Raw genomic sequence first — 121,896 nt, 5'->3', positions numbered from 1 at the left:
ATAGGGTGAAGAACAAAAGTGAAACAGTTTCAGCTCTCCAAAAGACGATATTCTTTTAGGGTGTTTAGGCCTTTATAATGTAGTATGATAAATGTCAAAAGGAAAAATGCATTTTTATATTCTTTTTTAAAGTATATTTTACTGATTATGCTGTTACAGTTGTCCCATTTTTTTCTCCCCTTTATTCCCCTCTGCCCTGTACTGCCCCTCGCACCAGTGTTCCTCCCCCGCTTAGTTCATGTTCATGGGTTGAATATATAAGTTCTTTGGCTTCTCCATTTCCAATACTATTCTTAACCTCCCCCTGTCTATTTTGTACCTACTATTTATGCTGCTTATTCCCTGTACCTTTTTTCTCATTCTTCCCTCTCGCCCTCTCCTCTGATCTCCATTTCTGTGATTCTGTTCCTGTTCTAGTTGTTTGCTTAGTTTGTTTTTGCTTTTTTTTTTTGTTTTGTTTTTAGGTTCAGTTGTTGATAGTCCTGAGTTTGTTGTCATTTTACTGTTCATAGTTTTTGATCTTTTTCTTAGATAAGTCTCTTTAACATTTCATATAATAAGGGCTTGGTGATGATGAACTCCTTTAACTTGACCTTATCTGGGAAGCACTTTATCTGCCCTTCCGTTCTAAATGATAGCTTTGCTGGATAGAGGAATCTTGGATGTAAGTCCTTGTCTTTCCTGACTTTGAATACTTCTTTCCAGCCCATTTTGCTGGCAAGGTTTCTTTTGAGAAATCAGCTGATAGTCTTAGGGGAACTCCTTTGTAGGTAACTGTCTCCTTTTCTCTCGCTGCTCTTAAGATTCTCTCCTTATCTCTAACCTTGGGAAATGTAATTATGATGTGCCTTGGTGTGTGCTTCCTTGGGTCCAACCTCTTTGGGACTCTCTGAGCTTCCTGGACTACCTGGAAGTCTATTTCCTTTGCCAGATTGGGGAAGTTCTCCTTCATTATTTTTTCAAATAAGTTTTCAATTTCTTGCTCTTCCTCTTCTCCTTCTGGCACCCCTATGATTCAGATGTTGGGTCATTTAAAGTTGTTCCAGGGGTTCCTAAGCCTTCCTCACTTTTTTGAATTCTTGTTTCTTCCTTCTGTTCTAGTGAATGTTTATTTCTTCCTTCTGCTCCAAATTGTTGATTTGAGTCGTGCTTTCCTTCCCTTTACTATTGGTTCCCTGTATATTTTTCTTCATTTCACTTTGTGTAGCTTTCACTCTTTCCTCTATTTTGCGACCATGCTCAACCATTTCTGTGAGCATCCTGATTACCAGTGTTTTGAACTGTGCGCCTGACAGGTTGTCTATCTGTTCGTTGTTTAGTTCTATTTTTGGAGTTTTGATCTGTGCTTTCATTTGGGCCATATTTCTTGGTCTTGGCACACTTGTTATGTTGGAAAGGGCAGAGCTTCAGGTATTCACCAAGTTGGGGCAACCCAGGTTGCTGCGTTGTAATGTTGTATATTGGGGAGGGGGCCAAGAGGGAGCAATGCCACTTTGTGGGCCCTCGTCTTATTTCAGTCACTTCCTCCGCTACCCACAAGCAAATTGAGCCCTTCTGGTGCTAATTCCCCGGGTGGGTGGGTTTGTGTACATTTTAGGACCCTGTGGGTCTCTGCAGCGGACTCCTATGTGAGACTTGGAGTTTCTCCCGCTGCCACCACAACCCCCACAGGTTTTTACAGCCAGAGGTTTTGAGGCTTTCTTTTCCCATGCTGGAAACCTGGGTTGTCTGGTCTCACTCCCCAGCTCTTCCCCTTGGTTTCTCCGCATGCAAATGTGGGACCACCTAGTCTTTCAGCTGTAGCCTTGCCCTGAGTCCTCTCTGCCCTGGCTGGCTGTCTCTGTCCCTCCTGGAGGAATGCTTCTTCTTTAACTCCTTGGTTGTTGGACTTCCGTACAGTTTGATTCTCTGGCAGTTCTAGTTATTTTTTTTTTTAAATTTGCTGTTGTCCTTCTTTTGGTTGTGCCAGGAGAAAAGTGTATCATTGATAACTTTAATACTGGAAAAGGAAAGACACAGCAAGTTCTCAATACAGGTAAAGTTTTCCTGATGCTACATTCCAAAATACACTAATAGGAATTTATTTGTCATTTATTTGTTTGTGTACTTTGTCTCCTGCCTCCCACTACTCTTGCTGGAATTAAATTCCTTGAGAGCAGTCCCTTTGTCTATCTTGTTCCCTCTTGTCTTCCCAGCATTTATATATAAATTACATATAAATATATTTACATGTATTTGCATATAATACATACCATTTATATATTTACACATAATATATATTACATATGCTCACAATCATTAGTGACTAACCAACAATTGCTATATGAATGAATGAACATTGCAGACACATAACAAAGATATTTCTAAATACTACTACAGTGAATGTAGTTGAGGAGATTGCCTATTACACTGCTTACTGTCTTACATGTAAAGCTGCACCTATATGAGAAATTTATTTTAGAATGTAGCATCAGGAAGACTTTACCTCTTTTGAGAACTTGCTATATCTTTCCTTTTCCAGTATTCAAATTATGACTGATTGTTTCCATTTTTGTTTTACTCTTGGGTATTTGGAAGCTAAAAGCCAAATTTTAAATTCAAGACAGCGATAATAGTTGTTCTAAGAGTAAACAAAAAGTCTCCCTTCCTCAGGTTCATTTCATACTTTTCTTATCAGAATTATGGTAGTGAAATTTGTTATGTTACCTCAATTTCTTTTATGGAGAGAAGGGTGATTTAAACAAAAGCATTTACAGTGTTCAAATTCTGGCACAAGTTAGGTAGTGTTGACTGGAACAATGTGATATTGGATGGGGGCTTTCCAGCTGTGTTTATGTGGTAGTATGAACAACCTTTATTGTTGTAGGTGATTTGCTGTGATTCATATTAGGGATTCCCTGAAGTTACTTTGATCAGCATTTATTTGCCTAATAAGAGCCCAGCCTTCTGGGTGTTAGAGTTTTCAAGCTTATTTTGTTGACTTGATGAGTGTCACTTTGGAGTCATGAACTGAAAAGTTGATAGCTCATGAGAGTTTACGATTCTCTCAGAGCTCCATGTGTCAGCTGCAGAAGAAACATGCCTTTTACTTTAGTCTTAAAATGCTATGCCTTGATCTTAGGTAGATTCATGGACTATACCCTCTTAAGATTCAAAGGAACTGTTCTTAATTGATGTTTAGATTTACGAACATTTTTGCAGTTTATGGAGCATAATGCATAATGCTTCTCCCTAGCATGGCAAAATAAAAATGTAACTCTTTTGAAGTCCAGAATATGTCGGTATTTTAATTTATTAATTTTTAAATGTATTTTGCTTGTGGCAACAGCATTCATAAAATAGCAAGAGGAAAAGCACACACTGACCCTTTATTATTGAATATCTTTTGATACTTGTACAAGATTGATATATGTGGTTAATCCATAAGGGCATAAGAGTGAACAAATATCTTTGATTTGTATGTTTTAAAAACAGCCTTGAAGACTTACATGCAATGTGGAATGATGCCACTGTATGCAAGAATTATACCTTAATTAAAATTTTTCTCTCAAAAAAGCATTATAATTAAGGATTACTTAGCAACTTGATACAAGATTATATTTTAACTTTTAATGATAATTTAAACATTGGTACAAGTAGTTTTGATGAATGGGCTTGTAGAAATTTTTTCATAAGCTCTTCCAGGAAGCAAAAGTTTGAGTCTTATGGTAATCAAATCCAATCATACATACATCATACACAGATCCTGTATGATACCATGCAGGAAAATAATTTTTAAGGTTAACCTTTAAAAAAAGTATATTTTTTCCCACCCACATAAATGTGGAGAACCCATACGAGGGTTCGATTTTTTGGTATAAAAATCAGACATTATATGAAAAAATTCCAAATACTACATATAATATATAATCTTATATGATATATAATATAATAATATACATAATAAACTGTTTTTACATATAACTCTATTAGAAAACTTACATATCTAATATTTGGCCTTTGACCTCCCTTTCAGCATAACTAAGCCACATGTCAATAGTAATTTTAACTTAAATGACTGTAAGGTTATTGGTAAATGTGCATCACAATAAAGCTTCAGTCATTTACCTAGTGCCTTTGAACCTTAGATTTACTTGACTTATTCTGTCTGCAATGTTTTTTCATTAGGATAAATAGCAAAGATTGGCATGGATAATGGGTAGTATAATAGTCCCATAATTTACTAGTAATTTAATTATTATATCAAGAGTATTTATTAATACCTTGCCAGAATTTTAAAAGGCCCCTGGAGATCTGGAGGGAAAAAATGATAAGGAGGAGAAGTAAAACTATCATTTAAAAATACGGAGATAGTCTTTATTTGCCATATTTCAATTCAAAAGCTAGAAACTTTTCCATTCAAATTATCTGACAGTGCTAAAGTCTTGAAAGTCTTTTTGCTCTTCGTTGGTGCATATCCTGGTATCCTGCCTAAGATAAGAAAACTCCAAAGTCCAGGTAAGTTTGTTACAGAGTCAGGCAGTTACTGAACCCTGAACCAAATTCCTTGCATTTATCTAGCTCCTGAATGAGTAGCCTGTTTTAAAAGAAGCAATCATGAGTTTCTGTTTTTGAACCATACTGACTCATGACCACCAACCTCCTCACTAAAGAAAAGCCAGTGGTATTTCTGGAGCTTTGTGAAAGCAAGACTTGATAACAAAGGGGTATTCCCCCCTGCCCCCCACCAAATGAAATGGGTTTCATTTTCTTGACATTAAACCTGAATTCAAAGCAACAATTGTGGGTATATCTTAGTAATTACATGTAATTACACGTAATAACTTAGTAATTACGTGTAAGCTCAATTTTGCCAGCAGTCGTGTTGTTTCTGACCAAGCTCCCGGCTTTTTTTGCTCCCTCTTTCAGTGTTGAAACTAATGGCACACTTGATGTGAACGGTGGTCTGTAAATGGGCAAAGAGGGTGGGGGGGACAGATGGAAAGGAGACCTCTTTGGGACATAACTGGTAGGTTCAAGATGGAAATAGCAGAGCATAAAACAACCCTCAGTTGGGGAGAGAAAAGAAGTTTCCGTAGGAGGGAATTGGCATCTCTAGAAGTTTTATTGCTAAGTAACCAAGAAAACTCGCACAAGTGTCTGTGGTCATATGGAGCAGAAGCTATCTCCTCTTCCCACTTTTCTTCTTCCTACTCTAGTTTTCCAGGATGGAGTCATCAGAGAGCTTACTAGAAATGCTGATGGCTTCACAATTAGTGTCAAAAATGACCTATTTATTTTTTTAAAGCTCTCTTATGCAATGTGTTTTAGTTTTGATTGCGGAAAAAGAAGAGGGTGTGAGAACTGCCTCAGGTCTTTTATTCCTAGGGCTGCCAGGAGTTGTGGGTGAGGGTGCCCTTGCTCATGACCTCGTGGCCACACGTGGCTATGCCAGCTATCTTCCTTGGCATCTGAGTTGGGAGAGAATGACTGATGTTCTGCGCTCCTCCATGGAATTACTGACTGGCTTTGATGGTCAGGTTAACTGGACCTACCCTGAGCAGCAGGAAGCTCTGAAAATGAAGAAGGAAGTCTTTGGATATGGAATTCACACCTGAAATTGGTCTGGAAGATGCTCCTGTTTGAAAGGGATCATTTCATGTGTAAATTTTCAATTTTGTGTGTTAATTCTTTGTTCTCCTCCTAAGGAATGCATTTGTTGCCTTGTTGCCATAATCAATGAACATCTCCCCAAGGGTGCTTTCTTATCTGCTCTGGCTGGTCCCCAGGACACCCTCTGCCTCCCTGGTGCTCCTTCTCACTGATGTGCACCCACTGAAGCTCCATTCAACCTTGAGTACCCTCCCTTCATGCACACTTATTTCTTAATCTTTTTCTTTCTTGAATACTAGCCACATTTACTATCTTTTTAGTAAGTTCAGTAAGTAGTTGTTTTCCAGTTGAGCTATATGTTAGCTTTGTTCCCCACTCTAGAGCACAAGTTCTTTGACAGCAGAGGCCAAGGGATAGAGCTGGTAAGAAGACTAACTCTTACCCCTTTGTATTATTTGATGTTTGTTTACATTGTACCTGTATATCTTATTATAACAATTAAAAATCTATTTCCCTTCCTGGTTTTATATTATAAAATATTAGACTTAAACAAAAAAAATTCATACAGATTCAGAATGGTAACATATAAAAACCTATCTAGGTTTGATAAGTGCCTTTTGTTCTGAAGGGAAGACAAAAATAAATAATACTGACAATAGTCAACAAAACAAAACCTGTCTGGCTGAATGCTAATAATAGTGACTTTACTTCATGCAGGGGGCTTCCAGATCAACATGAAAAAGAGCCTCACTGTACATTCAAACCAGTGCTATTTACTTAGCTGCTCTCAAATGGGAATAAGCAGACATTAGCTATCAAGTTTCTAGCCTGGAAAAATCCATCAAGGCCTCTGGACACAGACACCATGGGGACATCATGCAGACAGTTCATAAAAATAACTTGTCTAACATTTTTGGAAACTGATGCAAGCTGTATTTGCAGCTCTGTCTGTTGCTTTTGCTTTATCCAGTAACAACTGAAAAGGGCCAGTTACCAGGGCTGTAAGAACTTGGATGCTACAGGAGACACCCAGTTTTCACAACAGGAGGAGTATCAATTGTTACATGTGAATAAACAACAAGAATTCATTCCAATAACCAAAAAAACAAAACAAAAACCCCTCAAAACAAAAACCCCTCATCAATCTATTTAGAAGTATTTATTCAGTACCTAACACATATTAAGAATTCTAGAGAATTCAAACATTATCAGTTTTTCCTGGTTTTAAGGAGTCAAAAGTCTAGCAGTAAAATAATCGTATGAGAGGTGCAATTTAACTATTTGGGGACTCGAGAGATCACTTTCAGTTGAGTGATCAGAGAAGGCTCTATTAGAGAGGAGGACACTTGAACATAAGATTAGGAAAAAAACATTTTTATTAAAGTATTATACACACATAAAAGTGTATGTATCATAAAGACTACGAGCTAACTGAATTTTCACAAACTGAACACACTATTTATGTAATCACATAGAATAGTACAATACTTCAGAAGCCCCCGTATGCCTCTTCCTGACATTGTGCGGGGGGAGTAGAATTTTGTTGGATGTCTACAGACAGAAAGAAAATTACTGGAGGAGGGATCAACTTACATAAAGAAGTGGAAATTTAAAGGTGAGATGCGTGGTTGAGGAATGGGCTGAAGAGTAATTTGTTTGGAGTGTCAGCTGGTGGATGGGGTTGGGTCCATATTGTAGCCTTAAATGCTAGGTAGAAAAAGTTATATTTTGTTCATTAGCCTCTGAAGGCCTTTGAGCAAAAGAGAAATAAAATTTATTGTTAATGTTAGACGTGAGACTGGAGGTCCGGTGACTGTTTGGGAAGCTTCTACAATATCCAGGTATAAGATAATGTTGGCTCTGCAATGGCAGGTAAGGACATGGAGTAACCATCCACAGACACTATAATGAGCCAACAAAAACTGAATGGCTGCGAATCTCGAGGAAGGAGTAGAAGTCCAAGAAAATTTCCTTCTATAGAACTAATCAAGAGAAAACTTGTTGTTATACAAAATAGTTATTTACTATTTTGTCACGAGATAACAGTCTTCAAATGCTGTCTCTCCAAGAGAATTCTAAAAACTTGCTTACAGTATTTGAATACAACCTTGAGTTACTCTAAGGAGACTTGAAAGCAAGCAACTGACCTTTTCCACAAAGAGTTCTTTGTTAGAAATGTGGATTGTTTGTCTTTTCATATGGGTGCATGCTAGAATAAACATTTTGGTGGGTAAAGTTGACTCCAAGGAAGACTTTTGAAGATGTCAAGGTAACAAAAAAAAAAATTATTGAGTGTTGCTTACCTGTTTGTTAATTCTTTCCTTAAGTTATTCTCATCCAGGTTTCTGGATAGGATGAATTACTTTCATCGTGTACTTTCACCTGTAATGTGTTTTTACAGGAAGCAAACATTTGTTGGATGAAAAGGCCATAGCTTTTTTTTTGACAGCTTCTTGTATCACTTTGGCTATGTGGGTCATTTTTTATTAAAGGCAACCCCAGCCCATGCATTCCATCTCTTTCCCTCCAAAGCATTGGGTTCTTTAATTATTAAGCACGTAATCTGTACTTTGATTTACTATAAGGTCTTTCAAAGTTTTTTCTTAACTGTCCTTCTATACAACTGGCACCTTATTCCTAGAGGCTTTTTGTGGATTTTTGATATGTGTGGTTGTTTCCAGGTACAGGGATGTGTGTAGTAAAACATCAGCAGAGGTAAGGGAAGTTGCCCTTGATAGCCGGTGTGTGTGCAGCTAACCTGCAGTCCTTTTGGGGGGTACCAGATGGCAGGAAGGGAACTTGACGAACTTTACTTGCGAAGGAGTATGCGGGTGTGAAAAGGGGCGTCCTGTAAGAAAAGAGCTGGCGTAAGCTGGACCGCGTGCTCTCTGCAGACCTCAGGCTCCACCACGCAGGTAGGCAGGTGTCGGAGGTCTGGAGCCTGGCTCTGGCGACTCTCCACGTCACTAGGCGCCCACCTCTACCGCTCCCCTAGCTGAAGTTCCAAACTTTTCCTTCTGCAGGGAGAGGAAGGGTGTTATTAAGTTAGGAAGGGAAGTCCCGCCCCCTTCCCGGATTCCGATTGGCCGAGGCCAACCCTACCCCCACCAGGCCGCGGGCGGATTGGCCGCGGGAATACGGGACGCTGCCGCAGGCCTGGAGCCCTCGGCTGCCGGGGGCCCCCAAGTGGCAGGTGGGGTCGGGACGTCGGCTCCTCCGTGAGCGCTAACTTCCCGCAGAGTTTAAAGTTCGCTTGTGCAGCAGGCGGGCTGCGCTCGCCGGGAGTGGGACTGCCTTGACTTGGCCATGAAGAGCCTCAAGTCCCGCCTGAGGAGGCAGGACGCACCTGGCCCCCAGTCGTCCGGCGCCGCCACCAGCGCGGTGAGTCCCGTAGCCCGCGCGCGTCCCGGGCTCCCGGGCTCCCTTTCCGCGGAGTCCTCCCCTGCTCCAAAGCGCGCGCCTCTCTCTGGCTTTCCCTCAAAGCGCCCAGCTCCGTCGGCCCCGGCGACTCCACCCCCTTCAGGTCGGGGCTCCGCGTTGGCTTGGAGACCCTCCCCACCCACCGCCCTCGGGCCTCGTGGGGCCCCTCCCCCGCCCCTCTACAGCAAGTCTGTGAACAACTGGCGCTTCGGGAACAAATCGCTTCGTCCTCCTGAATCCGGTGTCTCTGGGTAGTCCTCCACCCCGGCCCTAACCCACGCGACCCGGGGGCTTGCCCCGCTCCCTACGCACACTCTGTCCCCGCCCTGCTCCGCGGGGTCCTTGCGGGTGCCTCTCGGTCCCCAGAGCTGCCAGGCGAGGGATTTGCGTCCCGCAGCCAGGTGATCGGGTAGCAGACCCGCCGCCCTCCCTGCCCGGACTCCGGACCTTCTGTGAGTCAGAGACTCGGAGCATTGAGGGCTGCAAGGCTGGGTGGATGCTTTGTTCAGGCCGCTTGTCGCCTGTCACTGGGAAAGTGTGATTTCTGAGCGAGGCAAATAGAATCGGGCGTAGTTGGAAACATAGAGCCCCAAATGGGTGGTAACTCTGGACGTGGGGATGAAATTGGGAAAGTGGTTATCCTGCTGGGCCGTGTAAATCCCACCAGTGGGACAGACCCGTATCACAGGATCAAGTCTCACCGGTGAAACAGACCTCGATTCGGTGTTGACGTGGAGCCTGTCCTCAGTGTGCACGCTCGGAAGTACCACGGCCTCTTTTTAGTTGGCAGGAGAACAGAAATCTTAAGAAACAGCCTGACTGCAGATGTTGGGATTTAGATAATTTGGTAAATTAGAAGAATGGCTATGTCATCAAAATTTTATATTAGTGAAATAAACATTATTTTAAAGTCTTGAAGAGTCGGAAACTCCTTTATGGAGATGTGCTCCAACTGCCCTCTTGCCCATTTGGAGTAATTAAAACGGACCTTTACACTTTACATAAATTTTGCCAAATGATTGTATGCTTTTTATGAGACTACTAATTAACCTACTTTTGAGTTAAATCGGAATCGTGCCTTTCTCTCCACCTATTTCTAGGACGGTTTTCCTCGGACGTAAAGGAAATTTTCATGAAACTAGATTCTGTCATTCCTAGTTTTTTTTTTTTTAAAGGATAGCTTCAGGTTGTAACTTTGATAATTTGATAGTTTATTAAAGCATGATTTTGTTTTATAATATAAGCCCATAGAAGGAGAGATTACTTTGTTTCACATTTTAAAAAAGATTTTATTAATTTTCAGAGAGAGGGGAGGGGAAGGAGAAAGAGAATCATCAATGAGGGAGAGAAATATTGGTTTCTTCTCACATAATCCCAACTGGGACTTGGCCCACAACCCAGGCACATGCCATGAAGGGAAATCAAACCAATAACCTCTCAGTTTGCATGCCGGTGCTCAATCCACTGAGCCACACCAGCCAGGGCTATTTCACATTATTTTTTAAAATAATTGGGAGAAATGTCATTTAGTGATGCCACAGGTCACTATATTTGAGTTAAAGATTCAATTTATTTGTAGTACAGATTGTGTTTTCAGCTTTGGAGATATACTTTTCCCAGGGGAGGAGGAAAAATGGTAATGGAAAAAACAAAGTAAAGAAAAAAGATATACTTTTCTAGGTTTATTCACTGTATTTTTCCACTTGGTTTGCACTAAGGATTCCTGTCCCACTTGAAGGTTCATATACCTTAATTTTATCTTTTTTTTTTTCCTTCTAGAAATGCAGAGTAGCTACTGGTATTACTAATGTGCCAGTTTGCATTTTGTACATTTGGAACATGAAGGGCATCTCTTTGAGCTTAAATATTTAGCAGTTGCTAAACTAGGCATTTTATTATTTTTTCTTGAAATAACAACATCAAAATAAAGAGATACATGGTATAAAAAGTAGAACCTATCTGATTAGAAAAAATGAACACCTCTCAGTTTAAGTTAAACATTAGAATAAGTTTTGTAAAGTATTAAATGAAAATAAATGAATGTGATGATTAATAAAACCATCCCAAGCATTGAGAATGAAAATTTGCTGACTGTTAGCTAATTCTGGCAGGAAAGGGACAAGAAGAATGAACTTGTTAACTCACTAACAGAATAATTTCTGAAGATGAAAGTTTACAGCCCCAGTCAGCAATCTCCCTAAACAATGGTTTAAACTTGTAACCGAATTCAAAATTGTAATTCAAATTTAAAAACAAAAAAGAAAGAATGGAAGACCTACCTTTGACCGTATCTCCCAGCTGCTACCATCTCTCCTTACCTTCACTTCTCCACACCTCATGTGTGCCATCGCCTGCTGTAACACCAAATTTAGTTTCCAGACCTGCTGCTGCCTCCCTGGACTACATAATTTCACAGCTCCATACCATTGCACTTGCTGTGCTTTTGCTTGGAAAGCCCTGCAAACTGTCTTTTGGTCCAGGCTCAAGCCTTACCTTTCTAGAAACCTTTTTCGCCGATGCCACCCTACCCATCCATGCTCCCACAGCAATTTACACACATCACTATTATGCCTCCGAATATATTATATTGTTGTTATTTTATGTCTAGCTCTCTTAAAGTGTTTTTTTCCCAATTAAAAACTGATTTACTGAGTGAGGTAAAGGATGTTAAGTAATTTTAAAGTTCTTGAAGGGTGTAACTTGATCTTTTTTATTACAGAAATTTTAGAACATATACAAAATACAGTAGTATCACAAAAGTAAGTACAAGAATCACAACAATTATTAACTCAGGACTAATCCTATTTCACCTGTACATACCGTAATTTTCCTCCCCACAGATTATTCTAAAGTAAATCCCAGACATCACATCATTTCATCTGTAGATGGTATACTTCTAAATGTTTCTCTGATAGACAAAACATTTTATAAACATACTCACATCAATACCATTGTCACATTTAAATATTTTAAAATAATAATTCTATAGTATCACCACATATCCAGTTAGTGTTTATATTTCCTCAATTGTCTTATAAACTTTTATTTTTAACAATTATTTAATCAGGGTCTAAATGAAGCCTACTGTTATAATTGGTTAATGTCTCCTAAATTTCTTTTAATCTGCAGATTTCTCCTCCTTTTTCCCCCTCCTTCTTATAGTTTATTTTTGAAGAAACCAAGCTATTTGTTCTTTAGAGTTTCCCAAGATCAGAATTTTTTCATTGCATCTCGCATTTCTCTATCTCCTGTATTTTCTGTAAAATGGTTGTTGTATATAGAGGCCTATAATTGTACCATTCCATCTTCATCTATTAGCTAGGATACAATAGCTTTTATAAAAGAGAAACTCCACCTTATTGAATATTTGGTTACCCTGAGAAAAGGTATGATGTTTCATTCTTTCTCTTGATTTTCTGCATACGAAAAGAATACATTGGTTTCCCCAACATTTTCTAAAAGTGACCTACCTTCCCTCCTTCCCTCCCTCCATTCCTTCCCCCCTCCCTCCCTCCCTCCCTCCCTCCCTTCCTTCCTTCCTTCCTGCCTGCCTTCCTGCCTTCCTTCCTTCCTGTAATCATTACAAACTCATGGACTTAAAGATTTCAGTCTATGCTGTGTTTATTATCTTTACTGGTGATCAGATTGCCCCACCATTGGTCAAGTGGCAGCCTTTTTGCTTTTGTGTATATGTGTATGTTCATCCAGTATATTATCCTATTATGTTTGGTTTTAAATATTTAGGAGAACATTTAGGTGAAGTAGTCCTGAGAATCCAAACTAAAAATTATCGGTTTACTATCTGGGGGTGGGGTGGGGGTGTGTATGTGCGTGTGTTTAAAGAGGGGGGTGTGTGTGTGTGTGTGTGTGTGTGTGTGTGTGTGTGTGTGTGTGTTTAAAGGGTATGCATACTTTTTTGGGGGGGGGCATGATATGTTTTACAATTGACCTTGATGTTTTCAAAGTTTGACATTACCTCTGTAGTAAGGTTTTCCTTTCTAGGTATACAAATATATATGTTTTTAATCTTAGAGACTTTTGGTTAATCTTTTCTTACAGATTGTGACATGAAAGAGAGAGGAAGGCGTGGGGTGGGAGGAGGACATAGACATCATCGTCCTTACTAAACTAAAAATGCGGGTGTGTGATATTTCTTACAGCTTGTTGTTGTTACTCCATGTGTTTCTCACCTACAGGGTATTTACCCTGTGCAGGGTTGGGGTGCTGGGAAAATGAGTCTCCAGTGGGGAAACCATGTGGGTGTGGTTCTAGTGCGGTCAGCACAGTCTGACCTTTTCAACTATGTATGTGAAGAATAGGTCACAAACACTTGCCGATTTAGTGTTTTATTGGGAGATCTTTTTAATGAGAGGTGTTTTCTTAAATGGGAGATCTTGTTTATGATTCATGTCTTTTTAAAAAATTATTTCGTATTTTAAAAAAGTACATTATGATATATGAACAGCATTCATGGCAATGGAAAAATAGACAAATATGGAAAAAAGAGTGTTTTCTCAGCCTTACAAAAAGCGAATTGTATGCCAAAGAATATCCATTCACAGCTTTTAATCAGTATGAAGGGACAGGGTGACGTCTTAGTGTTATAGGATCAAGCTCTGCAGTCAAGATGACTTGGGTTTGAATCTTGCAGCTCTCAGGAACCAGCTTTGTGACCGTAGGCAAATTACTTAAATATATCTGTTTCTGCATTTGGAAAATGGGAAAGTAGTTTAGAACTCAATACATGTTCTTACTTTTACTAACTGAAAAAACTCATCAGAAGTCATTTCATTTTTGTCCTTTATAACCAGATGAACTGCAGCCTCTCCTGATCTTTTCCTTTCCAATTGATATATGTCCTTGACTTTTATATAACCTAGATTTTTCACAACATCGTCTGTTCTAATCTCCTGCTCCAAGGGAGGTAAGTGGTATTTCTATTTTTCATTTATTTCCAAAAAAAAAACCCACCAAAAACATTCCTTGAGGGCCGAACCTAAGCACTGGGGGATGAGAAGATAAGAGTTTAAAAGTATTATGGGACACTATAAACATCATCTAAAGTAAGAACTGTGACAGAGCAGTGTGCAAGGTGCCGATTCAGTCTGCTGCTGAGGAGGAGTCAGTGCAGGTGTTTTGCAGGATGAGCTGCTGCTGCCGCTGCTTTTGAAAAATTGGAGTGAGATTCATAGAACATAAAATTTATCATTTTAAAGTGAGTAATTCAGCAGCATATAGTATATTCACAAAGTGGTAAAACCACCATCTCTACCTAGTTCCGAAACATTTTTACCCCAAAGGAAATTCTGTGTCTATTTAGCAGTTGCTTCCCAGCCCCTCTTCCTCTAGCCCCTGGCAACCACCAGCCTGCAGGGTGCCTTCCCTAATCTGCGGCTAAAAAGAAATGGGTTGGAGTGATCCAGGAAAGGATGAAGTTCCTTTTAGAGGGAACAGCGAGAGCAAAGGCTTGCAGCTGAGAAATGTCATGTAGCTTGGGAAGGGGAGCCGTTGGATGATCAGTTTAGCTCTGGTGGATTCTAGAATTGGCAAGGGGATTGGATGGAAGATAGGCAGGAGAGAAGAGGGTGGGGCTAAATTTTGGGATGGCTTATAATTTTCCTTGTTTTAAGAGTGTTGGACTTTGTCCTGTACAGAAGTGGGGAATTGCATGGTTAGGTGTGTTTTTTCAGATGGGCTGTTGTGGTAGCTCTGTTCAGGATGGGATGCTGCTGCAATAGTCGAGGCAAAAATTACTGAGAGCCTGAATCAGTACAGTGTTGGAAGGATGGAGAGGAGGGCACATGTTAGAGAAACAGGAATCACTTGAGACCCAGGGATGCGGTGACTTGCCAGACTCACAGAGTCAACAGGCAAGTTGTCAGAGCCCTTGCCTACCAGCCCTGAGTGATTCCCACTAAGCCCCTGGGCTTGGTGTAGTGTGCGGAAGTCCCAGTCCCTGATTTGAGGTAATTATGTGTTAAGTGAGAGAACACTCTCTCCGTCTTCCTGTATGCTAGCAACTTAGTGTTGTAAAATGTACCTATAATCAGTTTGGAGGAACAGCTCATTGTCCTGATGAAAATACTTTTGAAAGTTTAACTTACTATGCTAATGATCATTATAATGTATTTTCTCCAACTTTTTATTGTGAAAAATTGAAACAAACAAAATGAGAAAGAATAGTGCAATAAACTGGGATCCACCTGCTCATTCTTTAGATCCCAGAGTTAACATTCTGCTGTAGCTGCTCTCCATACATGTGTACACATTTTCAATGAACCTTTTGAAAGTGACAGACATTGCATTTTACCTTTAAATTCTATAGCATCCTTCACTTAAGACATTTTTTTACTTTTCTATAATATAATAGTGATATTTTAAACTGTAACTTGTATTTATAGGTGAGGAAACCTAGGAATTATATAACATGAGGATGAAACAGTTGGAAGAAATAATATTTTCCCATTCCTTAGACTGCTGTACCTTATATTGTACATGATAATACTATCTTTCAAACTTCAGTAATATTAATGTGTTATCTTGATGATTTTTGTCTCATTCGTGGAACACAGTGCTGATTGTTAATATTCTCTTAAAATAACTTACTTAAGCCCTGACCGGTGTGGCTCCGTGGTTGGGGTGTTGTCTCGCAAAGTGAAAGGCCACAGGTCCCATTCCCCATTAAGGCACATGCCCGGGTTGCAGGTTTCGTCCTGCAGAGATGCGTAGGAGAGGCAGCCGATCAGTGTTTCTCTCTCTCCTCCTCCCTCTCTTCCTTTCTTTCTAAAAATACGTAAATAAGATCTTTATTTTCTTAAAGGAAGATTCCCAAGAGTTAAAAAAAAGACTCAAAAACATGTAAATAACAAATATTTATTTAGAAACAAAACTATATGAAGAAGAGGAAGAAAAGGGGGCCCTAGTCGTTGCCTGAGGTGCAAATATGATCTCTTTGAGATGAGCATCTCTAGGGAAGGGGCAGTGGTAAAGGGGCACGGGCAGGGGCAGGCAGGAGGAGGAGGCTGGGTGCAGACGTGTGGCTGCAGGCTGTACGTGAGTACTTACATTCTGCTGGTCCTATCACTAGGCTGTTGGGGGGCGGGGCAGAGCTTCGGTGATGGCTCCTGTTGGGCATTTTTCTTTTATTTCTCACATCACGTTCCAGCCCTCACTGCTGCACATATCCCTGCTGCAGGCTGATATTAAATCGTCTGGAACCTTAGAAGGGCTGCTAGTAGTCTGTGTCACCCACGTTTGTCGTTGTGCCAGTGAGGCCTATACATCTGCATAGTGATGTATAGCACACTCTGAGAAATGCTCAATTTCAACATTCTGCTACTGACTGTGTAAATACTTTTGGTGCATGGATTGATTTTTTAAAACTTTGCTTTATAGCTAATTTATTGAAGTTCTTCATTAAATAATTATTCAGTCATTTAAATTGGAGAATGTACATTCTTAAAAGTCAGTACATATTCTTAAGGTCCTGGGTACTGTGTTGCCTAGTAATGTAAACAAACTAGTCAGTGTATATTGAAAATAATTTGAAGTTCATTTTTCTTCAATTCCTTTTCCCTAAGTTTAAAAATCACCTGGAATTATATTAAAGAAAACAATACCATTTTTGAATAACATAAATTGTTAAATATTCAGAATAGCCTATATTATTGTGGAAATTATTGTGTCCAGTATTTTAATTTGTCTATTAAATGAACATTCTAGTTTGGAATATTAGATGCATGGCCATTTTTGTTTTATTAGTTTATTTCATTAGGATTTTTATAAAATCAGTGATTTTTTTTTTTTTTAGAGATTTTATTTATTTTCAGACAGAGAGGAAGGGAGGGAGAAAGAGAGGGAGAGAAACATCAATGTGTGGTTGCCTCTCTCGTGCCCCCTACTGGGGACCTGGCCCTCAACCCAGGCATGTGCCCTGACTGGGAATCAAACCAGCGACCCTTTGTTTTGCAGGCTGGCACTCAGTCCTCTGAGCCACACCAGCCAGGGCTGATTTTCTTTAACATAAACTATTATTTTACTTTTCTCTGTATAAATAAAAGGAAAAATGTGTTGCAATTTTAAAAGTATCTCCTTTCATCTTTGTGTCAGTACCATTGAAATAGGCAAAATAGTCAAAAAGATCAGGAATGGCAAGATGTCAGAAAATCTGGTTTGAGTTCAGGCACTTTCTCCTGAAAAACACTGTCACCTTGCTCAGATCACTTTATCTCAGTGAGTTTCAATTCATCCTCTCAGAAGATGGGGATAATACCACGTGCCTTTCCACCCTACCAGAGATTTTAGGTACTAAAATGAATGAAAACATTTTAGAAGCTGTAGAACAATATAAATAGTAATCGAAGCAGTGATGGTTATCATTGCTTAAGCCATTAAATTAGTTTTTTAGGTGTGCCTAAAATGGTACTGATCCAGTTCTGAAAACATAGAAAATGCATCCATTTTTATGAGGTGAAGAATAAAGTTTATTGTTAATATGTAGAATGAAAACATATTCTGAATTGTAACTTGAATTGCTTTTTATATTGATTGCATGAATGGGGAATAAGAAGAGTACAACTTTTGTTTTTTACAAAGGAGTTTTGAGTTGGTTAGCTAAATATAGCACAGTTGGGATGGAAAAATCTTTCAGAAGGTGACAAAATACATATTTTCCCCCAATGAATTTTTGTCAGAGAAGAAAGCAATGAATGAGGAACAGTGTTTTGCAAGCTGTGGAAAACATTATGCTTGTGCATTTGATGAAGAGTTGAAGCTGTGGTTAGTGTTTTATAGTTATGGCTTTTATGAGCTTCTCATTCCATGGCATCATTCATTGCTCAATGTGCTCTTTCAACTTACTTGTTAATACCAATAGGCAGAATCCTTGCTTACTTATCTTTCGAATTCTGTACCTACTTCTGTATCTGTCATTGTGTAAGTTGTAATTACTTTGAGGCTAAAAATTTCAGCAAAATTCAGATCCACTTATATATAGCATTTTTTTTTTCTTCTGTCTTAATGCTTCTGTTTCTTACCTTTATTTTTTTCTGTGACGCCTAGGAACTGTTAATCAGTCCCCTCGCAGACTGCCTCACCTTGGATCCAGTGTCAGCATGTTGCGTATCGGCAGGTTGTTGGTAGTTTTTAGCCCATTAGTAGCTGGCATTTAGAAAGAGCTATCTTCTTGTTCAGGGGGTAAACTTCCAAGACTAACAAACACTTATGCTCTATTACATTTTACATTTTTAACGAATATTTATTTGGCACCTACTAGAAAAAAGGTAACAATTTTGCAAAAACATCTTTTTTTAAACTAGGAGAAAGTTCAGTTCCTTTAAAAAAAAGATTTTATTTATTTATTTTTAGAGAGAGGGAAAAGGAGGAAGAAAGACATGGAGAGAACCTGATCATTTGCATCTGGTGTGCCCCCAACCATGGATGACCGGCAACCCAGGCATGTGCCTGTGTGCCCTGACTGGGAATCGAACTGGCGAACTTTAGGTTTGCTGGATGATGCCCAACCCACTGAGCCACACTAGTCAGGGCAGTTCCCTTTTGGATTTAATTAACTTTTAAATTCAAATAGTTTTATATTCTTCCCAAGTTTTAAAATAATTGTATATTTTATTTCTTTAATGGGGTTATTTGATTTTTAGCATTTTAGGATTGGAAAGGACCTTAAATTTTTTTAGTCCAGTGGCTAGATGACCTTTAAACTTTGTAACTACCACCAAAAGTTGGAAATACACATTTTCTACTGTGATGCAGAGATGTGATAGACAGAATTCTAAAAGTGTAACCTGCCCCTGTCCCATGTGATTCCCCACTCTGATCCCTAGGACTTTGAATATGATGAGAAAATATACCCATGATTATGTTCTGTCACATGGTAAATTAGATTTTGTTTATGTAATTAAGGTTGCAAATCACTTGAGTTAGCCAAAAAAGGGAGATTGTCCAGGTGGACCTATTCTAATCGTACAAACCCTTTATAAACAGTTTTCTCAGCTTTCAGTGAAATGGGAAAAGCCAGAAAGATTTGAAGGAAGAAAAGGGATGTTGTTGCTTTTTTGAGGATGGATGGGGCCACGTGGGAAGGAATGTGAGTGGCCTTAAGGCGCTGAGAGAGAGACTCTGTACTGATAGCCACCGAGGGAACAGGGACAGGATCTTAGTCCTACAGCTGCAGGGAACTGAATTCTACCAACCACCTGCATGAGCTGGAAGTGAATTCTTCCCGAATAAGAGTCCAGCCTGGCTGGCATCTTGATTTTGGCCTTGACAGACCCTAAATAAAGAACCCATACCACTCCCCCTGGACTAATGACCTGCAGAACTGTGAACTAAGCGTTGTTTTAAGCCTTTATAGAGCAATAGAATATTAATGTGCAAGACTGTGTTGCATCCATATGAAGAAATTCTGTAGAAAAAATGCTGTAGAACTCTTACAAGTGAAAAAATCAGAATGGAAAATAACCTATGTTTATATAGTCATGTAAATATTCACATGGGAAATAGTCACATGGGAAGAGACCGACAGGGACTATACCAAGATGATCATAGTTATGAATTATGAAATTTTTATTTTTATTGTTGTGCTGTTACTTTTTATAATTAAAATAGATTTATATTAATATTATTTATAATAATAGAACTTAATTTAAACTAAAATAGAAATTAATTTAAACTTAATTTTATTTGGGAATTTATTACTGGAAGCGTGCATATTCATAGTCCTTAAAGACTCCTGCTGGCAAGTGTTACACATGAAAAACAAATGTTTTCCCTAAAATTGCTTAATTACTGAGTATATCATTAAGATAATTGGTGTCAAGAATCTGTACATAATAAGTGAGAAACTCTATATTCCTTAACACCCACCAGTTCATTAAGTTGCTGAGGAAAGAGCTTTTGCTATCCTGTGTTGAGGAGAATGCTCAGGCCTGCATGTTTTTTTGAAAAGAGATTCTGTGTAGAGGTCTAGGAGTGGCTCTTTGAAAGATAGATTTAAAGTTGCTTATATATGACCTTTAAAATAAAGATGTGAAAGGATCTGTGCCTATTATTACTTGTCTTCAAGACACTTTAAGTAATTTAGCCTTCTTAAAGAGCTTATTGCAAGGGGTCCTGTTAGTTAAGTTTTATTAATCACATTGAGGAAATAGAACAGCAGGTTTCCTAATTGCTTAGATCTAATTACATTCCTGCTGTTGAACTCTTTTGATAGCTTGGGAAATAGTGAGTCACAAAGGAGGAAGGAACTACATTTAGGACCCATTCTAAACACTGTTGGGCGTGGTGGTGTGTGAGGGTATACTCTGAAGACAAATAAAGTGTCTCATGCAATGCAGTGAGGTCATCATGTAGGGTTTTTCCTTGGTATTAACCTATAGGGTAAACTTTTCCTGTGTCTGCTCCTGACTGCTTGGCACTCAAGATACAACGTAAAGAGGACCATAAGTAGGGAAGGAATAGCATTGTACTGTGAAGAGGAAACCCCATCCTGTAATCATTTTTTTATGAAACTGAATTATTAAAACTAACATTCCTAACCACATATTATACTATTGCTATTCAGTGTTCTTGGGTGATAACATTGATTCAGTTAAATAACAATAATTGGAAAGATTGACTAAAATAACATTTCCTTTGAAAGTATATATGTACATACTTAAAAATTATAAACCATTTTTAAACACAAGGCCAACTTTATAAAGGGCAGAGTTGTGGAGTTCCTAGAATGCCTATCTTTTCCATTGTCACAATTTAAAAACTTTCAAGTAGTCCAGTTATGTATGTGTAGTGACCCTCCCTTTCTGCTGGACTCGTCATTCCCTTTTTGGTGCTATCACTCTAGCAGTCTAGGCAGGCCCTGTGGTTCTTTGAGAGGACACAGAGATGATGATGAGTAAGGTATAAGTGCCCAAACTTAGTATAGGACAGACTTTGGGGATGTGGAAATCTGGGTGCTGTTTTCTGCTGTGAAGTGCATTTCCTGCTGGACCGGAGGTAGAATGAAAGCAGCTGGCTCTTGCCCCATATCCTGGTTCAGTGCCTGGCCCTACGAGTGAGTCTTTCCCTAAATTTGGTGACCTAAGAACTTCACTCCCCTTACCCTGGTCCTAGCTCTGCTCACTGGTACCCTGGTACATCACTGGGTTAGCAAATTGCCATATTTAGCCATGTATAATGCACACTTTTTTGAACAAATGAGGGAAAAATAAGGATGCACATTATACATGGGTATAATGATTACATACCTTGGGTATAATAATCGCATGTATAATACACACAAAAATGTGGGTACACATTATGCACAGCAAAATATAATACCCCATTTTCTTTTCTCTGAAAGAGAAACTATTATTTTTCACCCAGGGAATACATATGAGGGTCTTTGGCTGATATTATCACTGATTTGTACATTATTGTAATGTAGACAATATTTAGTTTACAAAGATTCTCAAGGTTTCCTCTGCATGTGAAGTGGTTTCTTTTATATATAGCATTTCAAGAACATAAGTATTGTGGAAACAGGTTAGATCAATCAATATTTTATGACTATGACTGCTAGGTTTTTCAATATGTTTTCTAGTTTTCTTAATTGTCCAGAGAATATTCTAATTTGTTATTTTCCTCCTTTTTAAAAAATGCTTTCTACTTCTGTAATTTATTACAGAGGCCTTCTGAGGTGTGTTTCACATTTATTGTATTTATTAATCCCTATCCGAGGGTATGTTTAATGATTTGAGAGAGAGAAAGACACGCGTGCACGCACGCACACGCGTGCGCCAACCCCCAGTCCCCGCCCCCGCCCCGCCTCAATGTGAGAGTGGAAGAAACATTGACCGGTTTCCTTCTGTACACACTCTGACCAGGAATTGAACCCACAACATGTTGGTGTACTGGATGATGCTTCAACTAACTGAGCCTCTTGGCCGGGGCCAGTAATGATTTTAAAGCACCATAATTGTTCTGGATTTCACATGTGTTCATTATTAAACATTTTCCTCACCCTTAAAATTCAGAAAAATAAATGATGGATAAGAGATACCCCATACCTGTCATGATACTTAAGAATACCACTAGTCAACATTTGAGAACCAGTGAGTTGAAATTTGTTACACACAAAGCCTGGGGCTTCCATTAGCAAAAGCATAAGCTCTGTCACTGTCAGCCAAGTAGTTACGTGTATAAGCATTTATTAACTGTGTTTGCAATAATCACCTCAATACACTTCTTTGTTAAGGTGATAGTAAAGATTTTGAACTTTAACTCAGCTCCATAATTTCTCAAGTACAGGAAGTATAGTTTGAAAGCATGATGAATATGTCAGCATTCTATCGAAATCAATATAAAATATTTTAATTCCATTTGTATAGTAAACTATAATTTTTAATTATAGTTTGCTATATATAGGAATTTGACTATAAAAATACAATACTTAAAGAATACTAATTAATATGGAAACTATTTATTTCTCCATGCTAAATTCAGTTTATTTTTTCATATACAGCTACTTGACTGATGCAAAATGTAATGTGAAACATTCAAAATTGTTTTTAAAAAGTATTAAATATTTCTGAAACATCAAAGTTAATTTAATTAACCAATTTAGAAATCTGGCAGTTAATTTTCAAACTTCAAACAAAAGGTGTCTCTCATAAAGGTATCTATGAGTATAATATTCATAGTATCCCTGACATTAAATTCTAAATTCAGTTCAAAGTACTGGAAGTTACAAAAATAGCAAAACTAAAATATTTGTTATTCATCCCTTAAATTTATTTTCTCTGATTATAGAAAATTGTAAATATTTAGAAATTACCATTTAGAATGTGAAAAGTTTCCATATTACATATGTGACATGCCTAGATGTCCAAGAAATATTTGTAATGTGAAAAAGCAAGTTGGAGGACAGTTTATTAGTCCAGTTTGTTAGTGGAGATTTTTTTAATTGCAAAAATTTACACCAAATTCTTCACCAAACTCTTAAAAATAGTTTCCTATGTTGAAGGGGTACAGAAGTATGGGGTTTCTTAAGCATTCATGGACCATACTTTCAGAGATGGATTTAGTAGCTTGAGAGTGGTGTCAATCTACATTTTTAATGAACACAGGCACCAGGTCATTTTGATGTGGATAGTTTCCTGCTACAGTTTCCTTCAAACAGAACAACTCCTCTTTGTTAATTTCAAAGAAGAGTAGTAACTTCTTTGAAGAAAGATTTTGAAATTAAGAAGCTTTGTAAAACACCATCTGTGATAATTGTTAATAGCAAGTAGAAGTTCTGGGACACTTTGAGGGTGTTCAGTAATTAAAATTTTAAACATCAATACCTCATGTATACTTAGTTTTAGTTTTTGAGAACACTTTCTCAATTTTATTTTAGCCAATTTTCATCTGTCCTGTGAACAGGACAGATGAAAAGTATATAATAGGAATTAAACATTTCTACCATGATAGAATATTACAAATAAATTATAAATAGGCTACCAATCTAAATTTATCTGCTCTGTGGATGGTAAAGTTCAGAAAAATGTCTACTCAAAATTAGAACCAACCTTCTGGTCAAGATGGAGGCATAGGTAAACATGTTTCACCTCCTCACACAACTACAGCAAAAATTACAACTAGACTACACAACAAATATCACCCAGACTCATCAGAAAGTGGAGCTGTATGGAAGTCCAACACCCAAGGATTTGAAGAAGCCACATTCATCCAGATGGCTAGGAGGGGCAGAGATGCAGCGGGGCACAGAGAGTCATGGAGATGCTGAATGGGTGTTTCCACATTCACATGTGGTGAGTAAAAATTGGGAGGGATACCTTGGAAGTGAGGGATTCCAGCCCCAGACTAGACCGCCCAGCCCAGGGTTCTGGCACCAGGAAAATAAGTCCCCATAACTTCTGGCTATAAAAATCAGTGGGGGTTGGGGCAGTGGAAAAAAATTGCAGGATTCCCAGGAGACTCCTCCTGCAGGGCCTGTAATAGTCTTAGGACTTACGCAGACTCACCCCTGCAGAGTTTCAGCATCAGGGCAACAGCAGGAAGGGCACTAGTGAAATACGGGGAGAAAGTGAAGTGACTGGCAACAGGGTGAGTGCTGGGAGAGAGCTCCCTCCTGGGCAAATCTCCAAAGGCCAGGCAGCGGCATTGTTCGCACCCCGAGCCGTTCCCTGCACAGAGCAGTGACATGGGTTGCCCCACACTGGCGATTGCCTAAGGCTCTGCCCCATCCAATTTACAGGTGCTCTTTTTCACAAGAGATCATGCTCCTAAGACAGGGAGTCAAAGTAGCTCTACCTAATACACTGAAACAATCAGAGGGAAGCTGCCAAATTGAGGAGACAAAGAAATATGGCCCAAATGAAAGAACAGAACAAAACCCCAAAAAAAGAACTAAACAGAATGGAGATAAGCAACTTATCAGATACAGAGTTCAAAACACTGCTTATCAGGGCGCTCAAAGAAATCATTGGGTACTGCAACAGTATAAAAAAGACCCAGGCAGAAATTAAGGTTACATTAAGTGAAATCAAGAAAAATCTACTGGGAACCAATAGTAGAGGGGGTAAGGCTGACAATCAAATCCATGATTTGGAGCATAAGGAAGAAGAAAGCATTCAATCAGAACAGCAAGAAAAAAGAATTAAAAAAAAACAGGGACAGACTAAAGAGCCTCTGGGACATCTCCAAACATACCAACATCCAAATCATAGAGATGCCAGAAGAAGAAGAGGAAGAGCAAGAAATCGAAAGCTTATTTGAAAAAATAGTGAAAGAAAATTTCTGTAATTTGGTGAAGGAAATAGACATAAAAGTCAAGGAGCACAGAGAATCCCAAAGAGGATGGACCCAAAGAGGACCATACAAGACACATCATAATTAAAATACCAAAGGTTAAAGATAAAGAGAGAATCTTAAAAGCAGCAAGAGAAAGCAGATATTTACCTACAAAGCAGTTCCCATAAGACTGTCAGCTGATTTCTCAAAGAAACGTTGCAGGCTAAAAGGGACTGGCAAGAAGTACTCAAAATGATGAAAAGCAAGGACCTACACATAACCTAGGTTACTCTATCTAGCAAAGCTATCAGTTAGAATCAAAGGCTAGATAAAATGCTTCCTAGACAAGGTAAAACTAAAGGCGTTCATCATCACCAAGCCATTATTACATGAAATGTTAAAGGGAATTCTATAAGAAAAAGATGATCAAAACTGTAGACATTAAAATGACAATAAATTCACAACTATCAACACCTGAATCTAAAAAGCAAACTAAGCAAACAAGCAGAACATGAACAGAATCACAGATATGGAGATCATTTGGAGGGTTATCAGCTGGGAGGGAGAAGGGGAAGAAGGGGGGAAAAGATGCAGGGATTAGAAGTACAAATTGATTTGTACTTAAAATGGAAGAAATTTGGAGTTTAAGATGGAAGCAAAAAACAAGAACATTCACAGCTGATTGTGAGAGTGGAAGGGTGTAGATGGACTAGAGGTGAGCAGTGTATTAGGCAGAGCACTGGTGGGCGGCTCCCCTTCTACTCTCTTCATGGCGTTCCTACAACAGAATCGACTCCAATGCCACCCTCTAGCTCCAGACTCTGTATGGCACAGCTCAGTTGTGGTCACATTACTTGATTTCTGTGAGATTTCTGTAGTAGCCCATTGTATAGCTTTATGATAATTTTTTTTAAGACAACACAAAGATGTTTGTTTCTTGCAAGTAAAGAAACCTGACCAGAACAGTATTCATTGTAGAAAATTTAGAAAATAAAAAAAAGAAAGAATTCAAATCTTCTCTAATCCCACATTCCATAAGTTGTTAACTCTTTATTTTCTCCCATTATTTCTCTGAGTGTTTATTTCTTAAAATTGTCATGATTAATATTTGCATGCCTTTTCATTGTACAGAGCTCTGTGATTTTATTTCTAGTTCAGGTAAAAATTAAAACTAAATGAAAGGAGATTAATTGGAGAAATGATTTAGTGGATATGTACTTTTAAAACCTAAATTTTGGAGAGATTTAGTATCATGAAAAGAACAGCAAAGAATATGCTTTTAAGCTAATGAGAAAATCAGTGGTGTTTACAGTTTGTGTTTACAGTTTTCTCTGTGTAGCTCATATATTGACATATCTTGTAAAAGTTAGAGTTAAAAGTTTTGTTAGGGAAGATCCAATTCTCTTGCCAGGGAAAGGCCTTTTGTCACCTTGATAAATTCACTTTAGGCTTGTTTAAGATAAAACTCAGTCTCGATTGGATTAAAAGATGCTGCGTTACATTAAAGTTCATTGAGGTATTAAATGTCATTAATGTATAATGAGGACTAAATAGCTGACTAGTGGGCTGGATACTTCATCCAGCCTCTCTATATAGGGAAGCAAGTTTGTGGAGCATGTTTGAAGTAGCATCAGAACAACGGGAATGAATGATAGGACTCAAATGTTTAAAGCCATGGTGGTTTGATGAGATGGTGTCCTCATCATCTTCCTTGGATTGTTCTTGCATGGTCAGTGTCAGAGTTCCTGATGCACCTCAGCTCTCGTTCAGGAGCACTGACAGGTATTCCACATTCTTGGTTCCTACTTCTTGGTTAAGTGATAAAGTAGGAAATACATTGTTTAGTCAGATCACAGCCCATCAAACTCCGTGGACTGTGGTTGAATTTAAGAGATCTATCACCAGAGATCGTTTTTAAGGTTGGAAGGACATTGTGAAGATTGACACAATGTTTTCAAACAGGGAAAAGGATGTTTACCTGTGGTGGCTACCTCTTTGCACAATCATTAACAGCAAATGTTCCCTGTGGCAATTAAAATGACACTGCTTTTCTTACAATACTGCCTTGTCCTCAGGAATTAGGAGGCCTGTGGACATTCTTCTTGGTCAAAAGGAGAGTGCTAAGATTGATTTATCCATATTCACTATGGGAGTGAACCCATACAATGATCCCCAAAGGGTTTGTGTCCGTTCTATAGGAGATATAGTTTAAAACTTAATTTCCTTTAAAATAACAAATGAAGAAATTAATTTTTAGATTTTTTGATACAGCATCATGCAGCTTTGGGGGAAAATGACAGTTGCTTTTTAGAAATCATAGCATTTGCTACAAGTCTGTCAAATAAAGATAAAAATCTATTAAAAAATCTATTAAATATCCTATCAAATAAAGATTTGACTCTAAGGGATGTGTTGTAAACCTTGTTGCTTCTTTTTTGTTTGGTGTAAATGCATAGAGAAAAAGCCAATGAGCCCAAAATTTACTGTATACTTGGGAATGCTCACTATGTAAAAATGAGTTTATGTTCATCAAGTTCACACTCTTTAAGGCAATCATAGGTATGATTTAGTTTAAAGAAATGCAGTTTGCATACTTCTCCAAGAAACAATGTTGCATACCTTTTAGCTGGTTATCATTATCTCTGCCAATTTATTTACCAGAGATTCCGTGGAAGAATAAAACTCTGTACTAAAGTATAAAACACTCAGTTTCAGACAAATTTTCATTTGAATATTTGTTACAAAACCAAACCACACATACCTTAAAATTCTTTAAAATTTAAATCAGAAGTGTTAAGATAACTATCATATATTTGGGTTTCTGTCCTCTTAAAGATGCTTTTTTAAGAGCACAACTTTTTCAGTGAGTTTACATTAAAGACATTTCTGTGTATGATTTTCTGTCAGACTTTGTAAACACCAGCTATCCTGACAAACAGTACAAAGCAAAATATCTGTAATGTTATTTTATACTTATATAGCCTTCTTGAACTGAAGTAGTCATGTTTAGAAAGAATTCTTTCATATTTGTTAATTTCAGTTTGTTCAGTCACTGAACAGAAACTTAAGTGCCTACTCCATGTATATAAATGGCTAGATTATGCGGATACAGTGTATTCAATACTCCCCTGCTCTTGAGCAATTTGTGGACAGCCAAATGGGGGAGACAGTATTACGATGCTAACACATTTAAAGATAAAGCTACAGTGCTATGTAATAAACTGTGTGAAGGAGAGGTATACCATATATCATAGAAAAGGCCCGACTTGTTCTGGGAAGTCTGAGAATATTTCCCTGAAAAAATTGAGCTAAAATCTAAAAAAAAGTTATTGTTAAGTAGCATAGGGGAAGGGAATGCTGTTCCCAGGCACTCTGTGAGGGAACTTGGTACTTTTGAAGAACTTCATTATGAAAAATGATAAGAGGGCTGGAAGGAGGGTAACCAACTTAAAGACAACACTTCAGAGGTCTATAGGGGCTGGACTGTTAAGAATTTTAGAAGTCATACTAAAGATTTTGATCTTGAGAGCAATAGGTAGTTATTAAAAGAGTGTAAGTACAGTAAGTTTATATTTTAGAAGTTAATCTGTTTGAATTTAGTAGCTCTATAGTAATTCTTTAGTAGTTATGCTAACCACAACTCAGCATCTTGGTAGGGGTGTGGTTCATTTTGCACTTCCTCTGTATCAATGCTTTGCAGCATACCCAAGTAAAAATATATTAAGTAATTCTTATAACTTGTGAGGTAGTTGAGATTAGCTTTATTTTACAGATGAGGAAAATGAAGCTCGGAAGGATTAAGTCAATTGACCAAGGTCCTTAGCAAATACACGATCAAGCTGGGAACTCAGTCCAGGTTTTTCTGATGCCAAATTCTTGCTGGCTAATAGGAATTCATTGCAGAATTGTCCGCTGTACACTTTCTGGCCAAAATGTACATTTAGACTCAAGATGTTTTTAGTGATAAATTAGTGCCTCTGAGTTTGATTTTTCAAGCCAAATTAAATTTTTAAAAAAGCTTCTCTTAGTTACCAGCAGAGGGAGCCAGAAAGATTATTTTAATAAGCTTTGGAATTCAATAGTCATTCATAAGTAATTCTGTTGAACTCATGTTAAGTGTAATCATTAAATGCAACATGTATGTGCCCTGTAGTATGTTGTTTATATATAAAGTAAATGTATTTAGTTATTGAAAAGAACTCTGGAAAGACATGTAGCAAAAGATGAAGTTATTGTTACCACTTAATGGTGGTTTTGCTAGGTTGTCTTTTCCTCCTTTTTCTATTTGTTAGTCTTGTCTAATTTTTCTATTAATATTTATTATGTAATAAAAAATCTTATTTGTAGTTTATGTGAGCTGTGTAAGGGCTATTAAATGGTTTATAAAATGTTTAAAATATTTGTTCTTGTAGTCTAAAATGCATTATCCACCATATAATGCATTATTAATTTTCTCAGGAGTCTTTTTCGTATTGACAAGGTAAATTTAGGTCATCTCTTATCTGAATCATTAAAATTCTCAATAACTATAGTTGAAATTTAAGAAAATTTAGAAATAAAATTGTTATTTTAGGGTCTTTGTTACATTAATAAGAACATTTTAGAGTATGAGAAAAATTCATTGTGAATAATATATTTAATAGGATTCAGACTTAGAGCTGAGTTCATGGTATCAGCTTTTTCTTGCATCTATCTTGTAGAATTGGTAAATAGCATAAAATTAAGTTATCACTTTTCTAGGCTGTTACTAAATAATCTGTACTTTGGTTGACAGCATGATGTAGAAAAAAATTTAAGTTAAGAATTAGATAATCTTCAACTTAACTAGTTATTAGGGGAGTGCAAATCAAAACTATAATGAGGCATCACCTCACACCTGTTAGAATAGCTGTTATCAACAAGACAGGTAATAACAAGTGTTGGAGAGGTTTTGGAGAAAAAGAAATCCTTATTCACTGCTGGTGGGAATGTAAACTGATACAGTCACTGTGAAAAACAGTATGGAACCGCCTCAAAAATTAAGAATAGGGTTATAATATAATCCAGCAATCCCTCCTCTGCTTATCTACCTGAAAAATTTGAAAACATTTATTCATAGAGATAGATGCAACCCTATGTTCACTGCGGCATTATTCACGGTGGCCAAGAGGTGGAGGCAGTCAAAGTGTTTCGGGAGAGGATCAGATGAAGATATGGTATATATTACATACGAGGTCTGTCCAGAAAAAGTCTAGGCATTGTTAATATAACGAGAATGGTTTGTGCAAAATCAGTGTAGCCTGGCAGCCAAGGAGAGTGGAGTGGAAAAATGCGCATGCGTGAACAAGGAAACTAGTCAGTGGGGGCGGTAGACACCACCGCTGAGGGAGCATGTGTACTGTGTGGCCATCGCATTCAGAATGACTGAGTGAGTAGAGCAACAAATCTGCGTCAAATTTTGCAGTAAGCTTGAACATTCTTCTGCGGAAACCAGATGATTCGGAAGGCCGCAGCCGTGGGCAACTGGTGATTGGCAGCTTTAGAATGACAACATGCTGGCTCATGCCTCGCATCTTTTTCAGGGTTTTTTGGTGAAACATCAAATCACCCAGGTGATTCAGCCCCCCTACAGCCCAGATTTGGTGCCCTATGACTTCTGGCTTTTCCCAAAACTAACATCACCTTTGAAGGGAAAGAGGAGATTTCAGACTCTTGATGAGATTCAGAAAAATTTAATGGGACAGCTGATGGAGATAGGGACGCCTGTGTGAGATCCCCAGGTGCCTACTTTGAAGGGGACTGAGGCTTAATTTTTCTATGTACCATGTTTCTTGTATCTTGTATCTTCTTTAATAAACGTCTGTTTTTCATAGCACATGGCTGGATACTTTCTGGACAGACCTCCTGTGGACTACTACTCAGCCATAAGAAAAGATGAAATACTGCCATTTGTGACATGGATGGACCTTGAGAATATTATGCTAAGCAAAATAAGTCAGTCAGAAAACGCTAAGAACCATATGATTTCACTCTTATGTGAGATACAAAGCTGGAACTCAAAGATACAGGCAGACAAGAGTACGGTAGTTATGGGAGGGAAGGGGGCAGAGGGGAGGTAGGAGGGAAGGGGAGAGAAATACTATGGTGATGAAAGAAGACGATTTGACTTTGGGTGGTGGGCACACAATGCAATATACAGCTCATGTATCATAGAATTGTGCACTTGAAACCTATATGACTCTATTAACCAATGTCACCCCAATAAATTTAATAAAAAATGAATGAGATAGTTTTGAGTTTGAATTTTAACTGTTACCTGGTAGCTATATTTAATGTTGGCAAGTTACTGAACTTCCCTATGTTTCTTTCTTTTTATGTGGAAAATGCAGATGGTAATGAAAGTCTTTTTGATTGTGGTTGAGGACTATGTGAAATGAATGTGAACTGTTTATTATTAACAATAAGTGTTAAAATATCAGGTTAAAACCTTAGATTTAGCTTCACCAGAGCATTGCCTCCAACAACTAATCTGATTAATCCTTTATAGAGTCTTATTGACCCATGCCCAAAGCTGCTGTGGAAATGTAGATCCTTCACCAACTGTGCTTATGTACAACCATAGTCATCTCACACTATATTCAGTAACCAAAATAATAGCTATGCATCACATAATTCCTCCCCCTTTTACCCTTTGTTTCATTTGATTCTGTATCAATCGGCTTTGCTGCAGAAACAAATAACCTCAGATCCTGGTGGCGTATAGCAGCATTATGTTATATAATATATAACATAGATTATATATATAAAGTAGACTTTGGGCTGCCCTTGCAGAGTAGCTCTATTCTACCTTTTTTTAAAAAATTACTTATTTATTTTTAAAGAGAGGGGAATGGAGGGAAAAGTAGAGGGAGAGAAACGGCCAAGTGAGTGAGAAACATTGATTGTTTGCCTCTTGTGCACCTTGATCAGGGACCGAACCTGCAACCTTGGGATGAGCCCTGACTGGGAATTGAACTGGTGACCTTTCACTTGGGTGGGATGATGCCCAACCAAGTGAGCCACACAGGTCAGGGCTCCGCATGTCTTTATTCTAAGACCCAGGATTAAGGAGCAGCCTTTATCTGGACCTGCCATTTTCATGGTATTGAAGACTCAGAGGGCTGGCTGAAATTTGTGATACCTCTTGAAGTCCCTGCTCAAGTGTGGAGTGCTTCATGACTTCTAAAGCATGTCACATGACTAGGCTCAAAGTCAGTAAGGCACAGGGAGAAGTACTCTTCACATTGGAGGTATAGCCAAATCAGTGGGCGGGGATGTATAAACCTCTTCCAAGGATGGGGATGATAAATAGTGAACAATAATATAAGCTACTACAATCTGTCCTCTTGATTAAAACTATTGACTTTTTTTCCCATCTGCATACAAAATGTATTTATCCTTTTCTCAAGGAAAATACCTCAAGAATTTCAGTCACAGGCTTGAAGTCTAGAACCTCATTAGAATTTCTATATTTATACATGTAGATTTTCTTGATCCAAAGACCAGTTATCTTATATCTTCCATCTTTACGACATATAGTAATGGAGCAGAGATAGAATGTCCACAGTAAATGCGCCTTAAGAAAGCAGAAGAATGGAGGCACATCGCAATCACTGGTCCCTGGCACTTGTAAACATCCTGCTATGAAAATGTAATGAGAGCTCCTTTTCTTGGCATTAGGGGCATGTTCCTTGACAAGGCCCTGGTTTTGCTCCTGTGCGTAGATCCCCAGTCCATTGTTTTCCATGGCTCTTGGCTGTACCCTCCAAGAGGTGCTTCCTGTAATATATCACCCTTTTCCATATTTGAAAAGAATATTGGAGGATATTCCCTTGTCTGGGGAATGAGGTAAGGGTTGAACAGCTTTCCTCTCCAGCCTCTTGCCTGTAGAAACCTGGGGCCACGGATGATCCAGAAGAGTAGCAGACCCTTAACTCAAGCTAGAGGTAGTTTTGGAAGTTGTCTTTTATCTATTTGATGTGAGTCAGACCCACTTGCTAATAATTATATTCTCAACTCTTTGGGTGCGCATTTTTCTCTAGACTTCTATACAGTTATCTTGAGCTTACTGGGCTTCTGTGGGACCACATCCTTAGTCTTTTCCTGTGGGGAATCCCCCTCCAAGTCATTTTGTTTCACAGGAAAAGGTTTAGTGGGTGAAAGGAAAACACTTGTTTCCTTTGCTCGCTATTCACTGAGTACTTTCCTACTACAAGTGTGTGGATTTTTTCCACGCCAAACAATTGCACAGTTGGCACAGACTGAGTGTCTTACAATTTAACGGAGTCCTGATGCTGCCTAGGGTTAGCTCAGACACCACAGGTGTAGGGTTCAGTCCTACAAGGCTGCCCCCTCTCACTTTAGATGTCAATTACAAGTCCAGTCTTTTTACCAAGCTACATAATTTTTTACACATAAAAGTTTTATTTACCACTGCTCTATGTGGTTTACCATTTTCCCAGTCTCCAATAACAGCTTTGTTTGCTGTCTGCCAGCTTGCTCCAAAGCTCAAATCACAAAACTTTTTTATTTTTGGAGGTGGTGGTTGTTAAGATAGCACCCCGCTTACGTACCAGTTTCTGCAGTGTTCAGATTTGTTGTAGTAATTGCTTCTGAATTTCAGTGGCTTCTCAAAATAACAAAGTTATATTTCCTAGTAACTTTATGCTGTAGACTGTGGGTCAGCCCTGTGGAAACAGCCTATGGCTCCCCTCCAGAACCAAGGGTGAAGAAACAGCCCTTCTATGAAGTATGCCAATCTCTTGATAAAGTACTGAAGCAAGAAAGGCTGGCCCAAATTCAGATAATTGCTTCAAGGGTTTGCTTAGATGTGATGAACAGTATATCATACCTGTTCACATTCTGTTGGCCAAAACATATCACAAGGATGATCCCAAAATTGATAACCTAGGGATGTCCATTCTTTTTCTGTAAGATACACACAAGCCACATGTTTACCTACGGATATATGAGGTCAGTCCAGAAGAAGCCCAACCATTGTTAATATAACAGGAACAGATTTCATGACATTGATGTAACCTGGTAGCCAAGGAAAGTGGACTGGAATGCGCATGCGTGAACAACGACGACTCAGTGGGGGTGGTAGACATTGCTAAGGGAGCATGTGTACTGTGGCGCCCTTGCATTCAAAATGACTGAGCTAGAACAACAATGAGTCTGCATCAAATTTTGCATTAAGCTTAAACATTCCTCCACAGAAACTATTCAGATGATTCAGAAGGCCGCAGCTATGGGCAATTGGTGATTGGCAGCTTCATCACGACAAAACACTTGCTCATGCATCACATCTTGTTCAGAGTTTTTTGGTGAAACATCAGATCACCTAGGTGACTCAGCCCCCATACAGCCCTGATTTGGTTCCCTGCAACTTCTGGCTTTTCCCAAAATTAAAATCACCTTTGAAAGGGAAGAGATTTTGGACTGTCAGTGAGATTCAAGAAAATGCAAAGGGGCTGCTGATGGCAATTGGGAGGACAGTGTGAGGTCCCCAAGTGTGTACTTTGACGGGGACTGAGGTGTCATTGTCCTTTGTACAATATTTCTTACATCTTGTATCTTCTCAGTAAGTGTCTTTATTTTTCATAGTACATGGTTGAATACTTTCTGGACAGACTGTGTGCACGTGCGTGCACACACTCTTTCATTATCTTGCAATGAAGCAGGGGAATGAATGATGTTAAATAATAATACAGTCTGCCACAACTTCCTCACATAGTTTTGGGTAATGCATAAAAAAAATCAGAGTATCTCCTCTTTTAAGTTTAAGGGCATATTACATTAAAGAACATATTAATAGATCTATGTATCTACACCTGTGGGAGAGAGATACACTTTAAGGAATTGTGTGTGTATTTTGGGGGCTCACAACCCTGAAATTTGTTAGGAAAATTGTTACAGCAATGAGATAGAATTGTTTCTTCTTTGGGAAACATCAGTTTTGCTCTTTAAGTCTTCAAGTGATTGGATGAGTCCCACTTACTTTATCAAGGGCAATCTCCTTTATTTAAAGTCATCTGATTTTAGATGTTAATCATGTCTACCAAATAACTTCATAGCAACATCTAACTCATGTTTAACCAAACAACTGGGCTCCATAGCTGAGCTAAGTTGACACATAAAATTTACCATCCTCTATACATAGCATTATTTTGCAGATAATACACTATGAATACAGAGAGTACTTTCTAATAGATCTTATGATATAGTAAGGCAGCAAATTAGCTTTATCACAGCTAATAAACTGGGTGTATTTTGGCCAAAGATAGTAAAGCACCTAAAACAAGGGTTGGCGAACTATGACCCACTGCCTGTTATTATAAATAAAGTTTATTAGAGCATAGCCTTGCTTATTCTTTATGTTTTGCTTATGGCTGTTTTCATTCTACAATGGCAGAGTAGTTACAATAGAGTTGAGTAGTTAAAACAGAGATCACATGACCTGCAAATCCTAAAATATTTACTTATCTAACTCTTTGCAGAAAAGGTTTGCCAACCCTTAAAGAATACATAGAAAAGTCACTTGCGGTTCTTACTCTGTCATGGTCCTGGTTTAGTGTTTTCATTTAAATATGAATGTATACTGATTAACCATTACAGTGGCAATGTTTTATTGTTTAAAACCATAAATTTTATTAGATTCATAAAAATTAATAATTTCTCAATTTTTTTATTGCATAGCCATTGAGATTTTCTTTTCTTTTTTGTTTTTTAAAAAGATTTTATTTATTTTTAGAGAGAGGGGAAGGGAGGGAGAAAGAGAGGGAGAGAAACATCAGTGTGTGGTTGCCTCTTGCGCACCCCTACTGGGGACCTGGCCTGCAACCCAGGCATGTGCCCTGACTGGGAATAGAACCCACGACCCTTTGGTTCTCAGGCCAGCACTCAATCCACTGAGTCACACCAGCCAGGGCCAGATTTTCTTTTAGACACATGGTGAGTTCAGTTTTTGTGGGTAAAATATATATGAATATTATTAATTTTTAAATGAATACTTGTGTATCTTTGGGAATGAAGAGACTGTATTTTTTCTGTAAAATTTTGTTAGCTTCCAGTTATTACAGTTACAGATTTCAATGTATGTGTCTATTTTCCTTCTTATAAGGCAGTAAAAAGTATATTTTTTTGGTAGTAAATAAAAAATGTAAATTTATTTCTCAATTTGATTGCTCTTGTATGTGTATAAAATTGAATTAGACTATAAAATGTATTTGTTTTCAAACCAAGGAGAAAATTTCAGCTTTAGTTAGTGGAGAGAGTCTAGACTGTGGATTAAGACAGTCCTAGGTTTGAATTTAGTGGCTTAAAACAACAGCCGTTTTATTTGCTGCTAACTTCATGGGTCAGCTCTTTGGTCTGGGCTCTGCTGTTGGTTGTTCCTCTGGTCTTGTTTGAGGTTACTATGTCTCTGCTATCTGGTAGCTCCTCTGGGGCTGGATGGTTTAAGATGGCCACACTTGTATCTGGCACTTCATGCTCGCTGGCACAGCCTGGTGGCTGGGCTCTATCTCTTTCAAGATCTCTAATGCTCTAAGTTAGCTAGTTTGTCCACACTGTGCAAGCACCATCCCAAGAGGATGCCAAGACCCATCCTAAGGAGTCCTACAGGGTCTCTTCTGCTGCATTCTTTTTGTCAAAACAGGTTGCAGAACCAGCCTAGATTTAACAGATGAAGAAATAAATGCCATCTCTTGGTAGCAGGCATGACAGATCCACATTGCCAAGTGATGGACTTACAGGAGTGAAAGGAATTAATAGAAACTGTGCATTCCACTGCCACAAATTGCTTAGTTACTTTATGCCCCATTTGGAAAGTTGAAATAATAATATGACTTGAAGAGTTTTTCTTATAGTTTAACAATTATGTATATAAAGTACTTCGAAGCATTTCTTAATTCTGAAATTGAATTCTAATTTTAATTTCTGTTTTTTATCTACCTAAATATCATAACAGTGTGAATTTTTTTGTTATTAATTTGGCCAAGTAGTTTTAATATGGGAGACACATTAAAATACTTACTGCGAGGAAATCTGTAAAACAACTGTCTGGGAAGAGTCATGCATTTTTGTATACGTATTGTTCACTTAATAAATATAAAGAAGAGCAGCATTTAACTTTTAATGTCTTTACAGAAACATACATTTCCTATAACCCTCTTTTTATATAAATATCTTTACATTTTCCATTTAAAATGTAAAAATAATTGGCTTGTATTGTAAGGTTTGTTATCAGTTTAATTCTTGAAGAGTCTTTTTGAGTTTTAGCAAACATTTTTGTTTAGCTAATTTTTTTTGCAAAGCTGAGAAAAAATAGAAAGTCCAACAAACAAAAATATCTCTTACTTTTTTAATGTGGTCAAACCTCATCAGAGGCTCTTTTATAAGCATATCTGTTTTTGCTTTGTCAGGAACATGGAAGACTTCCTAAAACAGAGAGAGAGAGAGAGAGAGAGAGAGAGAGAGAGAGAGAGAGTGTGTGTGTGTGTGTGTGTGTGTGTGTGTGTGTGTGTATATATATAGTCTCAGACATTGGCAAAAATGTTTGTTAAAACTCACCAGAGGTGTTCTATTCATAGGTGTATGTAGGGTGGGGTAGGAACATAAGAGACCCTACTTCGTTTTTACCTTTGCATTTTAAAAATTTCACTCCTGACATTTAGGCATTTTAAGAACTCTAATTTGAATACCTTTTCTCTATAAAATATTCTAAAGAAAAAACTTATATTTATTTTTCCCAAATAACTGATTGCTTAACATTTTAAAGGGGCTATTAAACAAAATCTTACTTATCCAGCCTGAGAGCTCTATTCTTGTATGATATGCATTATAATTTGTTGCGTTTAAGACCCATGTATATATTCACTTTGGAATTTAATGCAGCTTCTAGCGAGGAAGGTGAAATTAGTAATATTACAGAAAAATGACATTAAAATTGCAGAGACAGTTTCTTTTCTGAATTTTTAATAAGCTCTTTTGGGTGTCTAGACAGATCTAATAGAGAACAAATACCTGCACTAGGGTGGGGTAGACAGTCTGGTATTTATATAACCGACTAGAATAGAATCAAACTGGATGGTTAGGAAGTCTTATTAAAACAATGCTTTCTGAGTCTTTCTGACTCTAGTTCTTTAAAGTTTTCTTTTTTTCCAGATTTCATAGCCACCTTCTGTCCTGAAGATGTTAGATTTATTATTTAAATCATCATCATCATCATTATTATCTTTTTGTCTGTCACATTTTTATAGAGAGAAATATGATAAAGCAGGATGCAGCCTGTTATTGTTTTGGTCAGAAAAAATGATTGATGCAATATAATTTTCCATTTCCTCTATTTGTCCCAATGAGTCCTATCTACATACTTTCTGATCATAAAGTGGAAGGCTTGAGAAAATAAGAGGAGTGGATGGGGCAAAATTAAAAAGGATAAGGAAAAAATCAGGGGTTGGTGAGAAAGAAGCTGATTACACAGCTTTTTGTTTTCCTGGCTTATTTTAACATTTCTCTTTTTCTATTATGTAAGCTCAAATTTGCTGTTATAAAAGAGGGAGGAATAAATAACCTTTGGACTAAATGGAATGGGGCAACTATTTCTAATCATCAATCCAGTGAACTGTTGAACAGTTCTTAATTGTGGAGCCTAATCTTCAAGGACTGTGTATGGTTGGTGAGCTTTGCTTTCTGTTCTTTGCTCAGTTTTCAATTGTGGTAGAGCTTGTCTCTTGTTTAAAAATGGGGAATGTTAATAATTGTAGGGTGCTATAGAAGCCTTTTATAATACTCTGTTTCAATTAGGTGTTTAGGGGATTTGCCCAAAGGTACATGTTTAGTTTTTATTTAGGATTTTTTTGGAAAAGATTTTATTTCGTTCTTTTTCTTGCAGAGGCTTATCTTGAGGATGTGATTGTGAAATTCTGTTTTGTGGGGTGCTATTTTTCTTTTAAGGTGGATTTTTAAGTGTAGTTCATTGCAAAGTTTGCTTGAGTTTATAGGTCTGAGGAGAGTAATGGAGATTATGATATCTATTATGGTAAAATAATTCGTTTTATAAATATTTCAAAGCAAGTTAAAATTTAGCACTATTCAATGTAAATTTTTAGAAGCAAAAAAAGAATAGTATTTTGAGATTAATAATTTTTTTAGACTTGATTCTTAAGTGGCCAAAAGAAACTTACGAAAAACTGCCTTTGTTCCTGAAGAAGTCCCTTTTGAAAAGTTTTTATGAGAAAACTGGGAAATTCCATATTTTAGTGCCAGTCTCTCCACACTCTCATCGCATTTTGTGACCCTTCATGCTTATTATGTGTCAGCTGTACTGACCTTCTTTCAAACATGCCGACCTCCTTTCACTAGCTGTTCCCTCTGAAATGTGGCTCTTCGTTTTTATTCAAATACAATTATTAATACCACCCTCTTAGAACTTTCCAGGTTACCCAACCTAACAGTTTACCCCCAGTATTCCTGTCACATCTTCCCTAGTCTCATCTGCTAGCTTTTCTTAGTTGTTTACCCTACCATTTTCCCATCAGAACATCAAATACAGTTAGAAGAGAGACCTTGATATGTTTATGGCCTCAATAGTGATGATGGTTTCACTCACATGTACTTATCCCCAAACTCATTATATCAATATACATACAGCTTTCTACATGTCAAACGTATCTCAATAAAGTTGTCAAACCTATCTCAATTAAAAAAAGAGACTTTGGCTGTCTTATTCATTGCTACATCCCCAGTGACATACATGACATATAGAAGGTGCTTCATAAAAGTTTGCATATGCAAATATGGAAACTTTCATCCTTCCTTTTTTTTTTTTTGCTGTAAAGGACATCTCAGTTTATGGTGTTTAAATTTTTTAAAGAAATACATGCAGTTTTACAGCAAAGATTTTTTTTTCAGATGATTAGAAAAATGGAAATAGCTTAATTAGTGGGAATAGCTTAATTAGTGGAAAGCCCTGGACAAGAAATCATAACAATAGGATTCTCTAATCATTCTGCCACTAACTCTAATTGCCTTATAGTGGACAAAATTCTGTAATCTCCTAGTGTCTCCGTTTCTGCCTGTATAGCATGAGGAACGGTGTTAATGCTTCATGTGATGAGGCTGAGGTAGTAGTAGGGCAACACTGTTCAGGGACTGTGGACCCTATTAAGGAATTTAGCCTTTGTCCTACCAGAAAAGAAAACTACCGAAGGATTTTAAGTGAGGTGGGACAGGTTATTTGTAAGTGAGTGGTCGTGGTGGTGATGTGATTGGGTTTCCATTTTGGAAAAATCACTCCAGCTGCCGTGTGGAGAACACAGGGCAAGGGGCTGGAAGGAATATGGATAGAACCTTTAGTAGGTGAATGTAGTCATCCTGGTGAGGGATGGTGCTAACTTCAAACAGAGTAATGTTGGTGGGCCTGCAGCTGAGCAGGTGGATTTGAATAATAATGGAGAGGTGGAATCACCAGGACTTCGTGATAGAAGACCTAGAAGAGGAAAGACTGATTTCCAGGTTTCTGTCTTGTACTAGATGGATCATGGTGTCGCTTGCTGTATTGGTGAAAGTTGGAAAAGGATCAGATTTCAGGGGGAAGAATGTGTTTTTGGTTTGGGTCATGGAGATACTTTTAGGACACTGAAGGAGAATTGTCAGTAAGGTAATTGAATACATGGGCATGGAGTTTAGAGCATGAAACATTTAATAATGTTGGGTTGCAGATGTACATGAGTCATTTGTATATAGATTTTTAACTGACGTGCATGAATGTGAAGTGCTTTGTAAATCATAAAGGGCTACAGCTTGTGTTTGTAGTTTCATAATTTTTCACACTATTTCAAACTTCGTGATTTTCTACTTTGTTAGTAGGTGCTATAGGCATTTTTTTTCTATAAAACTTTTCTGATTTTTCTCTCTTTTGAACTACTTCTGTACCTTACACATAATTATCATGGTATTATGATAATGTGCATGTTTATATATGTCTGTCTTTTTAAACTGTGAGATCAGTTGGAAGAGAGTGACTTAGTTTTATTCCTGTGAACTGCCTTAGGCCAGGTCTCACATCTGCTTTGTTTCCCATGGTATATCCAGCGTTCAACATGTGGTGTGGCACATACCAAAATGATGGTACATATGTAAATGCTGAGTGAAGTATTTATATCCCTTTACACACAGATGCTCAGTAAGTTTTTATATTTATTGAACAACTTAGTTAGCCAATTGTCTGGCAGTTGTTTATTACTTATTTGATTAACATTATATAAAAGACAAAAGTCACTTGTTGCTTCTCTTTAGCTATATTGGGGTCTTTTATCTTGGGTTTCATTCATGGACTTTATATTTGTAGAGCGATCAATGAATACCCTGAAAATAAATATAAATTTGTCAGAATATGTGTACTCATATATAGTTTTTGAAAGAAGGTCCATTGCTTTCAAAGATTCTTGATGGGGCCCATGGCACCAAAATTATTAAGATCTGTGAATCAGATACTTTTGTTCAGCCTGGCTTCTCTTGCTTTTAAGTAGTTTTCTATGAAAGTTTTGCTGTAATTGTGTATGTATGTGTGTGTGTGTACATATACATATTTTGGATACTGTATCAAAAGTTGCCTTTGGGCTAAAACTGGTCATCAAATCATTTTAGCTGTGATCTGTTGAGTACATCTCTTAAATATAAGTATTTTATATGTTTTCACATGTATTTTTAAAGTCCACATGTTTATTTGAATCAATAAATTTTTTCTCAGGAGACCTATTCTAAATATTGAATAAATGAAGAAACTGTTGGACTCATTTAGGTTTAAAAAAATCTTGATTAGCCCTTTTAACAGAAAAGAGATTGGAGGTTAATATACAGAATTTTAATAATGGTCTTTTCTGCATGGTAGAATTATAGGTCATCTCTTTTCATATATAAATTTAAATGAATTGCAGATTTTCTACACTAAACATGAATTACTTTAACATTTTTAAAAATTTATTTCTGGAAAAGTTATGAATTTACAATTGATATTAATATGAGTTATCACTGTTAAATTTTTAAAGTGAGCCTTTATATTGATTTAGAGTTTAAAGTTAACATCCAGTTAGGTCTCTACTTAGTGAAGTAACTGCTTTATGTAGATAGAATGTGATATTTATTCTCTAGAAACAGCTGTATTTTGACTCTTTTATAAAAAAAGATTTATTTACTAGAGTGATGGGAAGGGAGGGGAAAGAGAGGATGAGAAACACCAATGTATGAGGGAAAGATCAATTGGTTGCCTCTTGCAAGCTCCCAGCTGGGCGCCCAGCCAGTTGGGGCATAGCCCACAACCCAGGTGTGTGCCCTGCTTGGGAACTGAACCAACAACCTTTCAGTTTACAGGCTGGTACTCAACCCGTTGAGCCACACCAGCCAGGGCTGTATTTTGACTGTTACCAAAGATGCTTTGGCTTGCTGCATTTTGAGTTTGAAGAATATCTCCTTTTCAAACCAATGCAATGCCCTAGTACAGAAGTGTATTCATTATAATATATAGTGTACATTAATGCTCCTTAAAAATCTTACTGCTTCTTTTTAGAATGCTTTCATTAGTTTTCACAGGGCTCATCTTATAAGTATATGATTGTGGACTCACCAAGATATGTTGACATGTGAATAGCTTCATTCTAATCCAGAGAGAATTGAGCACATTCTGCATTCCATTTCTTGCCATATTAATGAGTCAGTGAAGGGCCTTTGTGATAAGTATATAATGTAGTTTAACATCAAACACCAAAGAGGGATTGCTGGGTCATATGGTAATTCTATTTTTAATTTTTTGAGGAACTAGTATCCTGTTTTTAATGGTTGCACCATTTTTTATTCCCATCAACAGTGCACAAGGGTTCCAATTTTCTCTGCATCCTTGTCAACACTTATTTTCTGTTTTTTATTTTTTAAATTGTAGCCATCCTAATGGGTGTAGAGTGATACTTCATTATGATTTTGATTTGCATTTTTCTAATAATTAATAATATTAATGTTTTTATAATAATGTTTTCTAATAATAATGAATATGTTAATCATGTTTTTATATGCTTATTGGCTATTTGGATGTCATATTTGAAGATTTCTTCTCTATTCAAGGCGTTTGCCCATTTTTTAATTGGGTTATTTGTTTCCTTGTTTTTGAGTTGTTAGAGTCCTTTATATATTCTGCATACTAGCCCTTTATCAGAAATATTTTCTCCCATTACATAGGTTGCCTTTTCATTGCGTTAATTATGTATTTTGATGTACATAAAGTTTTTAACTTGATGTTGTTGCATGTGTCCATTTTTGCTTTTGTTCCCTGCGATTTTGATATTATATCTAAGAAATCACTGTCAAATCCAGTGTGATGAAGCTTTTCCCTGTATTTTTTTTAGGAGTTTTATAATTGGATCGTAAATTTAGGTCTTTATTCATTTTGAATTATTTTGTATATGGTATAAAACAGCTTCCCTCTTTTGCATGTGAATATTCAGTTTCCCTAGCACCATATGTTGAGGAGATTGTCTTTCCCCCATTGAATGGTCTTAGCACTTTTGTTGAAGATCATTTAACTATATATATGAGGGTTTATCTTTGGGCTCTTTATTCTATTTCATAGGTGTATGTAGCTTCTTGATGCTAGTTCCACACTGTTTTAATTACTTAGCCTTTATAAGATGTTTTGAAATCAGGAAATGCGAGTCATCCAAAAAAAAAAGAAATTTGCTTTTCTTTTTCTAGATTACCTGACTATTTGGGTCTCCTTGAGATTCAATATGAATTTTCGGATGGATTTTTCTATTTCTGCAAAAAAAAAAGAAAATTGGAATTTTGATAGGGATTGTGTTAAATCTGTGGAACACTTTGGAGAATATTGACATATTAACAATATTAAGTCTTTCAACCCATGAACACCGATGTGTTTCCATTTATTTGTGTCTTCTATAATTTCTTTCAACAATGTTTGTAGTTTTGCTGTACAAGCCTTTCACCTTCTTGGTTAGTTACATTCCTAATATACTTTTTTTGATGCTACTGTAATTAAATTGTTTTCTTAAGTTTGTTTTGGATTATTCATTTTAAGCCTATGAAAACACAGTTGATTTTTGTATCCTGCAACTTTGCTGAATTGATTTATTTGTTCTAACAGTTTTTTTTTTGTGTGTGGAATTTTTAGAGTTTTCTACGTACTCACAAGATCAGATTATCCACAAACAGATAGTTTTACTTTGGATGCCTCTATCTCCGTTTCTTGCCTAACTGCTCAGGTCAGGACTTCCAATACTATGTTGAATAAAAGAAGCAGAGGGAGCTTCCTTGCCTTGTTTTTGTTTGACCTTAGACAAAAAAATTTTCATTCTTTCACTATTGAATTTGATTTTAGCTGTGTGCTTTTCATATATGGCATTCATTATGTTGAGATAATTTTCTTCTATTTCTTGTTTGTTGAGTGTTTTTTTTTTAAATCATGAAATCTGTTGAATCTTGTGTAATGCTTTTTCTAAGTTAATTGAGATTTTTTTTTGTCCTTAATTCTGTTAGTGTGGTATATTGCATTGTGATTTGTTTAAAAAAATCTCATTTCATCATGGTGTATAATGCTTTTAATGTGCTGCGGAATTCATTATTTTGAAGCAAATATCAGACATGGGCAGTACGCTAATAAACAGGTAAATGTATGATATAATGCAGATACCGAAAAGTATTATGAAGAAAAGTGAAACAGGGCAGGAAGATAAAGAGTGGCAGGGGTCGAGTGCAGCTGGGGCTGTTTATATACAGCGGTTTGAGAAGCCTCCTAAGGAGGTGATATTTGGAAAGAACCTGAATGAAGGTGAGAGAGGAATCTTACAGGCTTAGGGGACAGCAAAGATGGGAACTTACCTGGAGTTTTTTGGAAGTATCCAAAAAGCATTATTAATGCTGTAAGGAGGGTGTGAGGGTAGGAGTAGGAGATTAAGTCACAGAGGCTGGGGAGGCTCAGGGCGTCTGCAGTATAGGAGGGCACTTAAATAGTCGCCTTAGCATGGACAGCTCCTTTTATGGTTTTGAATACTTACAGGTTTCCCCTTTTCTTTTTATTTCCTTTGCGGTTGCTGTCCTATTTGTAGAAAGAATGTGCTTGCTTTGTTAACCAAAGGGCAGAGCCTGAGTTCTATTCCAGATTTCCTTTGAAGAAGGGTGAAATACAGTGGGTGGAGTCTCTGGGTCCAGCCAAGAATTCATTGTGATGTCAAACGTGATTTGAGAAAAAAAAAACCATTGTTTCAGAAATAATACATTATGGCATATGACCTTATATATATTTTATAATTAGAATATGTACCTAAAATTTAAATTTAAATAGTAGGAAATGGATTTCTTGATGAAGTCATAACAATTTTAACTGGCAGCATGATCTGTAGTATAGCACTTAGTTCCTTCCTATACCGTTGTGTTGGAATGTTTTGTATTCCTGTGAGACACTTTGCCCAAATCAGTCTTTTTGGAGGAAGTATAAGTTGCAGTAATTAGAAGGTAAAAAACACCCTAGAGCTTGCAGATGTTTGTCTGGCCCTTGATAATACAAGGAATGTTGGTTCAAATATGCTAAACATCATCGAGAATGTGGAGGAGTTATCTGCTTTGTCTCCAAATGGAGTTTTATTTACAGTCTAGCTCAGTGTTTAATATATATTTGCCTCTTTTTATATTTAATCAGTTTGTTTTTTAATCCTTGAATCCTGATAATTTGATTTTTCCACTGATAAAATATTTACTTGTCATATCAGGCAGGGTGCTAAACTTGGAAATTAAGAGTACCGAGTTAAATTTAAAATTTGTTGAAACGTATTCATCATAATGCAGTCTATTTAATGTCTTGGCAGTACCTCCGGCTCTTCTCGTTTGACATGTTAGGAGACAGACTGGCAGCAGTTGTAAACTGAAACCTGGTTGTGTGCAGGAGACTGATAGGGGTAGAAAGGAAAATGGAGAAAATTTGAAAGTGTTGCTGTGTGTGTGTGTTTCCTTAAATTAAAGTGTGACACATTTGCTTAAAATAGAATTTTATATTCTTTGTATCAAGGCTATTATAAGTTCACTATGGATGGTCCGAAGACCGAAGCTGGTTTTAAATACTTTGTGGAATAACCAAATTTGACTCTTAAAAATATTGTCGTAATGTCACACAAGTTGTTTTGGTATAATAAGAATATTTTACAATATGTTAGAGTCATTGGTCTGTCAGTAGACCTGAAATGTATTACTCAGAGGAGAAGCATGCATTTACAGTATATTCTTAGCTGCTGCTTTCTGTCACTCAGCTGTCAAGTCCTATGGAATCTGAAATAGAACCTGACCAATGGGAGACAGCCTCCACACTGTTTACGGGTGTTTCGGATGTGGACTGTTTTATCTGCACTACAGTGTCTGTGTTGCAGTGTTGAGGCAGCAGGATGCAGAGTGCACTTCAAATTTTCCACCAGAGTCCCTGAAAGGGAACAGCTTTGAAAGACAGCCTCTAAAGAATAAGAAATAGGAGGAGTTACAGTACCTGATTTGGGGCTGCTCTCATTCAACTGCTGCACAGCAAAGAAGATAATTTTCAAGCGTTATGAAGACGGAGAAGGATCCCGAAGATGAAGAAAATACCGTTAGAGATCCAAGCTAAGTGTAGCACAGCATGATTGTAGAACTGGAGGAGTTGTAAAGAGGGACACGAATCACTGGTTAGGAGTTTGTCTGCAGGCTAGCTTTGTGAGCCACGGAGATTTGTAACTTCATGTGAAGTAGTTTACTGTTAGCAAAAGAAACTAAATCCTGTCTATGATGAACTGTTGGTTTTCTTGTGCTCCTAAGAACAGAGTAGGTATCCCTGTCATCTAGTCTGACAAGATTCTCTTTTAGGCTTTCTGAACTGTATTTGTTTAAAATGTACTACTGTTTTATTAACTTTGGTTTTTTTTTCTTATTATATTCTTTCTGATTTATCTGATTAACAGATTGGTGTTAGTATTGGAAAACAAAATTTCTTATTTTTCTAGATTTAGAAAGCATATAATGGAATCTTGATAATTCAGCAGTATTTATGTTGACTGACAGTGTGGCAAAGTGGAAAATCTGCTCGGTAGAGTAGAAGTGAAAATCACGTGGTAATAAGAGACTCCAATTGCCTTTAATTATCCTTTAAAAAGCCTTACTTTTGGATTTTACCTTTTTTAGTGTTTTAAGTAGCTCCTTTCTTCCCCAGCAGATTTACCTGGAAATAAGGTTAAGATTGTTTTAACTGCAAAGATAAGTTAGTCAATTTAGATCTAGTATTTGTGTGACTTAATCCCTTAAACATTTGAAAACACAGTCTCCTAAGCCTGTATCTGCTACCACTCTCCAAGTTTGTAGACTGTTTTGTTTTAAAGCTAAAGAGGGGGTATCTAAAGTGTAGGTTAGACTTTGAGCCAATAAGTAGGACTATCTCTACTCAGAGTTGTCAGTTTGAATTTTTGAAGTTAGAAGGAAGGGGGTTCATCTCCCAATTTGATGGCTTTAGATACAATGATTCTGAAGTCTATGTAGGTACTTGAGCCAGATTCCACTTAAATATTACATTTCAGGAATGGGTCAAAGTTTTAATGAATTTATCTTTTTTCATATTTAATTTTCACTTCTAGTATTTAATAAATACATTGCTTATTTAGCTAGAAAATTGGTGATTTTTTCCTTTTGGTTTGGAGGGGATAGTATCTAAAATAACCATACTGATCAAACATTTAGAGGATATGCTTCATCTAAGTGATTTTATTTCCTGCCCCCGCCCCAGAGATTTGTTGTGGTATTTGTGGACATGGGAATTGCTTTGTCAGTTAATTCAAAATTGTGTACATCTTTTTTTGCTCTCGAAATAATACTGGACTTAAAATAGAATTTAGCAATAAGTTTACTGTATAGTATTTTAAAAGGCTAAAATAATGTGTATTTTAGTTCGGGGTTCTACATTTCTGCTTACTAAGAGAAGATCCAAGTGATTGGCTTCAGAATATTGTAGCTGTATTTTCTCCAATCAAAGCTAAAGATAGCCTTGATACAATTAAAACATAATTTAAAAATTGCCTTTGCTCTTTTAAATAAAAGTGCACTGAGCTTTTGTTAAAATTAAAAATCTTTTTTTAAGCAAAAACAGTATATGTTGAATGTAAAAAAGAGGGAAGAAAATAAGTCATTTGTAATCCTGTTATCTTAGGGTTTTCAAGTAGTTAATACTTCAGAGTCCTTTAAAATTTTTCTTCTCTGTAGAAGTTTCTTTTTATCCTAATATAAGTATAATGAATTGCTTTCTCTGTTGAGTTGTATGTTTATGTATGTGTGTCATTTGCCTCTAAAAGTATTATTTGCAACTGCAGGAGGGAGGAGTTTTTAAAAAATGTGTGCAAAATTCCACTGCATCTAAAGGTTTTTAGAGATACGTAACCAGACCCAAACGTGAAAGCATGGGTTAGAGGTCCGGAAAAGCACACTGATTTTGGAAATCACGAGAAGTTCATGGTTGGGCTTGGCCACTTAAGTCACTTAATGTTTCTGGAGCCTTGACTTTCCTCATCTGTTAATCGGGGAGGATAATTTTACTATATGAGGTTTGTTTGAGTGATTCGTGCCTGGCAAAGGGTAGGTGCTCAACAGTTATTACTTCACTTTGTTACAAAGAAAAAGAAAACAGAGCAGAGAACATGAGAAGCATGCTTTTTCTCAAAAGTATGATTTGAAATATTTCTTGTATATCCTGTGTTTTTGAAAGGTTCTCTTTGTGAAATTAGCACAACAGGGAGAAGGAAATTTGGGATGCAGTTGGAAGCAGAATGATGTAGTATGCAATAATGATTTTCCTGTCTTCCTTAGAAAGTCTTACTAGTATAGTATGTATAATATACTATGTTTATTTTTTTTCATCTTTGTAGCACACAGCAGATTGGAACAAATATGATGACCGATTGATGAAAGCAGCAGAAAGGGGAGATGTAGAAAAAGTGTCCTCGATCCTTGCCAAAAAAGGTGTCAATCCAGGCAAGCTAGATGTGGAAGGTAGATCTGCGTAAGTATGACTGATGATACCCTAAAGGGAATTTGGGAAGACCCTTGGGATACAAATGAAGTTGTGAAGTGTGGTTATCAACTTTTAAAATTAAAAATCTTTGTCAAAACTCACATTTAAATTTTTCAAACATCACTTTTAAACATTCTGGACTAATAATTGTTCTCAATTTGAAAGATTTCTGAGCTAAAGAGTGAATTTTAAAGGACTGGCAGTGGTCTAGTTCTTTAGGCCCTATGGCAAACCACAGCCTGCATTATTTGGTGCGTTTTCTCTTGAAGCCTCTTTCTTTATCATATTTAATCCTCGCAGTAGCCCTCTAAAAGAAGTTAAGAAAAGTTTACAGAGGTTAAATAACTTGGTCTAATCTCACAGAAAGTTACAGAGCTAGGATATAAACCAAATTTTATGTTTTGAGTTCTGTAAATTGCACTGTCTTTTCCTTTCTACCCCCAATTTATTTGTATATTTGGGTAAATGAGAAGTAACTTTAGTTTAAATGAGAGTGTTTTTAGCAGAAAGGGAGGCAGAGTAACTTGTGTTGCTTAAGGAAATGTAGGCAGTGATCCTTCGCCTTTGTTTCTGTGTTACTGAGGACTACTGGCTTGTTTACATGTGTATCTTTTCGCCCACCTTACCCAGTCATCACTTCCCTTCCTTTTCAGGACAGGGAGCAGTTGAGTTAAAGGGTAAGATCTAGGTTCTGTTACTATAATCTATAATTATAGCAGTTAAAACCACATCTGGGAAACCTTCCAAAGTTAGAGGTGAAAAGTCTCATTTCCTGAAATTCCTCTCAGTCTTCTACTTGCATGAATTTATTTAGACTATCATAACTGGAAACCAGACACTAAATATAGAGATGAATATTAAGAAGTGAATAGTAAATGGTTGATGTGGGTCACTACCGTAGAATGCTTAGATGTTTAAGAATAGTAAAAATAAGGAAGCATGGCTTACAAATTAAACAGTTTTTAGGAGAAGCAAAATTTGAAAAGTTCCAGTTTTTCTATACTGTTTTAATTTTGTCAGTAGGCAATTTGATAGCAACAGAAACATTGGTTATTTTGACTCCTGTGCCTATTTTGGGTAAATTTTAAGCTATTTATAGGATTCACAGTATAAATAGTGAAAGTTTAATATCTAAAAGTGACTTTGCTTCTCATGTTTCTTTTCTTCCAAACACCAAGATGTTAAAAAGATACAAGGAAATCTTCTTTGGGATTGAAAATCTTCACTGAAACCTTCTTTCTTCACTTCTGCCCATCCATGCTTTGAATGTTTTGAATGAATGGTTGCTGAGTTTTTGTTCAGATTTTTTTGAGATAGGGTTCAATTTTAAGTGAAATTATTTATTTGTGTTAATGGTCAGAGTAATATACTGTAATTTGATGAGCTATGAACTTTATTTTGTGAAATATTTGAGTATAATTAGTCTTTGAGGTTTTTACTATAGGAAGTAGAATTCTTTTTGAGATTTATAGGATAAAATACTTTCATTTTGTTACACACAAACTGTATTCTTCCTTACTTAAATCATTTTATAATTAGTCAAAAATACAACCTGTTACAAATATATTTTCTGTATTATCTATAGTTATAAAAATTATTTTTGATGATGGGGGGGTGGTTAATTTGGAAATTTAAGACATAAGTAACAAGTGCTCCTTGAGCTCAATCCAATTTCAAAAATGAAATATTTGGAGCCTGGCCATAGTCACTGCAAGGATCTGTTTTCCTGTTCTCCTCTCTCCTAGATTGCAGTCTTTTGTCAAAGCCAGATTCACCAAGAAACCCCCTACCACTTGAAGAGTTGTGGATTCCAGTTCCCATCTCCCCAGCCCCTCAAACTGTCAGAGATGCTGTTCTACTTCCCAGCTATTTTCTCTGAAATCAACAGTTGCTCCTATCCAAAAAGGCCTCCAACGCCAAGCTCACCCTCTGGGCCTCTGTCCTTTCCTGCATCTTGCCCTTGTAATTTTTCAGATGCCTTCAAACATATGCCTTATATATTTTTAAAATTATTTTATTTATTGATTAGAGAGAGAGAGAAATCAATCTGTTGTTCCATTTATGTATGCATTCTCTGGTTGATTCTTGTATGTGCCTTGACCAGAGATCGAACCCTCAACCTCGGCACATTGGGATGATACTCTGACCAAGTGAGCTACTCAGCCAGGGCCAAACATATGTCTTATATTTTATTCAGCTTTTCTAGTTGTTCTTACATGTAGGGATTGTCCAAATTATCTGCATTTCTGTTATGGAAGTAGCAGTACATGTCTTGTTTAAAAAAGAAAATGTATTGATTTTTTTAATTGCAAAAGAGTATTTCAGTAACACAGTTTTTCAAATTTCCCTTACAACTCTTTGCATAAACTTAATGATTGCTATTTCTTCTTTCTGAAGCACATGTATTTATAGAACACCAGCATTAATAATGCATTGAGGATTGTTGTGATTTCTGCCCTTTAGTACATCATTAGTGTATAATGTTGATTTATTTTGAAGAAAGAAGTCTTCCAAATTTTGTGAGCTAAGAAATGAAAACAAGCAAACAAAAAATATAAGATTGTTGGGAGAATAAAACCTGTGCTTGAAGGAAATTACCATTCCTCAAAAGATTCTAATGGTGACTTGCATGTTGTAATTCCCCACTTTTGTGTTGCAGAGAGCTTGATACCCCCAACCTTACAGCATTTTTAATTCTGATATAAGGAGAATTTATTTACCTTTTAAGAATACTGTATTACTTTTATCAGAAATATCTCCTTCTCTCTAATTCAAATTGTACCAAATCTGTTTGACTTTAATTAGTAGTACTTGTCTCTAGTTTACATTTATACTCATCATAGAGATGCATGACTGAATTTAGTAATATCTGGAAATGAATTTGTAAGCTATCTCCAGATTTTGGCCTTAAGCATTCAGTTATTCGAATATCTGAGGGCCTGTTATCTGACTAGCACTTAGTTAGATTGGTTCTGGGAATATAATAGGAAACAAAATGGACAAAAATCCTTGCTTTTATGGAATTTATAGTTGAGTGGGAAGGGACTGATAGGCTATGAAGAAAATAAATCATGAACTTACATATTTTATTAGGAAATGCACAATTCTATATAGAATAATAAAGGCAGGGATGGGGAACTGGAGTATTGAAGTTTCAGGGATTGGGCAGATGTCAAATATTTAAATGATGGGGTCAGGAAGGACCCCTGCTGAGAGTGTGATACAAAGTGCATCTGTGTCCAGGCACCCTGCTGAGCATTTGCACACCCTTTATCTCCTGCTATCTTCACAGTGGTTATTGTACTTGTTTAGGGCTTCAGTTCTATTTCTGAGTTCTACATCCTTTGCCTAAGTTCTATGTCCTTGCCGACAAGTCCTTCGGTACTTACTTACCCGTTTGGACTTGGTGGAGTATAGTCAGTGTCTGTTCTTATTGCATGCAAAAAGTTTCTGTAAATATTTGTTGATTTGTAAAGTGTTAGATGATCAAAGAAACAATGGGCTATTTTACCTGTGTCTGGAATATTAGATGGCTTAAAGCTACTTTTTAAGCAGGCTTTACTTGCCTTATTAGGAAGATTATTCAATTATGTCTGTTTGTGTGAAACTTCAACCAGTCATACCAGTCCCTGAGTGAAAGGAAGAGTTAGGTGGTAGTCACTGGTACTTTTGGAGAAGATAATGCCAGTTCTTTTAATGGCTTTCAAATGAGTGAGCACGTTGCCATGATGAAGATGTCAATCGCCAGTAGCCCATAGCTGTGGCCTTATGAATTATCCGAATCGTTCCCGCGGAGGAATGTTCAAGCTTAATGCAAAGTTTGATGCAGATTCCTTGCTTTACTTGCTCGGTCATTTGGAATGCAACTGCCACACAGTGCACATGCTCACTCAATGGCATCTACCGCCCCCACTGACTAGTTCAGTGAAGTCATCATCGTTCACACATGCTCATTCCAGTCCAGTCTCCTTGGCTGCCAGGTTACATCAGTGAAACCATTCTCATGAAACAATGGCTGGGCTTTTTCTGAAAAGACCTCTTATAGTATGAAATTTCTATTATTGACTATTGAATATTGGAATATTCCATTGGTTCTAAGGAGGTATTTCTAGAAAATATTGACCCCTTATGTATATTTGGGTTAAAATGAGTTTTTCAATAACATGGGATAGATTTATTTTTTCTTCTATTAAATATATAGATGTGCCAGCCTTCAAAATGTGTGTGTCTCTCGAATAAAGGGTGACGTTACCGTAACATTTCAGTTGACCTTTGGTAGTTTCCATGGCATGATGTATATTTTCTTTTTGTTCAGCTTCCATGTGGTGGCCTCAAAGGGGAATCTTGAATGTCTGAATGCCATCCTGATACATGGAGTTGATATTACAACCAGTGACACTGCAGGTATGTTTGCTTTCACGGTCAGTTACAAAGCCGGAAGGAGATATGAGCATTATCCACTGCTAATGTTTTTACTCAGGCCTAAATGTGATTTAAAAAGAGAAGTTCTTAATTTTCTGTTTTTAAGTAGTTGAGAAAAGGTTTACTTCTGAGATATCATTGGCGAGAGGTCAGGTACAGAAAGTCGAGTAGAAAAGATTACTGAACTGATGATCAGTTGAGGAAGACCTGAAATCTAGTGCTGGTCTTGGTAGTGTTACAGCATTCTAAAATCTCAGATTTTGAAGAACCATTAGGGGCCATTTAGTTTATACTCATATTCTTTTCAGTATATGAATCCTTTATGTTGTAAGGTCATTTAACATTTGGTTGGACATATCTTGTGATAGGGAACTAACTGCCTCGTAATAACAGCATCATTACCAATAATGATTATAATAAGAATATTTGACATATAACATTTAAGTGCTTTACATGTTGTAACTCCTTTTATCCCTACATCATCCCTACAAGGCTGTGAGACACGGGGTCCTAAAGTGGATGTGTTGCCATTAGAGTCTGTGTTAATTATTATGCCTCATGAAGAAACCTGTTCTGTGTTTGGTTAGCTAAATTTATAAAAAATTATTTCTTGTAGATAGTTCAAGCCTATCCCTTACCACATTTTCTGCTTAAACTTAGTTGTACCTAACTTTATGTCTGTCTTTTAAAAATCTTTCAGCATAAGTCTGAGTGCATGTCACAAGGTCAACATTTAAGTATTTGAACACAGTTATTGCTTTTCTTCAATGAGTGTTTAGTTTTCTATTCATCAAGATAGCCAATCTCAGTTCTCTGGGACTCTGGGCAGTGTATTTCTCTGCAGTTCTACTTTGTTATTCAATTAAATAGGAGGTGACCTAGAACAGAGAATTTCTTAACTTCAATATTTTATTCTACGAGGCCATGTCTGAACAATTAATGCATTACTGTTAACCAGCACTGTGTTTAGAAGTGGAAGGAAGGGAGAGGAGGAGAGATCACAATTGAGTTAATGAGGAAAATCTTTACCTAAATGTATATCAGATTCTAAATTGACCAAACTATCTGCCACCTTTGAAAGAACAAAAGAGCGGGTCTATTATTTATATATGCATTCCATTGATGTAGAAGAATATTTATTTTTAGAAATTTGAACTAACTATACCTCTTTAGAACTCTTAAGACCTTTTAAAACTTATTGTACTGATTCAAGTATCCTTCTTGGTTTTGTCCATGTTCTTTCTGCTCTGGACATTTTTGCCTAGTGGCCAGTCTAGTAAGATTTGCCCTCCTTCCTCCTGTGCGAGTCAAGCTCAACTGTTTCCCCAAGCTCAGTGGAAGCCATTTCATATATTCTGTTTTGACATACCTGCTTAACTTTGTCTTTTGTTTTTGTTGTTGTTTAGTCATACTTTTATTTGCTGTGTTTTATTATGTTTATCCTTAAAGTTGTCCTTTTCTGAGGACAAAGACCTTGTCTCACTTGTTATATTATTTGTTATAACCTAAATATGGGCATTTGATAAAAATTTGATTAAGAAACTTTATGTATTTTATCTTAATTTCTTTATTTGCAAGCAATATGAAAGTATGTTGAAAAGAACCAGATTTCAAGTTAGTGTGGTTTTGAGATTTTTCTGACCCAGGTCTTACGAGGTATGAACCTTTAGTATAATTTACAGTGGTAAGCTTTAGATGTGATATTTTCTTAATTTTTCTGCCTTGTCTCAAGTGGCTGGCTCTGAATTTGACTAAGAAAATACCTGACCTGACATTTTTATGTGGCCAACTGTCTGTGACATTTTATTGAACACCAGGGACAATTCCCACCATTCCACTTTGTACCCTCCCTTCCTCTCATAGATGAGCATGACTGATTTTAAGAGACAGTTTCTTAATGAACTTTGAATTTTAGTTGAAACATGGAAATTAGTTACAGAGTACCCTTTCTTTGACATACTTCTTAATTTACTTCATTTTAGTATCCATGCTGCCTATTTGGAAATGTTATGAGAAATCTAGGTATCTTTCCTTTCCTTTTTCCCCCATTCTCTTTTTCCCCCATTCTCTTTTTCCCTCTCTCTTTTCCCTCTTTTCCCTCTCCTTTCCCTGCCTTCTTTGCTATACCAGTATGTAGTTATTTACTCTGTCTGAGGCACCGCTGTAGGTATTGGAGGCCCAGGGCAAATAAGACAAAGTGCTTGCTCTTTATGCATTTGTGTGTGTCATTTTTCTTCCTATCTTTGTTGTTTTGGTTTGTGCAATTATATCTTATTAAAATATCAACCCAGCTGAAACATCTTAGAAACTGAATGTGTGCTTACAAATGAAGTAGCCTGTCAATTTGTTTTGAAAAAATTAATCACATTTCTATGGCCAATACACATATATTTTAAATCTTTTATAGGAAGAAATGCTCTTCACCTGGCTGCGAAGTATGGACATGCATTGTGCCTACAAAAACTTCTACAGGTAGTAAAAGTGGTTAATATTTTGGCTTTATTATTTTGACTGCAAGTAATAGATGTGTTTTTAATATGTTTTTGGAATTTGAGATAAAAGGAAATAGTAGGCTAACTCTAGTAGTTTAAAAAATATTTTTCCCATAGTTTGTGAAAGAATGTGAACAATAAAGAGCAAAAACTCTGAAGGAAGTGAATTGCATAACTCGGTGTATTAAAAATAAATAACAAAGACGTGACCTTCCTGTTGACATTAGCTGGAGATTGGAATTTTCTGTCATCTGGTATATGACATATGATAAAGTGAGGCAGCATAGAATCTATTGCTAATAAACATCAGTAACCTACACTAAATAATATTAACCATTTCTTAAACATGTAAGCAGGCAGCCACAAAGTTTTATGACTTAGTGGGATGAATTTTCAGTTAAAGGGTCCAGTCATGCATTTCCATAAATATTTTCACCACTAAGTTTAACAGCAGAACTCATTTGTTTTTCTGATTCAGTTGTTCAAGTTTTAACCCATGCTGGGGAAAAAAAAATACAACCAAAACAATAACATAGTTTCTATATCCCAGGCATTTGTAACGTACTGTATGTTTTCCTGTTTGGTAAAATATTGTTAAATTCACAGCATTAAGTTATATTCATTTCATGTCAAAATATTTAGTGGCTTATCTGGTAGTCTTTGTTTTTTGATAAATGGAATATTTGAAGATTAAATAACAGCTGTTCATTGGAATTTAGATGTTTAGTTTTGAAATGAAACTCTTTTAGGTGACTAAGTGTCTGTGTTTTAACAGTACAATTGTCCCACTGAACATGCAGACCTGCAGGGAAGAACCGCACTTCACGATGCTGGTAAGCGAAGGTTGCCCTTGGACAGAAACAAGTATCTGTTAACCGGCTAGGCACCTTTACTAATTTTAAAGTTTTAACATGCATGTATTTGTATAATTCGTGCAGAAATACAGTATTACAAATTTCTTTACTCAAATTTGAATTTTTTTAAGATTGTACAGCTTAAACATATTCATTCAGCCAATATTTATTGTCCAGTTTGCTAGATGCTAAAAATCCAAAAATGAATAAACCATAACCTACTCTCAAGGACCTCCAGGGAAGGAGGGAGGGAGAGATGGAGAAAGGGGGAGAGAGCGAGCATTAGTGAGCCAGTTTGGGAATTGGCAGGAGGAATGGGGGGAAGACTTCTCTTTCTTGAAAACTACATTTACCTATTTAACATGTCTGAACTTCGTTTTTCTCATCTTCAAAATGAGGTTAATACTACTGCAATAAGTGTTTATAATTAAATCATAAATAGTGCCTGGCATGTAGTAATTTCTTAATTAAGGATGGCGGTGGCTGTTCTGCTGCTAGAGGTGTCAGTGCTGAATTTCATATTACTGTAATGTGCTATATTTTTAGAAAGATTTATACTAATAATTTCACAGATTTTACTATTCATTTTTGCATATCTAAACATATCTGTATTATTCTTTAGGTGTCTTAAAATACTTAGAAAAAGTTGGATGTTAAGATTTTTGGAATGTAGTGTCTGGCCTGTGGCCTGACTCTTCTAAGCCTGACAGTCGTCCAGTTTTTTAGGAGGCCAAAGGGAAGATAAAAAACCTTACCCTCTTTTCTCACATATATGGACTATCTGCAATAGATTAAAGCAGTTTGTGTTAAACATACATTGTACTTCAAATTTCCTTCATGCTTTTTATACCTTAATTTTCTTTTTTACATTTTATGTGTTTTTATGATAGTTTAATTTTTTACACAATGCATTTTTTTATGTTCCTATAGAATAGTATTATTTTCCTACTATTTCCTACTAAAGGGGAAAGTCAAGGAACATATAGCAAGGACTCATGGACCAAACCAAAGGGGAAGAGCTGAGGGAGAGCAGGAGGGAGGGGGCAAGGGAAAGTGGTGGGGAGGAGGCAGAGACAAATGTATTTAAAAAGTAAATAAATTTAAAAAAAAATAAATAAAAAATAAGAAAATAAAAATAAAGGAAAAAAAATAGTATTATTTTCAAAGCATTTTTATATACATTATCACTTGAGTCTCACAGTACCCCTGTGAAATTTACTATAAATTTTATTTATGATGATAATTTCATATTGCTACTTAAATAAAATGTAGGCCTAGATTCATAAATGATATACTTATCAAACTTGTACAATTATGGAATCATCAAGACATATTTGCAAATTAAATTTGAAACCATTAAAAATACAATTTATATTTAGAATGCTAGTTTGCCGTGCTTGATTGAATTTTGAAAATGATTTTGCTGCTTGTTGAAGTATGAATATGTGATACATGATTTTTCTGTTCTCCTACTACCTTTTCCTAGTTTTAAAAATTAACCCAGCATTATCATAAATCACTTTTATTTATTTATTTCCCAAGTTTATACCGTTATTTTATTTCATTTTATTTTTTAACTTTGTTTTTTTAAAATTTATAAATCATGTTTATTCTATTACAGTTGTCTCAATTTTCCCCCCTTTACTCCCTCCACCCATCACTCCCTCAGCCCCCGCTCCCACAGTCAGTTCCCACTCTGTTGTCCATGCTCATGGGTCATTCATCCATGTTCTTTGTCTAGTCCTTTCCCCTTCCTTCCACCATTGTCCTCTTTCCCCATCCCCTTGGGTCATGTTCAGTCTGCTCCATGTTTCCATGCTTGTGATTTATTTTGTTCGTTAGTTTATTTTGTTGAATAGAGTCCACTTATAGGTGAGATCATATTATGGTGTTTGTCTTTCATCAGCTGGCTTATTTCACTTAGCTTAATAGTCTCTACTTCCATCCATGTTGTCAAAAAAAGTAGGAGTTCCATCTCTCTCTCTCTTCTTTCTTTCTTTCCTTTCTTTCATGAAGATTAATTTTATTTGCTTAAATGTCAAAGTTAACTATAAAATATTAAAAATCTTACAACCATTATAAAGTCTCAGCAATTAAACCAGCATGACACCAGCACAGATATAATCAAGTAGATCAATGAAATATAATGACATTCTAGACACAAAAGTATATATTTGTCTAACAATGTAATATATGATTAAGTTGATATTTCAAATCAATGGGTAAAATAAGGCTTATTCAACAAATAAGGTGCGTGGACCACTATTACTTGAAATAAAACAAATACAGAGCCCTCTTTCACACATTATACAAGAAATATTCAGGTGAGTTAAAAATCAATATGTAGAATCTAAGAAGTTTTAGGAGAAAATACAAACTAATATTTTTCTTACCCTGAAGTAAAATATTCAAACCCAGAAGCTTTAAAGTAAAATATTGACAATATGACTATATTAAACATTTAAGACTGTACAGTAATATACGTATATAAAAAGTTAAAGGACAAGCAATAGAATAGGAAAGTATTAACACATCTAAAAAAGGGTTAATAGTCTTGTTTTGTTTTGTTTTTTAGGGAAAAAATTCTATAAACATTTAATCAAAAAATGGATAAAGAGTACCAAAAAGTCATGTAAAGCTTTTTAAAAATAATAAAAATAGGCAAGAAATATACAAAAACTGGTTTAGTTTCAACAAATAATAAAGGAACAATTAAAATAACACATCGTCACAATCAGATTAATATGTATTAAGAAATACTGGTAATATCAAGTACTGGTGACAGTGAAAGGAACTGGGTATTCATAGACTCTTTTTCTTCATCTTAAAGCAGTCCCTTTAGCATATTTTGCGGTGCTGGTTTGGTGGAGGTGTATTCTTTTAACCTTCTTTTGTCTGGGAAACTCCTTATTTCGCCATCCATTTTAATTAGAAGCCTTGCTGGGTAGAGCAGTCTTGGTTGCAGGCCTTTGCTTTTCATGACTTGGAATATTTCTTGCCACTCCCTTCTGGCTTGCAGTGTTTCTGTTCAGAAGTCAGCTGCTAGCTGTATCGGGGCTCCCTTGCATGTTACTACCTCTTTCTCCCTTGCTTCCTTTAGGATTCTCTGTCTTTGATATTTGCCGTTTTCATGGTGATGTGTCTCAGAGTGGGCCTCATTGGGCTCCTCTTGAATGGGACCCTCTGTGCTTCCTGGACTTGTATGACTTTTTCCTCTCCTTAAATTAGGGAAGTTTTCCATCATTACTTTTTCAAACAGGTTCTCTATCTCTTCCTCATCCTCTTCTCCCTCTGGTATCCCTATTATATGGATATTATTGCGTTTCAGGTTGTCCTGCATTTCCCTCAATGCATCTTCATTCTTTTTGAGTCTTTTTTGATTTTCTTGGTCTTTCTGGGAGCTTTTTTCTACCTTGTCCTCCAGCTAGCTGATTCGATCCTCGGCTTCATCTATCCTGCTTTGGATTCCTTCTCCTGTGTTCTTCAATTCAGAAATTGTATTCTTCATTTCCTCTTGTCTCTTATTGATAGTTTCTATGTCTTTTTTCATGCTGATATAGTTTGCTCTAAGTTCCTCATAGTTTCCCTGTAGTTTTTTGTAATTCTCTCTGAGCTCACTGAGCTCTTTGAGCTCATTGAGTTTCCTTAGAACTGTTGTTTGGAACTTAGTATCTAGTAGTTTACTTGCCTCTATTTCATTTAGTTCTCTTTCTGGGTATTCCTCCTTTCTTTCGAGTGGGGGGTATTTCTTTGTCTTCCCATTATTTGTGAGACTTCTTTTTGCTTCTCCTTCTTAAGTTGATCTGTCTTGATTTCTTGACTTTTTGGTGTGAACTTCTATGGTAGGAGACTGCTGTTTTTACTTTTGCATCTGCCTCTGTTGATGTCAGATGTTGTCCCTGTCTGACCTTAGGCAGTCTTTTTGAGACTTCCAGGAATCTACTGTCTGTGTCTCTCTCCTTCAGCTGTTAATCTAGTCACTCTGCACTCAGCAGGCTGCCTTAGACAGCTCAGGGCCAGGCTGAATCCCTCCTGGGGGCGGGTTTACTGGGTCCTCTCCTGGTGCTGCCGCATGGGGGAGGAGTCAGCACTGGTATCCCTACTGGCTACTCTGTCTGTTCTCTCCCCAAGCTTTCGTCTCCAGTCTCTTCTCAAGTGTCTCCAGGCCTCTTTGCGCCCTCTTGAGCCAGGGATCTACTACCTGTGGCTGCCACTCTGCACTCAGCAGGTGGCTTAGACAGCACAGGGCGGGGTGGAATCCCACCTAGGGGCAGGGCTATTGGGTCCTCTGACGCTACTGCAGCTCAGAAGGAGTGGTCTCTGCCTGAATGAGATGGCTACTGGGGCATAGGAGATGAGTCTCACTGAGATCCTGCTGGCTACTCTCAGTTCTCTCTCCAAAGCCTCCTTCCCCAGTCTCTCCTCAGCCGTCTCTAGCCCACTCTGCCCCCGCCTTTGCTGGAGACCAGGGTAAGTGGCTGCAAATAAAAATGTATGTGTTGGCCCTTTAAACGGTTCTTTGTGTCTCCAGCTGCCAATCTCTGGTTGAGAGCAACCCTGTCACTTTTCACAGCTGGCTGTTCTCTGTGTGCTTTTTGGGCTCTGGTGCTGTGGGCTGGAGATCCCTGCTTTTGGTTTAGACCCCGCTCTTCTCAGGGGGATCCAACTGGCCCTTTCAATATCCTTCTGGTGCTGCCGCCCGCGGGCGCCCCGCCTGCCTTCTCCAGTCCTTACCAGTTAGATTGTGCTAAAGCCGATTCTTCTGTCTCCGAGGTTACAAGGCTCCTCTCTTGCTATTGTTCAGTTGTTTGTTCCAGGTGATTTCTCCACAATTTAGTTGTAATTCCACATTGGTCCTGGGAGGTCCAGTGTGACTTCTACTCTCTCCTCCGCCGTCTTGATTCTCTTTAAAAAAATCACTTAAAAAAAATTGTTTTTAATTACATATTATGGGCAATTTCAAACATACATAAAGTTAGAGAGAATACTATATTAAAATACCTATACTCCTCACTCAGCTTAGATAGTTGTTAACATATGGCCAATTTTGGTTCATCTACACCACTGCATATTATTCTCCCACTCCACTGGCATATTTTATCTTAAATTCAATACACCTTATAATTTTATCCATAAATAATTTAGTTTGTATCTCTAAAAGATAATGATTCTATTTTATAAGCTAGGTAATTTGTAAGCTAGGTAATTTGTAATACCATTATTATACTTAATGCATTTGAAAATGTTTTCAGTGTTGTCTAATCAGTGTTCAATTTTCCCTAGTTTTTATTTTTATTTAATGCTTTTTGAGGTGTAATTAATTATGTTAGGTGTAACATAATTAACACATAATTAATGTAGTCTTTAAAATATAATAAGAAGTTAGTTCTCATGTTGTGTTCTTACCATATACAGAATAAAAACAACCAAAAACAAAATACACACACACACAAGATGAAATTTTTGGATGTGAAGAGTATATTTATTTAGTACCTGAGTGTGGTGATGGTATCACCATGTAGGAATATGTCCAAACTCACCAAAATGTGTATGTTAAAAATGTGCAATTTTTGATAAGCAATAGATTTTATTGCCCCCGTATTTAAAACTGGTACAACTTAACCAATTGAAATATTAACATTTTTTCAGTAGTTGTATGGATGAAGCTAAAATGAAGTTGATGTGATAAAAGAAGTCCAATATCAGCTGCTTATTAAAAAAATTGTTAAGTGGTAGAGGTTGGCATATGACTCAAGGTCATTCATGAACCGAATTCTTTCCATCTTGTTGCTCCACTTCCTCTGAGTGTCTTCCTCAGCTACATGGTTGAAGCAGGGTTGCAGTCATATTTGTGTTCCAGTGAGCAGGAAGAGGTAAGGAAGCATGAAGAAGCACATGCCCAAAATCTATGGCCCAGATTTGAAAGTGGTAGATAGCTCTCTACTCATATTCCAGCAATAAAAGCAAAGCGAATAAGCTGTATTTATCTTTAAGGAAGGCTCAGAAATGTCTCTAGGTCACCAGTCATGGCTGAGCTGCTACACTGTAGAAGGGAAGAACAGATTTTGGTAGCAAACTGTATTTTCTGCCACAGTCCAACCCTCTGGCCTTCTACATGTTGCTGCAGCCCCTACTTTCCACACAGAGAACCCTTTACCCCCTCCCTAAGGGAGAGGATACATAAACCAGCACAGTTACTGCTGCTTGCTCAAATTCGAGGATTCCTGGGCAATGGGCCGTTTCTTGTTTTTTGGGTTTTTTTTTTCATTCTGATGTGGCTCTTCATGGTCCAGCAATCTGTAAACTCAAAGAGAAGAGATCTGCTCCTCACAATATATGGTGATGGGGCCAGAACAGGATAAATGAAAGACAGAGTCCCTTTCAGAAGAATGAGAACCCAGAAACACACCACAGTTACTAGTCAATAGCAGGTATCAAATGCTGCTGAGCAAAAAACTTGCAAACTTCCTATTGAGGTCTTGGAGTAAATTTCTTGGTTAGCTCCTCTGGATGCCCCCCTTGGTTCTGTTTTCTAGGGGAAATCCCTTGTCCGTTGTCCTCTGTTAGCCTTAGCTCTGCTTCCTAGGAGGTTCTTATTTGTCCATTGTCCTCAAAGATCGCAGATAAATTGATGTTGAAGCTGTAGAGGCAGCTTAAGGGCTGGAACAATCATGAGTTTTAGCCAACTGGGCATTGGAGGTCTCAGGTAGTATAATTCTCTCCAGACTTAAGTACATTTCTGGTCTCTTTGTTGCCAGCTGCTTCATTATGTCAGGAACCATCTCCAAAGTTATTTCTGGACATAAAGTTCCTAACCCTCCTTTATTTCTTATCTTTATTTCTAGAATCATGAGTCTCTACTTTTAATGGCTGCTTACCTCAAAGCTATCTGAAATAGTAGTCTTTAATGGAAATATAATATCCTTAATCTGATGTTTATTCCAGAACTGGAATTTTTTTTCTTTTTTTCTTTATTGAGAGCTCTTTGAGGAAATTTGTGACTTATAATAGTTTTATAAACTGGTGTTTGATACAGAGAAACAATTGTCTCTCCACACCTGTGAGGTTCCAAATATCTAGACATTCTCTGTTTCCTTCCATTTGTGTTCATAAATCGGCTAGTTCTTGCTTGACCTCATCTATTTCTTATAATACCTTATTAAAAGGAGTAAGCAGATGCCCATATGCACTAACATTTTGGCCCTTCCTATTGCTTTACCTAGAAAGCCTTCATAGTCACATGGGGTACCTTCTAAATTATCAGAGGTGGTAGCTCTATCAAATGTTTTCCCACAGCATAAGAAAAATCACAAGGTTTCTAGCCTTGTTTACTTTTTACCTCGTACCCAACCACTGAAGCAGTGTCATATAATTTAGGTATTTGTTATAGCAGCATTTGTTTCTGGATAGCAGTATTTGTCTCAATCAGCGATTAAGGCCAGGCTATTGTGACAGAGACACTATGAAGTAACATTGGTTTTAAAAAAACCTCACAGAATTAATGTATTTCTTTTGTTTTTATTTTTGTTTTGGCTTGTGAAGCATTTTTTGTTTGTTTAATACATCTGAAAAGAATGCATATACAAAGAATTGAGGCATGAGAAAACATTGGTTCTACACTAATGAATGTACAAGAATTAAGATTTGGGAAAGGTGGATATTATCTAAGCATTTTTAAAAATTGTAAACTGCAACCAAAATAAGCTGACAAAATCCCTATTAACGCTTATAAAGAGTCTCCATAAGATTTTGTGATTTTTTTTTTATTAAACAAGAGAGCCTCAATTGGCTACTGTAGGATTCTTCATGCAAAACGTAAATAAGGGAGTCCCCTGGCTGGTCCCCATATTGTTAAATGTTCTCCCTACTCCACCCCACCTCTAGCTTCTTAATGAAGCGTGTCTCCATCCTCATAGCATGAGAGAGGATGTGAGTCATCCCACAGCCACCCGTCCTCCAGCCCCGCCCCTCATATATACCAGGTTTTCAGCTGTGTTCCAGGAGCACCATATTGTACATTTGGAGCAGCACATCTGTGCTAAGCATATAAGATAATGACTGATGAGGGAAAATTTTACTTTATAAAAAAATTATGTACACAATACACTTGGTGTATTTCAAAAGACACAATACTCTTCTTCATTTGTCAGTGAAAGAAGTTAGAAGTTAACATAAAAAAAAATCAGTAAGTGGCTGAAAATTTTCTTGACAGTCACAGTCACATATATAGTGCATCTGGAAAAGAGGAGGGACAAGACAGGTTCCACCTTCCTGAGTTTCACCAAATACCAGACCCACTCAAGGGTGGAGAGAAAAGGCAACTATCAAAAAGGAGTACGTTATTAAATGAGGCATTTACTATACACCTTCTTCAGAGCCCCAGGTGGGGAACATGTTTTCTAAAGTAAATCTAGGAAGTGATTGTGGAATCACTATCCTTCTTAAGTGCTGTCCCATGGTTAATGAATTTTTTAAAAAAATTATCAATAAAGCCTCTCCCATACCACCACCCGCCCCCCGAAAAAGAAAAAAAAAAGCTAGATGTCCCAGCTCACTCTCCAAAGTGGAACCTGGGAACAGCTTTAACAACCTGAGTTAGACTGTTACAAGTCATCATGAGTATGCCTTGCTTTTAAACAAAAATAAAATAAAATACAATTTTTTGAGACAACCAAACCAAAACTAGTACTGATCACTTTTCTGACAACGTACAATTACTACAAGTTAACTAATATTGAGAAGAGGGAAGGAGCCATACCTATGGGCTTTGTCTCACACAAGTGCATGTGGGTAAGTGCAGGGCATTTGTTGTTATTGCAAAAATGAATTTTAATTTTTAATGTTTAGTTTGATTTAAATATGCTGCTGGTCCCAGCTATGCGGAAGGGTGCTGGAAAGATATTCATAGGAGCATACACTTGTGGCTCTTTGTTTATAAAGGCTTAAGGGCAGCCAATATTGCTTTGTCAAATACATTCTATGAGCCTTTCTGTGGGAGCGCAGAACACTCCACTTCCTTGACAGCCTTCAGGTCATGGGCCAGCTTTTCAGCAGTCCTGGGAGGAGTAGTGTTCTGTTTGTTCTTGAGTAGTTTGTCAATAGGAGAGGGGTCATCTGTAAGATCAGTTTGGGTCCCAACAAGCAAGAAATGAGCCTTTAGACAGTGGTGAGTTATCTCAGGTACCTACTTTTCTTTCTTATTTTCAAATGAGAGTGAAGAGACCTATGAGAAACAGACTAGAGATACATCTGTCTGTGCATAACTCTGTGGTGGTAGTCATAATCCTCTTGCCCTGAAGTTTCAAAAAAGGTCAAGAATATATGGTTCTCCACCAGTCATAACTGTGATAGCTTAATTTCCATACTCAGATGGAAATTTGTTTGTTATGCAGGATATCAGGAGACCTGTATTACCAATGGTACCATAGCCCAAAACTCACTTAATTGTTTGCATTGCTGAAACAGTTTCCTATCCACTTTAAGCATTTCCAATCCCATGATGACCTTAGCTTCTTCAGCAGGATGTGGACAGTACTCCAGAATTAATTTCTTTCATGTTACAGTCCTGACATTCAGATTGGCTTGTGCTCTGCTCATATGGTCATCCAGGGATCCGGATTCCTTCCATTTTGCAGTTCTACCATTGTGTAGCGCCTTGTCTTCATCTTTAAGACTGAAGCTGGCAGCAGGCACCTCTATTTTCCTGCTAACAGGAAGGAGAAGGATTGTGCAGGAATGTAAAGCTACTGTTTTGAGCCCTAGACCAGAAAGTGGCACACACCACTCTTCTCAGAGTCCAGAGGCATGATCTAACTCATGTGGTCATACATACATGCAAGGGACACTAGGAACTGTGGTCTCTAGGTAAGCCACCATGTCCCCAGCACAACTTTACTGCCTTAGAAGAAAAGATGGCCCTGAGTTTGGTGACCAGCTGCTACTCTCTGCCATAGTACCTTTAATAGTGACTTTATTTGTTCACTGTATCATCACTCTGGAATTTATCATGCTTTACATTTAAAAAAAAAGATTTTATTTATTTTAGAGCAGAGGGGAGGGAGAAAGAGAGGGAGAGAAACATCAGTGTGTGGTTGCCTCTCGTGTGCCCCCTACTGGGGACCTGGCCTGCAACCCAGGCGTGTGCCCTGACTGGGAATTGGACTGGTGACCCCTTGGTTTGCAGTCCAGCGCTCAATCTACTGAGCCACACCAGCCAGGGCAACATTTTTTTATTTTTATTATTAATTGGGCCTGAATAGTTCTTAATTTTATTTTTGAATTAATGTATTCAATTTTAGTTTATCTTTTTTTAAGTTCATGTATTTTATGTAAAAGACTTGCTGGATTAAAGACATCCAGAAATGAACATTTACTTGATCTTCTTATGTATGCTTGGTTTTGTTCTATTGAATTACACACACACACACACACACACACACACACACACACACACACAAGAATGTTGACTGTGTCAGTACTTTTTATGCTAATAATATAGTACTAACTCATAGGCTTTAAAAAATTCATGGGGAATATAAACACAATTCTGTTTTATGAATTTAACAATACTTTTTCATAACACAAATATGAACTCTAGTGTTGGTCAGAGAAAAAACATCGTGCAACTTTATAATTTTTAGCAAAAAATTACCCTGCTTTTGTGTCATTAAGGGCAGGCACTGCAATCTCTGCTTTTGAAAGGTAATATGAATTGTATGAGTCATACTTTATCTACTGTGGCTCTTTTATAAAAAAGTGAATATGATTCTTTAATAAAAGCCCAGCTAACACTTCATGGATCAAGCCAGTTATAGCCATGTTTAAAAATATACTATAAATAGAAAATTTGAGCTTGGTTTTTATTATCTGTGTTTACCCTTAGAAGATCAATATATTCTTGTCTTCTACAAGGATAATAATAGTTTTTGGCCCTAAAAAATTATATGAAATTTATAAGATGATCTTGTCTAATCCATTTTCAGATAGAAAATTGATGCTTTTTATGCTAACATGAGAGTGAATGATGTGAAGCTTGGTAGTTTAGAAAATGAAGAATTTATCCCTTAAATGGACCTAGCAAAACACCACATGTCTTTCCAACAGATGTTCACCATTTATCATTTTCCTTTGTTCTCCAAAGCTATGGCAGACTGTCCTTCTAGCATACAGCTGCTTTGTGATCATGGGGCCTTGGTGAATGCCAAAGATGTGGTAAGTCAATTTATGTTTATTCTCATTTCAACTCATGTGTTCAGACTTTTCTGTTTTGGGAGATTTGTTGTCTTATGCTGTTTTGTTTTTCTCATTGCTTAGGATGGGCGGACACCACTTGTTCTGGCTACTCAGATGTGTAGGCCAACGATATGTCAACTGCTGATAGATAGAGGAGCAGATATTAATTCCAGAGACAAACAAAACAGGTACATTTTTTTATCACAACTCCCCACACCAGCTGGATGCACAGTGATTCTGAAACTCTGCTGCTGTGACTTGGCCTTTCTATCCCCTTTGGTTCTCCCCTTCCTTGGAATTAGCGTCACTTATTTTTCTTCAGTGTCAGCTGAAGGAGGATGGGGAGAGGCAGACAGGGGAAGATGATGGGCAAATGCAGAATACACACAGTGACTGGGGCCTATGTTTGAGTCAAAGAACTAAAGAAAGAGAATCCCAGTTATTGTTAAGCTTTAAGAAAATGTTTAATGAAATAGGCTCAAATAAGATATAAGGAAGAAGAACAAAAAAATTACATCTACAATCCACTTCTTTGCTGGTGAGTCCTTTGGTTCTTGGGTGTCCTGGGGACTGACATGTTTAAGTACAGATTTTCTCAAGGTGTCTTCACTCCTTACCCTGCCCAGGTACAATGCTACCTCCTGCTCTGAAACTGAGTTCATTCTCTGTCCCAAGTTTCCATTAGTTTGTTTTTGCTTCTGTGTTTGAATCCATTTTAGTTGGTTGCATTTATAATTTCCTTCTGGGATTTTTCCCTTTAAAAATGGATTAGCAAGTATCATGGCACTTGCTATATTATAATTCTGGTATTTATGGTTATAAAGTTTCTGAGAACACAGTATCTGAAATATAGCCCTTCTACTAGTTGAAGCATTATTGTAATTTATAACAAATTCCTGGAATTGTATAGATGATTATTAATGAAGTTGATTTCTTAATGTTATTTTTTTTAAACGTATCCTATTTTTGTAATTCATTGGAAGTAGGAAGTATAATAGTCTCTAGGGGTCAGATTTTATGGCTCTAGTTGTTCTTATTGTGTGGGCATCTCAAAGGAAGAAATTCTTAAGCAGTTAAATCATTGATGTGATTTTTAAGAAAGTGTTTTTTTGTATTACTTTGTTTCTGCAGATATAATCTGGTTCCAAGCATGACTGAGAATATTTGATTTTAGTATCAGAGAGGGATGATCTGGTTGAGCCATGTATAATGCCTTATTTTTTAATTAATCTTATATTTTTTTCAGACATGTTTGTCTCTGGTTTTTTTAATTGGAATTTAAAAAAATCAGTGAGGTAGGGCAATGTGTATTATATAGAGTAGATAGCAGATGGTTTTAAAATTAATTAAAATCTTAGGTTCTGACACTGTATTCAAGTTTCTTTTTATTTCCTGTCCTATCTATATATAGCATTTTCCCCCAATAATAAAAACTTTGTTAATTCTTGTTTTATATAAAATTGTATACCAGTAACTACTGGGGAGTATAAAAGAGGAATAGAACATACATAGCAGAGTAAAGCAAGAATCACTTATAAAATCTAATATTCACATTTAAAGACAGAGGTAGATATAGGATAAGTCACTTCATTTCATTAGGTGTTACTTTCTTCAGCAATAAAAATAGAGAATTGGGCAAAATAATTGCTAGGATACTTCTAAATTTACATAATGATTTATTTGTTTTACTGTATCATTACTATTTCCTGACATACTATTAAGTGTTTAAGTGCTGATGACTCTGTCATGGCAGATTAAAACAATGGTCCATGTTAATGGGGTTAATCGAGGAAGATTTATTTGGGGAGACAAGTTTTAAAATTAAGTGTGAAGATGTGAAGGTCTCCGGGTAGGAGAGGCAAAGCTCTTCTAAAAAAGAAATCACGAACAGGAATTCAATTCTTGTTTTCTTTGGAGTAGAAGGGATTCATTGGGGAGATTTATATGTTGTGGTTCAGTTCATGAAGGGACTTGAATAGTTTGGGTTTGTTGTTGGTTTTGAGCAAGTTGGGTGACAGTATCAGTTGTGGAAGATTTCTGTGGTAATTTGCTTGTAGGACATAGTAGGACTAGAATAAAGGGAGTTAGTTTGGTAGTAGAAGTAACAAATATATATAAAGTGATAAAAGATTTTAGCTCTTCAAACTAAGAAACAAAGCAAATGTTTTAATAAATGCTGTGAAGTTAAAATATGAGATTAAAACATAGAGTAAAATTTGAATCTCTAATAAGTATCACTTTTTAAAGTAATATTTGTTCTTTAAAAATGGGGGTTCTGGAAGAAGATTTCTGAACTATTTTCTTGGATCTTTCTCAAGATCTTTTATTCTTCTGTCTTCCTTTTTAGAACTGCTCTCATGCTAGGTTGCGAGTATGGTTGCAAAGATGCTGTAGAAGTCTTGATTAAAAATGGTGCTGATGTAAGCTTGCTGGATGCCCTTGGCCATGATTGTTCTTACTATGCAAGAATTGGTGACAACCTGGACATTCTAACCTTATTGAAGACTGCATCGGAAAATACCAACAGAGGTACCAGAAGTTTTCTGTAACTAGAAAAGTCCAGGTTAATAAGGAGCAGCTTTTAAAGATTTAGATGGTAGGACTACAGTTTGTAAGAAGCAAAATATTTGTTACTGATGAACAGTATTGGCTTATCTCCCTCTGTACTATGGTTTTGTGTATTTTAAATTGTTAGCCATTTGTTTTGAGGCAGTGTGTGTTGCATATATTGTCTAGTTTATCAGTAAACCCTACTATACTGTGGAGTAATTTAAGAACTGAGTAGAAGGAGTCAAATCAAGTGTTTTAGTAATATGTTTTTTGATGGCAGGGGTGAAGCTCTTAATTTTTATATTTATAGTTTTAAAGAATCATTGTTCAAACCTGTATATATAATATTCAACCAATATTTGTCAAATATGTATGCCAAGTATTTTTCTATGTTTATTAAAGAGAAATTAGAAAATACAGAAAAGTACAACAAATAAAATTAGCCACTCATCTGATTACTGAGGAGCCTCTGTTAACATTTTGAGGCATATCCTTCCAGTCTTCCGTATGCATGAAATTGAGTCACCTGGAGTGAGCTGTAGATTACTTTATGTGTAATATATTTTGTAGGCTTTTCCATCATAAATATTTTTTCTATGACATGATTTTTATTGATGCATAAAATTCCACCTATTTAATCTAATCAAGCAATTTTATATAGGTGTCAAGTTGTTTATAGTTTTTACTAATATAAAAAACAATTTAGTCACTGTCCTTTTGCATAACTGTTTCAGCATATTTTTATTTTACCCTTAGGATTAGTTCCTAGAAATTGAATCATAGGATTTCAGGGTATGCACATTTCTTTAAGATTTTAATATACAGGGTCTGGCACAAATAATGCTGCTTTTTTATTACAAAATCATAAGCATATAATTCTATAACATAACAATATCACACTCAAGCACACCATATGACATTTTAGGTGAAATGTTCAAATTAAAACTATAAATTATTACACCCATATTATTCCCCTACCAACCACACTCAAGCAGGCATTACTTCTGCTGGATCCTGTATATTGAAAAGTCGCCTTTCAATTTAGGAAAGTTTTAAATACTACATTTTCAATTGTCTCCTCCTCCCTATCATTACAAATTATCTACCTGGATGTTGTCATAGCAAAACAAGTTGCCAATTTGAGATGCAAAAATGATATTTTACTATTATTTTAACTTGAAAATGATAAAGTTGCTTGAGAGACAACTTAAAAATTTATTTTTTTATATTGACTCAATTGTTTAGTTAGGGAATTCATATCTACCCAGGTTAACCTGCTGTTTCACTATTCCTCTTCCTCACCTCTTTAAATCTTCAGGGAGAGAACTTTGGAAGAAAGGACCATCATTACAACAGGTAGATCTTAATTTTAATTTGAAAAATTATATATATGAGGTCTGTCCAGAAAGTATACAGCCATAGACTATGAAAAATGAGAGACATTTATTGAAGAAGATACAAGATACAAGAAACATAGTACATAGGACAGCGATGCCTCAGTCCCCTTCAAAGTAGGCACCTTGAGACCTCACACAGTTCTCCCAATTGCCATCAGCTACCCTGTTGTATTTTCCTGACTCTCATCAATGATCTGTAATCTCTTCCCTTTCAAAGGTGATTTTAGTTTTGGGAAAAGCCAGAAGTTGCAGGGTGCCAAGTCTGGACCGTAGGGAGGCTAAGTCACCTGGGTGATTTGATGTTTTGCCAAAAAACTCTGAACAAGATGTGATGCATGAGTGGGCATGTTGTTGTGATGAAGCTGCCAATCACCAGTTGTCCATAGCTGCAGCCTTCTGAATCATCTGAATAGTTTCTGAGGAGGAATGTGCAAGCTTAACACAAAATTTGATGCAGATTTATTGCTGTACTCACTCAGTTATTTTGAATGTGACAGCCACACAGTACACATGCTCACTCAATGGCGTCTACCCCTCCCCACTGACTGGTACAGTGAAGTCATCATTGTTCACACATACACATTCCAGTCCACTCTCTTTGGCTGCCAGGTTACACCAATGTCACACAAATAATTCTCATATTAACAATGGCTGGACTTTTTCTGGACAGACCATTGTATTATGCAATTTAAGTAAAGTGTTTAATAAAAGTTGTTAATGATTATACATAGCTGAGTTTCAAGGCATGCTCCTCTGCTCAGTTCATTATGCCCATATAGAACCTAGGTATTAAGATCTGGAGGCTTTATCTGAACACTGTCACTCAGCTTGAGCCAATGGATTTTAATTACAATGAGTGTATTCAATGAGAAATAAATAGCTTTCTGATTGCTGATCTTGAACATCCAGCCCTTTCAAGTATGAAATATCACACCTTGTTGAGATCCTTAAATAATGAATTTTAGCCTGGCAGAGCATGGACTGGTTTTCCTATTCTCCCTTAATAACAGATCAAATATTTACTCTTATGGGAAAATTCTTCCTACACAATAAGAAATGAAGAAAACAGAACTCAAAATTGATTATATACTGTGATTTCAATACCACTGTTAACATTTTGATTCCCTTTTTTCTCTGTATGTACTTAATTCAATGAGGACTTTTCTTTAAAAAACACAATACATGAAATAATGTATACCTTGCATTAATTTTATTATCGAGACACCATTTAACCCTAGTTTTGTGACATAGTCTCAGTAAATGTCTTATCGTATTCCCCAGTCTCTTCAAGTTACAGGGGTTGGTTTATGGCACTCTATCTGTCTTGCTCACAAGATAGTGTAGGCAGCTTTCCTCTTCTGCTGGCTGTTTCCTTCCAGGCTTTCAGCTTTTCTCTAGTGAGAGGAATCTGAGCACTTCCAAACCCTGAAGAGAAGGTAATCAGGTACCTACTGAGCAATTCTGATCATCATTTTGTATCACTTCTCCACCTCTCACCTGAATCTGAAAGTTATATTAAAGCATGTTTTCCATTTTAATATGTCTGAATTAAGTAATACATTCATGCATGGTCATATCTGCTGTCACTTTTCTTTTCCATCTGGAGCAACTGTTTCAGCCTCCTCTCTTGTTCCTCAGATAACTTAAGTGGGGGATAGAGTTAAATAAAATGGACACTATTGTGTCTATACCAGCCATCTCATATAGAATCAGAGAAAAATAGTTTCTGAAATATATAGATATTTAAATAACTATTATTAAATATTAATATAGGAATGGTATTCTGCTTAGTGTTATCTAAAAGAGTACGTGGAGTTAATATTCTGCTAGGAACTATAAAACTCATTTGTTTCCATTATTTATTAAATACATTAAAAATATATTCTGTAAATAGGATATTTTCCAGTACTAAGGGACATATAATCCTTGTTAAGAAGACTACAGTATAGTTTAAAAAATAAAACTTACTCAGTTTGCTTAACAGATATCTGTAGAGCACCTGTTATATGCCAATTGCTGTTCTAGTTACTGGGGAGATCATAGTGTTCAAAGTTTCTAGGTCATGGAAGTGATGGAACTAACTCCCAGCCTAGTGAGAGGGATGATCGACAGGTAGGTGAGTATAGAATCTTTGTAGAACAGTGGAACAGGATCAGGAAATGAAGAGGGAGAGGGCAAGAAGCTGTTTTAGATTGTGTGGTCAGCAAAGGCCTCTCCCAGGATGTGGCACTGGAGCAGAGATTTGAAGGAAGTGAGGAGGGAGCCATCGGGGTCTCTGGGAGATGCCTCACTGAGAGAGGAAAGGGCCCCTGTGAGAGAGCGTGTTTAACAAGGCCACAGTGCAGGAGAGATTATGTACTTCATGGGGCAGGAGAAGCGACAGGACTGGTAACCAGGTGCCAGGTTTTGAGGGACCCTCTGTGAAGGGAAGGAGGGGTGGTGAAAGCAGTATGAAACTGGTCAGATTCCACATGAAGAACAGTCCTTTGGTAGAGGAAAAGCTGCAAGAAATGTAGTTTGGGCCAAATTATAGATATAGAATATCTTCGTGGGAATTTGTCCCTCCAATTCTAAATTCAAAACTCATAAAACAAAACTTGATAAATAATACAAAACATAAAAAAATTATCTTGGAGAATTAAAGCATCAGCTCCTTTTTTTTTTCTCTCTTTTTTCTCTCAAGTAGAAAGAAAGCTTTCTAAATTGTGTAGATTTAAAGGTCAGTTTGGGTGAAGAAAGGAGGTTGTTCTCTTGTTTAATAATTGTGTTTTTATTAAAGCAGATCTCTAAGCTGGAATAAGGTTTCAAAGCAGTAGGTGTACAAGACAACACATACCCAACCAATCCTTGAGAGATCTTTTATATATAGCGCAGGTCAGAGGATTGTCTGTCTCTTACTTACCACACCCCCTTGGTATTTTATTTCATCAGTGCTCAGAGAAAAATAATTTCCATGTTTTTCTTTCAATGTGTATCTCCCCCCTTCTTTGTTTTAAAGACTAAATTCTTCCTTTGAGAATGGTTGATGATGCTTTATGGCACAACTTTAATTTCCTGTCTAGTACAAATTCTTTCGGAATTTGGTTACTTTGGCTAAAATAAATCCTTCACAATAAGGATTTTAAGTTGTGTTATTTTTTAGCATTTGAAAATAAATTATACTTGATTTATTTAAAACCAATATCCTTAAATATGCTTTCCATTTCAAGTTTTAAATGGAAACACAGCTACCTTGTGTTATGTACACCAGAATTTAATGTTGGATAAACTGAATAATCACTAATTGGGTTTATTGCCTGTTGAGGAAAATGTATATTTCTGTATTCTCATACTTACTAACCTGTGTTCTCTTTTGTTTTACCAAAGCGAAATTTGACACACATGCTAGATGATGTAAATATGAAGTCAAATCAGAGGGAACATCAAAGCATTCAGGTAAAAAGAAAAAATATTGGCATCTTTCTTTGCAAAGAGTTCCAGCGGGTTTTTTGTTTTTTGTTTTCAGTGGGGAAGGGGGAAAGGAGAGAGAGCAAAAATGTGGGGGAAATGAGTGGGGGAAGCAAAGGTGGCTTGTTATGTTTTGTGACTGCATTTTTCTTACGCAGTCCCTTCTGAAAGAATTGACTTCTGATACGAATATTTGCGTCAGTATTATCTTATACAAAGTATTGTTTTATTGCATATTAGGAAGCAAATAATTTAACAACTTTATATATAACTTTTTGTTCATTTAAATATATCTGTTTTGGGTCATAAATCATAAATAGCTATTAATTTTAGATAATTATAATGATAAAATGATGGTTGTTAATGTAAATAAAATCTGAACTTCTGAAAGTATTTTTATTTTAAGAAAAAAATAATTTTGTTAACCACACAGCACGTTTTACCTTTTAGTTTGTGAAAGGGTTCAGAAAATAATTGTTGTATGGATTATGTTGGAGGAAGATCCTGTAATTAAATGGTTTACCTTATGACTGAAATAACATTAAAACATAAGTTGAATAGCTGTTTTCCATATGCTAAAAACATTTTATTTGGGTTTTATAGTTTAGTATTTGGTGTTAAGGAAGTGAAATATATAGCCTTCCATTGGAGACTTAAATGGTTTTTTTTTTCAGAGCACTGAAATGATGATTAGCTTAACAAAAGTATTAGAATAGTCTTGTAATCTTGAGAAGTGTTAAACAGAAGTTAAAATGTCATATTCTTCTGCTTGCTATTTTCTATTTCCAGATGATGCTTGTACTTTTTACTAGAATCATGATGGCTTGCTGTCTTGTGTGTGCTTGTATTCACCGGCTATCATGACTATAATTTTCTCTATTATTTCAAACCTATGGATTTAAATCATTTGAATGTCATTGAAATTATTGTATAGTTAAAGCTCTTTTATATACATATGTATCAGTAAATGATAGCAAACTGATTTTTAAAATTTCTTTCATAAGAATTGGTCTTTTAAGGTTAGTCTATCTGGCACCTGTTATCTTTACTATTTAAGGATCTAGAGCTGGAAAATGGAGATCTGAAAGAGAGGTTGAGAAAAATTCAGCAAGAACAGAGAATATTATTGGATAAAGTCAATGGTTTACAACTACAGCTAAATGAGGTAAATAATCTGCATGATAAAAAATCCAAACAATTTTGCTACCAGTAATCACCATCAATAATAAGTTGTTAATAATCACCTGTAAAATCAAGTCAGATGCTCTTTAGTCTGCTATTTAGATGCTATTTAAGTTAGAGACTTAAAATTTAGTCATTGCTCTGAGGAAAGTTCTGTCTCAGTGGAACCTTTATGTGAAGCTTTTAATGTTTGATATATGAAGGGGGACCCAAAAAAACCAGAATTATCTTCTGGAGGGTGGACCCCTTGTAGTACGGGCTTCCCCCACTCCCGACTACATGAATGTTCTAGGAACGTGTTTGTATTCATGTACCAGCTGGTATTGTGAGAGGCTCCATTTGGCTTGAGTGAGTTTTTTTTGAAGACTCTTTCAGCACATTTTCCTGTTTCATTATGGGTAATTTACTAGCATACCCACCCACACCACACTGAGTGTTCAGCAGTTTTTGACCAAAAGTGGCATGGCCCCCATTCCCCACCCTCCCTAGTCACCTGATCTCACCCCAAGGAACTTTCTTTTTTGTTTGTTTCCCCGGATGAAAAAAGTCCTCAAAGGGAAACGATTTGTTTCTGTGGAAACAGATCAAACCAAAAATGGCAGAAGCACTAAAAAGGCATCAGAATCGACGAGTTCAAAACCTGTTTTGAGCAGTGAAAAGATAATCTTGATAGGTGTATTGCATCAAACGGAGAGTACTTTGAAGGCGACAGAAGTTTAAACATGTAAGAATAAATACACAATTTTTTATAAATAAATTCCTTTTTCTTGGGTCCCTCCGTCACAAGAAAAGAAAATAATGTTGATACGTAGTAGTAACAAAGGACTGAATTATACTTGGGGTTGTGGGATTGGAGAGGAAGGAGTAGAAAGAAACGTGAGGAGGAAGAGCAGGTTAAAGTTGATAATTGATGGATTTTTCAGAAGAATCAAAGGTGCTTCTGAACCTAGAGAGTGAGAAGAATGAATGACGACTCAGCAGAATCAGGCGGACATTAAGAGTGAGGCATTCTTGTTCCCACTCTTAAAGACACGTTCCAGTCTTTTTAAAAGATATTGGCCACACTTAAGTCTTTTAAAGTAAACTTTCAAGGGTGAACATAAATTTCTTTCTTTCTCTTTTTTTTTTTTAAATTTAGGAAGTAATGGTTGCTGATGATCTGGAAAGTGAGGTAGGATAATAAGTTCTACTTTAAAGCTGTGAAATGTTATGCAAATTGATGATATTTCAGTAGAGGTTTAAGTCCTGACTAGATGGTGACCAGGATTCTATTTCTGGATATTGCTCAAAGGGAAAAACAAAACCTATAGGTGACTTTAAAAGTGTGTTTTGAATATAGTGGCATGGATTATCATTGACGTTTTGTTGTTGGCCTCTGAATATCTCAATTTCTGTGATGCTTTTCATGAAAAGATGTAAAATTCTAAACATTTTAAATAATCGAAAATAATATTTAAGACAAACAGAAATTTGAAATTTTAATGTTTGTATATATTATTTAATTTACTAGTATATTTAAAGAAATGTTTAACTGCCAATAGTTAAAAATCCACCATGCTAGAGAATTCATTCACTGCAGTCCTCAAAGTAATTCTAACTCATGTTTTCTAAAACATATTTTAAACTCAGTTTCAAGCACAGTGTGATTTTGTTCTGTATTTATTCCTTTCCACTTCAGAAAGAAAAGCTGAAGTCCCTTTTGGCGGCTAAAGAAAAGCAACATGAAGAAAGTTTGAGAACTATTGAGGCTCTGAAAAATAGATATAAATATTTTGAGGTATAGAAAGCTTAAATAAATTATTTCATATAACTGATAATGGATAGTGTTAAAAGGCTTGGAGTTAGACTTGAATTTGTATTATCATTCTTTTCTTTATAGTTTAAATACATTGACCTTGGGCGGTTTTTTATTTAAAATTTCTGAGCTTGTTACCTTTTGGCAAAATTGGAGTCCTTGTGCCTTTTTCCAAAGTTGTTATAAAGGCTAAATGAGATCATTGAAATTGACTAGCATGTAACTGACGTATAGTTTAGTTCCAGTTGCTCATCCCCAACTTTTTTCATTGTCCGTCCTTACTGTTTAAAAAGGTTTTTTTTTACCTCTAAATGTGCAATCATTATGATGGCAATAGTAACAAAGCATTATATCAATGAATAGTGGTATTTCCAAGATTATTTCAGGAAAAATTTCTTACATATCTGGATTAAGTAGAATACATTGTTTGATGAAGAATAGGGTGTTAACACTCAGATCACACACTTATCTTTGGTTGGATCAATTAACTTTTAGTTTCTCCAAAGCCATGTTTTTTTTTTAAAAAAATTATTGAAATATTAAAATGTATATTCGAAAGTATAAGTTGAAAAAATTTCACAAAGTGAATATACCCAATCCAGAAACAGCATTATCAGTATCCAAAAGGCTTCTCACAGTTGTTTCCTGTTGGTAACACACTCTCTGCCCCAAAGATGATCCCTCTTCTGATTTTTAATCACATACATTCATTTTGCAAGGCCATAATATGTATTTTATAAATGGCATTCATCACTTGGGGTCACTGAAGAGAGTGGCTTATTTAGCATGAATCTTTATCCTTATTGGGGAATATAGCTCTGAAGAACATAACAAAAATAATTTTTTAGATTTTGATTTTTTTAAATTTTATTTTTAAATTACAGTTGACATTCATTATCACTTTATATTAGTTTCAGGTATACAGCATAGTGGTTAGACAATTTACAAAATGATCCCTCTGATAATTTAAGTCCCAGCCTGGCATCATACATGGTTGTTACAATTACTGACTATATTCCCTATGCTGTACTTTACATCCCCATGACTATTTTGTTGCTACCAATTTGTAGTTCTTAATCTCTTCACCTTTTCCCCACCCTCCCAGCCCCCTTCCTCTCTAGAACCATCAGTTCTCTGCATCTGTAACTCTGTTTCTATTCTGTTTGTTCTTCTATTTTGCTTTTTAGATTGCACATCTAAGTTAAATTATTTGTTACTTGTCTTTCTCTATCTGACATATTTCATTTAGCATAATGCCGTCTAGTTCCATCCATGTTGCTACAGATGGTAAAATTTTATTCTTTTTTATAGCCTAGTCATAATTGCATTGTACATATGTACTATATCTTCTTGATCCACTTGTCTACTGATGAGCAGTTGGGTTGGTTCCATATTGTGGCTATTGTAAATCACACCACAGTGAACATAGGAGTGCATATATCATTTCAAATTAGTGTTTAGGTTTCTTTGGACATATACCCAGAAGTGGAGTCACTGGGTCATAATGTAGTTCTATTTTTGATTTCTGCATACTGTTTTCCATAGTGACTGTACCAATTTTCATTCTCACTAACAGCGTATGAATATTCCCTTTTCTTTGTATCTTTGCCAACACTTGTTGTTTATTGAATTATTGATGATAACCATTCTGATGGGTGTGATGTAGTATCTCATGGTTTCAGTTTGTATTTCTCCACTAATTAGTGATGTTGAGCACCTTTTCATATGTCTATTGGCCCTCTGTATGTCTTCTTTGGAGAAATGTCTATTCAGGTCCTCTGCCCGTTTTTTAGTTGGATTATTTGTTTTTCTGGTGTTGAGTTGTATGAGCTCTTTGTCACTTTTGGATATTAAACCCTTATCTGATGAATCACTTGAGAATATCTTCTTCCATTCATTCATTCATTTAGTTGTCTTTTTATTCCATTGGTGATTTCCTTTGCTGGGCAAAAACCTATTTAGTTTGATGTAGTCCCATTTCTTTATTTTTTCTTTTGTTTCCCTTGCCTGGGGAGGTATATCAGAAAAAAAAATATTGTTAAAAGAAATGTCAGAGAGTTTATTGCCTATGTTTTCTTCTAGGAGTTTTATGGTTTTGAGTGTTACATTTAAGTCTTTAATCCATTTGAGTTTATTCTTATGCATGGTGTAAGAAGGTGGTCTAGTTTCATTTTTTTTTTTTTTGCATATATCTGTACAATTTTGCCAATACCCTTTATTGAATAGACTGTCTTTATCCCATTGTATGTTCTTGACTCCTTTGTCATATATTAATTGACCATGTAGGTATGGGTTTATTTCTGGGCTCTCTATTCTGTTCCAATGATCTCTGTGTCCCTTTTTATAATAGTACCATGCTGTTTTGATTACTGTGGCCTTGTAGTGTAGTTTGATATTGGGTTACATGACACCTTCACCTTTGTTTTTCTTTTTCAAGCTTTCTCTGGCTATTTGGGATCTTCTGTGGTTTCATATACGTTATAGAGCTATTTGTTCTAGTTCTGTGCAAAATGCCATTGGTATTTTCATAGGGATTGCACTGAATCTATAGATTGCTTTGGATAGTATAGACATTTTAATGATGTTAATTCTTCCTATCTATGAGCATAGTATATGTTCTATGTATATGTTTCCATTTATTTGTATATTCTTCAAGTTTCTTTCTTCAATGGCTTGTAACTTTTCAAGTATAGGTCTTTTACATCCTTGGTTAACTTTATACCTAGGTATTGTATTTTCTTGATTCAATTGTAAATAGGATTGTTTTTTATTTTTTCTTTCTGATAGTTCATTATTGGTGAATAAAAGTGCAGCATACTTCTGAATGTTTATTTTGTATCTTGCTACTTTATGAATCATTTTTCAGGTCTAGTAGTTTTTTGGTGGAATCTTTAGGGTTCTTTGTATATAGTATTATGTCATATGCAAATAATGACAGTTTTACTTCTTTCATCCTAATTTGGGTGTCTTTTATTTTTCTTGTCTGATTGCTGTGGTTAGGACTTTTAATACTACGTTGAATAAAAGTGGTGAAAGTGGACATCTTTCTCTTGTTCCTGAACTAAGGAAAATATTTTTAGCTTTTCCTCATTGAGTATGATGTTAACTGTGTGTTTGTTGTATATAGCCTTTATTATGTTGAGGTATGTTCCCTCTTATCCCATTTTGCTGGGCACTTTTATGATAAATAGATGTTAGATTTTGTCAAGTTCTTTTTCTGCATATATTGATACCATGATATGATTTTTATCCTTCATTTTGTTTATGTGGTATACCATTTAATTATTTTGCAGTTATTGAACCATGCTTGCATCCCACAAATAAACCTCATTTGATAACGGTGTATGATCTTTTTTATGTATTGCTGGATGCAGTTTGCTAATATATTGTTGAGGATTTTTGCGTCAATGTTCATCGAGGATGTGGGCTTATAATGATTTTTTTATAATGTCTTTGTCTGGTTTTAGAACCAGGAAAATACTGGCCTCATAAAATGAGCTTGGTAGCTTTTCTTTCTCTTGAATTTTTTGGAATAGTTTGAGAAGGGTAAGGTGTTAATTATTTCTTTGGATATTTGGTAAATTTACCTGTGGAGCCATTCAGCCCAGGACTTCTGTTTTTGGGGAATTTTTTGATTATTGATTTGATTTTGTTGTTTGTAATTGGTCTGTTCAGATTTTCTGTTTCTTCTTGATTCAGTCTTGACAGGTTGTATGTTTCTTGGAATTTATCCATTTCTTCCAGATTGTCCAGTTCATGGGCATATAATTGTTCACAGTATTTTCTTATAATTATTTATATTTCTGTGGTGTCAGTTTTAACTTTTCCTCATTTCTGATTAAATTTATTTGGGTTCTCTATTCTTTTTTCTTGATGAGTCTTGTTAAAGGTTTGTCAATCTTGTTTATCTTTTCAAAGAATCAGCTCCTGGTTTCATCAATCTTTTGTGGTTTTTTAAGAGTCTATTTGGTTTATTTCCATTTTGATCTTTATTATTTTCTTGCTTCTACTCCCTTTTACTCACTTTGGCTTTGTTTGTTGTTTTTTTCCTAGTTTCTTTAGATATAAAGTTAAATGGTTTATTTGACATTTTTCTTGTTTCTTGGGGTAGACCTGCATTGCTATAAATTTTCCTCTTGGAACTGCTTTCACTGTGTCCCATGGATTTTGTGTTGTGTTTTCATTTTATTTTGTTTCAAAGTATCTTTTGATTTTTTCCTTGATTTCATTATTAACCTGTTCATTGTTCAGTAATATGTTATTTAGTCACCATGTATTTGTGTGGTTTTCAGTTTTTTCTTTTCATTGATTTCTAGCCTTATACCATTGTTAAAAAAGATGCTTGCTATTATTTCAGTTTTCTTAATTTATTGAGACTTGTTTTGTGGCCCAATTTCTGGTCTATCCTGGAAAGCATTCCATGTGCACCTGAAAAGAATGTGTATTCTGCTGCTTGGGCGTGAAATGCTCCAAAACTATCAATTAAATCCATCTGGTCTAATGTGTCATTTAAGGCTGCCATTTCCTTGTTGATATTTTTGCCGGGAAGATCTATGCATTGATGTCAATGGGGTGTGAAAGTCCCCTACTATAACTGTAGTACTGTCAGTCTCTCCCTTTTTGTTCATGAAGATTTGCTTTACATATTTAGGTGCTCCTATGTTGTATGCATAAATGTTTATGAGTTTATTCTCTTGTTGGATTGATTCCTTTATCATTTATGTAGTGTCCTTCTTTGTCTCTTACTATTGCTTTTGTTTTAAAGTCTATTTTGTCTGATAAAAGTATTGCTACCCCCGCTTTCTTTGTTTCTGTTTGCATGAAATATCTTTTCCATCTTTTACTTTTCAGTCTGTATATGTCTTTCGATTTGAAATGGGTTTCTTTTAGACAGCAAATATAAGGGTCTTGCTTTTGTATCTACTCAGCTGCCCTATGCTATTTGATTGGAGGATTTAGCCATTTACTTTACAGTGTTTATTGTTAGGTATATAGTTGTTGACATTTTATTATCCATATTTATGTTATTTTTTCCCTTCTTCTTCTTAAGTACTTTTAACATTTCTTCTAATACTGGTTTGGTGATGATGAACTCCTTTAGCTTTTCTTGCCTGGAAAGCACTTTACCTTACCTTCAGTTTTAAATGATAGCCTTGCTGGGTAAATAGACTTGGTTGTAGATCCTTGCTTTTCATCACTTTGAATTTTGTGCCAGTCTTTTCTGGCCTTAAAATTTTTTGTTGAGAAATCAGCTCACAGTATTATGGGAGCTCCCTTGTCAGTAACTAACTGTCTTTCTTTTCTTGCTTCTAAGATTCTTTGTCTTTAACCTTTGTCATTTTAAGTATGGTGTGTGTTGCTGTGGGCCTCTTTTAGTTCGTCTTGTTCGGGACCCTCTGTGCTTTTGTATGTGTGTTTCTTTTTTCTTCACCAGGTTTGGGAAGTTTTGAATCATTATTTCTTCAAATAAGTTCTCAATTCTTTGCTTTTTCTCTTCTTCTGGCACCCCTTTGATGCAGATACTGTTACACGTGGTGTTGTTCCAGAACACCCTTAAACTATCTTTACTTTTCTCGTTTTTAAAAATTTTTTTTCTGCTCTTATTAGGTGTTTTTCACCGCCCTGTATTTTAAATTGAAGATTTGATCATCTGCTTCATCTGTCCTGATGTTGATTCTTTCTAGTGTAATCTTTATTTTGGTTATTGTGTTCTTCATTCTGACTGGTTTTTTTTTTATGGTTTCTGTGTCCTTTTTATGGTTTCTGTATCCTTTCTTATGCCTGTTATCTATCTCTGTTGAAGTTTTCTCTAGGTTTTTTGACCATCCTTATAACCATTATTTTGAATTCTGCATCTGGTAGATTGCTTGCCTCCATTTTATTTAGTTCTTTCTTTGGAGATTTATCCTGTTTTCCCATTTGGGACATGTTTATTTGTCTTCCCATTTTTGCTGCCTTTCTGTGTTTGTTTCTATGTATTAGGTAGATCTGTTATGTCTCCCAGTCTTGGCAGGGTGGCCTTATGCAGTAGGTGTGGTGTGGGCTCCAGCGACATAGTCTTTCTGATCATCTGATCCAGGTGCTTTAGATATGTTGGTCATGTGTTTCCTACTGTGTAGCTGAGTATCGGTTGCTGTTGGCACATCTGTGGGTAGCAGTTGACCCTCAGGCTGGCTGGCTATGAGGATTGGCCATAACAGTAGTGTACGAGCTGCTACACTGGGGCTGACCCCACAGAACAGAATTTGTCCCAGCAGGGTCTGGTGCTTGCTGAAACCTCCCTTTGGATGTGCCACTTGTGGAGTTGATTGTGCTCTGTTGTGGTCTGAAGCCATCTCCTGGTATATTGGTTCTGGAGGCCTTTGGGGAAGAACTCTGGTGCAGATTAATGTCAAATGCTGTCTGTGACCAAGCCTGGGGCTACCTGTTAGTAGTTACAAAGCAGTCTATGGTTGGTCGGTGCTTATGCTGGACCTGAGCATATGTGGAAGGTGTCAAGTTATGAGCTGAGGCTGGCTGCCACCAGTACCCGGCCTGGGACAGGTCAGCAAAAGCCCAAAGTACTCTAAGATCTTCCACTGCCTATTGGCTACCTGCAAGGCTTAACTGCTGAAAGAGCCTGGGGTGATACACAAGTAGGGTGAAGCAGCTCTCAGTGTGCCAGATTGATAGATTCAGACTTGGCACATTGCCAGATCTGAGGCCACTCAGCAAAAGTCTCAGTGTACATCAAGGCCAGCCATGAGCTTCCTAGGGCCTGTGGACCTTCGCAGTAGGGTCTGAAGGTGTTGACAGGTCAGAGCTTTTAGAGTTCACTAGGCTAATACAGATTAAGATTTGGCCGTGTGGAGGGAAGGCTCACCAAAAGAAAGGTGGTGCCTGTCAGCCATGCTGGAAGACGACCCTTGCCTTGGAGCGTTGCAACTTAGTTTCTCCCTCTCTGTCTCAGCACCCCCAGAACTTGATTGGAATTTCTCGAGTTTTTTTTACAGACTGCACACAGGCCCAGGCCAGTTGCAGCAGTCAGGGCCTTAGGTGGTGTGCAAGTTGGGCAGGGTGAGGCCCCATGCAGTTGTCAGGATGGAGCTAGTGTAGCTCACCAGGCTAATGCCCTGTTCGGGGAGGGCCAACCCAGGAAAGGTGGTAGCCTTGTGCTGGGCAGGAGGAAAACTCAGCACAAAAACATTGGCAGCTGTCCCTCTGGCCCTTGCCCTGAAGCCACACAGATTAGTCTCTCCCTGTGTGACTGCTGGAGCTCAGGGTGAGTACCTGCAAGTGAATGTTTGTACACTGACCATTTAAGAGGACGCCTGGGTTTGTAGCAGCCTTCCATCTCACCCAGGCAGATGGAATCCCCACTGATTTTCGCAGCCAGTTGTTTTGTGGGCTCCTTTTCCTGACACTGGTGCTCCAGGCTGGGAAGCCTGGCATGGAGCTAAGGCCTCTTGCTCTTTAGAGGGGAACTTTGCAGCTGATATATCCCTTCTGATCCTCTACCACCACACCCAGTGGGCTGGGTACAGGGCCAGCCCATTTTGTCTCCTTCCTACCAGTCTCAATGTAGTTTCTTCTGTAAATGCTCAGTTATAGGCCTTCTGTTCAGGTAGCCTTCAGGTGGTTATTCATGCTTATTGTTCTATAATTTAATTATAATTTTGATATGGTCACGGGAAGAGGTAAGTGCAACTGCCCCCTACTCCGTTCTTGGATTCCTCCATGACTACTCGGTAATTTTTTCTTTGTAAATATAAAAGAATATGTGTGTAGCTATGAAAAGGAATGTAAAGACATGGATGAATCTCAAAGACATAATGTTGCATGGAAGAAATCAGACACAAAGAATACATACTACATGATTATATTTTTATGAAGTTCAGAATTAGACAAAACTCATCGATGGTAATGGCAGTCAGAACAGAGGCCATCCTCTGGTAGGGGTTACTGACGAGGATGCACAAGAAGCAGCTCTGATGGTGCTGGAAACATACACCTTGATCTGGGATTGCACAAGGTACACCTATGCAAAAATTCATTGCACTGTACACTTAATATTTGTGGAATTTATTGCAAATGAGTTATGCCTTGATACATTAAAAAAATAAAATTGTAATTTTTATTTATGTGACCGAATTCAGAAGATTATTTAGAAACACAGTTTTATAAGCTAAGGAATTATCTAGTATGATGGCCTCTATCTTTTTCACACTTTTAAGACATTTTAAGGTTATTAGTTAACCTGTTAGTACCTAACATTTCATAGCACCTACCATGTGCAAGAAACCTCTCTGAGCACTTTTCTTGCATTTAGTAAACACATCAGATCTATATGGTAGTATTTTAATAGGTTTTAGTATTATCCGCACTTCATAGGTGAGGAAATTGAGGCACAGAGTGATCTCTCCATGAGGGGTTTACAAATAGTAAGTGGCAGCACCAGAACTTGACCCCAGGTTGTCTGGCTTCTTTGTGCTCTTAGCTGCTATACTAGCGTCCCATGCAGAATAGCTTGGACAAGAAAATACAGATGGGCATATGCGCCCTTCGAAGTGTCCATCAAAGTTTGGCACCTATAATTGGGTACTGTTTATGTATTACTTCTAATAGTAGCCCCTTATGTGTTAAGAATAAAATGGTTTTCTGTAGTTTAGACAAAATTAAAGCAAGTCTGTAACTTTCAATGACATTATAATAAACTATACGAAAATAACATTTTTTCTTATAAAAATAATATATAATTACTTTAGAAAAATGAGAAAATGTAGTTAAACTAAAAGTGGAAAGTAAGCATGCCTGTCACCCAGCACCCTGAGCACCTGACTTGTGCCCTCTCAGACCTTTTCCTGTGCGTAACTGGTGTCACATGCACGTTTAACAGCTGGGAATATTGTACATTCTGTTTTGTAAGTTTTTTTACTCAGTATAATGGGGACACTCTGTCCAGTAAGTACATATTCATTGTGATGAATTTATACTAGAAATAATTTTTTACTTTCAAAAAGAAAATTATAGGGCCCACTTTGTATGTGACTTAGGATCTATGAAAGCAGCCATTAAAAACTAAGAATTCATGCCTCAGGCCTTTTGCATGATACTTTAATCCAAATTGAGGGTATCACCTGTTTTCGTAGTTTATGTACTATATATAGAATTGTATATATGAACCCTACATAATGTTATTAACCAATGTTACCCCAGTAAATTGAATTAAAAATTTTTTTAAATTAAAAATAAAAAAGCAAAAACAAACAAAAAAAACCTAAGAATTCATCTCTACTGTATTATCTCACATGCTTAAAAATCTTCATAAACTTCCAACAGAATTGCTTTGTTACGTGTAATATTTAATATGTAGGCATTTCCCTTACGTTTCTAGAAAAATATGGATATTTTGGAATGAGGCTAATTTTGTTAAATAAAAGCATTCATTTCATTTGCATATTCAAGGAAAGGTAATACACCCAAACTAAGTTTTTTGAAACCCCTATGTTCACAGACTTCCTCCAACCCATACATGCAGAAATCCACTTAGTAGCTATTGCAAACTCTAGTGTTAAATGTTACATACAACAAACAGCTTAACTAAGTTCACCGGCATATTTCCATACATTTGGGGCATTCAGAACTAGTGCAGGTAGCATTAATTTAGTTACAGAACCATGGACCATTTTTATTGTAGTCACCTACACCAGAGTTCGGCATGTTAACTATTAGTACTAATACACACAAATATACAAACATAAACTTACATATGCATATCTTCACTCTTGAAGGTATAATTTTTTAAATTTATGTGTTAGAGTCTTCGTATTTGGCTTACTTGGAAAAAGGAGCAATCCAAATATATTTTATTCATAATAAAGTTTCTCTCTTCTCCCTTTCCTGGTGCATTGATGGATGTATTACTGAGTGTAGAGCTTTGCCTCAATTTCATTTCCTGCTCTCTGTCTCCTTTTACCTTCAAAATTAAGTGGATATTCTATAAATTCTGAAAGAAGAGGTTAATACTAATATTGCACAGTCAGTGAGGCAGGGTTCCCATCCCCAACAGTGGTAAAGTAATGTGGTGCAAATGTGGCATTTACTTCCTTTTGAGGAAAAGAAGCAGCAAAGAATATGCATGGAAAGTTATTTCAGTTCATTTGGAGCTCACTTTTTTTTCTGTTGAGCAATAAAGTTTTTCCTTGAACACTTGGCTGCTTTTATTAAAATGCTTAGTGAAGTAGTTTTTTCCCAGCTGATCTCTCTAACTGTTGCTGGTGCTGTGTCTTTGTGGGTTCTAGCAGAATAATAATACTCAGGAGAAGCAAAGAATGTTTAAAATGTGGTTTTAATGACTGGATCATTTGGAGATAAATTAGATACAAAATATAACAAAATGAAGCAGTATTCACCTAACATGTTTTAATTTATACTTCTGATTTCAGAGTGAACATGTCGGATCAGGAAGTCATTTCAGTACCCGTAAGTATAAAAATGTAGATTATCATTACAGTTCACCCAGTTTAAGCAAAGAAGAATGTTTATGCCTATTTATTTTGTCTAACTATATATGCTACTCCTGTTACTAAACTTCATCCAGCTAGTGTGTGATTCCTCAACATGTGGGACTCTAGCCTCTAACACAAAATTTGGTAATCACTGAGGCTCTGACTTCCTTAGCACATATTTTAACAATTGTGTATGGTATGAATTACCAAATTTGCCTTGTTGGTTAGTAGACATTTCTCTTGTGATATTTGGGACTTGTTTTTTATGGGAATAAACATGGTTTTCTGATTTGGAGAAATCTATGGATACAGTATCAATACAAGTAATAACTTTAAAACTAGTTAGAAGTTCCATAAACATGTTATTTATTTTAAAACTATACATAATTAGTCTTCACTTTTGCTGTTGTTTTTCAATTTTAAACAGTTTCTTTAGAACATTTTTTGATTCCCACTGAATATTAATATATATCCAGTAAATTGCAAGAACACCACTTTTATTTTGATTGGTTATAATGTACATATATAATAATCATGGAGCTTATTTAACAGTGTTATATAGTTCTAAAAGTGAACTTATAATTTATTCAGAAGAATATAGATACTTCCCTTATGTACAAAGAAAAAAGGAAAAATATAGACATTTTAGAAGAGATAATTTTATACTGTAACTCATGCTTCTCTTTTGTTCAAAAAATAAAGAAGAGATAATAACACCAAGTTAATGCTTAGCGTACTTTTGTATGGATATTGAAGTTGATATCATTTATTTGGATTTATTTAGGAAAAGAAGATATGCTTCTTAAACAAGGTCAAATGTACATGACAGACTCACAGGTAATACTGCTTTTTAAGAAAAAAATTTATAAAAAATATTTCTGCCTTTAAAACAGAGAACAACTTCTATATTTATCAAAAATATATACACTGAATATGGTTTTAATTATTTAAAAAAGTTGGTCTTGCATTCTTTAGCAGATTTTACTGTCTCTGGTGCCCCCTAGTGTGTTTTTAATGACAGTGGCTTAAATAAGAGATTTGAATTAATTTCACCATCTTCATAGTAAGCCTCTATTACAGCAGTGGTTAACTTCATATTTTCCCATAAAAAGGGGAAAACATGTATGATTAATTAAAGAGTCATTTGTTTCTGGCTTTTAAAAATATATATTTTTTCCCATGCTTCTATATATGCTGTGTTTTAGAAATTCACCTCAAAATAAATAAATAAAGCTTCCAAGAAGGGAGTGTTGCCTGATTTTCTTACGTGTTTATCTGTTCCTTACTTTTAGTTCCAAGTAATAACAAGGTTTACATCCCTAATACCTCTTAAGGACGTCAGAACTGATAAATATTTGGGCTTTAAAGACCTTTTTACATGCCTTCATCTGTGGACAAGTGAATTAGTAGGCATGATATCTAAAATCACTTTAACCTGGAAACTTCTAAGATTCTAAGTTGAGAGAATGGATATCAATCAACTGAATGATATTTAAGAAGATTAGATATTATTTAATCATAGTAAAACAAGTATGGAAATTGTGAAGTTGTTCAAGTAACTTTTTGGTAAATTATAGCAGTCTTAGCCTAAAGATAATTGGTAAATTGAAAGATAATTAGAAGCAGACTGAGGTTGGGAAATTATTCCATGTTGTAAATTTTCTTCTTGATCCAGGGAAGGATAGTATAGCTTGAACTGCACAACACTGAAATAGTAGAATGGGTCAGCCACATCTTTGGGCATTTGAATCGCACTTCCGCCATCTTTCCAACTCTCAGTCTGAGGGGACCGGGAGATGCTTCTGAAAGTCACATCACCAGGGCTGCTCAAGGAAAACCCCAAGTTCAGTTCAAACTTGTATTGGTTGGAGTTGGTAGGACTGGGAAAACCACAATTGTGAAATGTCAACCTGACGGGTGAATTTGAGAAGTATGTAGCCACCCTGGGCCTGAAGGTCCACCCCAAGTGGGCCCATCACGTTCAACGTGTGGGACAGAGTGGGCCAGGAGAAGCTGGGTGGGCTGAGAGACGGCTACTACATCCAAGCCCAGTGTGCCATTATAATGTCTGATGTCACTTCAAGAGTTACTTACAAGAATGTGCCTAACTGGCATAGAGATCCAGTAGGAGTGTGTGAAAACATCCCCATCATCTTGTGTGGCAACAAAGTGGATTTTAAGGACAGGAAAGTCAAGGCAAAAGTCAATTGTCTTCCAGCAAAAGAAGAATCTTCAGTAATACGACATTTCTGCCAAAAGTAACAACTTTGAAAAGCCCTTCCCTCTGGCTGGCTAGAAAACTAACTGGAGCCGTGGCTGGTGTGGCTGAGTAGATTGAGTGCTGGCCTGCGAACCTAAGAGTCACCAGTTTCATTCCCAGTACGGGCACAAGTGTGGGTTGCAGGCCAGGTCCCCAGATACGAGAGGCAACCACACATTGATGTTTCTTTCCTTCTCCTTCTCCCTCCCTTCCCCTCTCTCTAAAAATAAGTAAAATCTTTTAAAAAACAAAGAAAGAAAACTAACTGCAGATGTAGACCCTAACTTGGAATTTGTCACCATGCCTGTTCTTGCCTTTTGCCAGAGGTTGTCATGGGCCCTGCTTTGGCAGCACAGTCTGAGCATGACATGACCTTGAGGCTGTTCAGACCACCGCTTTCCTGGATGAGGATGATGCCTTGTGATAAAGGGAAGCTGGAACCCATCATCAGAAGTCCAGTTTCATAGGCAACAGTCCTGTAATGTCAGTGGTGCAGCACATTTGCCACTTTATTATATAGCTAAACAGAACCTATGCTTGATCTTTGGGATGCTGAAGGAGATGAACAAACTTTGGAGTCAATGGGGCAGTTTAAAAATACTGCCACTTTTTGGACCTGCATATTTAGCTGTTTTGGAATGCAGTTGTTTCCTTATTGAGTTTCACATATAAGAGTGCTGCAGCGGCATCATAATACTCAGTGGTGAAACCTTGTTTGTTACTGTCATTCCTTTTCATTTAGAATCAGAAGAAAACTGTATTTCTTTCTTTTATTAAGATTTTTTTAAAAATTTATTTTTAGACAGAAGGAAAGGGAGGGAGAAAGAGAGGGAGAGAAACCACAATGTGTGGTTGCCTCTCTCATGCCTCCTACTGGGGACCTGGCCCATAACCCAGCCATGTGCCCTGACTGGGAATCAAACCAGTGACCCTTTGGTTCACAGGCTGGTGCTCAATCCCCTGAGCCACACTAGCCAGGGCAAGGTGTATTTCAAATAAAAGAAAAATGAAATAGTCAAATGTACTTATAGCACATGGCTTTTATCAATGAATTAGTACTTGTAAAGAGCACTTACTGTAATTGGCTTTCTGGGGAAAAAATATAAATTGTTAAATTTAGTCTTTCATGATTATATGTTTCACTGAGAATTTTAATTATACTTCTTTTTTGTCAGCATTTACTAGAGGGAACAAGATGTCAATCAAATTTTGTAGTAAGATTAAATGCAAAGTTCTAATTTATCTTTCTCTTTGAGAGAAGAAAACTTGTTGCTTTTCTGTGGGTCGATTAACATCATTCTCTTGACTACCCTCATACAAGCCAGGTTTATTTTGGTGGTATTTTTATAACTTAACATTATCTTGGAGCTAACAATGAGGATATTCAGAAGTCAAATTTATTTTTTTAGAAATTAAATAATTTTTAACTTGTTTTCCAAGAGTTCTGATGGTTTCAAAATTTGAAGTTCTAAGCACATTGTATGCCATAAAACATAGAGGTAATAAATGTGATTTGATTGAGCTGATAGTCATTTGTGGGGTAGGTATTATGAATGGGGAAAGAGACAATAGTTTTCAGAGGCCACAGCTATTTTCTTTGTTCTGCTAGAAATACACTTAAGTGAACAGACTTTTAAAATGTCACTGCTTACGGGTATATTAAGGAGATCATACCCAGAACTGTTTTTCTTGCCTCACAAATCAGTACTACATTTTTCCAAAATACTAGTCTGAAAACCATTTGACTACTGATGTTGTGCATACTATATAAGCTTAGCAAATAAGTAAGTGTGTTTGGCTGTTGTGATTGATACTCTTTCCCTCCCCTCCGCCCTTTTTCAGTGTACTTCCACAGGTATGCCAGCTCATATGCAAAGTAGATCTATGTTAAGACCACTGGAGCTGTCCTTACCCAATCAATCCTCATATTCTGAAAATGAAATTTTGAAGAAAGAGTTAGAAGCAATGAGAACTTTCTGTGATTCAGCAAAACAAGACCGACTCAAGCTCCAAAATGAACTGGCACACAAGGTGGCAGAGTGCAAAGCTTTAGCACTAGAATGTGAAAGGGTCAAGGAGGATTCAGATGAGCAGATAAAGCAACTAGAAGATGCATTAAAAGATGTGCAGAAGAGAATGTATGAGTCAGAAGGGAAAGTGAAACAAATGCAGACGCATTTTCTTGCCCTTAAAGAGCATCTTACAAGTGAAGCAGCTACAGGGAATCACAGGCTAACAGAAGAACTGAAGGATCAGCTCAAAGATATGAAAGCAAAATATGAAGGTGCTTCAGCAGAAGTGGGAAAATTAAGAAACCAAATCAAACAAAATGAGTTGTTAGTTGAAGAGTTTAAGCGGGATGAAGGCAAGCTGATAGAAGAAAATAAGCGACTGCAGAAGGAATTTAGTATGTGTGAAATGGAGCGAGAGAAGAAAGGGAGGAAGGTCACAGAGATGGAAAGCCAGTTAAAAGAATTGCTCGCAAAGTTGGCCCTTTCCATTCCAGCAGAAAAATTTGAAAGTATGAAGAGCTTATTATCAAATGAAGTAAATGAGAAGACAAAAAAGTTAGTTGATATGGAAAGAGAATATGAAAAATCACTTAGTGAAATTAGACAGTTAAAGAGGGAACTTGAGAATTGTAAGGCCAAGCTTTCTCAGCACATCAAACCAGAGGAACATGAGCAGCTCAAGAGCAGGTTAGAACAAAAATCAGGAGAACTTGGGAAGAAGATCACAGAGTTAGTGTCGAAAAATCAAGCCTTACAAAAGGAAATTGAAAAGGCTTACCTGGATAATAAGCTCCTCAACCAGCAAGTGCATAACTTAACCATTGAAATGAAAAATGATTATGTTCCTTTAAAAGTAAGTGAAGAAATGAAAAAGTCACATGATGTAATTGTTGGTGATTTGAATAAAAAGCTTTTAGATATAACACAAAAATACACAGAAAAGAAGTTGGAGATGGAGAAATTGCTGACAGAAAATGACAGTTTAAGTAAAAATGTTAGCCACCTAGAAACAGTGTTCATACCTCCTGAGAAACATGAAAAAGAGATAATGGCTCTGAAATCCAATATTGTTGAACTTAACAAACAGCTATCTGAACTTAATAAGAAATGTGGTGAAGACCAAGAGAAAGTATATTCACTCGTGTCTGAAAACACTAAATTGAAAAAGACTCTGAGTAATCAGTATGTGCCAGTTAAAACCCACGAAGAGATTAAAACTGCACTAAGCAGTACACTAGATAAAACTAACAGAGAATTATTAGATGTGAAGAAAAAATTTGAACATGTAAATCAAGAACTTATAAAAATAAAAGATGAGAATGAGATATTAAGAAGAAACCTGGAGAACACTCAGAACCAAATAAAAGCTGAGTACATCAGCCTTCGAGAGCACGAGGAAGAGGTGCGCGCTGTCAGTGAGAGTGCGAGGAAGGCGCAGGATGACAGCGCTGAAATCCTAGCCCACTACAAGAAGGGCCAGGAGGAGATTGTGACACTGCAGGCTGAAATCGAAGCCCAGAAAAAGGAACTCGACACAATACAAGAATGCATTAAAGTAAAATATGCTCCAATTGTCAGCTTTGAAGAGTGTGAAAGGAAATTTAAGGCGATAGAGAAAGAACTAAAAGAACAGTTATCAGAGCAGACACAAAAGTGTAGTATCAGGGACGAAGAGAACGAGAAGTGCAAACACGAGAACAACAAGTTAAAGAGGGAGATCTTCACTCTTCAGAAGGAGTTAAAGGATAAGAATGCTCTTATTGAGAATTCTCATGAAATGGAAAGAGCATTAAGCAGAAAAACCGAAGAGCTGAACAGACAGTTAAAAGACCTGTCGCAGAAATACACAGAGGTGAAGAACGAGAGGGAGACGCTGGTGGAAGAAAATGCCAAACAGACTTCTGACATCCTTACAGCACAGACACTTTTGCAAACGCAGTATGTTCCATCTGAACAGGTAGAAGCTCTGAAAAACTCTCTCAATGGCATGATTGAGAATCTAAAGGAAGAACTGAAGAATAAACAGCAGTGTTATGAGAAAGAGCAGCAGACAGTGACCACCCTGCGTCAGCTGCTGGAGAACCAAAGGAGTGCCTCTGTGCCACTGGCAGAGCACTTGCAGGTAAAGGAAGCCTTTGAGAAAGAACTTGGGATCATGAAAGCTAGCTTGAAAGCCAAGGAAGAAGAAAACCAACACAAAACTGAAGAAGTCTCCAAACTCCAGTCAGAGGTTCAGAATAGTAAACAAGCATTAAAAAAGTTAGAGACCAGAGAGGTGGTTGATTTGTCTAAATACAAAGCAACGAAAAGTGACTTGGAGACACAGATTTCCAACTTAAATGAAAAATTGGCCAATCTGAATAGAAAGTATGAAGAAGTATGTGAGGAGGTTTTGCATACCAAAAAGAAGGAACTATCTGCAAAGGATGAGAAAGAATTACTCCGTTTCAACATTGAGCAAGAAATCAAGGATCAGCAGGAGCGGTGCGATAAGTCCTTGTCAACAATCACAGAGTTACAGAGGAGAATACAGGAATCGGCTAAGCAAATTGAAGCAAAAGATAATAAGGTAGGCCCTGTGTAGTCTGCATTCCTTTGCACTGGAAATCCCAGAGCGGAACAGGGATCTTTTTTAGCATCCTGCAAGCAGGTTTGCAAAAGCATTAACATAGTGATCATTAAATGCCACCTTCCTGTTTCCTGCACACTACCGGTGTGCAAGAAAATTTGGAATTGAATAAGAAAGTATAGGCATGGAAAAATCAAAAGCATTTTGAGTTTTGTTTCCTCAGCTGGTACAGCCAAGAATTGAGGAAAGATGAAGAAATGCAAGGTACATGCACCTCATGAACCAGCGGGTTTCAGAATGGTGAGGGAGGGAAGGGAAAAAGCTGTTTCTGGCCTGCAAGAAACCATGGACACTGGGGAGCACGACACACATAATCTGGGCACTCACCCCTACCAGTTCACCAGGCCCCCCAATTCACTGTACACTCTCTCCCCACATCTTTCTACAGACTGGTCCCCTCACCCAGAGCACACTGCCCCTCCTTTGTTGCAGTCAAATTCTATGCATTCCTTAATGCCCACGTCAACACTTGTCCTCCTTCCTGAAGCCTCCACTGTCCAGTCTAGTCCACAGTACACTTTCCCTCTTCCAAAATGCATGTTTTATTTTGGCTTTGACATCCACTTAAAGCATAAATATTACAGTGTCAGAATTATGTGGTTGAGCTTCCCAACCAGCTGTTCCCAACCAGAGAAAAATTATAACTTACCTTTTCTTTTTATCATTCATTCTCATGGTATAATTTACACAGTAGATGCTCAACAGTATTTTCAGAAGTGGTAGTTGCATGAAATATGTACTGTGAAGATGAGAAATCAGGGGGACTTAGTGCAGTTTTATCAGTCTGACAGATAATTGTTAAATGCCTTCTACATGCCAGGCGCTATGCTCAGTGCTGGGGATGCAGCACCGAGTAAAGGTAGACAGCCCAGCCCTCGGAGAGGTCCAAGTACCAACCGGACATATCTGCCCAGATGACCCAGAAATTAAGTGCTCCCTGCTTGTTTGAAAGGTAGTTATGAATAATATAATGGCAAGTTATTAATTTCTACTTATAATTGTTGCCATTAATTGTGTACTATGTACCAGGCATACATATCTTTATGATAACATTTGATTTTCTTAACTATAAAAGATTTCTCCCCCTTTCACTGATAATGAACTTAAGGCTTAGAAAAAGAAAGGAAATCAACCAAGCTCATGCAGCTAATAAACACCAGATGTGCCTAATTTAAAGCCTTAAGGCCTGTGCTCTTTGCACTATTCTAAGCAGCCTCCCCGGTTTTTCCCTCTTTAAGACAAAGCAGTCTAAAACCCTGCATTCTTTAAAGGAACAAGGCACATAAGTTAATGCTGGAGGTACATGAGACATGCTTTTTTATTTTTCAAATTTTGTTGGAGGCAATCTCTTCTACTTTCCTGTTTCAAACGACCAGGAAGATAGTCTGTATAACTTCATAGGTATTTGTGTATTATCTAAAAACAAGAAGACTGGGGTCATACTTGAATCTTAGGATATACACTGTATTTATTCTTAGTTTTATAATGCTTTTGGAAGGAGTTCCTGAGGAATATAATTCAATGTTTGGATATTAAATGTTTGTATGTACTATGTAAAGATGTTCATTGTAAATGAGTAGTAATATATTTCTCCCACAACCTTTTTCTTTTTTTTAATAAGATAACTGAGCTGCTTAATGATGTAGAAAGACTAAAACAGGCACTGAATGGCCTTTCACAACTTACCTACACCAGCGGGAGTCCGAGCAAGAGGCAGAGCCAACTGATTGACACTCTGCAGCACCAAGTGCGGTCCCTGCAGCAGCAGCTGGCTGTGAGTACCTGGGCCTGCAGGGCCGCGGGCCGCTCTGTGCAAGGTCACAGCAGCTTGTTGGTTTATAAAGCTGATTGAGAAATCAGATGGATTTGTGGCTGTGTTCAGATCCAAGAATGTAATCACTTTTGTTAAAAGTTACTGACACTAGTGGTGTAACAGACTTTATTTGGTGCCTACTATCTGCCAGGCACTACACTACACATTTTACATACTTTAAACTTTATCTTCATCACAATCTTACCAGGTTCTATGCATCTCATTTAACATTCCGTGTTAAGGAAACAAAGATGAAAAAACTGGATGCCTGGGGTCATTCAGCTAGGATTGGATCCCGGGACTCACTGACTCCAAATTTGGAGTCTTTCCAACAGCAGCGCACTCTCTAAAGCATTGGTCCACTCAAGTAAAGGAAGGTTTCTTATACTGTTTAATCTTTATGAGTAAAGATAGACATTCCTATGGTTTTATAACATATCATTATATATATTAAAAGAAAACATCAAGAAAGAAATAGATATATCCATATAGGTACCTATATCCATATAAATACCTATGTGGATATATACCTCTTTTATATATTAAAGGAAACATCTGGATTTAGAAGCTGGAGATGGGAGCTCAGTTCTAAGCCTTGCCATTTGAAAGTGAGTGCCATGGGACATTCCCCTTCGCACTTGACTTCTTCATCCATAAAATAGGATAAGAAGAACTGATCTCTTGTTTGTTTGTTTGGTTGCTTTTTAATTGAATGAACTCATATGCATGGTAACACTAAGTAAAACATAGCCCAATCAAATGTAAATTGTTGCTATTATTTTCCTATCCTATAGGAATTGGTTGTGAATTATTTTTGAGTAGAAGAACGTTATTTTTTTAAAGTGTTCATTTTATAACATTGTAGGCCTATAGCACTTTGTTAAAATTGATGATTTGGGTCTTATCAAAGGCAAATGGTAATCCCTTCAGTAATTGGAAATATTTGTTTATTATTTATTATGTTCATGACAGTGTGCTAAACATTCAGGGACAGAGTATATAGTCTGGTCCCCAAGGAGTTGTGGGTAGTTTTAGAGGCAACATAGAGATCCAACAAAAGTAGAATAACAAGACAAAAAAATACCAAATACAGAATTGTGAATAGAGTCCCAGATGCTAGGCAATAGTTAAGTCCCAGGAAGGGGTTTCCTTGTATGGCAGGAGCTAGTCTCAAAGAGGAAGGGCTGAACTTGTAAGATAGATGGTGTTTTGGTAGGTGAAAGGGAAACAGTCTCCTAGACAAAGACAGTTTGTGTGAAGCAAGGCATGGAGGTGGAATGCAAGAGGCATGCCCTGGAGCAGCGAGAGGCCCATCAGCCTGGCCAGTAACAGGAGCTGTATTTGGTTCTAATCATGGAGGCTGTTGAGAACCAAGCTTATGATTTTGGATTCTCTCTTATATATAATGAGGTGTCCCCCAAGGTTTTTAAGTCAAACGTGATATGAGGAAAGATCTGCCTCCATCTCCAAAGCATAATAGGAGTGAATTCTAGAGATGGGGTCAAGAGGAGCTTTGCAATAATCTAAAGCATAAATTGATAAGTGTCCAGATTATTTAGTGGCATTAGACGTGAACTAAGGCAATCATTTCACGTGACCTAGGATAAGTAGGATTGCTTTCACTATGAATGTTCCCACCCATTCATGAGAAAAGTTCATACTACTGTTATGCTATGGAATTTGGCAGCGGGTGGGTCCAAGGTGGTTTGTTATAAGCAGCAGGAGGACTTTAATAATACTGCTGTTTTATAGCCTCAGGCCCAAGGACATCAGTGTCACAAGCCTCCATGTGTTTAAAAACATGAATGCTGATATTCTGATCTGTCTGTCTGTCCACATTTCTAGGATGCCGACAGACAGCACCAAGAAGTAATTGCAATTTATCGGACACACCTTCTTAGTGCTGCACAGGTAAAGAGCTGTTTCTCCTTTGAAAAGGATATTATTTTACCGAAAATAATTTTTTGTGTTCAAGTAAATTTATGTGAAAGTCATGTTTAAAGTAGTTGTACCCATATGCTTATTTAAAAATAATTGTGTTTCTTTTAATCATGGCTTGCATATTTCCCAGAGAAATTTACAAAGCTATATGGCAACACAACATCTTCAATTTACTGTTATCTCCCTCTGCTTGTCACTCATTTTGTAGACAGTTTGGCACCATGTGACAGCAGCACACGTTAATGGTGTTGCTGGCTGGAGATAATGCCTTGCTGGCCACACGTGGCTGTCAGCTAAAGCGGAGAGTGGAAAAGGCTTCTCTGTGTTTTGGTAGTGCTGGAGCATCTCTTTGAAATGTAGATAACACTATATAAAAGCACAAAATGACAAGTAAGGTGTGCACAGAATTGTAATAATTTAAGGAAAAAATTTGGTTCTGTTAGGAGAGTGTCACTAATACTTATTTATTGAGCCTTAAACCCAGCGAAGCATAAAATTAAGAATTCCCTTCTTTGAGTACATAATGAGAAAGCTATTTTTTTGAAAAAATAAAATCTTACTAAGAAAATGTTTAACATGTGAAAGATACTATACTTAATGCTCTGTAGAAACCCTATAATCAGCATCTCCAAAATTCTCATAATAGATTTTTCAGGAAGATGTACTAAAGGAGGCTATGTTAGAATAGCAGGTGAGATATAAGAGGGTTGTTTAGGATTTGAAATGTTTCAGGCCACACTGTTAAAAGAAAAAAATGGGTATTCAGAGCAAACTTCAAAGAAGAGTCACTTCAAAAAAGAACTAGGTAAAATAATAAAAAGAAAGAAACCACAACATTGAATTTTTAAAATTAAAAAGCTGGCTTGTTCTATAAGAGATGAATGGGAAACCAATGGAAGAGAATGAATGTTATGATTAAAAAAAAAAGTATCTTGGGCTACCTTCTTTTGAGTAGGTAGAAGATAAGCTGGAATGGATAGTATGTTGCAGTTATTGGAGAAGACTGTTGAGAGACCAGGACCGGAAGTTAGGAGGGGAAATAGAAGAAGAGTATACAGACTTGTATTAGAGAGCATGTTCTGCCAAGAGACACAGCAAACTAAGAAGCTTCTGAAATTATTCTACTGACTCCTAATGAAACATAAGAAAAGCGGCTGGCATCTGAAATAGTCTTACCTTCTGGCCTCATAAAGTTAACTAAGAAATTCAGTTTAGTCAACTATGGCTAATGTTTGAAATTTAAACACCCTGCTGTTGTAGAAACAGATTTTGGAAGCAAAAGTTTTTTATATTAATAGGAAGCATTATGCTGAAACCTATTCAAGTGCTCCAGCAAAGAATAAACCCACCATATTGACTTGCATTTAATCAACCCTCTTGCCATCTTTTTAAGTTTAAAGTGTTTCTTTCTAAATATATGAGTAAATGGCTAAGAAGATCTCAACTTCACCAGCAATGGGGGAAGTGCAAAGAAACATGGAGGTGCCATTTTTCTCTAACGGGATTGGCAAATACTAAACAAGGTGCTGGGCTATAGGATTGGCCAGGGGCACTGTGGGAAATGGGCATTTATCCCCTGTTGGTGGGAGTGTAAATTGTTATAATCTCTATAGAAGGAAATTTTGTAGTACTTAGCAAAATTAAAAATTGAGCTTGTTTTTTATAAAAAAATTCTCACTCGAGGACATACTTATTGATTTTAGAGAGAGCGAGAGAAAGGGAAGAGAGAGAAGCATTGATTGGTTGCCTCCCATATGCACCCTCACTGGGGATCAAACCCCCAATGTAGGTATGTGCCCTGACCAGGTATCGAACCTGCAACCTTTTGGTGCACAGGACGATGCTCCAAACAACTGAGCCACCTGGCCAGGACTGAGCTTGCTTTTTGACCATCAGTTTGTTTCCTAGGAATCTGCTCATAAATACTGGAAACACCTCAAAATGCCATCACTGGGGGAATGGGTAAAGAAGTTATGCTGTATCCATATAGTGGGATGCTATACAATATTTTGAAGTAATTAGGGGAATAACTTGGGATAGATTTCTATGATACCAGGTAGAAAGGCAAGTTGCAAAATTACATATGATTCTATTTATGTAAAATATATAAATATGGGGATTTGTTCATTAATTATCTTTCTAATTAAACAAACAAACAAACAAAAAAAACCCACCGGACTCTCAGACAGAGCAAGGATAAAAATTTCCTTGCAGTTTATTTGCTTATTTATCATTCATGCTGTGCCTTATCATCCGAACTGTTTTAAGAGAGAAGTGTGTCTGCTTTCTGATAATAGATATTAAGAGCAACTGGTGTGCACTACTTTTAAATTGAGTTTCTTTGTTTTAATGATGGAACTTTACTCCATTTTCCAGTAAATCCTTAAGAGTTCAGCCAACGTGGTGAGGACTTGGCATTTGGTGAATCACGACCAGTTAGACCCTATTATAAAGCCTTGTCTTTAGTTATAATTCTTGTGTAAATGAAGATGACATGAAATATGTCTCCTCTTCCTTCTTTGTCTCAAGGGTCACATGGATGAAGATGTGCAGGCAGCCTTACTCCAGATTATACAGATGCGGCAGGGGCTTGTGTGCTAGTGGTCAGCGCTGACCCACAGTGTCCACGTCATCTGCTGGTGCTGAGCATTCTCTTGCAACTGCATGGCCTTTCTGAGCCTTCCTGTACTAGTATAATTGAAATAAAATATATTTTGTTCCATCAATAGGTTTTTAAAAATTAGATGAGTATGTTACTGAGTTTTTTAATATCAGTTCAAATCTTATCTTCCATATGTGTTGACTTTACAGTTAGGCAAACAATATAACACTTTGCCCTGGACTGACCACATACTTTTGAACCATTGCATCGCTAATAAAACATGAGCCATCTGAGTGAGGCTGAAGAGGGCTTAGGCTGAAAAAATTGCTTAAGGGTTTCTCTCAGAAAAATTAATTTGGTCGGTGGCCACTTTTAAGTGGATCAAAAGATCTCTCAGATCTTCAGTCTGAGCCATGACTGGTGCAGTTTCAAGGAATGCGTTGTAACTTGGCTGGCCAAGTTCATTTTTACTGAAGTAACTTGAGTGCCTTTGACTTCTTTTGGAGATACAGACTTTTCTCTCCTCACACGAGTAACTTTTATGCCTTTTAAAATAAATTTCTTTTCATAGTGGTTTGCAGTGCTAAATTACATTTAGATTAAGAACAGGCCAGGGTGGAATATATCAGGAATTTATAATAAAATTGCCTCATAATCTCCACAACAGTATCTTAATTTTCACTTGTGGTGACTTTTCTGCAGTATTTAGAGAAGTATAAATGGTATGCTAGATTTTTCAGTGTCAACAATTTTAGACTTTTTTAGCAATTACGTTGACATTTGCAACTATAATAACCAAGCATTCATTACACGTGCATCCTCCAAATGTTTGTACTTATTTATAGGAAAATTGCACTAATGAGATTAATAATGTGAAATGCAACTTTCTTGCAAAATTAGCATGAAAACAGATCTTTAAGATTTTAGACAAAAGTGCAATAATATAGTAAACTTTAAGAATATAGTTAGCAAGAAAATAATGAAAGTGGACATGTTTATAGTGAATACTCTGTTGTAACCAACCATTTTTATGAACTACATCTCATTAAAGTTTATATGTTTTGATATTTTTATTAATTTTGTTTACCATTCATATTGAAAATTACTAATTTGACTGTTAGCAAATAAACTGAACAAATGAATTATTTCTGCCAAGTTTTTCTTAAATTGTGAAATGTACCTTAGCAATAATCTTTGAACACCATGAACCAGACTTTTGACCCCACTTTTGTACAATAACAAGGACACGGGATCATCAAAATAGCTTTTCCCACCAAAGAAGTCACTGTGTTTCTTCATTGTAAAGACAATAGAAGAAAGTCAGCGTAGGATTTACTCTTAACTCTTTAGGTAGATATACAGAGTTTACATAAGCAATATTTGGATTCTTTAATTTTTATATTTAACATTCGACAGCAGTGGTCCCCAACATTTTTGGTGCCAGGGACATTGTTTTCGTGGAAAACAATTTTTCCGTAGACCTGGGGCTGGGGGGGGTTGGATGGTTTTGGGGTGACTTAAGCACAGTACAGTCAAGCTCACTTCCTGCTGTGCTGCCTGGTTCCTAACAGACCTGGAGGTTGGGTACCCCTGGTCTACAGATGAGTTCTGTTTCACGAGTATTAGCTCTCCTACTGAAGCTCTGGAGTGGAGAAAGTTCCTAACTGAATGGTCATATTTCAGTGCTGTATTTTCCATATTAGGGGTGGGAAGGAAAACATATGTGTATTTTATTTTGTCTTCAGCCATCAATAAAGTGTTTTCTGTGGAATATTGTTTTGAGCATCCTTGTAAGTAAACAAGTCCATTTGCTGTCTTTGGAGAATTTGTTGTAGAGACCAATGGGGTTCAAAGTACAGATGGGGGTATCTATTTTTGATTGCTATGTAGAGTGAAGGAAGTATCAGGTAACTCTGAATTCATGCCATCCGCTCATTCACTGACCTTGTGACATCAAAGGCAGAGACTGCATTTACAACACTGACGGCTAAAGCTTTTTAGACAGTAAGCAAGTGGAACATAGCTAATGGGTGATGCTGGCCTCTCTGCTGTCCTGTGCTCAGAAAGACTGTGAGGCCTGAACTTCTGGCCAAAAGGAAGAAAGATGGGCTGCTGTCCAAGACGCGAGTGCTGTCTGAAAGAACCACCGAGCTCCTGTGGGAGTGTGGTCCTTTGTGGGAAGCTTTGTTACTATTCCGTCGTTTAGTCTTTTATTATCACTCCTGATTCATCAGAACAGCTTATTCCTTTTGACAGAGGATCAATGTTGTAAGGAATTATTAACAGAAAATCAAATATTCATCTGATGAACATCTTAAATTTTCATATTACAGTGATTAATCTCTCACCATACCTGTGTTCTAAAACTCCAGATTAAATTAGCTTAATCTTTCTGATGGCTTGTTTTTTGTTTTAACCTCTTCTCTTGACCCCAAACAAATGTTACAGTTTAAAATGTTCTGTTATTCTAAATGCATGGGATTATTGCTGCTTTAAAAATCTTGCAGCTTCATAACATAAGCCCTTCTTTCCCCAGTGGTGCCAGCTGTCCGCTAACAAGGACGTAAGCACTGTTCTCATACACGTGCTTTTCTATCTGAAGCACTGTGCTCTTGGTTCACTTGTTTCGAGGTAGAATAGGGCAGAGATTCAAATGAGCTGTTGGTGTCCATGGTGACTGCTCACAATGATGCCAGACATTAGCAGCAGTTGTTACGTCTGCTTCACTATGGTGGAGGAAAATGACTTCTCGCTGCCTCTGTATTTTCCCCATCGCTGGACTCTTCAACCTTGTGGTGATCTTTTTCCCTCTTGCATGTTCTGTTCATCAAAGTAATGGCAGTACCTCCGGCACTAAAATGAGGGTTGAAAGAGGATTGTCTGTGATGAGCATGCAAACTGTGGTAGCACATGTCTGGCAGAAAAAAAGAACCTGGACCTTACTCCTGGCTGCTAAATGTCGTGAATAATTTTCAGAAAAAAAAATGAATGGCACCATAAAACATACCATGCACAGAATACATCGTGCACAAAATACAAAATGGAAACTAGGCATTCCTGCTCTTGTTTCAATGTTCCTGCTGAACTGGATCTGACACTTTGTTGTTGGAAACTCTTTCCGTGGCTTGGGCCTTGGCTGTTTGAAGCCAGGATGTGTAGACCAACCTCTCCAGGTACACATTAATCTGTTGCTTAGCATCGCCTCTGTTTCTTATTGCACAAAGGGGGCCTTTGGCTGACAAGGGTCATGAATGCAGAGATTTGTTTAATTTTTTATTTAAAGATGAAGCTGCAGCAGGGATGGCAGGCATTCCAGTAACACTTCCCTGGTTGGTGAGCGCACTTGCGTTTAGCATAATTGGGCAAGTGGCATCGCTTATGCCTTAGAGGGCATTTTCATTATTCACGTTTGCCGGAACGAACATTGATGATGAATGAATTCAACCAAAGAGGGAAGGATACAGAAATGTCCTATGGAAGTGGAAACGAGCCAAGACCTGTGAGGGCTGCTTCCCCCCTTGTGTGTGTGTGCGTGTGTGTGCGTGCACACGTGCCATTCAGTGAAGTGAAACATCGATAAAAATAGGCCCCTTATAATTGATATTTAGCATCAAATTGTACTTAATGGGCCTGATTTTTATATTTTAAACAGGATTACAATTTTTTTGAGGTAACAGACCTAGGAATAGTCTGAATTCAGGAAGGAGTTTAGAGAGGTTATTGCCGTCTTAATAATTTAGAAGACTTCTATTGCTCTGCCAAGTCAGAAGATTAACATTTAATGGAAAAAAATTATATATCTATAATTCAGTCATGGCTATTAGATCAGATGGATTTTACATTAAGTGAAAAAGATGTCAAGCATTTAAGGACCATTAAACTATAGGACTCTTTTATATGATTTTAAGGCCTGGGTCCTGCAGTGTAGAGTATTTATTTTTACATATGCAGAAAGCATTAAGGGTGGGAAAAAGGGCATGCATTTTAAAAGAAAATAGGCCATGAAAAAGTGTCATTTTTCACATTGTGTACAGCTACCATACAGATTCAGTCTTATTTTATAATAATTGGTTTTATGCATCATTGAATTGCTTTCTCACAGGCTTGAAGAACATGGTGAAGGCTACTTTGAAAGTGGTGCCTGCAGGAGATCCAAGGAGGCGGGACCCCTCTGTTGATATTTCATTTTCAGAAACCACATTTCTCATAGTTTTCAGGTCACTCTATATAGTAAAGAATTTGAGTGTGAAAATGCCTTCTCCAATGGCATGGGGGAGAAAAAGACCTAAAGAGGAGTAGTTCTTTCTAATAAGAGTCAGCCTTTATCTAGTGAAACCCGAACGGTCCAGGAAGGACTGGAATTCCACGCCAAGAATAACCACTCGCCCGTGGGGAGAACGACTGTGCCATCCTGTTTATTAAGGGCTTGTAACACACTTTTCACAGTTGCAGTTAAAACATGACAAGCAATACTTTAACATAAACTTTTCTTACTATTTACACAATACCTCCTGTCCATTCCCACCTCCAAAAACTGGGGATGAGTTTTATGTAGGAGTATAAAATCAAATAAACTTAGGGAACATGTGGGAAGGAATGGAGTTATTATAATTTGTAACGTTTTCCCCTACAATGTCCAAACAAATTTTGTGATTTTCTTTCTTGCTATTCTAGGATTTTTAAAAATTGCCTCTGGCTGAAGTGGCACCTTACAGGCTGCTTCAAAGACTCTCTTCAGGATTTAAAAATGAAGGAGATTCATAGTCAGAGTATTCCTAAAACTCTGTTGAGCCAAAATAAAAAATGACTGCTACCTATGTTTTTGCTAGAAACATTGTGTCCCTTACAGGAGTTTAATGCACAATTATAAACTGTTTTCTGTGGGAACGGAGAAAGGACTGGACCCATCACACCACCTCAGGGCCGCAAGCACAGCCCTGAGGACAAGTGTGTCTGCCTCAGTCAAAGAGAGGGGAGCTGCTCCCTGGAGCTCTGAGGCTTTTTCGGTTTTTTTTTTTTTTTTTTTTTTAAGTGAATTATTCCAATTGGCCTTAATCCCTAAGCAATGTAGTTTTTTTTAAAACCATCCCTATTCATTCACACCAATTGACATTTTAAGAAGTTCCCCCAACTCCTGTTCCTCTAAATCTAAATATATTTGTTAGAGTTGAAAGTGTGTAAGAGGATTTGCAATCTGTGACGATCCAAAATACTGTTCATTGTCAATATTTTTGCTGCGCCACAGCCAATCTTGTTATTATAATGTGTATAGCCTCTTAACGGCAGCAGAGCCCAAATACATCACAGCAACTGGGATAACCGTGAGCAGAGCTTTTCTCCGACTCTGTGCTACCACCCGGCTCAGCGTGCTGCATTGGTTATGAACGTCGGGAAGGATTCCTTAATAAGCTCTTGCTCTCCTTCCAGACCCTTTCAGGCAATTTCGGCCTCTGTGTTCTCTAAGTAGAGAGCAGTTACCAGGACAACAGAGAATTTGAGGCAATTTCATTGTGATCTGATGTCTAATGAGAAAAAGGAACTAGTGCCTTGAACTTACATTCTAGATTCCCAGGCGAACGTCAATATGCAAGTTTAGTGTTCTTGCCCTACCCCACTGCAGAAAGGATTTTAAATTAAGGTGACATGCAATTTTTTCCTTAATATGGGAGAGGAGAAGGGGGGTGGTAAATACTAAAAGGATAGGAAAAATGAGCAGCATTTGGGGATGCAGAAAACCTGCCATGAACACCAAGCAGTCTGGTTAATTTTTTGCGACTGACCTCAATTTGACTCACCCTCCCAGCAGTCAGTGCAAGGCAGAGAGCATCACACACAGGGAGGCACGGCATCCCTTCAGAAGAGCACGGTTTCTCCCGGTCCGAGGCGGCCAGCCTCGGACCCCAGCCTGTGGCCCCAGCACAGCGGCCGGTACTCTTTTCTCGCAGGAGAGCGCGCCCCCTCCAGGGCGTGGGCCGCGCGTGAGCAGGGGACATCTTCCTACGCGCTGTCAGACTTGACGGCAAGAAGCTTAATCTAGTTTTTAAATAATTTTCTTATTTTTGAACTAATTTGTGATCTATGAGATCACTGAACCCACAGTAATAGTAGTCTACATTTGGGGTCCATGAGAAAGAACTTTTTTCTTTCCCCCCTCCTGCCCTATTCTTGGTCTATAAATGTTTCAAACAAATTTTTAAAGTAGGTGTCTGTCTCTGGCAGTTACTGCCTGCCTTCCTCTCTTTTGCATGCATTTGCGGTCTCCCTTCAGGCCTCCTGTGCTCTCACCGCGCCCCAGGCCCCCATTTTGCGCCTCGGCCCCCAGGCCTGGCAGGTGCCGCCATTGCCCTCGCCTCCTCTCCAAGATAGAAAAATGCAGTGGCTGCCTGAGGCAGGAATCACAACACAGTTCACTAAGTTAATTTATACCAGTTGTAAATTATAACATGTTAACTATTGCAAATGAATTTTCATTTTAAAAAAGCATGTGAACCCCTAATGATGTATTAATCAGCAGAGAATCTTAAGGGAAAGCCATATTTTAATGGGAAAGAAGATAATTTGCAACAAATGGAGGCATCATTTCTGTGTGAATTATGTTCACCCATCCCGTCTTCACAATTCCCTCTCAACTCTTGCTGCTTTTCGCAGATTTCTCCCTCCATCTACATTTTTGCCGAAACTCTTTTTAAAATATGAATTACGCAATGGACTATAACCACCCATCATATATACGCCTCTCTCTGTTTAGGGAATTCTCTGCCTTATGAATTTTTTTTTTACAGAAAACTTTTGTAGTTTATTAAAAATTGCAAGTGTGCCAACATGAAGACCCAGTTTTCCCTTTGGTGTCATTCACCTGGAGAGTGAGCAAGCTCCGCCCGGAGACCTACGGGCCACTCACCGTAACAAGGGCTGGCGCGGCGGTTTCAAAGCAGCACGGAGTGATGAAGTGCGTGGTCAAAACCCGGGCGATGATTATCTTCACCTTACACAATCTGGTGTCACATGCATAAAAACTTATTTGAAAGCATATTTCCTTTCAGGGGTCTTATGTAGCAGATCCAGCCTGTTATGGACCCAGCCCCCAGAAACATCCGTGGGGGGCGTGTGAAGAGCCCGCCTCCGCGTGTATCAGTGCGCACCACACCCGCACGGCTGGGCACACACCTGCCCACAAGGAAAACCTGCAGCCCTGCAGTGAGAAGAGGGTTCTGCGCTTTCCGCCTCCCCGCTATAAGCTGTTTGGTATCACGTCAGAACCTTTGCCTGACTTTGTCAACGTGGACGTCACATTAACGTCTGTGTGGCCTGCAAGTCCACTGCCCCAAATGGCTCCAACCCTCGCACTGTCCAAGCAGCAGCAGAAACACGAACTTAATTCTCTTAAACAAGAGGAGGGCATGCTTGCATCACACATCATGGGCTCAGCACAGCCCTCAGGACATGCGCCCGCCTTTCACAGACACCGGGCCTACCTGGGGGTCAGTGTGATGCCTGCCCCGCGGGTCGTGTCTACCAGAGACAATCACACTGGGGTCTTTAAAAGGGCACCCTGCTAGGATACAGTTCTTTGTCTTACGGAGATTACTGTACATATGACCATATGTGGTTTAGAAAACAAACATTGGGCTTGTCGGGCTTTGGTCCTGGAAACTTCACGTGAGTTCCTGCTCCAAAGCACAGGACACCGAATCTCCATTTGCCGAGGGTGTTGTGCGCCCTCGTTCTGGGCGCTAGAGCAGACCACGACCACCTGCCACGCGGCAACGTGTAATGAGGGTGTGGCTGCACCAGTGGGGTCTGCAGGCTCCTGCCTCAGAACTCCTGTCCAGCCACGGTGCTTCCCCGCAAGCCAAGATTCTGCCTTATGAGTCTTAATGGGAGGAACAGATGCCTGCCCTCTAAAGAGGCTGAAAATGCCCAATGTTTGCTTTTCCTTGACATCTGGGGATGTGAGCATATGACCCAGGCGAGGTCATTTTGCCAACTGTGCTCTTGACTTTGACTAGAGGACTAAGTGACAGTAAGAGGTAGAAGTCAACCAGTGGTTGTTGGTGCCAATTCAAAGCCAACAGGAATCTCCAGTTTGAGGTGTGGTGAAGAAAAGAAACTGTTCTGTACAAAACAGCTCAATTGTGATACAGCACAGCTGTGAGGCAGCCCTGGGTCCAGGGCCCCAACAGCTGGATAGCTCTGCTCTGCCCCTGCCAGTCTGCTTTGCCCTGCCCTCCTCTCGGCTCTTCAGGGTCCACACAGAGGTGGTACTGACCTCTCCCTGGTAGCAGGGGCACTTGGGTTTGCTCCAAAACCAAGTTTCTGGTGCAGAGATGGAAGTGGCCCAAGATTAGCATCTAACGCTTGATAGGACTGCTGCTGTTTCCCTACAGAGAGACTTTCAAGAAGGATTAGGAAGCTTTTTCTGTCTACTCAGGCCAAAGCCTGGTTTTCCACCTTCTCTGTAATTCACTGAGCTACCCAATGCATTCCTAATAAAATCCCATATTTGCATAAAACAGCCAGAAGTTTCTGTTGCTTGCAATTAAGAACGTGGGCTGATATAAATATTTCCCCTTTATTTCAAAGTAAAGTATGTTTAACTTAGAAACTTTTAGAAAACATACACAGGAGAAAGAAAAAATTAATTTACCCCAAACCTAGATATAACCATTAATGCTTGGTGTATATTTTTCAATACCACTGTATGCACCCCTCCCAAGGAAGACTATCCTTAGAAGATTATGGTGCGGGATGTAGGGGTCACTTCCTTCTTTGTCCAGGAAATCCAATAAATAGGCTTCCTACCCTTGTTTAAGGGAGTTGAGTGCTTGATTGAATCAGACTTTGTGGGCAAGAATTGCTCTTCACCCATGTAGCTAATTTAAGAATCAGCTATAAAGGATGTTAACTCATTGCCACATAAGTGGTAAATTTTTCCCTCTGATTTTATTATTTTTCCTTTAACTTTATTTGTTTGTTTTTCCATTCAGAAGTTTGAATAAAGCTTGTCAGTCTTTTATGATTTGGCCATTGGTGTCATACCATACACTTTTTTCCCCAACATGTGTACTTATATTTTTCTTATTTATATTAAACAAATAATCCATTTGGAATTTGTTTTATGGTATCACGTGAAATACAGGTTCAGTCTATAATTACTGTCCACATTGTTAGCTAGATTGTCTAATTAGTCAATTATCTTTTAATTCAAAAACCTTTGTCCTCTTCACTGATTTGGAATGCCACATTGAGATGACATTAAATTCCTATATGTACCTTGGGCCATTTTTTGACTCTTCATGGTGTTCCATTGGTCTACATAGCTCTCACCTCTGCTTCAAAACCTATATAGTCTTTCAAGTTCCAAATCTTTCTGCAACTGCTTATGAGAAAACAAAAGACAATCTTGGACAAATAGTTAGGGATTTGGGGGAACCTATCAGTTGAGAAATGATTATGGAGAACTGTGTTATTTATTTATTGTGGGCTGGGAATTCAATGTTCTGTTTAATGCAGATTTTTTTGTAAATAAGCAACTGCATTAAAGCGGTTTACTTTGCCTTTGAGAATTCACAAGGCCTGTCAAGACCTTATGTCATCTCAGGATTATCAGCAACACCGCAAACACCATCATCATGCTGCTGATGTGCTCATTAACAGCTTGAGCAGAATATTGGACAAAATAGACTAAACCATATTTTTCTCCTTGGCTGCTGGGAGTGAAGTGAGAGGCAGGGCCCTGGGAGACAGATGACAAGTCCATCAGTTTGCTTTGTGAATTATCATACCTACACCAAGCTGATGAATGGATTGTGAGAACTATTACAGAGTGATAACTAAGACAGTGATAAACAATTGGTCAATAAACCCTAGAGCCATTTCCCAGAGGAGGGAAAAGCTTCTATCCTACTAGGTTCCAAATAGTTTCCTGGCACGGGAGTCTATGGTACCCACTTAGGTGGGATTTTTACAGCACTCCTTAGACTTTGACCTTAGAAAAATAATCTGTAGAAGTTTCCCACACTGGTGGGATTACCTGTACTGGGGGAAAGCCCATGAAAACCCAGCCTGGGCTGATGAATGAGGGAGCCAAGGCTTTTGCACTGAGTGCTTTCCCCTCTTTTCCCAATAAGGACCCTCTTTTATTCCAGCCAAACTGGACTAGTGTCATTGACCTCATAGTTCTTGGCTTTCCAGCCCCCTTGCTTGGACCATTTTATTCCCACCACTTGAAACCATCTCTCATTCCATTTCTTCCTATCATAGGTCACATAATTCTTCAAAGAACAACTCAAGCTCTACTTCTGTGTAGCCTTCCATAGTCATTAATATTTTATTCTTGATGACATCAAGTCAGTTTTCAAATTCAAAGCAGGGAACCCATGTGGCAAGGGGTTCCCTTTTGGGAGAGTTTTCCTTTTATTCTGAACTCACAGAAGTTTGTAACATATGCCCTGAGTACTTGCACTGTTCTAATTGTTGGGGAGTGTATTAGTTTCCTATGGCTGCTGTAACAAATTGCCATAAATATGGTGGCTTGAAGCAACAGAATTTTTTATGTCACAGCTCTGGAAGCCAGAACTCCAAAATTGGTTTTACTGGTTATGTTTTTAAATCTCCTAAGCCAAACTAAAAGCTACTGGCTAGTAGGGGTGCTTAGAAAACTTTGACTCTCTCCAGAACCGGCTGCCCTAGTCCAGAGACTTCTACATGCATAAGTGAATGTACAAAAAAATAGCAGATGAAATGATCTGAAGAAAAGAGTTGCATGGGCAAGTAAATGTACTTCAAAAACATATAACATCCTCAAAATGACAGTATTATGATGAAGAACAGATCAGTGGTTGCCAGAGATTAGGGGAAGTAGGGAGAGGGGAGTGGGTGTACATACGAAGGCACAGCACAGAGGAGATCTTCATGGTAGTGGAACAGTTCTGTATCTTGACTGCAGTTGAGGTTACATAGTTATATGAATCTATTCAGGTGAAAACACGACCTAGAACTATACATACCCTCTGTACCAATAGCAAGTTTCTGGTTTTGGTAATTTATTGTACTTATGTGGTATAACCATTGGAGGAAACTAGGTAAATAGTAAGCAGGGCCTCTCTGTAATATCTTTAAAACTTTCAGTAACTCTATAAAAATAAGTAATGACTTACAGAAATATGTATACAAGATAAAAATAGTTATACCAGAAAATTGAGAAGTAAGATAAAGTAGGGGGAAATTCCTCATATGACTAGACTTGGGCTGCAAAGTCAGCACTGATTATCCTAAAGACTAAAGAAACACATGAGTCTGTAAAGTTTTCTGTGTTTGCCACTGAAATACTTCTCTAAACCAGAGAACAGCACCTTTAGAACCTGTGTGGAGCAGAGAGCTTCTTCTGTCATTTTATGTTACTGTGAAAACACTGAGGAGCAGCCCATCCATCTCAGCCCTCTCCCTTCTGCGTTTGTAGTGGGGGGGTGTGGCTGGTCTGTCCAATTTATGCCTTGGCTGTGATGGTAGGCAAAAAACACCAGGGCCTGTGATGGAAAAACTAGCACAGTGCCTTTCTAAAGTGCTAATCTTACTGAGAACCTCCTAAAGTGGCCCTGTCTCAGAGAAGAGGTTGATGTCTTGATGGGGGGAGAAATTAACTTTGAATCAAATGAAGGGTGTCTTTAGTGATGAGTCACTCAGTTGGAAGCTGGGACTTCTCTTTCTGTAGAAAGCCTGTTTATCTTATTGGACAGAGAGAGAGTATGAGTGTGTGAGATCACATTTGATAGTATCTATGGACCCTGAAGGATATATTTAATGATGAGAATTTATAAGGTTTTGTGAAATGTACTGCTGTGAGCAAGATTTGGTTCTGGCCTCTGGGCATGTTCCTGATAATGGGCGTGACCTCAGATAAATAATTGAACTCCAGTATCTAGACCTGAATAGAAAGAGAGATGTTTTGATTATTATAAAAGTACCTCTGAACACAAAAGTTTTATGAGGTTCTGTTCTTGGGATGATCATTTTTTGTTTTGGCATATGGACCCATCATGTTCTTACTGTTTTCTCTCAATTGTGAATTTCGAGGTTGCTTTCTTTGACACTAAGTTTGGTTGAGACGTACGTAGGCTTGAATGCATGTCCATTCGCCCCTCCCCTCTGCTGAGATGCAGTCAGCCCTTGCTTACCTGCATGAACAAAGCTAGCAAATACAGGAGAAATTAGGCAGCTGTGGATATAAGAGCTCCTCTCCTGCTTCTGCAATAGTGACTGGAAGACAAGCTATATGAATGGAGAGGTTAAAGGCAAGGATTCAAAGGGCTCACTAAGGAGGCAGCAAATTGATGCCAGAAGAAGACTCATTCAAAAGGATCTCATAGTTGCTCAAAGTGACTCACCATTTCACTTCAACCCACTGTATGCCCAGAATTCTTAGTGTGTGTCCCTACTTCCAGGGTCACTAGTCCAAAAGTTAGAATGAAACTCTGCTACTTCTTCAAAATTATTTATATAGTATTAACCAAAGAGTTTAGCTAGAAGAACAGTTGTCTGATTTAAGAAGTAAAGGTGTCTATTGAAAAAAACATTAGGAAGCTCATGAAATCACTGGGAAGATGTCTCAATGCTATACAGCCAAACTATCTCTCAGAACTGGTTCAGTGCCAGATCCTGGGCAGGTTTGCATCCAGCGGCACCTAACTGTGCTGACCCTGAGCGGGGCTGGGAAAGTGAGTACTGGGCACCATCAGCACCGCCTCATACCAAGACTCATAAGGTGGGAATTTCTCAATGAGGGAAATGGACTCAGATTCAAGGTCAAAAATCAAACAAATAAAATACAAATATCCACTAAATTTCATTTGCTGTCCAACACCATAAAACCATGTTGTCATGCTATGAATAAGTTCCCTCCAGTATTCAAGTCTCATTAAATGTGGGCTGTGTTATTGTGACCAAATTCAATAACTGGGTGAGACAGCACAGCTGGCCAGATAGCAGACCGAGAATCCCACTGCATGATTCGATTGCATTTAGGTCCCGCTCACATGTGCTGTCATTTAGGGCAGCTGTCAGCTCCAGCTCAAATACCAAGAGAACGGTTCTGGATTCTGCAGTGGGAAGGGATTCTTGGGAAGGGATTCTTGAGTAGTTGCAGTGATTCTGAAACTCTCCTGTGTGGCTGGTTCACTACATTGTCCTGATATGGGGAGAACACCAGCGATGTAGGAGTATACTGTCCATTTCTCTCCTTTACAATACAGACTGCCTGCTGTTTCCTTGCTCAGCTTCATCCTCCTTCCATATTCCTTGATCCTGTTGCAGAAGCAGAAGATAAACTAAGCATGCCTCCACTTGAGAGCAGAGGTTAACAGAAGACAGGGGCAATTACTAATAGTGTTATGTCCATGTTTGCATTATAAGGAGGTATGTTATTGTAAGATTTTACCATATCACTAGTATCCCTTCTTTAAAACAAAATAAACATAATTCCCTCTGTCCTAAGCCTCATATAATAAAAAATACATTCATCCATTTTTCAAGGGGAGACAGGCCAGTATCTCATAAGAACTGTAACCAGTTTCAAGTCCAAGTCCAGGGTCTCTGGGGCATCCTCCTCCTCTAGTTTTGTCCCTTTATTTTTCAAAATTATGTGATCTGACCTAGAGACTAAACTGTAAAGTTAATTACCCCAAGAGTGAGGGATAATGACAGGAAATACAAGGAAAATTAGTCAAAACCCATAAATATATACATGCAATGAAAGGAAATATGGGTAGCTGCTCTTGTCTTGGATTTTGCAACTGGACCTAAGGCCAGAAATGGTATTTGTGACATTTTTCCTCCACAATATTGAAGATTCCCTTTGCCTGAAGCTAGAACCTCAACTGGATCATTTAACCAGAAAAGGCGACCCAAACCTGCATTTCTGAGGGATCTGAGCCATTTTTCTATGGAATTGCTTCTCAGGGATATGCTGAATCTATCTTGTACTGGCTTGTGAGAATAAATTAGTACATTTTCAGCAATGATGTGGGCTAGTTGTTAAAAACAGCCATTATTCAAAATCAAATTATATAACTCACGACTAAATAAGCATATTAAAAACAATGTAATGAATACCCTCAAACTCATTGCTTTCTAATTATTTGCCTGTTATTTATCTTTTTGAGGTTATTTATATCTTTTAAATGCACGGCAGAAGTAGGATGTAATGACGTGCCGCTCCTCACCTTATCCCAGCTGCTCTCCATAATGCAGTGATGTCCTACTGGTAGCTTGAAATTGACCATAACAGGTTTTACTCTAAAGAAACTGGCAAACACTACAATCAAGTACCACTGGCTACAGTTTCCATTCCTCTTTACCAGTGGTCATCACAGTGTCAAGAGCAGTTCCAGGTGCCCTGCTAGGTTCCATCCTTTCTTCTTGCCTCATATAGTGGCTGTGTTATAGAGGTGATATGGCCAAGTTTCTGTAATGGCCAAGTGTTAGGAAATGTCCTATCTGTTTTCAGGAGCTGTAGCCCTGCCTACAGGCGAGAGGGCCCAAGGCTGTAGTTAATCAAGGAGGCCTTGGGAAAATAGCCCACTGAGGAGACAAAACCTGTCCCCTTGGCAGGGGCTGCACCCCTGCCTCCCTCGCATCACCCTGCTGGGGGCCCTGGGGGATGGCTGGTTAGTCAATGACGGGTAAGACCCCTCGATGGCAGGGGCAGCCTAAGACAGGCACAGCTGCAATGGGCCTCAGAGAAGAACTTGGAGGACACGGAGAAAGGGCAAAAAGACCCTCACCCCTCAGTTTTGATATGGCCAGTGTCCCCATTCTATCTGAAAGAAGTCTCCTTGTCATCTGGCTGCCCTGCCCTCCCCCTGCCTGGCTCAGGCTTGAAACAATACTGGTGACAGCCCTCAACTGGATCAGGCAGTTCCTGTGGGGAATCAGGCCTAGAAGTAAGTTTTTTAAAGCCTGCTTGTTTTTTCCTCAAAAGCTATGATAACCAGCTCATGCTGGGAAGAAAATTTACATTATTTACAGACCCCTACCCCAAGCCCTTTGGCGCTCTTATGTTTACTGTTTCCTCTAGGACTCATGTAAATGGGTGGGTTCCTGCCATTTGTTTTCTTCAAAACATCGTCTATTCTCTGTGAACATTAACATAGTGATGCAATGAGATCACCTGTACATTCCTACTACCTAGCCCCATTGATACCCTTTCAATAAAAACCTTTGGACATAGGAGCTTGGGGTCTTCTCCACTAGAGAGAAGTGCCATACCCCTCTCCTAGCAGACAGAGAAGTGTCTGGAACGATTTGTTATATTTCCCTCATCCGTGACAACCCCCGGAGTGTACTCTGTGGGATCAGAGTCCACACTCCTACCTCAGCTGGTGCCTGAACAGAGACCTGAAGAGCCCACTTCAGCAAAGAGAGTGAAACCATGGTCTTATCTTCTGATGGAAGCATTCTGCTCTCAAGGCAAAAATATTTAAACCAAATATATAAACCCTGAGTTGTGGGGATAGGAAGCAAAAAATGTGAGTAGGTCATTAGTGTGATGACAAGCAAGCATTCCCATATCCACCGCTGGGTTCCTGGCCCATGTATTAGTTGCTGCTTCAAGGCACACACTGAATACTATAGACCAGCACTCTGACTTCAAAGGTGTTGTCTCCCCAGTGGTGTATAACTTGAATTTTCAATAAATAGGTGACTACACCTTTCTGGCTGGCTCAGGGTGATTTGGTACATGGTAAACACTGAATGAAGATCATTAACTAATTTTCTGACATTGCAGAAAAATGCATTCCTTAGAAGCAAGGTTGTCTTTGATACCCAGTCTGTGTAGAAGGTGAGTCTACCGAGGACTATGCTGGCAGAAGCATCCCGGGCGTTGATAGCAAAGGCAAATTTGTTTCAGTGAGAGCAAAGCACCATCTCCTCAGGGTGCTATATGAGGTCTCATGGTAGTCTCTGCTGGCAAGCTGACCCCATGGGATCAAGAATTTAGGGATCAGAGCTTTTCATTCTTTCTTTGAGCTGGTCATTGCCCTAAAGAGGAACAACCTACCCCATAGTCCTTGGATTTGTCAGGTTTTCCCTGCTGTTCTCTGACAGTGACTCTCCTCATGGCCTTCAGATTGAAATCCAAGTTCCTGGGTATGGCTGTTCTTGTTCGGAGCCCCATCTGCCTCCCCAGCCTCACATCCCACTCACCCTTTTTTTTGCAGCTCTCATCCCCAGCCAGACCAGGCTATTCACCATGCTGACGGCTGTCCTCCCCAGTACCTGCCCCAAGCCCCTTCCTATCCTGTGCTTTTGCATTTGATCTTTTTTGTCTGCAGATGCAGCCTTTCAGATGTCCTCTGCCTTGGCCCTGTAAGACCCATTGTCTCTTGACCCATCTCCCCAAGGGAAATGGGTCTCAGGCACCCTTACCCTTGTAGGTGATCCTACAGAACAGGCCTGCGGGAGGAAATGCTTGTTGGATAACTAGCAGGAAAGCGTCTGTTGGAGCTGCTGTGGATTTTTTAAATACGGACAGCACAGTGACAGTAGCAGAGCATCAAGGGGCCAGCGAGGAGGTGGGGTGGGGGTTCAGGAAGAGTGTCCTAGTGAATGAGATCCCCACACGGCCTCACTCTGCCAAGGCCCAGCCACTAGTGAAAAGCCTGCTTTGGGGCCTGTTCAGGAATCGTGTCTGGAGTGACCACACACCTCTCTTGGCCTTTAAAGGCCTCTGGGCTCCGATCACTTCAGGGAACAGGCTGCATCGTGAAAGCCCACCGGTAAACCCAGAGCTCACACTTCCCATCGACGGTATGGATGTTCTTTTTCTCCATGGTCATTAAGAAGTACAAGTAATACATTTGTGTGGGTAGCAATAGATCTTAGAGGCATAAGGGACTCCATCTCTTTGAATATTGCCTGTGGTGGGCAACTTACTGCCAGTCTGTGAAGCTCTTTCCTTATGCTTGAGCCTAAAAGCATAGGTGGCTGGAAATGACATTAGCTTTTATTTGACAGCCACATTCCATTATCAGTTCTTATTGGGCTTATTACCAAGTAAAGTCCTTGGGACTATTTTCAGATGTGATTAAATCAGGCTCTTACAGTGTTAATATGCAGATAACTGAGAACAAAGTAAGTCCAGGACATGACAAATAACCTATTAAATGTTGTCATGTTGATTTACGCCTGTCCTGTAAAGGCTTACGCCTGTAAGAGTTAAGCCCAGGCACTAGAGATGTTGCAAGTAGACAAAGGGGTGGCAGGAAAGAGCCAGGAACCACTATGGTGTCCTCCAGGAAGGTGAAGATGTGGGGTCCTGGAAGCTGGGGAGGAGACAGAGAGCTGGGGCAGAACCGGCCCTTGGGGTGAGGAGCAGGGATGGGGTGAGGTTGCACATAAACCCAGAGCAAAGTACCCAGAAGAGGAGAGTTTGCAGTCACTGAGTGCAGGTGGGCTAAAGGGGAAAGCAGACCCGGGCATCTGGGGAAGGACTCCTAAGCCCCAGCTGGGAAATGCGGATGAAGGTATCATCAAAGTCTGTCCCAGACCCAGGAACAACCTAAGGGGTCAGTGAGAGGGGGGTGGGGAAATAAATCATGTAACCGACATGTAATAGAATATCCTACCCTGATGATAAGGGTGTTTCCAAAGTGTTTTAATGACAGGGTTTTTTTTAAAGTTGAAACTGAAAATCCTACTATTGATCCTAATTATGTAGTAAAGATCTGTGGTATATACGTGTGTTCTATATATGAATGAATATTCTGAGCATACATTCTGTATTGAGAGAGAAAAGAATTAATCAGAACATTAATGTTGGCCCTGGCTGGTATGGCTCAGTGGACTGAGCACCGTCCTGCAAACCAGAATGTTGTAGATTCAATTCCTGGTCAGGGCACATGCCTGGGTTGTGGGCCAGGTCCCCAGTTCGGGGTGTGTGAGAGGCAATCGATTGGTGTTTCTCTTCCTCTCTTCCCCTCTCTCTAAAAATAAATAAATAAAATCTTTTAAAAAAGTTAACAGTGCTTAAAGTTTCCAAATCTGCCTGGGAGATCATATGCTACTTTTATAATTAGAAATTATAGTGACTAATATCAGAATTTACAGTTCCCAAGAACTGGGGCACAAGGAAGGAGTACAGTGATGGGATCCCTGCTTATTGCTTACAAATCTGAACTGTCTCTTTGTAAGGCAGGTATCCCTCCACCACATGGTTGGTACATGCATTTGTCCTTCAGCTATTTATTAGACACTTAGCACGGGCCAGGCACTCTGCTGACATGGGAAGATATTGTGCTGTTGTTGCTACTATCATGGCCACCTATGGTGTACCAGGGCTCAGGATAATTCCTGCACAACACAGAGTGAAGGTTAAGGAAGTCATTTTACTGGGAGAAGCACACAAAGTAAAGATCAGCAAGTAGAGACGCGAGGCCCTCATCTTTTCAACATCCCATGGAGAGGCATCCTGAGCTTTTTGTCTGGTGGAAGGACGCCAGAGGAGTGGTCCAGAAAACAGTCATCCTACACCTGGGGACCTGGGAGGTCTGAGGGAGTTTCAGGCAGGCACAGACCTTCTTGCTGAGCAGAGGAGCTCCTGCTGCATAAGAGGCTGAGAAGAGGAGGTCCCAACAACCCAGAGCAAGTTACTGGGGTTGTTTTTGCATGATCCTCCTTGTATACCACCCCCCGCCCTTCCACCCAGACACGGCCCTTGTTCTCACAAAGCTCACAGCATCCTAGGGAGACAGATAAGTATCCAGAAAAACACATTCCACTGGAAATTTCAGATCTTATCACTATAGAACTGGCAAGATTCTGCCATGGCCCATCATCTGAGCCTACCAAGAGCTTTTGAATTTTGTCATCCCAAATTTGCTATCCTTCGCAGCTTTATGTCATTGTCACAGATGATAAATGTTCTCAGTGTCTTCATCCCAATGGCCCAAGGAGCAGGCTACCAGGAGGGTCCTCAGGGTGGACGGCTTCTCACCTTCCCCATATAGTCTGCGTAAGCAAGCTGCCCCCAGGCCCTGCGACCTGCCATGCCTTCCTGCCACCACACCACCAGTTCAGGCCTTGTCTCCAGCCTGAACAACCACTGTGGTCTCCTAGCCAGTCTCCTGGCTTCTAGTGTCTTCTTCCTCCTGTCCATCTTTCATTCTAGATCCAGCATTGTCCTTTAAACAGACCTCTGACTGGAATATCGTCCAGCAATAAAAAGGAACAAACCACTGATTCAGCTCCCACATGATAAACCTCAAAACACAGTGCTGGGTGAAAGAAGCTGGAGGCACAAGAGAACATATTGTATGATTCCATTTCCAGGAAATGTCTAGAAATAGCAGATATACAGAGGCAGAAAGCAGATCAGTGTTGCCTGGGGCTGAGGGTAGGAGTGGGGATTGACTGCTAGTGCACATGTGGAATGCTTTAGGGTGATAGAAATGTTCTAAAACTGGATTATGGTAATGGTTACACATCTATGTAAATTTACTAAAAAATTACTGTATTGTAGACTTAAAATTTGGCATATATTAGGGTAAAGGAGGGATTGGTGAGTGTGGATGTGCAGAAAGTTTTGGTGTGCTCTGGAAGGTTCTAGTACATTCCACTGTATTTTGGTGTGAGGTCATCATGGTAAACTTATTAATGAGATGAATATTATACTAATTCTTTACATGAGAGAATAATTTTTTTAACCAAAGAGATATAAATATATTCTTATTTTAAAGAGATTGTTACTATCTGCTTAACAACTTTCTGGTACTCTGTGGCTGTCTGACAGAGTTGAGGGGCCCTTCCATGGCATTTGGCACCTTCCCACCCTGTCTCCAGCTGTTTCTTAAGAGCCTGGCACTGCAGTCACGCTGTATTGCATG

The 121,896-nt window shown here is 37.8% G+C and overlaps 1 protein-coding gene and 2 pseudogenes across 3 annotated transcripts; 2 read left to right on the top strand and 1 right to left on the bottom strand.

Annotated features, from left to right (window-relative positions):
- Positions 1-8,715: 8,715 nt before the first annotated feature.
- Positions 8,716-103,450, top strand: UACA (uveal autoantigen with coiled-coil domains and ankyrin repeats). 3 transcript variants are annotated; one of them, XM_054594775.1, is made up of 19 exons: positions 8,716-8,973; positions 48,756-48,889; positions 53,217-53,305; positions 55,731-55,795; positions 56,591-56,648; positions 67,810-67,880; positions 67,983-68,089; positions 70,249-70,430; positions 71,770-71,807; positions 75,215-75,283; positions 76,353-76,460; positions 77,616-77,648; positions 78,156-78,254; positions 88,697-88,733; positions 89,544-89,596; positions 92,862-95,600; positions 97,282-97,434; positions 99,319-99,384; positions 101,944-103,450. In XM_054594775.1, exons 1-19 carry the CDS (start codon positions 8,899-8,901, stop codon positions 102,013-102,015), a joined length of 4,248 nt encoding a protein of 1,415 aa, XP_054450750.1. In that variant the 5' UTR covers positions 8,716-8,898; the 3' UTR covers positions 102,016-103,450. The 3 variants fall into 3 exon arrangements, with proteins under 3 accessions (XP_054450750.1, XP_054450887.1, XP_054450822.1); XM_054594912.1 differs by lacking the exon at positions 8,716-8,973 and adding an exon at positions 9,244-9,263; XM_054594847.1 differs by lacking the exon at positions 8,716-8,973 and adding an exon at positions 46,134-46,671.
- LOC129087906 (cell division control protein 42 homolog) lies at positions 65,572-66,123 on the bottom strand (annotated as a pseudogene).
- On the top strand, positions 90,292-91,839 carry LOC129071883 (GTP-binding nuclear protein Ran-like; annotated as a pseudogene).
- Positions 103,451-121,896: the final 18,446 nt, after the last annotated feature.

Source organism: Pteronotus mesoamericanus, unplaced genomic scaffold, assembly GCF_021234165.1.
Source record: "Pteronotus mesoamericanus isolate MK-2021 breed Mesoamerican mustached bat unplaced genomic scaffold, CSHL_Meso_final contig_100, whole genome shotgun sequence".
Lineage (NCBI taxonomy): Eukaryota > Metazoa > Chordata > Mammalia > Chiroptera > Mormoopidae > Pteronotus > Pteronotus mesoamericanus.
This window is presented reverse-complemented; position numbering and strand designations above follow the sequence as displayed.

What these genes read in the sequence shown, in the direction of transcription:
- UACA (XM_054594775.1), top strand. Translation starts at nt 8,899, where the DNA reads ATGAAGAGCCTCAAGTCCCGCCTGAGGAGGCAGGACGCACCTGGCCCC. An exon ending in TCCAGAGACAAACAAAACAG is followed by an intron (nt 68,090 to 70,248) that starts GTACATTTTTTT and finishes CTTCCTTTTTAG; the next exon opens with AACTGCTCTCATGCTAGGTT. An exon ending in TTGAAGCAAAAGATAATAAG is followed by an intron (nt 95,601 to 97,281) that starts GTAGGCCCTGTG and finishes TTTTTTAATAAG; the next exon opens with ATAACTGAGCTGCTTAATGA.